Source organism: Pinus tabuliformis, chromosome 5_1 (assembly GCF_031772625.1).
Source record: "Pinus tabuliformis cultivar Carrire ecotype Pingquan chromosome 5_1, CPIR1, whole genome shotgun sequence".
NCBI classification, from domain to species: Eukaryota; Viridiplantae; Streptophyta; class Pinopsida; order Pinales; family Pinaceae; genus Pinus; species Pinus tabuliformis.
In genome coordinates, this window is record NC_142305.1 from 216,525,222 (window position 1) to 216,669,400 (window position 144,179).

Genomic DNA, 144,179 nt, shown 5'->3' on the forward strand with positions numbered 1-144,179 from the left:
AGCTCTGGGGCTCAACATACCCCCATTGTGAAGACGTTGCATGTCACCATGCAACCAAAACTGTGACTATCCTTCCTTCAATTCATCTGCTCTGAGACTTCTGCTATTACATCTAGCCTTCTCTTCTTCTTCCTTGGTGTCACTGTCATCCTGGGCTTCATCATTAGGCACTTGTATTTGAGGTTGATGAGGGCTTTGCTCAACCTCTTGTTCTTCCTCTTCAATTTCTTGTTTTTCTTGTGCCACAATCCTAAATGCAACATGATATTGTCATGGATGATTTTGTCCAACCTTTCTGTTCTTTCAATGTTTCATTTTCTCTTTTGATATGTCTATTTAGGACTTCTAGTTCAAAAACTTCCTGTTTTAGTGATTGGATCGAAACTTCTTAAGCTGTATCAGGCTAATTAGATGAAGTTCCCTGTTCTGTTGCATTCTTTTCCAATGATTCAATAAAATCATACATATGTTGCTGAGTTAGATCTATTTCTGGTGTGGCCTTTCTTGGACTGATTTCAAAATCTGGTTGAGGAAAAGGAGAATGCTGTGGACTATGGTTAGGAGGAGTGATTGCTGGTGACTATTCTGGTGTTTCCCCTCCTAAGTCTATAAAATGAGCCCCTTTGATTTGCACTTTCTTCAATTTGCCTTTAAGTCTTGAGCTCCTTCTTAAATTCTATGAGCTGGTATCTCCCTTTTCTACACTTTGTTTCTCTTTTCCTTTTTCTTTTGCCTTGACTGACTGTTCTTTAAGATGAATTAGTCTTTCAGAGAGTATCTGGTCTTCTTCTGAAGAAGGTTCTGGGGTCTGATAAATGTCTTCAATATTTCTTTTCCCTTTCTCTTTTGCTTGTTTTCTAACCTCAGTCAAAGTTTCAGACAACATTTCTTCCTTACTGGTTTCTTTAGTTATACTAGTAGGAGTATCCTGAATGTTTACACTTATTTTTCTTCTCCTACTTTTTCTTGTTGAGCTACTTTCAGGTGTTTCAGGTGGGTCCTGAAAGAAATTTCTAATCAAGAATCGTTCCCATGTGTCCTTTCTTTCCTTCAATTGTTTTTCAATCAGAATTTTAACAAGGCCGTGATGATAAAGATGAGGCTCTACATCATCCAGATTCTTTTGTACAGTGGTAGACATCTTTTTCAAGCTACTCAACAAGAAATAAGGCAGATTGATGGTTTGATTCTCTAGAAAATTCATTAATAACCTTATATGGTACATGTACATAGACCCATACCTTCCTTCACACGTAATGAACTTCTTGATTATCAACAACAAACTAGTCCATTTTTCCTTTAGGGCTGAAACAGGAATTCCATGTTTAAAAATGGTTATATCCATACTTGGGTTACACAAAATGATCCTCCAGGCCCTCTCATCAAAGTCTTTGTTTTTGAACCATCGTTCTCCTTCCTGTGGGAGCTCCGTTGCTGCTACAATGGATGCCTCTGTTACCAGGAATTTGATATCCCCAATCTCAACTTCCATGCCGTTGAAGGACCTTGCAAATGTCTTCGTGACTTCTTTATTATGACCCCTGAATTTCTGGATAAACTGCAGCCACCTTTCTTTTCTTAGCATGCTCTTTAACTGTGGGTAACCCTCCATGAACTTAGCCCCATTTGGCTCTATTCTTACCAGAAGGCCCATTCCTTCCTCTTGCTTCGAAAATACCTCGGTAAGTGATGGTTTCACGGAGGCAGAACGGTTGTATGAGCGGAAGATGGAGGAGGATTGCGGAAAAAACCAGTGGTTACAAAACGGGAAGAATACGGAGCATGCAATGAAAACAAGTTCACGGAGCAGAGGCCTGTATAAACAAACCCTGAACTGGCAATCGTAAACTCGGTGTAAGAGTATGGAAACAGAGTGAGACTGGCAGAATTTTGAAATAAAAGGCTGCGGAGTGGACGTTAGCAAATTCATAAAATGACTGTGGAGTGGTGTGTCAGACGAGAGCCGTGGTCAATTGGCTTACATTTTCATGATTAACCGGTTCAACAGGTGTAATGCGAATGTATAGCTGAGTACGAGTTAGATTCGGAAGAAGATTATGAGGCCGTTGGAATTTGATGCGGAGATTGTGGTGGAGTTATGCAAAGGTCATGGAGGAGTTAAGGGAGCTATCAATTCGAATCATTACACATGATGGAGCCCGTGATTTTACAACTATGCAGATTATGTGTTTTAAAATGCTATTTGAAATTGATTTTGCTCATACCTTAGAATCTTACCACTTCCGTTCACTAACTTTTGATTGGTTGCCTCTTGTAGGTGCTTTTAGGTGCTGACATTCTTCAAAATATCTTCCTCTTCCACACCTGCATTTGGTTTTCATCATTACTTTGCTAACATCTGACTGTCACTGCAGAGTAACAGAGTATTAGCTACGGAATCAACAATCAGCTGCGAAATCAGTTTTCAGCCGCGAAATCAGAATTCGGCTACGGAAACTGACATACTGAATAACACATGACTTGGTGAAGTGGAGATGGATGGAAATGAATGATGACTGAATGAATGATATATGGAAAACTGAACATGAAAGGAATTTTTATTGGTGGAATGTGATGGCGAAATGAAATGAAGTGAAATGACATGAAATGAAATAACTATGAGTGAAATGAGAGAGATTTTTTTTGGAAAATATAGGGCGTCAGAAGTTTTTGATTTTCGCCCTGTATTTTCTGTATAAGACTGCCAATCAGTGATTGGTTTTCAGGCTTATACATTTTTTTTAAATTTTTTTATTTTAGATAACAATGAAGAGAACAAAGACTAGGCTGGTGGAGAAGAAGGATTCTTCTTCACCAGCCTTATTGCAGAATTATGTTGAAAGATTTTGACAAATTCCTCCTTTGAGAGTGGTTTATGATAGATATTCAATCTGTGACCATTCACAATGAGAGGAGTTTGATACTCATCAATGGTTTTGATTCTTACCGCTCCATTGCTAAAAACTTTTTCAATCTCATAGGCCCAAGCCAATGAGCCTAAAATTTACCTTTGAAATCTTTGAACTTGGAATCAAATAGCAATGCCCGATCTCCTTCTTGAAACTTTTTCTCCTTGATGTATTTGTCATGCCATTTAGCTCTTTGATATTGAACTAGATCAATTCTTAGGATTTCTTATTGTCTGATCTCATCTAGTTCATTCAACTGCTCCATTATATGCTTTTGGGTCTGTGATAGATCCATTCCCAATTAAACTGCCATCTTGAAGGTCTTAACTTGGAACTCAATGGGGAGAAAAACTTCCTTCCCATAAACAAGTTCATAGGGAGAATGTTCTGTTGTGTTCCTCCATGTGGTTCTGTAGGCCCATAAGGCTTTAGGAAGCCTTTCTGCCCAATCTCTTCTGTGTAGATGAACAATCTTGGTAATGATGCCTTCAATTACTTTGTTTGTGGACTCTACTTGACCATTTTCTTGCGGATGGTAAGGAGTGGATTTCCTATGCTTGACCTTGTACTCTTCCATCAGCTTCTCCACCAGTTTGGATGTGAACTGACCCCCCTGATCTGTCACAATTTCTCTTGGAACACCAAAGCGAGTCAAAATGTCATCATAAAGGAAACTAACAACTGAATTTTCAGTAGCAGAAAATAATGCTTTGGCATCTACCCATTTAGTGACATAATCAGTACATACCAATACATAGTTTTTTTGTTTAGATGGTGGATTAATAAGTCCAATAAAGTCTAAAGCCCACTTTTCAAAGGGTTCGATGAGTACCCGTGGTTGTAATGGCATCTCGTTTGAAGGGGTAGGTTTCCCTACTCTTTGGTAGCCATCACACCTTTTGATATATTGCTTTGCATCTTTGAAGAGGGACGGCCAATAATATCCTAAAGAAAGGATTTTATAGGTTGTCCTTTTGTTAGCAAAGTGTCCACCACACGGTTCATCATGACATGCTTTTAGAATATTAGGCATTTCATCTTCCCTGACACATCTTCTGATCACAAGATCTGGCCCTATTTTAAACAATTCGTTAGAAATCCATGAATATTTTTAACTCTCATGAATACTATTTCTTATTTCACTAGGAAATAAATGTGGAGGTAGTTTCCCTGTAACCAAATAATTAGCCATATCTGCATACCAAGGAGTCTTAGTAGTTACTAGAAATAAGTATTCATCAGGAAAATTATCCTCTACACGAGAATCTTCTTTGACATTTTGAATTCTATACAAGAAATCAGCTATTGTGTTTTTGTTTTCCTGGCCTGTCTAACACAATAATTTTGAATTCCTGTAAAAGTAGGAGCCACCTTGTAACTCTGCCATTAGTAATGGGTTTGTTCATTAGATATCTAATTGCAAAATGATCAGTATGAATAAAAGTTTCATAACCTGTTATATAATGTCTGAACTTATTGATTGCATGAACAACAACTAAGAACTCTTTTCAGTCACAGTATAATTCAACTCAGTGGGAGTTAAATTTTTACTGGTATAGTAAATGGCATAAGGAACTAAGTATTTTTGTCCCAACATAGCTCCTAGAGCTGTATCTGAAGCATCTGTAGAAATATGGAAAGGAAGTTTCCAATTTGGTCCTCTCAAGATAGGCGCTTCAGATATTCTTGTTTTCAAAGCTTCAAATGCTGATTGGCAATCCAGACTCTATTTGAATTCACAGTCTTTTGTAAGTAGTTTAAAGAGTGGAGATGCTATTTTGGTAAAGTTTTCTATAAATCTTCTGTAATATCTAGTAAATCCCAGAAAACTTGTAACATCTTTTTGACAATTTGCAATAGGTAATTTGGAGATGACTTCAACCTTTGATTTATCAACTTTAATCCCATCCCCTGAAATATGACGTCCTAAAACAATACCTTCAGTAAACATCATAAAGCATTTTTCATGGCTTAATGAAAGGTTTGTTTCTTTACATCTAATAAGGACTTTTTCCAAATTTTCTAATGCATCTTCAAATGTATTACCATAAACTGTAAAATCATCCATATATACCTCTACACAATCATGGATTAGATGGGAAAAAATTCCTACTACTGCTCTTTGGAATGTTTCGGGTGCATTACGTAATCCAAAAGGAAGCACTCAGTAAGAAATAGTTCCCCATGGATAGGTAAATGTGGTTTTATCCTGATCTTCAGGTGCTACCTGAATTTGATTATAACCACTAAAACCATTCAGAAATGAAAAGTACTTTTTGCCTGCTAATGTATCTAATACTTGATCGATAAAGGGCAAAGGAAAGTGATCCTTCAAAGTTGCTTTATTCAATTCCCTGTAATCAATGCACACCCTCCATTTACCATTCTTTTTGGGTACTATGACCAAGGGAACAACCCATCGACTATTTGAAATTGGGTAAATGAAGTTTACATTGAATAGTTTTTGGAGCTCATCTTTCATAATCTCCCTAAGATTTGGATTCATCATTCTCTGAGGTTGTCTGATTGGTCTACTATTTTCCTCAATATAGATATGATGGATGCAAGTCTTAGGGTCAATACCTTTCATATCAGTATACTCCCATGCAAATGCAACAGAATGTTTTTGCAAGATTCTGGTTAACTCTTCCTGTTGTAACTTTTCCAAATTTTTGTTAATATTCAATGTTTTACCTAGAAAAATTTCAACTGCAGAACTGCCAAACTCTTCCATAGAGTAGAGAGACATTTGCCTTGATGACAAATATTCAATATCAGAATCTAACTGAAATTGTGTGTGGTCATATTCTGAAGATGTTTCAAAATTTTCTAATGTGTTCAAAATTTGACTATCTTCACTAACTTCAGAGATAGTAAAGACAGGTTGTATAGTATCTTCATCATCGACCCATTCATTGTCTCCTACTTCTGTAATTGAATTTCTTTGTTGAACTACCATCCTAAATGTACATATCCCCGGATATACAACTAATGAAAGCATTAGCTGTGGCTAGCCAAGGTCTTCCTAAGATGAGTGGGTTCCCTCCTAGATTACTCTTGGGAGTCAAAATCATGAAATCTACTAGATATTCCCAAGAATCTAAGGAGACTGAAATATCTTCTAATACACCATCTGGTTTGATTATTGATCTATCTGCAAGTTGCAATAAGGTTGGTGTAAAAAGAGGATTAAGAAGTTTAAGCTGTTCCATAGTCTGTCTACTCATAATGTTTATAACAACCCCTAAGTCAATCAATATATTTGGAATTTATATTCCATTTATGTGTGTCTTGACAATTGGACTACCTAGATCCACATATTTCTGCATGTTAATCTTTCCCATCATGATATCTGCTATTTTTCCTACCAGGTGGATTCTTTTTGTGTTTCTTGGTTTCCTCCTTGGTCTTTTGAAACTCAACTTCTTTATTGTTTTTGCTAAGATAGGAATCTCTCTAATGGCTTGTAGCAAGGGAATCTTGATACAGACATTCTTTAATTCATCTAAGAAATCATAGTCAGGCAACAAGATTTGTTTTTCCACCCCTTTGTCAATTTGTAACCTTTCAGGAAAAGGAGATGTGGATGTAGATGCAGGTTTCTCAACTATAGGAGTGGTGGGGGTTGACTCTTTTTGTTTTTATTTTTGAATGATTGGGTTTTGAAGAGATGCTTCCTCAGAACCTTTATTGACTTTTAGAGAATCCTCTTCAGAGGCATCTTGCTCTTGAACATCTATAGAAGGTTTTTCTTTTTCTAAAATTCTACCAAATCTAAGTTGAACATCATTAAGAGGAACAATCATATAGGTAGGAATTTGTTGTCCTTCTACCATGCAGGCATTCTGAGGGTTTTTGTTGTTGGGATTTGGTAATGGCTGGGCTGGTAGTTGATTTGGATTTTGTTGAAATGGAAGCAAGAATTGAGAAGTTTGATTTTGTTGAGAAGGTTGTTGTTGTGGAAATGGCAATGAAAGTTGTGGGTTTTGATTTGGAAGTTGTGGATTTTGTTGTTGATTTTGAGAAGATGGAGGATATTGATAAAATTGAGCAAATCTCCCATAAGGATTTTGTACTCCTTGTGCCCATGATTGATACGGATTTTGAGGTTGGGGCCAAGGTTGTTGCCAAGAATTTCAATTTGGTGGGAGCTGAAAATTCATAGGATTGTTAAATCCTTGATTTTGTTGCCCTTGCCAAAGTCTTCTTGAAACAAAACAAAGGGATTCTACTAAATTTGGATCTTCATAAAAGACAGCTTTGAGCCCAGGAATTGAAGGAAAATCCTTGGTCTCATGACTTTCTGAGCAAATCATACATGTTTCTACAACTTTTGCATCCAAAGGGCATTCCCTTAGAGCATGTTTCTTTCCAAATTTTGGGCAAAAGATAGGTAAGGCATCAAATTCTGTTTTCTGCTTGTTTTGAATTTTAAGGGTGTCTAGTTGTTCACTAAGGCTCCCTAGAATGCCAGTTTTGAACTCTTCAAGCATATTGGCAATCTCTGCCCTACTTACTGATTCAGTTGCAGATTTGTTTGCTCTAATAAGAGAAGGATCTCTAGGCCCTTTTCCAGTTTTAGATTTTTCCCCTGGAGAGATGGACACATAGTTCTGCTATGTCATGTAGTGGAAGTTGAGAAATGTCTCCTTTCCCCATCACGTTTAAAATATCTATCCATTCATCTCTAATGGCTTTCAATAGAAGGGCTTTCAAAGTTTCCTCATCTAAATTTCTCATCTTTTCTCTCTTTAAGTTATATTGAAATCTTTCAAGCAGATCCTCCAAGTTCTCATCTTCTTTTTGCATCATTTTGAATACCTCATCCTTATGATTAGTGGGCATACAATAATCCAGATATCTATCCAAAAATGTTTGCTTCATATCATTCCAAGTCCTAATATATTGAGTGACTAATCCCATGAACCATTTCAGAGCAGCCCCTTTCAATGTTGAAGGAAACAGTTTGAGTTTTTGAGAGTCTTCCATATAGTCATAGGTTCGGCACAAGACTTCGAACTCAAATAGAAATGTTTTAGGATCCTCACTTCGCAACCCATAAAAGTTTGGGAGGATAGATGGTGAAATGTTTTTCATTGTTGTATGGGTTTCCTCATCGACTATATGGAATCCAAATGAGTTATCTCCTTCCCTATTACCTCTACCTCCTCCATTGTTACCTCCATTGTTTCCTCTACCACCACCTCCATTATTTCCTCTACCTCTACCTCTACCCCCTCCTCCAAATAGAGAATATTCTCCATCTAGCACTTCTTCTGCCATGATAGTTTCCTCAGGGTCTTCTGGTTCTTCTATTAATGGTTGATGAGAAAGAGTCTCTTCCTTTCCTTCTTCTCTAGGCAATTCTACTTTTTCTACTGCAATATGTTCCCCTATAGAAGTGAAGAAAGGTTCTTCTCCTAGATCAGATTTAGTAGAGAGTGTGGGAGAATATTATAATTTAGTTGCTACCCCTTGAATCCCAGGAATCCTAAGGCTGGAAGTATGAGTCTGGGATGGAGGTGTATCTTGTCTAATCCTTGAAGTAGTTGGAGTTGTAAAAATCGAACTTTTGCCCCTAGCTAGAAACCTTCCCCTAGAATCTCTTGCTCTGTGCATGTCATTTTTTTTTAATGATTTTTCAGTTGGGCTAATAATCCTTTTTCTGATCTTCTAGGTCACACTAGGTGCAAGAAGAGAGCATACTCAAGAAATTATTGAATTAATAACTCTCTTTTCTGATCCTCCAGATCACACTAGGTGCAAGAGGAGAGCATACTTCAAGAAATTATCAATTCCCCCCCCCCCCCTTTTTTATGTAAGAGATCGGCTACCTAGTTACACTTCCCCAGTAATGACACCAAAATGTTTAGTCAATTTAGTATGTCCTAAATTGCTACATTAATTATCAATCCAAGAGTCGTAAACTGATGAAGTGTGGCGCACTGTATGTGCAAGACAACCTCTTTCTTACTTTTATTGTTTTCAATTTTTATCTTGTTTTTGGGGTTTTGTCTTTGTTGGTCTCCTAAGGTGTCTAATGCAAATGGAAATCCTATTCTCAGATTTTAAGAATAATTTTAGAGGGCAAGTATGGATGTAGATTTAAGACAAGGATTATGTCTCTTATGATAATTTCCAGAACTTAGCTCTTCAAAAATATCTCAAAACATGCTATTGATAAAATCAGTACTTGAACAAGAATGTAAATATGCAGCTACTTAAATCAAACAAAATATGAAATACTAATCATGAGGTCACTGTCTCTGCTGCCCATCTAATTACAGAAATAAAATCTAAACTATTGCAATCGATAACCAAAAATTGTAGACTAATGAAAGCAAGACCAATTTACTTCACTTGTAATCCGATAGCTCGCCAATTAACTTCTCGGGTTAAGCCATGGCACCAGAGATAACGTCAAATAACATGAAGAATTGATATCTAAATTACCTATTTGATGATTAATGAAAGCAAAATCAAATTACTTCACTTATAATCTGATAGCTCGCCAATTAACTTCTCGGGTTAAGCCATGGCACCGGAGATAACGTCAAATAACATGAAGAACTTGATATCTAAACTACCTACTTACAGATTAATGAAAGCAAAATCAAATTACTTCACTTATAATTTGATAGCTTGCCAATTAAATTCTTGGGTTAAGCCATGGCACTGGAGATAACGTCAAATAACATGAAGAAATTGATGTCTAAACTAGCTAATAGCAACAAACAAATCTCACTGAAATCAAAGCATAACAACTGAAATTGAAAAGCTTAAAAAGTTCAGCAGAGAAGTAAATCTCATATCACTACTTGATGCAAAAATTATATGAAAAGATCGAGCATAACCTATCCTGAAACACACTGATCAGTGTTAGTGAAAAAGTATGCAATGCTGGAAAATCATGTACAGGAATAAAACGATTAACACCATAAACAAATTATGAGAAATATACAGTGGAAATAAGAGAAAAGATGCATAAGGAAACTTTACAAAATGAAAAGCAAAACCTTAGCCAGCAGGGGCCCTCTGCACAACCTTGGTTAATACGCTGTCAGCTCAGAATCACGCTTTACACAGTCATAAGAAAACATAGTTTTATATTGCAAAATAGAGTGTATGTCTTCTCGTTACAACAACACAATGAAAGCTAAAACAACAACGTCAATCCTAATATCTGAACTAGCTATTTGCGTTGCAAAATGCTTTATTTATACAGGAAAATAGATAACTGTTTTTTTGAGAGAAATCTTCAGCAGAGGACATGTAAACAAGGCAGAACCCGTAAGTTCAGCCTCTTGGTTGCCAAAAACATTCAATCTACAAAAGGTGGGTGTTGGATTTGCGTCATGGAGATGGCCTGCAGCTGTCAAGAGGGATCCACAAATCTAGCAACGGTCTTGGACTTTTCACGTGCTGAAACAGAGACCTATTTGATGTAGGACTCCTTGTTTGACTGTCCTTTGACCAATGCCTTTCTTCATGAATTCGACTGAAAAAATAGGACCTGATCCATGTGAAGATCATTTCTAAGCTATCCATGTGCCTCGTTTCACCTGCTGACACCTGTAACCTACAGAAAAATGAAAGTAGATGCGAAATTGCGAGTCAGCTGCGGAAAGTGGCTACATTCCATAGTTGATGAACAAAATCTAAACCAAATAGCACACACAAGGATATAGTTAGAAAACCACTTAAATGCACTCCTAGAATCAATATGTAACAATCTTTGATAGCTTATGAGGCACTGATGTGGGAAGAATGGAAGAGAAAAGGTCTAGGAAAGTATGTAGAAGAGAGGTAGTTCTGGGGCTCAACACTAACTAGATTGATTGTGCAAACAAGATAGCCTCCCCTGAGATACACTATGGTATGCGTTTTCTTATGTAGTATACTTGATGCTTCATTCTTGATTATGTTGTATATTTGGTGTTGAGGGTTTGGTGCCTATTATGTCATCTAGTTGATTTATTTAACATTATATGTTTGCAAGTTGGTTGAAAGTTTGATGAGTTGCATAATACGATTATGTGTTCCAATGATCTTGTTTTAAGATGATTTTACTAACACATATGTGTCGAGACAATTGATATGTACTTGAGTATAGTAGGTGATAGTTTTAGCATTATTACTAATAACTTTGAGTTGATTATGGATTATGACGCGATTGTTAGTCTTGGTAAAGGTTGATTTCAAATTGATAGATATGATTGTATGGATATCTAGAACATGTGGATGACACATGTAAACAATTGTAGGAAACATGTTTGGTATTAGCATGAAAGGATATCAATTGACGTGTTTACATAAATAACAGTTGGGTGATGTGATGGCGCATAGTAAGCTTCGAACGCAACAAGGTAAAAGAAAGGAATTGGGCAAGAATCCCTTTGGCTATGTTTGGAAACCCTAATTCCAAACGAATGAGTGCTTTGCGTACAGGAAGTCTTCTTAACCTTAATCTCATATGAAATTATGTGGATATGTGTTATATTCATGGACATGTATTTGACAGGTATATCGGCCAGTTTCTAGTTACAGGTAGATTTGTTAAGGGAATTGGAGTCCCTTGAGACATGACACAGATGTGTTCAGCTACAAGGCAATGTGCTTGGAATAACAAGATAGGGTAATTGGTGTATTGCTATGTTATATACACTAAAAATTATGTGTTTATGGCAGTATGATGCAGGGGATTACATGGCAAAAGAAATTGCCATGAAATTTTAAAGAAGGCCCAGGTTGAGATTTCCTTGGGAACCATGGGGATTGAGTCATGGTGTCTGTTTCCAGTCTTGTGCTTTTGGTATTTTTTGAATTGTTGAGCTTGATTGTGGTTTTGCTTATGTCTAGTGCAAGGACTTGCCACTTTGTTGTGGTGTCATATTATTATTGACTTTCATGGTTTTCTTTTTAATTGTTTCTTGTCTTTCCTTTTATGTTTTGGGTCTTCAAAATCGTTTGGGAAAGAGGAAAGTTGATGGAGCTCAGGAGAGTTGTGTGGTACCCAAAAGGTAATGTAATATTCAGATGAAGCTCTGTACATGAGTAAGCGCAATAGAGGGTAAGACTATGACAAACAATTGGACCAGTTGGGTCCATTGGTATAAATGGACGATGGTAGGATAGGCAGGAGAAAGGTAACTAGAAAAGGTAAAGTAAATGGTACTGAGATGTCGGATGGCTTGAATAAGCTAGGAACGATGGTTCTCAATGTTGTGCATGAATAAAGGAAGTTCTCTTAACCTTGACCTTGATATCTAGTATTTATGTTGTGATCATGATTGCTTTATGCTAATGATTATATGCATATATGTATGTTGTTATCTGACAGGGTTATCATGGATCATGATTTTTTTATGCTAATGTTTATGTATATGTATGTATGTGTCTATGTATCCATGTCACTGTTCGACATGGTCATCAGGAATCGTTCTTGTGGAGGAATGATTGCTTACACAGGAAAATGACATGAAGAGGTTCCTGGTCTTACGAGGAATCAATTGGGAAGAGTAGTCATGAAAAATATATGAGGTCAGTATCATGTGGTTATGAGTTGATATTATGTGATTATATTATGTCTATGTTATGGACAGGTTATACCAAGGGATACATCAGTGAAATGAAAGCAATGTGGTCTGTGGCATGCTAGGACAAGCATGGATAAGATGCTGGAAGTAAGGTTGCTTGGTAGAGGTAGTGTGGTTTTAGATGTGTGGTATTACTGTTGTGCATATGTCATACATGTTGTACATGTTGCATTTATGATGATTTTGCGCATGCAGTATTGTGCATATGTAATGTGTGTACATGTTGTTTATGAAATATTATGTACATGGTGTTAGTATAGATAGTGTTGTATGAATGTTGCATATTCATTGTTGGGTATAGATGGTGCTATGTACATGTTGGATATACAGTGTTGTGTACATATTGTACTGTGTGCATGGTGGATACATGGTGTTGTATGCATATGGTGCTTTGTGCGTGTTGGATATGCGGTGCTGTGTACAGATGATGCTATGTACATGTTGGATATGCAATGCTATGTACGTGTGGCGTTACGTGCATGTTGTACATGTGGTGCTATGTACATATTGTACAAGTGGCACTGTGTGCAGGTGGTGTTGGGTTCATGTCGTGCATGTGGCACTACACAAATGTGGTGTCGCGTACATGTCATGCATGTGGTACTATGTACATGTGGTATTGTGTACACATTGTATAAGTGGTGTAGTGTACATGTGGCATTGTGTACACGTTGTGCATGTGGTACCATGTACATGTCATGTTGTGCACACGTTGTGCAGGTGGTGCGGTGTACAGGAGGTACTGTTTACATGTTGTACATATGGTACTAGTGCACATGTGATATTGTTTTCATGTCATACATGATGTGTTTAGGGCATGTGGTACTAGGTATGTGCATTGTGTAGGTGCATGTATTGTGCGCTATTGTACATTGGGTATAGGTGTATTGTTGTGTTCTGCACCCGATGTAGGTGTATGTATTATGTTATGCACTAGATGTAGGCGTATGTATTGTATTTTATACACTGGGTGTAGGTGTATGTGTTGTATGTTAGGTGTAGGTGCATGCATTGCATGGAGTTGTATGTCGTGTGTGGTCGTATGTGTGTGATGCACACTATGTATATGTGCACCTGGTTGAGGAGAAGGCACTAGGTGTTTGTTGGGTGTGGCAACTGATCCGATGTGTGTACGAAATAAGAACAAAGGCAGAAGTAAGGATCGATTAAAGGATAAGTATCGACTTATTATTTTAGTTTTATTATGCATGTGATTTATGATTATGGTATATGATGATTACATGTGAATTATGATTCTGGTTTATGATGGTTACATGTGATTTATGATTTTGATCTATGATGGTTATGTTTTGAGCTAACCTGATGAGATATTTTTATACATGTTGATTTGGTCAAATATGCTAGTTTGACTTGTTGTGACAGGAAGCGAATGTGATTGCAAATGTACCTTATTGACGAGATATCAATGAGGTATGATGTGAATTTATTTCAATTTATTTTAATTCTAATGCAAGTTATGTGCTTGGTACATGAATGCATGAAATTCCTAGTTGGGTGATTGAAATCGAATGCAAGAATTTGCAATAACAAAAGGAATTGGAAAATGCAGTAGTATGCTAGTAAAGCATTCAGGAACAAGGCCATTGTGGGGCACTAGTACCCAATAGTGCCCATTGATTTCCATGAGCATGTTATGACTGGTATGATGGTTTTGAGGTAGGGATATGCCTTGGTTTTTGTATATTTCTTTGTGAGGAAGCCTTGCCAAGGGATGGACTGCCCGAGATGGGGGTGCTAGTGTAACTTGGAAGGTGAGTGACTGCACATAAGGGGTTGACGGAATTGCTCGAGGGACTATGTAGCAAAGAAGGGAAGATCGAGGATGTATTTGTTTTGGTCATTAGCATTGTCAGATGGAATCAGATGCACATTGGGAGTGCACCCTAGAAAAACGAGCCGATGACTTTTCACTGAGAGGACAAGTGGCGCAGGATTATAATGTTGGACATTGGATGCAATTTGACAGTGGTAGTGGATTCTGGAATTCCTTGGAAGGAGGTGAATCCTGGTATTACTTTGATATGAACTTAAACATGAACACAACAAACTACAAATATAACCATAAATATAGAGATGCAACATAAATAACACTTTATTTCATTAATATCAAATACTGAAATATGCTTACAAAGAGAATGGAAACAAGTCTAGCTTAGGCTATGGTAGCTTATCTTTGAGAAGAGATGTGGTGGCTACATGCCTCTGAGCTGTGTTACAATGAGGCTTAAGGGCCTATTTATTATTGAAAAACATGAGAAAACCCTAAACAACCAAAACTGTAACCCCAAGAGATGTAACGCCAAGAGTTTGTGGGCCCCATTGGGGTTAGTTGGGCAGCTAACTTCCCAGGGTTATAACTTGGTATATTATCTCTATTTGGCATGTACAATACCTTGTTGGAAAGGTCTCTCTGGATGTTATAGGATTTTCCATAGGCCTTTGCCTATGGCTATGATCTTGCAGCGGACCTCAAAAAAATTCTGTTTAGGGGGTCAAAACTGCTCTGGAAGTTCAGGACCCGAAAAACTGCTAAAAATAGTAAATACTGAAATAAACAAGGAAACAAATGAAACCGACTGGAGGTCTAAGTGGAATAGGTGGGTGGCCACCAATATCCACCTAGATCATTCACCCCCCCTTAGGAAGCAATGTTCCCCATTACGTGTAGAGCCTCTATGAGGTGAGGAAATTTCAGTTGAACCTAGTCCCTGGTGAGTCACATGCCTTGATGCATGAGTTGGCCAACTTTGACATATAGTTGGATCTTTTGTTGGCGAGTGTTTTTGACCTGTGTGTCCATAATTTTATCAGTTGTGGCCTGTTCCATCAGTCTGGGTTTAACTCTATTGGTGTGAGCTATTATGCAATGTCTGATGTGTCTAGTAATGGTGGGAAGTATGGCCAAAGGTGGCCCACATTGGACACTGGGTGCAGGCCAAGGAATCGGGGAATACTGAGCTCAAAACCATTGTCTCCCATAACCTTGGTAATGGTGTAAGGACCATATTAAAGTGGTTTGATCTTTCAATGTTCTCTAGTAAGGCATTCTTTCTACAAATGCAATCAAACTTTGTCGCCCACCTGAAACTTGTGTGACACCTAATTTTGATCATGTCGCTGTTGTTAGGTTCCTATACCAATAGGTATCATTTCTCATGATTGACTATGGAAGTGCCAAATATGATCATCCTTTCCATGCTGCAAAGGTTCCATATTTTGTATATAGATAAAGAAAATTAAAAAATGTAAAGAGGGTATGCCCTAAAAGAAAAATCAAAGGGCAAGAAGATTGAATTGGTCGACAAAAGAAAAAGAAAATGAACCCCAAAGAAAGACCAGGAAAGTGGCCAGTCAAAATGCCACTACTATCTTATTTGTGCAAAGCAAGTTCACAAAGTGCAAACACTGTCTCATCACACTTGATGGATGGCCCAATAGTTCAATCTGGGCCAGTCCATATTTAAATTTCCTGTTGTAGAATAGAGAATGAAGATCTGTCCAAATAGTTCAAGCTTGGCAGATGAGTAGACAGGTAGAGAAACAAAGGAGCCCAACTGCTTAATCTGGGCCCTTGGAAGAGATAAGGGTAGATTTAGATAGGAAGGCATTCAAAAGAAAAAGAGGAAAATCAGGGTTTGCTAGTCCAAATGCACCCAATCAAAAGGAAGAAAAAATGTTAGGTGTATTAGGCTGGGTAGGCAGTTTGAGGTTGCAGAAGTAAGTTTGTGATCATTTTGTCTTATCAAGAAAGACTCTTCTCATCAATGACACAAATACCATGGCAAAGTGACTGCAGGACAGTGGAAGCATGACTAATTTCCCCTATCATTCCCCCAGAAATCATTTGCTAACATCCCCTCAAGGACCTTGGGATCTGCCCAATAGTCCTAGTTCACTTCATTTTATGAGAAATACTAAGTTAAACTCTGAGTTTACTTAGTTAAAAGAAGCCACATTTCTTGTGTAAAAATGATCATTCCATACTCCTTTCATTTCCCTATGCCTAAGTTTTCACTCTATAAACTTAGCATTTATTCATGCAGTTTCATTCCCTATATTCATATTGACATCTTAACTTATTGTATAGCTCCTTTATCATTTCCCCACCCCTATTTTTATAAAAACTATATAAAAAACCCAAAAAATACCTAAGTATCCTTACCCTTGGCAACTATAGCCATATATCATAGTTCGGGAATTATGGGTTCATTTGGAACCTTAATAATAGCCCTTCCGCGTATAAACCGTCGGGGTTTATTTAACACCAGGTTAAATAAATAACCGCATTGAACCCCCCCACCCAAACCATACATTAAAACCTTGGCGCGCATGTAAATACTTTGGGGTTAGTTTGACATTTGGTTAAACTAATAACCATACCCGCCTGCATAACCACAAAAAACCCATAATCCAAAGTTTTAACCCCGCAAATATTAAAACATTAAAATAATATGGCAGGTCCCCCGTACCTTAAACTGCCGTCGCCTGCGCCTCCCGTCAACCGTTGGATCGCGCCCTCCAGATCCGACGGCCCACGTTGATATCGGAGCCGCCCCCGCACCCGCACGTTAGCTCCCGATGGAAAGTGGTTTTGCCACTGTACGCGGGGACGCGTGTCCCATTCCTATTGCATCGGGCCTGCTCTGACGAAAACCGCCCCCGTACCAAAAGTGGTCCGATGGAAACCGCAAACCGCCCTCTATTCCCGCTGCACACGTCATACACCACGCCAGCGCCCGCGCTACTGTACAGTCCGCCGTGTCCGCCCCGTCACCCATCCACATCAGCTGCCACGTTACCTTCCGTACCATGCTACAGGACAAGGTTACGTCATGCTGACGTCAGCACAAAAAGCGCCAAAAAGTCCGAAAAAACCCAAATTTTCGTTAAAAGTCACGAAAGTGATGTTTTTTTTTATTTTTATGCGACCAATAGTGGAGACCGTGCATGAGAATTACATTGAATTCACCATTAACATCCCAGTCTGCCACCCAGGCGCGTTCATACTGCAAACCTGACTCCCCCAGCTCACTCTGCAACTGCATTTCGCACCAAAGTCTCGTAAAAATAGGTATTTACCCGTCAATCACCCATAAACCCTGTTTTTTACATAATTTCTCTGTTAAAGATCACCGAGAGTGCTAAATTCAACTCAAAGACACTATTTCCCGCAAGCTTCTGCGCTCTGACTCACTGTGTAACCGTATTTTCGGGCAAAACCTGCTAATTCTGTGGCCCTCTGATAAATTGTCCATTAAAACTTAAAATTGAGCTCCTGTCCGCCTGCAAAACCACCAAAAGCACCTGTAAAAGCCGCGCTCTTTCCACTGTTTTTAAGCTTCCTCATTAAAAAACTCTGCAGACTCTGTCTTCCCTTTGAGTTTTACTCAGTAAGCCCACTTTCATATAAAACTCAAATTGCAGAATTCCTGTTAAAAAACCCACTGTCACTACTCTATTTCCTATTGAGACACAGACTCAAATCCAATTATAAGCACAGTAAATCATGGAGGCTCCAGTGGCCCTAAACATTGCACCCTTGAATGCACCTCATAAGCAGTTGGAGTGGTTACCTCTAGCTGATAGGGATTTTCAGATTGATGACATGGAGGGTCAAAAGCCTCACCTGCAAGCTTTTTGTGAAATAAGGAATAGTCATAAGAACAACACTGACATATTTAGAATCTAGGAGTCTAATATGCCTATATACTACCTACCTTCAGTCAATGTCTTCCCTGACCTCATCCATCAATGTTGTGCTAATTATGAGCCTTCTCAAAGGGCAGTGATGGACCCTGCTGGAAATGTCCTCTTTTATATCACCCCTCAATCTATAAATGAGATGCTGCACTTCGAGCCAGCTCAGCCTTTGGTCCCTCTCACCATGAAAAATTTGCTGGACCAAGCCTCCAAGTTGTCCTCTGCAGAAGTTGACCGAATTGCCAAGCTATTTATGCCACCAGATTGCTACTCCAGATACAAAATTCCCTATCATCATGCCTGGTTTAGTGAAGTTGGAAAAATGCTCATAGACATGATTTCCTACATTCTGGGATTCAGAACAAGTGAAATTGTAGATGAAACTGTCTTTGCTTTGATGTCCATGTTTGCTCCAGGACAACCCCCTGCTGTCAAGTATGACTATGCCACCTACATAGCCAACAAAATTCATGAGCAGTTCATGAATTTAGAGAGAGAGAGAGTGTTCAAATACACTGCATTTATATACCATTTGATGCTGTACTATCAACCTGATAGTTTCTCTGTTCACCTTAAAAAACTGGATGCTAAGGGGGAGCGAAGGTCTATAATATTTTGGTCCTCAGTATTCCATCATGTTGGCATCTCCCCATATACATATTGTGAATTTATTGACCTTTTCATATATCCAGCCACCTCTTTATTGTCAATAACTCCTCCTGCCAGGCTCTCTGCTGAAATGCAGAAAATCTTACACCTCTCAAAGGAATACAATATTGGTGATTGGTATTTCTATCAAAACCATACAGTGATCAGGATCTATGGCTGTCAATTGGCTCCCTACAAACTGCCAAAGTATTTCCCTATGAGACTCTTTACCCTGGAATATTACCGACAATTTAGTAGTTCAGATTTGACCCATTTCTATGGTGCTACGAAGAAGGCACAGCTCAAGATAAGGCACCAACTGGGCCCTTTTATTCTTTAATAAAAGGGAAGAAGCATGGAAGGAAGGTGACACCATTCTAAGAGACAAACTTAAGCTGAAACAAAGTTTTCTTTGGGCACCATATGACCCTGAACATTTCATAAGCTTTAGGAGAGTCAAACACAAGCTTACAGGATATGTGCACTATAGTATCCCTCAAATTGAACAATATGCTAATCAACAGGAGTGGATAGAAGGCACACTAGTTGAGGAACTTATTGAAGAAGAAAGATTAGAAAAAGAAATAAAAGAGTTTGAAAAGACACTTGACCTAGACTTTGTTGGATAGGTTTTTTTCACATTTCCTCGACACCTTGGAGCAGGCACATCATCTGCCACAACTTCCCAACAACCTGCCCAAGAAAGTGCTCCACCTGCAGGGACATCTAAAGGCAAGGAGGTGCAACATTCAGAGCAGCAGGAGATAATGGTAGACCGGCCAGACACAAGCAAAGAACAAAGTCAAGGGCAAGCCCCTTCAACACAAGCAAAAGCACCTGAAGTCCCTGTCTTACAAACTCCTCTCAATGAGGAAAGAGCCAAGAAAAGGGACAGGTAGGAAGAGACACCTACAGGGGCATCCACAAAATAGCAAGGAGAGAAAAGGCAAAGGCTAAACCCCTATTCTGAGGAAGAATTTATAGAGGAGACAACAAGCAATCAAAGGGGTGAGGAAACAACCAAACAACGGATTCCTCCAAGCATGGAAACATCAGCTAGCTCCTTTCAGCAGGAGCAAGAGAGACAACAAGGTGTGGAGGTTACATCCACCAAGCAACAGAGCAAGCAAGGCTCTGACATAAAAAAGGCATTCACCGAAATCAAGGCCAGAAATGAGCCGGTAAGATTCCAGCTCTACAACCAGTTACTAAGAATGGCTCCCACTAATCAATAGAGGCTAATGGTAGCCTATGACATCAAAGAAGGGAAAATGACCCTTAGTCATTTTAGGCCTACAGTACAACAGCCCCAGTCCGCTACTGATTATATCAGGACCAATCTGGAAGTCCTTGCTAAAGACATCCACCCAATGGACCAGATTGAGTTACACAAACAAACTGGAGACATGGTGTACTCCACCTTGGCGGATAAAGCAATATTGGCCCACAGACTACAAAATTCACTTCACAACACTTCTGCCCAATTGGAACTGGAGAAAGCTTCATCACAAGCCAAGGACAATAGAATCAAGTCGTTGGAGGATATCATTATGGAGCTGGGACATGATCCCAACGATCCCAAGGGCATGCAGGCTTTAATTAAAAAGAAAGAAGAAGACATAGCAGCCCTCAAAAAACAACTCAGGCTGGCAGTTACAATTCATCCTCAAACCACAGAAGTAGCACAACAAAAAGAAGAGGAGGATGTAGTAAGTTTGCTTATGAGGATGCATAAAAGATTGATAGAAACAGAGAAAGCCTTGGAGGCATCACTGCAAGGAAGACAGGGAGAGTTGGCCTCTTAGCTAGCTCAAACAACTTTAACTCTTGGAACTGCTCCTCCTACAATCACCACAACAGTCCCTCCTATTGATCCAACACCAACAACAGGTACCTCAGCTCCAGCCTCATCTTCAGCAACAGTTTCAACAACTATAGCAGCAGCAGAACAAGAAGCCAGCCTGAGTATGGAGGAAATGATGAAAGAAATAAAGGCTCTGGAACTGCAGATGGCAGAATTAAAAGAAGCCAAAGAAAAGCTGGCCAAAATCGAGGTAAAATATGACAAATCAAAGATGGATGTAGCTGAGAAGATAAGGGAGGTAAAGGCCTTGGAGAAAAGAATAAAGGAGCTGGAGAAGGACCTTACTTTAGATAAAACTCTAGCTGAAATCAAGAAAATTTTGTGGGCCAAAATTGGCCAATCTATCACTGACCAATGGCAATCAATTCAGACCATACATGAGCAAATAGAATTGATAGGCTTAGCTCAATTTGAGACTCAAAAGGCCAGAGCATCATTGGGAAATATGCCTGAGCAAGCCAATAGAATGATTCAATTTTTGAACACTCATACCAAAGAGCAGTTGGCAGCGCTAGGTATCAGGAACAGGACAGACACCATCTTGATAGTGAAAAAGGTGCTGACCCTGAGGAATTTTGTACAGACTCTGGAAAGAAAATGCCAAGAAATGCAGGCAGAGATAAATGCCTTCAAAATAAAGTTTACAACATTGTAGAGCAAAGGATTACCCAGCTTGTTAACCAACAGTGGAAGACTGCTATCACATGAGCAGTATGCCAACAGGGTAAATAATTATGCCTCCAATCAAATTACAACATCCTCAAGCACCTCAGAAGAAACAGGGCCTCCCTCTGGACAGAGTCTTTATGACAAATTAGAAAATATGTTCTACATTGAACATGAGATAAACCATCTTTTTGAAGTCCAGCCCAACTTTTATAGATACACTGAAGCTGATGAAACACTGATAAAAATACAAAGACATCAGTTGCCTACAAAGGACTGGTGGCAAGGAATGCTGGAGGTTTTACTCAGGTAATTTTGTTTTTATTTTCCTTTTGGTCAGCTACAGGTCAGCAAATACAAATGCATGGGCCACCTATCAAAAAGTGAAAACAACAGAAAGAAGAAGCCAAATTGTGACTGCAGCTCATTAATGAAAAAATCAAGCACTGATGACAAGGCCAGGACAGCAACATGGCAACACAGCAACATCAAGGCAGCAAACGCAGGAACGCAGAGTAAAGACGCAGCTACCAGCTGACTCACTCAGTCCAAAAAGTCAAATATCTCTGACAAATTAGACAGCCAGCACATCCACATTTACTGCAACATTTATTTCCCTCATTTACTTCTTTTAAAGAGTTGGTAAAGAAAGTTATGGCTTCAGAACTTATCTACATGATATTTTGTATCCCCTTTTTTTATAAATACCTCCCCATAATATGTATTGAGGGGTTGGTGATTTTCTCTCTGGACTGCGCTGTAAATTTTGAGACTATCTAATACAAAAGCTGTTGAAGTTCACTGCTGCTGGACCATCTGAATGCGGATTTGATGTTCTGGGAACTGCTACAAAATTCTTGTGTCTTTCTATGGATCAATAAGTTTCTCTAACCCGCGTTTATGTTTTCTGTGTTTGCAAATTTCATACATGTTTCATAGTCTTAGTAACAGAGAAAAAGAATAGCCCATAATTTGGTTAAATACACTCTGTGTTCAATCTCTGCTATTAATTATGTTTTCTTCAGAGTTAGTCATAAACAGGAATTCTTAGCTGCTCCTGTTTTCACTAATTCTTTCATTTTGAATACTATTTAGGAATTCTTAACTGCTCCTTGATAATATTCAAGCACCTTCCTTCTGCCAGCATGATCAAGGATTCTTGACTGCCCTTCATCCACTGGCTTACATTCCATGAACTTCCAGATCTAAAAATTGTTCTAAGACTGATTATCTTGCTCTGTAGCATTACCCTTTACCAAAGAAACACCTTCAGCAGTACACCATCATTGACCCCATTGCCCAATGGTATAAACTGTTTTTAGACTTGCATCCCAGCTCTATTTGAGATCACCATCCAACAAACAAAAAACCAAACTCTGTGCATCATAACTAGCCTCAAATACTTCGAAAACAAATCTAAACTATAAAGAGAGAGCCCTCTCTGGTTGCAGATTGGCTAGAATCTGTAGCTAAAAGATTGGTTAGTGGTTACCTCGGCTGTATTCCCTTCAGGAGGCAGGGAACAACCTGAGTGATAACAGCTGCTTGTATTTGGCATTTGACTTCTCCAGTATGTTGTGAACCTACTAGCGGATGCGTTGGATGCATTTAATAAATCTGGTTGCTTTATCAGCCTTAGATAATACATGTGTGGATTCTGTTTGTGTAGTCGCATGAGGCATGGCAACATCAATCAGACACAACGGTTGAAATCCTAGACCCACTTGAAAGGGACTACAACCAATTGAGATATGGAGAGCTCTATTATAACTTTGTTGAACATATGGAAGACTCTCATCCTAGGTTTGAGGATGCTTATAGTTGTACATGCAGACTATGTGCATTATCATCCTATTGATGACCTCCATCTAGTCATCAGTCTAGGGATGGAAGGCAATTGACTTGGTGAGCTTGGTGTCCAATAGTGTCCAGAGGCTTGACTAGAATGTGCTCAGGAAACTTCTATCCCAATATGATATAATGGTCCGCGGGATCCCAAAATGTACCCATACTCGTTCAAAGAAGAGTTTGGTAGTGTCCTCTGCGATTATACTCTTCTTGCAGGCCACCAATATAGCCATCTTAGAAAATTTGTCCATGACCACAAATACACAATCATTACCATGCTTGGTAGAAGGGAGGCCAGACATATAGTCCATGGATATGGATTCCCACGACTAGCTAGGAGTAGGTAGAGGAGTGTACATGCCTTGCTTCTTGATGGTTGGCTTGCGATGGTGTAGGCAATGCATGATATGATATATTTCCCAGCATCCAGTTAGACTTTGGGCCAATAAAAGTAATTTCAAAGTACAACCACAATTTTTTCTACGCCAAAGTGTCCTGCGACTTGACTATAGTGCACCTCCCAAATCAGCTTGGCACCCTCGCTTGAACGAACACAAAGGTGGCCCAAGTAGCATAATAATGTGTCATGGAGGTGGAAATCAAGAACTTGATTTCCATATACTAGCATATGGTATGTGGAGGCAAACTCTAGATCATTTTTGTATATTTGTGGCCATCCAGAGGTCTCATGACCACAAGAGTTGAGAACAATAGTCAATGCTGCAATTGGGGTTTGACTGAGGCAGTCTACAACATGATTGGTTCTGCCATTTTGTATTTAATGTTAAAGTTGAATTGTTGTAGATATGTAGACCACTTCTAATGGCGATCATTATGCAACTTCCCATGTGTCTGTATAATCTAAAGAGGTCGTTGATCAGTGTGGATGACCGTCTCTCCTCCAGAATGTAATGTTTCCATTATCGGCAAGCCTGCACGATGGAATACATCTCTTTATCATAGGTGGGGTACTTCCAAATTGTATTGGAAAGTGTCTCACTATGATATGCCACTAGATGCCCGTGCTGGGTGAGGAATGCACCAATAGCATAGTCTGAGGCGTCTGTCTCGATTTCAAATGGTTGCTGCAGGTCTAGAAGTGTGAGTACTGGTGCAAAGTAGAGGCAGTGATTCAAATCAACGAATACTTTCTATTGGGACTCGGTCCAGGATAACTTTTCTTTCGCCACTCCCTTAGTGATATGACTCAAATTCCAAGTAATATGGGAGAATCCCAACATGAACCTCTCATAAAAATTTGCAAGGTCTTAAAAGTTGCGAAGTTCTGTTAGAGTGGTCGGGGCTGGCCAATCCTGAATGACTTGGATCTTAGTCGGGTCCACATGCACGCCACACTCATCTTTGATGTACAAGTATTGGACATGGTTCATGCCAAAGGTGCATTTCTCCAAGTTGGCACACTGTTTGTGCTGCCGAAGGGTTTGAAGGACCTGAGGAATGTGTTGCAAGTGTTCTTCTCAACTCTTGCTGAAGATGAGGATGTCTTCTAGATAAACCACAATGAACGAGTTCGTGAAGGGCCACAAGATGTCATCCATTAGCCTCATAAAAGTAGTAGGGGAATTTGTTAACCCAAAGGGCATAACCAACCATTCAAAAATTCATTCCTTGGATTTAAAGGTGGCCTTCCATTCATTTGAGGGCTCTATTGGAACCTGGTGATAACCAAAATTCAGATTGATCTTGCTAAAATACTTGGCCCCTTTGAGTTGGTCCAACAGGTCATTAATCCATGGGATTGGATACCCATTCCTGACAGTGATTTTGTTTAATGCCTGATAATAAATGCAGAGCCTCCAAGTCCCATCCTTCTTCTGTAAAAGTACAATCGGGCTCCCACAAGGCGAGGAACTTAGTCGGATGTGCCATTTTTGAAATAACTCCTTGCCGCTTGATCTCCTCATTTCCCAGAATGGAGAAATAATATATCGGCTCATTGGGTAGAGGTGCTTTCGGATTTAGATCGATTGAATGCTTGACCTGACAATGCAAGGATACCCTTGTGGGTGAGGAGAAGATGTCTCTGTATTCTTCCACAATCGTATCCACCTACTTCTGCTACTTGGAGGAACCTTTCCCTGGGGCCATGGATGTGGCTATGACCTTCCCCTTACTTTGAGAGTGAATCAGAAAGAAAACAAATTTCCTAGTATGGGAGATGAAATTACTGCATTTCTTAGCAGAGATCAAGGAGATGGTGGTAAGTGGGGCTACCTCCGGTATCCTATATAACATCCTACCCAAATAAATAATAACAAAGTGAGGTCTAAACTGATATACAACATGCCGCTTCCATAAGTATGGTTGTCCTAATAATACATCACAAACTTCAAGAGGAGAAACATCACATAATACCTCATCCCTGAAGGGCTTGATGTTGTAGGGAAGATGACACTGTTGCCAACACGAAGATCTCGTCCTTGGTGAAGCCACTCGATGGTGTACGACTGCGGTTGTGTTGTAGTTGGTAGGCCCATTTGCTTCATGAACTTTTCTGAAATGAGGTTCTTTTGGCTCCCGCTCTCGAAAATGAACTAAAATGGAGGATCCTTCACCCACATCTGTGAGTGGAACAAGTGTTCCCCCTCTTCTGGATCTTTAGGCTCGATATTATGGATCTTGGTGGTGGCCACAGTGGCATTGGGCTCTGCGTCAATGATCTGCTTCCCTTTGTCATTCCCCTTATCGGGTTTTGACTTAGAGTTGAAATGTGCGTCTGACTCAAAAGCCTTCATCTCGGCCACCAGTGACTGCTTGGCCTGAAACTCACTTGTGTTGTGAGTGGAGCTCTTATGGAACTCACACCATTTTCCCGTGTCCTTCTTTGTATTCATGGTGTTTTTCTTTGCTTGTAGCTTCAATGGGTTATCCTGGGTTTACCCTCCTTGGATTTGCCCTTTGTTTTTCGGTTTGGGGGCACCTTTCCCTTGCTTCGGATTCTCAGATCCAAAGTCTCGATTTTTCTGTTTAAACTTATGCTCAATCTTGACAGTGTATTGGTACACCGTGCTGAGCGAGGAGATGTATAGGAACTCCATCTCATCCTGGATGTACTTGTGTAGGTACTTGTGGTACTTGTTTACCAAATGTTTCTCAGAATCCTTGATACCCAATTTTGTGCAAATGGTATGGAAAACATTGGTAAGCTCTGACACGTACTAGTTTCTTCCCTACCGCAACATGGTCCACTTTATGTATTTATCCTCATAGCTCCCGACAGGGTAGTACTGCTCCTTGATGGCATCCTAGAACGAATTCCAAGTGGGTGTGGCTGAAAACAATGAGGGTGTACTTTAATATTTCTTCCCACGGTAGCTTTCCCACCAACCCTTGACGTGGGGGCGGCTTTGAGAAGTGCAAAAGTAACCTTTTCCCAGCTGGAAAAATCATGAACCAAAAAATATCCTTCTAACAGATTTAACCATTTATCTATGGCATCCGAATCTATTTGAACTTCAAATATGGGAATGTCAAAGTTAACTTGTACCTTAAAGGGTGTGGTGCTTCTAGAGTAGCTGCTGGAAGTAGATGCGTCACCGTTGGGTAGCCGTTGAAGGATCTGGGCAAAGTTGCCCGTCATCGCATTCCTTTGTTGGTCGAGGGCTTCTTCGAGCAAGATTTTGAAAGGATATCCTACACCCTCATCTTTCTTCTCTTTTGCCATGGGAGGCCATCGAGATTTGCGAGGCTGGACTTGCAAAGGTTTGACCAGTTCGAACCCTAACTCCTTATATACTGACCTTGTTGGGGACATGCAAATGAAAACAGAGAAAGAGCAGACTGCTTTGATACCATTGATCTGAACTTAAACATGAACACAAAAAATTATAGATATAACCATAAATATCTAGATGCAACAGAAATAACACTTCATTTCATTGATATCAAATACTGAAATATGCTTACAAACATAATGGAAGCAAGACTAGCTCGGGCGATGGTAGCTTATTTATGAGAAAAGACATGGCGACTACATGCCTCTGAAATGTGTTACAATGAGGATTAAGGGCCTATTTATTACTGAAAAACATGAGAAAACCCTAAACAACCAAAACTGTAACCCAGGAGATGTAACGCCAAGAGTTTGTGGGCCCCGTTGGGGTTAGTTGGGCAGCCAACTTCCCGGGGTCATAACTTGGTCATATTATATCCATTTGGCACGTATGATACCTTGTTGGAAAGGTCTCTCTAGGTCCTACAAGATTTTCCATAGGCCCTTGCCTATGGCTATGGGCCTGGAGTGGACCTAAAAAAGATGCTGTTAAGGGGGTAAAAAATGCTTCGAAAGTTCAGGACCCAAAAACTGCTAAAAATAGTAAATGCTGAAATAAACAAGGAAACACATGAAATTGAATGAAGGTCTAAGTGGAATACATGGGTGGCCACCAATATCCACATGGATCATACTTGAGGGTGGAGGTGTGAGCCTCTAGATTCCCTTGTTGTGGATGTGTTGAAGCCCCGAAAATCGGGTCGACAACAAGGGGGATACCCACCCGGTCTGGACCTTGGTTGGCAGCTCCTTATCCGTTTGGTATAGCGGGTCCGACTGGGGATAATGGGACCAGTTTCCCAATCTAAGGGTGTGTGTGTGTGCAGAGTTGGATGATGCTGATCTAAGAGTTCTAATCTAAGCTACTTTAATCTAATTCTATGCTATTGTAATCTAATGAAAACATCACATCTAATCTATGCTAACCTGGGATGTATTTCTTCTATTATGCGATCTAAAGAGATTTCAAATAATAACTGGTAATAAATATCATTCAGCTATCATAAGAATGGAAATCAATTAAGATGAACTACTTTGCATAAAAAGTTAGGCAAAACAGTTGTGAACAACATATCGCATAATAAGTTATTCATATATCAAACATAAATAAATGACTCCACCGTACAAAAGTGCCAAATGGTAACTCAAACACTCATGCAATAACATATAAACAACTAAAAAGTGTATATCACTTTAAGAATATAAGCAGAACTGATCAAGAGATAGAAGTACCATTTATGACTGGCCCTACTCATAAGCTTCAAGCAACAATGATTTATCTCTACTTGTTCTAATATCTACCAAGAGTACAGAAGTGCAACATCAGTAGCAGATATCAAATGCAAACATTAATAAACCTTGATCCATTCATTCATCAAAACCTCCTCTGAGGGTGCAGAAGTGCATGTTCTGAGGACAAGTTTTTGACAAATTTCTGGACCCTTCTCTAAATGCATGAGAAGGGTTTAAATACTACTTCCTAATTCTAATAATAGTTTATTTACAAAATTTAGGATGCGGTTTTCAAATGACCGTCCTTTTTCTAATCTAATTTTTAAGAAAAAACAACATTCTAAATTAAGCTACTTCTGAATCTGATCTTTAAAGCTGCATGCATTCATCATTGGTTTGAGGAGAGTCGGCTGGCTGACTTCTGCTTTGAGCTGGGCTGAGAAAACGGAATCTATGAGAGCTGGCACCACTTTCTCGGCCGCATTTATGATACATTTCACAGTCATCTGCTGACTATGTGGCTTCACCAAGTATGCCCAGTAACACTCCTAATTTAACCTGTTTAGTGCTTGGACCTCTTTTCCCTTTTCTGGAACCTTCAGCTTCCATTCTGCTTGTTCTGCCTCCCTGATTTGATCGTCCCACTCGTTGAAGAGCAATGCTGAGCCCACTTCTTGTGCTACCTGTGTATTGCTCACAGGTATTTTTGGGGCTTGTCCTTTAAGATTGATCAGTTCATCAAAGGTTTCCCATTCTTTATCTAATTCTGTTGTGACGGGTGGTGCTTCAATGACGAGAGGGGGGACATCTCTTGGCGGGGAGGCGATAACTTGTTGCTGTGGAAATTCCATTGACTCAGCGGTGTCCTTAGCTGACTCTTCGCCTCTATCTTTTGTTGTTTTAAGATCTTTTAGAATGCTCAGGAATCTCTTGTCCAGTCTTAGATTTAGATCCGGAAGCGCTTGAATTCCCACTAAGGCTAATGCTTGGAGTAGGTTCTCTGGCAGGTAGTTGCAGCTTTTCTAGAGGAACACTGGCTAGTCTTCTTTCCCTGTATACCATGAATCTTTGGAGGTCATCTGGAGACAATCGTGATTGAGCTTCCCACAAAATTTCCTGGAGTGAGCTTTTACTCTGAAATAAATCATCAAATAGATCCTTCTTTCCAACGACCACTTTTATCTTGACTGTCGTTGTGAAATCCTGCGCAACCTCATTTGGGTCAAATGGCCTTGCCGGGAATTTAAATAATTGTAGACACGTCATATTCTCTACTTCGATGAACGCGTGACCTACATCGAACAATGAAAAGGCCCCACAAGCTATAGGAAACTGAGGCCATATGGCCTTCTTTTTGTCTTTTAGGTCTTTAGTTAGGCCACCTTCTGAACAAGTTTGATATGCAATTTCTCGAGCCAGAAGTTTGTCAGGAATATACAAAGGCAAGACATGAGGGGGGACGGTGCTTCCAAATACTCTAATATAGGTGAACCATTCTTCTCCGAACCATCTTGTGATGGGGATGATATCTATCTGTGCCTCAGGTGAGCACCTCGGGGGTTCTTTATCATACATCATTCTATACATGGGTAAGATAAGCCCGTGACAAATTTGGTAGAAATGTGGAATGAACTGAGAATCCCATAATATCTTATGATAAACATGGATGGGTAATGGGTCCTGAGTTGTCCATTTCCAACCCATAGCGGGAAATTTAGACACATAACAAATAGAATCCATAACATATGCGGATAGGTAAAAAGGAGGATAGATCCTTTGAGACATGGATCTTTTAGACCAGTAATTGATAATAGCCGTGAATAGGTTATCAGAAAAGATCTTGGCCCAATCTATAATAACGGCATTTGTGGCAGCATCGATCAATGGTAACCATTCAGATGAAAACTTATTGATATCTGGCATCCCAAATAATCTACAAAGCATGGCCGCAGCAAAAAAATACAGAGAGGTGAGGGAACCAGTGCTGTACATACCGTTTTTATCTTTCTTGAGCAGTTCATCTTTTCTGGACCAATCTTTGGTGGTCTCTGATAGGTTTGGGTTCTCTGCCACAATTTTTTTGATGAATTGTGCATTGTAAGTTGCCTGCGGTTCAGGAAGATGATACATGAGCTTTAAGTCTTGTGCAGCGAATGACCCGATGAGCCCATGTCCCTGAACCTTGAACTGTCTGTTGTTCATTTTTGCATTGTCAAGTATCCACTTGATCATATCTGTATATGGGAGAATTTTAGGCCTTGTTGCTATCCGATGAAGGAATGAGCACGCCAGTTCTTCTAAGGATGCTTCGGAAGAGCCCTGTGAGTCTGCAACAGCGGTAACCTTCATTATTCTGGGGTTTTCTTCTTCAAGCAGTCTATACATGCTTTCCCACGTCGATATCCCTGCGTCCCTGCTACAAGCTGTGTCTGTATATAAAGGTGCCATTTCCTTCACCTCAGAGCCCTGAGCCTTATTTTTCTTTCCCATTTCTTCCTGCGTATGGCTTGGTATCGTCTTTCGTTCTCCGTTCCTGCAGCTCACAAGCGAAATGGAAATGACTAATCAAGAAACGTGATGGGAGAGTCTTAAATGTAGCAGATATATCAAATATGCCACCTTACGTGAAGTAATTCTTTGCAAAAGCACGTGTCTACATTTAATAGATGACAACTAATTCCTTTATTATCATTAAAAGTGCATGATCTTGAGTCAGATTATGGTAAGTGGCCTTTCTTGAATAGCGTGCCCAAAAGATTCGTGATGGAGTGATTTTGCGATTTGGTTCGCAATCGTCGCAGATCGCGACATCGCATTATTGCACTATCACGCTCTCGCATCGACTCACAAATATAACATTGCAGAGTTGATTTGGATTAATATCGCAACCATTGCTTTATCGCGATATCGCAACATCGCAGATCGCAGAAGTTTTATGCTTGCCATATTTTGTTAGCCCATTCCCTACGATATGCGATCTTGCGATCGGGGTTATCGCAAATCGGAAAATCTTGAACTCTTTCTCATTAGCATTACCTTATTGCGATGCGATAAATTGCTTAGTACGAGAATCTTGCACATACCAGGATTATACCCAAATGGAGGTGTTTTTCTATCATTTTATGATGCGACTTTTTTAAAGATTTTTTCTTATCATAAACTTAGGTTTTAAAGTATTCAAAAGATCTTCCTAAGCTTATGATGGTAACCTTACTTTGAAGAAAGGAAACTCTTGCTTTTCCTAAATTTTAACTAAGGGTCTCCATTCATTTAGTATCTTGGACAACACTTAAATGAAAAAGGGGGGGGGGGGGTTGTTGCTGGCCACAACAGGATGTAGGTATCGTATCTTTTTATTTGCTGGTTGAGCAAATGTGTATATGCATGTATTATTGTAAATACTGTATCAAGCTAGATTTATAAAGCTTCATAGACAATATGGTTAGTTGATGGTTGAAGCAAATGTGTATGTGTATATGTGGTTATTGTTAATACTGTAAGGAGTTGTGTTATAAAGCTCCAGTAAACAATATGTTTTTCATGTTTTAGCAGTGGGCATTCTAAATACTGCAACGAGCTATATTATAAATATCCATGGGAAACATTCTTTTTTTTCAACAGTTTTGTGGTTATAGGTGTTGTTGAACATCGAGGATGGTGTTCCCCCAAGGGGGAGGGTTCTGTAACAACCCTGGTGAAAATTCCATGTAAAAATATATAAGGCCACGGTGATGGGACACATATTCCAAGCTGAATGGTGGGGGAAACATCCTAATGGGTGTTGATTCAGTTTATTATGGCTAAGGAAATTGGCAAAGGCAATGGAAAAGGCTTTGGAAAGGCATGAGGCATTTATTGGCATTTTATTTATGAAAATAATGGAAATTAGGAGAAAAGGAAGGTGAAAGGTCATAGGTTGCATGTGAGGAGGAAAATGAAGGAAAATAATGGAAAATGAAGAAAATAGAGGCCTCATTAATAAAAAGGCTTTTGAGGATCAGTGGGCAAGACTTGATCAGTTCAGTTTTGGAGCTCTCTCATTATTATCTCTCTCTCTCTCTCATACTCTTGGAGAATTAGAGTTTTCTTGGAGCACTCTTGGAGGGTGTGGCATACTTGGATTCTTGGAGCAAGAAGGCAAAGGAAAAGTAGGAAATCGCAAGAGGGCATCGAGATCAGTAGCTACCTTAGATTTGCTTGCATGTATCGAGTTGCATGTATGTTTCCTTCACTAGTTTTGGCATGCATGGCATATGCATGTGGATTTTTGGTTGTGATCTTTCATTGGCATGGAGGATGGTTGGGATTGGCAGTGGATTGCCTAGCCTTTCCATTTCCTGGATAGCCATGGTGATTGTGGGTTTTTCTCCTTGTCATGTTTTTGGTTGGATCTCATGTTTCCTTAGCTTGGGTTGAGTTATTAGTCCCATAGCCTTGGTTGGACAAACACTTTGGAGCCCTGGAACAGCTTGGGTTGAGTTACTAGTCCCGTAGCCTGGGTTGGAAAAATGCTCTGGAGCTCTTGGTGGGTTGAGTTACTAGTCCCGTAGCCTTGGTTGGAAAAAAGCTCTGTAGCTTGGTAAACATTGTGGGTTGAGTTACTAGTCCCATAGCCTCAGTTGTAAAAATGTTCTAGAGCCCTAGATGGATGGGATAGAGACCGATCTGATGATGGTTTTGGTGGTGTATGACCATGAGGTAGAATCACTGTTTGATGGGTTAAGGTGGATGGCCTCTGGAAGCCCTGGATGAGTTTTGATTGACGTGTTCAATGAGATCTCACATTCATGGTTAGAATATGGCATGGGGGTGAATGACTGAAGAGATATTTGGCTCAACCATTCTATGGTCAGGTGGAACGTGGAAGTCCCATCCCGGGTTTGTATTTTGCATCATTAATGAAAGGCTATTTCTCCTAGTTATATCTATGAGTATTATGATGGATTATATGTGGTGTATATGGCTGTGATTTCATTGATATTTCTATCCCTATTATGTCGTTTATGTATATGTTTTATGACAACAAGTATGTATGGTGTTACACAGTAATTTGTCACCATTGGTCACCGTCCCTATCGCCCCGTTTCCATACAGTGGAGGACGCATTCCGGGACCTGTGAGCAGTGACATAACCCAAAAACACTTGCATTATGTTCCCCTGAGTATGTACTTCATGTTCCCTGAAGACACCTTCTGCAAATTATCCCTGGAAAGTACTCTTTTTCCATTGGCGCAGGTCCATAGTATCTTACCCGCGCCAATCACTGAGATCCTCAAAAGAGGGCGCGACCATTGGCGCTCTGTCACAGAACAACACCCGCGCCAGCCCAGTTTGGTAATGATTTTTGACAAACGCACGCCCATCTGCTTTTTCCCTTCAGATCACGAAGTCTTTTGAGGGTAAAATCCACCGGATAGAGGTCGAGAGTCATCATCTATCCTTGACATCTATCCACAGTAGCTTTTCAGAGATAATGCCAATCCACAATGAGTGTCCTGGTTCATCGAATCTTTCTCCCTTCTCCATCTATAAATATCTGTCCTCATGCATTAGACAAGCTAGTTTTTGAGTTCTTGGAGGAATGCTAGTTGTGATTATGCTTGTCGTGAGTGATAGTGAAGCATAGAGAGGTTATGCTGCCGGAGAGGAGGTACATTGCAAGACACATATAGTTGCTCGCCCAGCCAGAGGAGAGGTTCAACGTCAGAACCTTGGTTGTAACTTTTCCTGTCTATTATTCATTAATGAACGACTGCTATTATAGTTCCAATCTCATCGTCTATTATAGTGATGTTTGATTTATTTCCTTTCTGACTGAAATATAGTTGTGCCTTGGTGGATTTTATGCTTGTATATGTTTCTTCCTTTGCATGTGCAGGTGTCCGTTTGCAAGAATCGCAAGGATTGTGACTTGCGGGAGCAAGGGAGCGGGAATACCAACTCTGCTTCGACTATAGCGTTGGATTCCAGGTTGGTCTTCTTAATTCACTTTTAGTGTACAACTAGGAACTTGCGTGGCAGCGTGAATCGATTGTGGCTAGTTCTGTTTTAAGCTAGTGGGATCGCCTCTGTCCGCAGAGGGGATTTACCTATCCAACAATTTGGCGACTCCACTGGGGAGAAGCTATTTGGAGTTTGTCTTGCATGTTAATTTTCTCTTGCTTGCTTGAGTGAATGAGTTTTCTGGGTCAGTTTTGAGATTATTCTTTACTGTTTGATCCATCTGAACACTGTCAGCCCGACCTGGGGTCGTGTTATTTATTTTTTAGCCGGCAAGCTTAGTTGGCGCGGTTTTTACTCTGACAGTCGCGCCAGTTGGCGCATGTTGCCCAACAGCAACCCGCGCCAATCCTTTGGTAGCGCAAGTTGCAGGCTGACAGTCGCGCCAGCCCTGTGAATTTTGCCTGTGTGTTGGTTGGAAGCTCTTTCAACTCAGATTTTTATCTTTTTATACCTCTTACAGCCTCTGGAAGTGTGTTGAACCTCTGTTTGACTAGTTTTACCCTTTATCCTTCAGTTGTTTGCTTATTTCTATTGATTTTTGTCTCAGCCCTAGAACATCTTGTGGCTTCGCATGTCTAGCCTTCTGTGGGAAGTTTCAGTCTTTTGATTTTCCAGTCAACTTGTTGGTTGTGTTCCGCACCTATCTAGTGGTTTGTTAAAGCTTGGTCTTCTATGCTTTGGGTGATTCACTTCTAGCCTCTTTGGATTTTGCTCGACTTCATTTGAACTTAGATTACATGGTTCATTGAAAGTCTTTGTGTTTTTCCTTGCTTGCATAGTTCATGTTGGTGTTTCAGAATTGGTTCTATTTCATTGAGTGAACTTGGATTGTTTATACTTGTGAATATCTCTTAAGATTTGTTTAAATGCATCATGCCATCTTAAAGGAAAGAAAAACAAAAGATATTTTGCATCATATTAGTTAGCGTTTATTGTTATTTGTTGCTATTAAAAAGAAAAAGAAAAAATTTTCATTTCTTGTTATTAGCTGCATTAGGATCTTTGTTGTTTGCTGAGTGATCATTTCGTTTGTGTAAAGATCTCAACCCTCCTGTAGATAGAATTCATCGAATGAAATGGTATAGTTTTGGCATGTAGTTTGCATTTAAGAAGTTTTTGAGATATCACATACGGTAGGACCAAAAAACTGAAACATAATTGAAGATAAACTTTAAAATAAACTCAATGAACATAACAACGCATTGGAACATAACGCAAACATTCTAGAGGTCTAGGTTAGAGACGTGTTCCGGCGTCTTTAAACCTGGTAGCTTACCGTCGAGTGGTTGGGTGATTCCTCCACGGTGAAACGATAGGTGCCAATACGGACTGTGCTCCCACGTACAGTCGCGTATATACGGGAGACCCCACTAGGCTATTATCCTTTATCCATAGGAAGCCGAGTCTGCCGCCTTACAAGCCGTAATGCACTGAACACAGCATTCGGGAAGATTGACTGCAGTACGAGAAGTCCTTGGTTTTCATTTGATTTCCAAGGTGTATAAGCAGTTTTACGGATTGTTTGGTAAACCTTTTGCCTAGAGTCTCCAGAGTAGTCACTTTTGATCCTTTTCGGACTCCCTAAAAGAAAAGGTGCCTGTGAGCGTCTTGTCCCTTCGAGCTCATTAAACATTCGAAGGAGACTAGAGTCATCTTTTGTCCTTTTCTCGACTCTTAAAACATGAAAAGGTCAAGTTGTGTCTCAGTGTCTTAAAATTTATTTGGTCACGATAACATTTACCCAATTAGATTTTGTTTGCGTCAGTTTGAGTAGGGGTTGTCTCGGTAGATTCCTTAGGTTTGTGAAGTTTCATCCTGGTGGAATTACCAATTTCGTCTTCTACCGAGACACCGGTTGTGAGTCTTCCTGTGGTTCTGAGTATACAACCACTTAGTTCTCGTGCCCCAGGTGACGAGACTTACCAGTTTCATTGGAACCCTACGTGGGAACCTTTTGAGGACGGTGTCCCTTTTTGGGACTATACTTCTCCTCGTGTGTCAGTCCCACCTGTTTCATCTGACATGGATGATTTGTCCCCTACAACGACTGATGAGTCCGTTGCGACGAGCGGTGAAATTCCCACCTCAACGGACCCTATACATGTTAGTAGTACACCTACTACTACAAATTTACCACCAGGCTATAAAGCTTTAAGAGATACTATGCCTTCTGGAACTCCATTCACGGGTTCCATTTGGTCACCACACACTTTTCCTACTACGGAGCCTTTTACTCCACAAAGTCGCAGTCCATCTGTTACCTCAGTCACAACCGCTCCAACGGTCTGTGCAGCCTCTTCGAATCCTATTTTTAGTCGTCCCTCAGCTTCCTTGTTCGGAGTCTCTGATCCCATGACAAATGTCCCAATACAGGGGCCATACGATCCATATTTGTCATCTCAACCGGTTGTTGAGGTATCAGTTCCATTGTCAATTGATTGGACCTCCACCTCTTTCCATGGTGGTCAAGTTTCATCTGTGTAGTCTCCAAGACAACCCCCTCAAGACCAACCAGGGCAATCCTTTCGTGGAAACCCTTTCGCTACTGGTGCTCCCTTTTCCTCTTCTTATATGCAACCTTCTGGTAACTCAGGTCAGTCATCTTTTCAACAAGCCCAACCTGGTATCCAGCAACAAACTATTAACCCAAACCAATCCAATGTCCAGTATGGTCCAATATCTGGAAAAGTTACTCAACCACTTGGTCAACCTACTGTCCAGTATTCACAACCCTCTGGGCAAGCTGGTCAGCCTCAAACATAGTTGGGCCAACCAACTGCCCAGCCCTCTCAGCCATCTAGTCTGTTAGGACAACCTTCAGCTGCGCAACAACAGTTCCAATCCCAACAGGTAGGCCAATCTCAGTATCAGTAGGTACAACCTTCTGGACAGGTCGGCCAACCTCAGTATCAACAAGGTTTTCCTTCTGGCCAGATAGCCCAACCTACAGGACAGCCTATTGGTGCTGCTCAATCCGGTCCGTGGCCCCAAACGGGACCCCAAAACCCATCCGGCCTTCAAATGCAGGCTGGGGCTCAATCACAAACTTTTTATCCAACCCAGCCTGGTGCTCAAACTCAATTTGGAGCCCCACCACCGTATGGCTACCAGCAACCTCAAGGGCAAACTTTGTTCGCCCCATACCAGAACTACCAACAACTGCAGGCGAATCCTTCGCAGACTTATCAACAACCATATGGCGCATCTGCAACATCGTTTGGTAATCCTTATGCTGGGGGGCAAAATACAAATCCCTATGGCCAATACACTATGGGGCCAAATTCGTCCCGACAAAATCCATGGGGGCAACCACCACCTGGTTGGAACCCTGGTGCTCCATCCTACCAGCAGCCCCAGATGCCTTTCAATCCTCAATTACCATTCTTAGCGACTTTAGAATTACCGGATGTGTCCAAATTAACCAATGATCCTATTCTTCATAATCCTTATTGGCCTCCAGTTCCAACTAAAATACCTGGTGACTGTCCAAAATTCGATGGTAAAGCCAATGAAGACCCACAAGCCCATGTCATGACTTATCATTTGTGGTGTTCATCTAATTCATGGCTTGATGATTCAATTCGGCTTCGCCTTTTTCAAAGGACTCTCACTGGCTCTGCCGCTAAGTGGTATATCGAACTTCATCGCGGGTCCTTTCAGGATTTCAATTCTTTGGCTATGGCATTTCTCACTCATTTCCAGTTACCCATTCGATACGAAACGGGTACACACCTCCTCACTTCCTTAAGACAAACGACGGCTACGCATATCTCTGATCATATCCATGAATGGAGACGGCGTAGACGTATGATCAAATTTTGGATTCCCGACCAGCTTCTTACCGATTGGTTTACGACTTCGTTCGTGCCTCCAATAGCTCGGGATATCGCCATGGGAGCGTGTGTCACTGAAGAGCAAGCTATTGCGCGAGCTCAGTACCTTGACTTGGTTTATTCTCAGTCAGGTACATTATATGATTATTTACCTGATGCCCCTAGACCAGGAACATCCAAAGCCCCGCCAACACCAACTGTTGACGGTATTATTGGTACTGTTAGTTCAACCTCAAAGAAAAATTCCGCGAACCCTGGGAAGCAAAAACCACCTGCTTCGAATGAACAACCTTCCCAGGCACCACCTGTTTCAAATGTTACTTCTGAGGTTAATGCCGTCCAATCCAATACGGCAAACAAGGCCTCGAAAGAGAAGAAGAAAGGGAAAGCGAAAAATAAGCCAGAACAACCCAAACAGGAAGCCCCAAAACCTCAACCCGAGGACGGCACTAAACGCAAACCCAAGTATCCTTGTCTTATTTGTGATGAGGATCACTATACCAAGGACTGCCCGAGGTGGTCCGAAGTTAGTCGTTTGTTAAAAGGCGCCCCTGGGACTCCTGCGGTGCTCAAAGAGCCCTTTCCCACCCAACAAACTCAAAAAACTCAAATGGTGGCTGACCCTTCTCAGCCTCCCTCTTCCTTTGGTTCTCAAGTGTTTATGGCTGGTACAGTACCCATTAATATCAGTACTCGAACGAAATATTATCCGCCATCTGCCGGGAAGGAGCCTGAGGTTCCCTCTAGTGCTCCTCCATTCAGTTCAGGTCCACTCCATATTGAGATACCTACCACTGAGATGCCTCTTCGACCCCCTCCAAAAGGAGTACTCCGGAAATCCTCGTACAATCCGAATGCTCGCGCTGCACAGCACTACAACATCGTTGAGGACTTAGCACAGACTCCGTCGGCTATGTCCGCTTTAGAGGTTCTCCAGAGTTGCCCTTCTCAGAGAAAGTCCATGCTATCTGCCATTGGTGGCATAGACCCGGCTGATTCGGATTTAATCACTTTTGACTTAGAACGCCATACTCAGAGACTGCCTCCCCAAATCGCCTTCCTCATATAGGTGATTATTGATTCCAAGACGATTCATCGTACAATCATTGATGAAGGTGCCTCAACTTGCATCATGTCTGTTGCCTGTTGGAAAGCTATTGGATCTCCAACGCTGAGCCAGTCTCCTACTACCTTGGAAGCTTTTGATGGAAGAGCGTCCCGTCCTTACGGTATACTCCAATGTTTACCAATCTCTTTGGAAGGGAAGACGGTCGAGATGGAAGTTGAAGTCGTTGATGCTACTCTAACCTACAACCTCCTTCTCGGACGTAGCTGGATATACGCGATGCAAGCTGTTGCTTCATCTTTCTTTCGAATCATTCGTTTCCCTCATCAAGGGAAGATCGTTACCGTTGACCAACTCTCTTTCTTTGCTTCTTCTTCCGAAGGCACCATCTCGTTTGTAGAGCATACCTCCAAATTATCTGAGAGTCTGGGAGCTGGACTTTTCAAAGATCCTGCTCTTATGGGTATTTTTCCACTCCCTCCTCCAAATATCGCCTCTGTCAATATGATCACTACTGGTTCTGACCCGTGGATCATACCTCCCACAGACCAAGTCGATTCCTGGGGCGACCGGATGCCGTTGAGTCCTGCCGAGCTTAATTATGTTGAAATCATTGCTGCCTCGGCTCCCTCTTCTACGCTTACTCCATCCTCAGGGCTTCTAGACGAGGCTTCTTCGGATTCCCTAGGAGAAACATTCCTCTCCGACGAAGCCATTATTGAGACCATGTCTCTGGAGGAACCTCCTTGGCATAATTCTCACCATCGTTCCTCATTTCTCCCTGCCCCGCAGCATTTTCTGACATGCCTCGAGCGGTTTGCTCCTTGTCTCCCATCACAAATCCTTCAAACGCCTATTCAAATTGATCAGGTGTTTTCTGAAGGGAATATGGCGAACATTACGCAAACCCAACCCATCGACATCTCTGTCAAACCAGGGATTGTCGAGCATCTTCACATTGGAGTCACTTGTACTCCAGAGGAGATTCAACTTTATTCCAAACTTTTTCGCGAATTTCGTGATGTTTTCGCATGGTCCTATGAAGAAATGCCCGGCATTGATTCTAGTATAGTGGTGCATGAAATAATCACGTACCCAGATGCTAAGCCTGTTCGTCAACGTTTACGCCCTGTACACCCCCGAAAGGCTGCAACGATTAAGGCCGAGGTAGAAAAGCTTCTTAACGCCGGTTTTATTTATCCTATTCCTCTTACAGATTGGGTTTCTAATATTGTACCTGTAACCAAAAAACAGGGTACAATCCGGGTTTGTGTCGATTATCGTGATATAAACAAAGCCTGTCCTAAAGATAATTTTCCCACACCATTCATTGATCAAATCATTGACGAGTGTGCCGGAAGTGAAATGTATTCTTTTATGGACGGTTTCTCTGGTTATAACCAGATCAATATTGCTCCCGCTGATCAACACAAAACTGCCTTTATTTGCCCATGGGGGACTTTTGCCTATAAGAAGCTCCCTTTCGGTCTTAAAAATGCCGGTGCTACCTTTCAGCGTGCAATGTCTTATGCATTTCATGACATTCGGCATATTGTACAACCTTATCTGGATGATCTCCCTGCTCATTCAGCTAAACGTCAGGACCACCCTAAACACCTTCGCGAAATCTTTCTTCGCTGTCGATACTACCGAATCAGGCTAAATCCTCACAAATGTGTCTTCTGCGTTGAATCTGGCAGACTTCTCGGGTTTATCGTTTCTCGAGAGGGCATCCGTTTGGATCCCCTTAAAGTCGAGGCTATCGTGAATCTCCCTCCCCCCGCTTCTTTGCATCAGTTGCAGAGTTTGCAGGGAAAAGCCAATTTTTTACGTCGTTTTGTTCCCAACTATGCCGAGGTGGCCAAAGGTTTTACACGATTACTGAAGCGTGATGTCCCTTTTCATTGGGATGCCACAGCTCAGGAATCTTTTGAGCGTCTCAAGGGTCTCCTTGTTTCTGCTCCATTGCTCCGTCCTCCGAATTATTATCGCGACTACACCTTGTATTTGGCTGCCGCCGATACCACTATCGGCATGGTTCTTGTCCAAACTGATGATGATAACACTGAGCATGTTATTTATTATCTCAGCCGCAACCTATTAGACACGGAAACTCGATATGCTTATGTCGAGAAGTTGGTGTTAGCCATAGTTTGTGCTGTACAACGCTTCCGTCATTATATTCTTTTGCGTACTACTACTGTGATTTCTGATTGCAACCCCATGACGTATATATTGTCACGCCAGTTGCTGGGGGGCAAGTACTCAAAGTGGATTGTTATCCTCCAAGAGTTTGACTTGGAATTTACCACTGCCAAGTTTAAGAAATCCCTTGTGTTTGCTGAGTTAATTTGCTCTTTGCCATCTTCTTCCTCGACCTCGCCTGTAGAGGATCAAATTCCGGATGAGACCCTGTTCCTCATTAGCACCCTCGATCCATGGTACAGAGATATAATCACATATCTGCAAACGTCCTCCTTTCGCCCGGGTGTGTCTAAAGACGCTCGACGAAGGATTCGTCATCAATCTCAACCATACCGTATCATTGGAGATACATTATATCGTCTCGGTGCAGACTCTGTTCTCCGCCGTTGTCTTACTCTCGAGGAAGCTGAACGGGTTCTAAATGACTGCCACTCCGGTGCCTGTGGCGGACATATGTCCGGATATGCTACAGCCCAAAAAATCCTTCGTGCTGGCTATTTTTGGCCCTCTATTTTCAAGGATTGCATCCTTGCCGTCCGCTCTTGTCATGAGTGCCAGATATACCAGCGGAAAATGCGAGCGCCTCCTGCTCCGTTGCACCCTGTTGTTTCAGTCGGCCCTTTTGCAAAATGGGGCATTGATTATATGACTAGTAACCCTCGCTCGGCCGGGGGGCATGGGTTTATCATCGCTGCCGTCGATTACTTTACTAAATGGGCCGAGGCGATGCCTACATTAACTAAAGACGGTCACACAACGGCGCAATTTTTATTCAATCACGTTATTTCGCGATTCGGCGTCCCTCAAGCCATTGTCACTGATCACGGAAAGCATTTCCGTAATCATATGATGTCGGAATTAACAACCCAGCTAGGCTTGCAACACGATAGTTCAACTCCATACTACCCTCAGTCCAATGGTCAAGTTGAAGCTATCAATAAGATCTTGGTTACAATGCTTCAACGTATCGTTGGTGTGCATAAGTCTAACTGGCATTTGATGTTATTCCCTGCCTTGTGGGCTTACCGAACCTCCGTGAAGGATGCCACTGTTTTCACTCCATTTCAACTAGTTTACGGACTAGAGGCTACCCTTCCAATTGAATGTGAGATCCCTTCATTGAAATTAGCTGTCGAGCTACTTCCCAACACCACTCCGTTAGAAGAACACCTTCTTTACTTAGAACGGTTAGATGAGACTCGTCGCCTGGCCTCTTTGGCCATCGAAATGCAAAAGAAGCGAGTCAAGACTCACTTCAATCAGACCGTCCGTCCACGTTCTTTCGTTGAGGGAGACTTAGTCCTGCTCTATGATCAAGCAAAAGATAAGCTAGGCGCAGGAAAGCTCGAGTCTATGTGGCTAGGCCCTTACATTGTCAAGAAAGTTCTGCAGAAAGGGGCCTACGAGCTGATTGATTATGAAGGAAACCCTCTAGGGAAGCCCCGAAATGGGCTTTATTTGAAAAAGTACTATGCGTGATGCTGGTACATTTTATTGTGTACATACATGTACTTTAGTGTGTTGTGTGTGTGTGTCAGTTTTCAAGACATAGCTACCACTTATTGTGTTTTTCGCTTCTTGTGCAGATGCCGGATGCACCTTATGTTGGTTTCGCTGATGGTGCCTGCCGCAGTACCCGCGATCTGTCTTCTGCGGCATGGGTGATCTATGATCCTCATAGCGAGCTAATAGATTGCCAGAGTGTGTGTTTAGGCCATACTACTAACAATGTTGCCGAATACTGTGCTGTAATCGAGATACTTGCTAGAGCAATTAATTTCGGTATTCGCGCATTGATAGTGAACCTGGACTCTCAACTTGTTGTCCACCAACTCAACGGGCAATATTCCGTCAGAAACCATCATATTCTAAGGTTGTATTTACGTGTAAGATTGTTAGAAAGGCATTTTGATTTTATCACATATCAACATGTTCCAAGACAATTAAACACATTATCTGATGCATTAGCCAATCATGTATTAGATAGACATTTGCATAATTTGTAATTAAAACAGTATATAAGCAAGCACATGAAAACACAATAATGAACCATAAACATATGGATATATATACGTGTGTGTCACAATGTTTGCGCCGTGCGCATTACATAACCCAAAAATAATACATGTCCAAGTCCCATACAGCCGCTGACAACATGTCTCTCAAAATGTACAAAAATGAAACCTAGGCATCTAAGCACGGTGATGCTCATGATAGCATGTCACCGCCCGCACCAAACGTCTCAACAGATGATGGACACGAGTAGATACTCCCACCGTGTGCCTCTAATACGCTCTAGGCACGTCGGCCAATCTGCCATAATCTGGAATTCCTCGAGTAAGTGCCTCCAGGTTCTGAACTAGATCATCCTCACCCTCTACCTGAGGGTCTGCTGCAGGTTGTGCTCTCCGTACGTTATGAGGCAAGTCAGCTGGTCGCTCCGCACCAACATCTGCATACATATAAATGCTGTAAGAAACAGACATGTATTGCAAAAACATTAAAAACATAAAGAGTTCTTACCTAGCTCCTCGTCCCAGTCCTCTCCCTCAGGCAATGGGAGGTCTGGATCTCCAGTAAAATCAATGCCCGCATAGGGCCAGTCCTCCACGACGATCATCTGGTGTTGGAGCCAAATGAATAACTCGGGCCTCCAAGCCATCTGCTAGCCCCCACCTCCTCTAGGCATAAGTGGTGCCCATCGAGCCAACCTCGGCTCCCGTGGCACTGGATCTGCCACTATACCTCCGGGATCCAGAATATCGGTAACCGCTCCAGGAAAAACGATACTATGATGGATCCATATCCAAACTGCTTATTGCCATCACGCTTACACTTGGTAAGCTGCCTCTTTATATTTGTTGTCACTGCCGATGCCCAATCAAACAATGTCGGCTGCAGACACTCAGTCGCCAGCAGCAAGTGATTCTTGCTGGCCTCGTGGGGTGCCTGTACCCCAACCGTCTGAGTGATAGTGAATAGTACCACTCGTAGCACCAGATCTGGGATAGTGACGATGTCTACCTTGGCGCTGTTGGATCCAAAATGGGCCCCATGGCAAACCCTTTCCATTACCTCACCCATATTTTCCCCGGAAGGTCTGCTACCGGTCAAGATGGGCCGTGCACCCCGCCGAGATAGTCCAGTAATAAAATAGACATCGGAGACATCCAACTCCAATGTCTGGTCCTTCAGGCGGAATACCTGATCCTCAATATCCCAAGCATCCACAATGAACCTTAGTAACTCAGGCTGTGCACGTAAGTATGAGGTAAGAAAGAATTTTTTCAAGCCGCAATCTCGCAAAGCATCCATGCATGCGTCATCTTCCATTGCCATGGCATCTATGGCCTCGTGTTCCCTTTCTCTCCATTCTATTGCCATTTTGACCAATACCTGCAACCAAAAACCGAAGATGTCATCAATAAATCGATGGTGAAACCAAATATCAAGGAAAATTGCAGGTTCAACGGTGAAAAGTATGTAAAAACTTGGTTCGCGCAATTGGCGCGACTCCTTTTGGGAAAATTGCCCATTGGCGCGGACCCGCGAGGGAAACTCGCGCCAATGGGCGCAACCCTAGTTTTTGCAATCCCCCTTACAGAGGATCATTCTGTGGAAGGAAAACTAAATAAATGGAATAGAAATGGAGCTAAGGATGAGGCCTCTTACCTGCTTCAGACGGCGGCTCGAATGGTCTCCTGGATTGATCGCAATCAGCAGTTGAAATTTGTACCAAAAACCCTCCAATGGTAAACTCACAAGGTAAAAAGTGAAAAGTAATTTTATTTTTTACCATTTCACTATTTATAACTTAAAAATACATTAAAATAATGTTTTTTTGGATATTTTTATGTCAAAGTGGGTTTTACGCTGTTTTTTTGAATGTTGACAGGGTTTGGTGCAACTCAAGCAACGTAACGAGCCTCTTTTTTGACTTTTTCAAGCTCGGTAAAACATGAGAAAAGGTTACTTTAAGGTCCGCTTTCAGCTCTTTTCTGACCATTTAAAAACGAAAAGATTGCCGAGTTTTCCCTCTTGACTCGTTAAACGTTAATAAGGGGTGGTCGTTTTAAGTTCTTTTTGTCGACTGTTAAAACATAAAAAGATTACCGGGTTTTTGTCGTTTCAAACTCGTTAATGGTTACGAAGCGACATGATTTTGATCACTTTTTTACTTTTTCAGGTCGAAATCACTAATTATGAAAAGTACTCCTCGATCGTAATGGTCGGGCGGTTCTTTCGGGCATTATTTTATACTTTTTCGGGCCCGAGAGACACAAATTTACGAAAAAGGACACCCCTGGAGTTTCCTTTTATGCTGTCTTTTCAAACTCTCTAAACATGAAAAGACGCCGAGTTCTTCCTTTGTCAGACTCGTTAAAACCTGATGACATCGGATTTTGTCGAAATGACACACCACAAGCATATGCTATCCCCATCAAGCTTGTTAAAAATAACTGGGGTACTCGCCAGAAATGGCGGGGGGAAAAGAAATTTTTTGAACCATAATTATTATCGTGTCGGCAGTATGTCGCTCTTGAACATGGCACTTTTCTGCTTTCGTGTCCAGGGTGGGGATATCTCATCTCATATTTTTCACTTGCTTCCATGGACTTGGGTACCCTATTTGACCTCTCATCCACTCATTGCCTCGTCATCATGACCTTTGATACATTGATGTCAAATACTGCCAATTCCATTAATGTGCCGCCGATATGTTCAAGAGAAGTTGACCTCTGCAAAGAAACAACCTCCCTCTGATAGTTCGTACAATCTTGATTCACAACATTATCTCTCTGTCTCGTGTCGATGATGTGGGAAACATTATGGCCCACCTTCGATCAAGGTCACTTCCTGTCGACTTCAGCTCATTATCCAGGAAGTTGATCTAGAGACTCCCTTCCGGTGCCTTGGAGCCTGCATGCCTCAATGGCAGGTTCTTCGTGTTTGACGTGAGGTTTTCATCATTGGCCTCCGATCGAATGATTCTACGGGTGTTCGACTTTAGATCATTAATTCGCACGCCGTAGATTGTACCTATAGTACCTTGAGGGCCATTGTCATTATTGGTGGTACCTCTCGCGTTTGTTAACAGTTTCCACTATTGACTGGTAATCAGACGATGTTCATGCATGTTCGACTTCAGCTCATATATTCACATGCTTGAACTTGTACTCTTGTTCGGGTCGAGATGGAGCGCAAGACCCTGGATTGTGTCTGTTGTAATCTAGGTGTGATTCTTGATACATGACTCATTCACTGGATGGCTGCGACCATACCTGAGTCAATTCATTGATCCTAACCAGATGGCTGCGTCCATACTATGGATCTAGATTATTTATGTACTCTCTTGTGGATGGCTGCGACCATACCACGTACATCATGTAATTGAACTATCAGTCATGTCTCTTAATGCAGATCCTTGACGACAACTATATATGTGTTCTTGTAAAGCATTTCACCCCTCTCTCTACCTCTCGGACTTCATGCTTTAGGGGGCATCTGTTACATAGTAATTTGTCACCATTGGTTACCGTCCCTATCGCCCCGTTTCCATACAGTGGAGGACGCATTCCGGGACCTGTGAGCAGTGACATAACCCAAAAACACTTGCATTATGTTCCCCTGAGTATGTACTTCATGTTCCCTTAAGACACCTTCTGCAAATTATCCCTGGAAAGTACTCTTTTTCCATTGGCGCAGGTCCATAGTATCTTACCCGCGCCAATCACTGAGATCCTCAAAAGAGGGCGCGACCATTGGCGCTCTGTCACAGAACAACACCCGCGCCAACCTAGTTTGGTAATGATTTTTGACAAACGCACGCCCATCTGCTTTTTCCCTTCAGATCACGAAGTCTTTTGAGGGTAAAATCCAACGGATAGAGGTCGAGAGTCATCATCTATCCTTGACATCTATCCACAGTAGCTTTTCAGAGATAATGCCAATCCACAATGAGTGTCCTGGTTCATCGAATCTTTCTCCCTTCTCCATCTATAAATATCTGTCCTCATGCATTAGACAAGCTAGTTTTTGAGTTCTTGGAGGAATGCTAGTTGTGATTATGCTTGTCGTGAGTGATAGTGAAGCATAGAGAGGTTATGCTGCCGGAGAGGAGGTACATTGCAAGACACATATAGTTGCTCGCCCAGCTAGAGGAGAGGTTCAACGTCAGAACCTTGGTTGTAACTTTTCCTGTCTATTATTCATTAATGAACGATTGCTATTATAGTTCCAATCTCATCGTCTATTATAGTGATGTTTGATTTATTTCCTTTCTGACTGAAATATAGTTGTGCCTTGGTGGATTTTATGCTTGTATCTGTTTCTTCCTTTGCATGTGTAGGTGTCCGTTTGCAAGAATCGCAAGGATTGTGACCTGCGGGAGCAAGGGAGCGGGAATACCAACTCTGCTTCGACTATAGCGTTGGATTCCAGGTTGGTCTTCTTAATTCACTTTTAGTGTACAACTAGGAACTTGCGTGGCAGCGTGAATCGATTGTGGCTAGTTCTGTTTTAAGCTAGTGGGATCGCCTCTGTCCGCAGAGGGGATTTACCTATCCAACATATGGCTCTCATCATGTTCTTACTTGTAAACGAATGAACAATGTATCTATGACCTAATGGATGGAATGTCAGTTAAAGTGATAAGGAAACAATGCTTCACGACGAATCTCAGATAAGTGTGAGACCCCTAAGCTCAGATATGTTACTTACACCTATAGGTTGCATATTTACTAAGTGTTTGACAAAATGCCTGTCATGGCTAGCAGGGATCCAGTCAAGGTCTTGAACAAGAATTTTATTTAGTACTATCATTTCCATGTTATTTTAGTGATCTAAAGAGATGGTTCAATTCTAGGCTGTGACCTGGGCTCTGGGCCTAAAAAAGAGGCTAAAATCCCGGAGTCGCTGGCATAACGCTGACAAATTTGGTCTTTGGTTGTTGGCAGGCAAGCCTATGAGAGTGAATTTGGGTTTCTAGTCGCCCTTATGCCTATAACATGGGAGCGACTGAGGCTTAAGTTGTCCAAAAGTTCAGTGGGACCCTAAGGCAAACTGTCTAAAGTATTGGATTGGTTCCTGAGGGTCATGTAGCTGATGATTAACATCTGTATGGCGTGTTTCCATTGGTTTCAATTCCTTAGCATGACTTAGGAGGTTAAATCATATCATAGTCCCCGCTCATCGCATATTTACCCCGGCTGGCCGGTTTCTTGGGTAGATGTGGGAGGAGAGTGTTACAATGGCAGTTGTTTCACCACCTCGTCTATTCACATACAAAGAAATGTCAACTTCACGGCGTGGGAGCCTAGTCAAGAAATAGATTTCATCAACATCCATCGTGAGTCTACGATCCCCAATCAGGAAGCACTCTTCCTGCACACTCCATTTTCTCACCATCCATTCTAGAAAATCTACTTGGGCCTTCATGCCTAGGATTGTGAAAAATTTGTACATGCCACAATTTCTCAAAGTTTGTAATGTTTCTGGATGATTCAAAGCTGCCACATCCTGTTCTTCATGTTCACACTCCCTCCACTCCATTTTTGTAGATCAAGACCCTACAAATAAACATGGAAGATCATTAGAAAACATTGTGATGATTTTTTTGCAAAGAATTTCGGCGTTTTTCATGTTTGTTCAAAACCCTCGGTGCTGTGCACGACTGCCTTTGAAGAGCAGTGCAGATTTGCACGGTTCTAGCCTTATAAACTATGCAAATATTGATTTTACATGTAAAAAATCAAGTTGATGTGTGCAGGCCTGATGAAGAGAGACTTCGCACACCGAGGGCGATTTTCGAATTAATGAAACCCCCCAAAAAAACTAAATACATAGTGAAAAGCAAAATAAAAGTAATGAAAATGAAGACATCAGAGAGATCGTTAACTTGGAGAAAGCATCTCGTGATTTGGTCCACTAGTTTGCCCAAAATCCACCTCTGAAGTTTTTGGTGAAAAATGCACTTAATCACTCTCTAATGGTAAAAAACACAAATGTAAAAGTTTTTTACTTTTTGGATTTTTATAGTTTTTAAGGCCCATTAAAATATTATTTTTTTCCTATTAGCCTTTGAAATCCATTTTTTTTAATGTTTTTACTATATTTTTGAGTAGTGACAATAATTTTGAGTTTAAATGTGTAGAACACAAGTTATTTATGAAAATGAATCATTTTGGTGATGAGTATATTTTTATCACTTTTTCGAACTTGTTAAAAACTTACGAAAAAGCGAAACCTAAGAGTTCTCTTTAAGCCCTTTTCAGACTCCCTAAACATGAAAATATTTTCGAGTACTTGCATATTCAAACTCGTAAAAGTAAATGAACAGTCATCTATTCAATATAAATTTACCCCTTTTACAGACTGAACTAGACTATTTACGAAAAAGGTATATGTTGACTAATCATGGTCAATAGAGTTCTCTCCTACATTATTTTACCCTTTTCCGGGCTTGAGAGACTAAATTTACGAAAAAGGACACTGTGGAGTTTACTTATGTTTTTCTCCTAACTCCCTAAACATGAAAAACACCGAGATTTACTTTCTCCTGGCTCGTTAAAAATTTACGTTGAAAGAATTGAACAAGTTTTTTTTTTCGTGTCTTTTCAAACTCTTTAAATATGAAAATGACATCGAGTTACCCCTTCATTGGACTCATTAAACATAAATAGTGTAGGACTCATCCATCATGATGAGACCAAACCACCCCTTCCTAGGGCTCATTAAAAATACTCTGAAGGACTCATACGAAGGATGAGCTTAAATGACAAGCATATGTTATCCTCCTCAAGCTTGCACACAAATAAAGAGGTACTTGCCAATAATGGTGGGGGAAAATTGGGAAAGAACATTTGTTTTTGTATTACAAGAGACAACATGTTTCTCTTGAACATGAAACTCTGTCACCTTTATGTTCGGGTTAGGAAATCCATTTGTCTCTTAGTTGACCATACCTCATTGAAAGTATTCAAACTAGTTTCTAGTCCTATTTTTGAGTTAAATGCTGCCAAGTTGAAATGCAGTGTCACCAATATTTTCAAGAGAAGTCCAAACTTAGTCAAAATTACCTTGAAAATTCAATCGCGTCGGCCATCCTTGAAAATTATCATGTACATGGATGTAATATAATATGTAATCAATTAATATACAACCATCACACACATTGCTACCACTAGCACTCACTTGCAATCATAAGAAAACACATTACTTGGTAATGTAGTCACAAAATCCTCTGTTCCGAAGGTCTAACAAAAAACCTTTTCCCTTGAACCCATCCAATTTAAAGAGTGAACCTGGTTTTTCTAGCCTTATATTCAATCAACAACCATTATACTCTTTACTACCTTTTTGACACACCACACACCCTACCTTAAACAAGGAAGGTATTGAAAGAAACCATAGGGAAAACCATGATAACAACCATCAATAATTTGAAACAATTTACCCCTAATCCACCAAGGCTCTTGGACACATATAAAATATAGATTGTGGGTTTACCACATCCAAATCAATGCACACACACACCTACATAACAATAAATAGAATCAAGTAATGATATGCAGATACAAGTAAGACAAGGATTCCACAAATCCCTTATATCATATGATCATTTACATGTACAATTATTCCAAGTATGTAAGAACACACCACTTAACTAGTAGTGCAGGTACACAACAAACAACCATACAGACAACCATGCATGTAGTCCTGCAACAATTAAAGAAATGACAAGCATCCTAGGTCACAACAATAGGTTGTCTAGAACTTCAAGAGGCATGATAGAAAACACATGCAATGGAATTACATTTATTATAATTTATTCAAATATCATTGCAATCAACATGAAATCCATAATCAAATGTTGTAAGAAGCACACAATCACATTTACATTCAGCTACTACACTCAAAGCTAGAGCTCCACTTCATCTCTAGAGGTCCAAGCATTAAACCTTATGCTCGACATTAATCTAAATTAAACCTCCAATTTTCATTCCCAAAGGTATAGTATTGAACCTTTGATCCGATACCACTTTATAACATACACCCATCCACACCATAACCCATACTAAGGTAGAAGGAGGTGTTAATATCATTAACCCAACCTCCATAGTCTTGTCATGGAAATAGGGTAGTAAGATTTCATGATTTTTCAAACTCCTTGGAACTTCAAAATAAGCATCGCCATTGCATTTGTCTCATTGAGAGATTTTTGACGATATAAAATTTTCCCCAATCTGACTCTTAGATCAAAATATATGGCCATTTAAAGATATGCTCGATAACCTCTTAACATGTCATTGGGTTCTGCCATGTGGCCCCCACTTGGCATCACATCTTACCTCGATATCATCCCCTAAGTGGGTCCTCATCAAGGTGTTGTATTGTTCTGTACCACCGTGGCATGCCTAGGAAGCATATGTCACCTCACCACATTGTGGCCCCCACTAGACCCATCCAAGGATTGCAATGCATGGGTTTTACTTTATAAGTTTGGCTTGGTTCTCAACTCATTTTTAACCATCATCCTACGCTATACATCGAGATCCCAAGGCCTCGAGACTAGAATCCCTGAGATTTTGATATTTCCATCGACTGTTGTGAATCCTTTCCCATCTCGAGACATAAAAGATCTCGCCTCTTTTCTTTGTTGCCCCAGGGAAAATGCTCAAGATGATGTCATCCAGATGGAAAAATTCACATTAACTCACTGGAACATCTTTGTCTCAGGACATAAATCTCGATGGTTCTTGTTGTTTCCTCCACCAGACCAGCAATATGATGTCACATTGATGTCATCTTATCCATGTGGCCTCCTTCGGGAGTGCCATGTGTCACCCATTTTTTAGGCCACTTGGACCCATAAAAGGACCGTTGACATGTGCCATGTCGCAACCCTCCTGGATTCCATGTCACTCCTAATCCCACATCATCTGCCACCGTGACCTCGAGCCTCTGTCTTGGTAAACATGCACACACCACAAAATTCCTGAAGCAAGACTGACTTGTTCATGTCAAGCGACATGAAATTTCTTGTCTCAGCCCCATCTCTTAGCCTTTTTCCTTAGCACTCAACCATGGCACCCTTCCAATATCTCTCGAGACATAACTACCTCTTTACATCATTTGAAGGGATTTTCTCCATCTCAACATAAATCTTCGTTGATATCATTCTGATATCATCTTCCTAAACTCTTAAGGCAAAACCTCCTTTTTCCACCATTTACTAGAATTTTCTTCGTCTCAACATAAAAACCTCACTAAAGTCATTCTAACTTCATCTCATCCAGATGGGTTCCTCTGGGAGTGCCACATGTCACTCATTTTTGGGGCTTTAGACCCTCCATCACTTGATAGTGGCTTGGGCCCCACTGGTTCGATCCTTCGGTGAAAAACAATGATTTTGCATTATAATATTTTGGCATTAGCTGTTGAAATTTCTCCAGTCTTAACCTTTCACAATGGTGTGCACATTCAAAATCCCTAAGGCCCCAAGACGAGAAATGTTTTCGTCTCCTGCCAGTCCCACATTTCCGTCTCGACATGTAAAGTGGCCTGTCAACTTGACATTGCTCCATGTGTGTGTGTGTGAGTGCGTGGCTATATATAGTTGGCTAGGCTGCCCTCAACACTTTTCCCTTTGTGTTCTCAATCCTGAGATTCTTGTATATGTGTATATGTGCACCTTCGCCGAGGACTCTCGACGCTTGGCAATGCTGATGTAACAACCCTGGTGAAAATTCCATGTAATAAAAGTTAAAAATCAATGAACACTGATGAATGGGACACTTATTCCAAGGTGAATGTTTGGCAAGAAATCCTAGGGGGTGTTCATTTGGTTTTTTATGACTAAGGAAATTAGCAAAGGCAATGGCTAAGTCATTAAAAGGCAAAATGGCATTTTTGCAACAATTATTTATGGAAGTGATGGAAATTAGGAGAAAAAGGAGGTGAAAGGTCACAGGTTGCATGTGAGGAGGGAAATGAAGGAAAATAATGGAAAATGAAGAAAATAGAGGCCTCATTAATAAAAAGACTTCTAAGGGTTAGTTGGTAACCTTTTGTCAGTTTAGCTTTGGAGCTCTTTCATTATTCTCTCTCTCTCTCATACTCTTGGACACCTAGAGTTTTCTTGGAGCACTTTGACATTGGAGCAAGAAAGGAAAAGAAGGCAAGGGGAAGCAAAGATCAAGCAGGGAAAGGTATGATCAAGCAATAATAACATGCTTCATTATAGGTATCAACTTGCATGTGTATTTTCCTTGCTACTTCTGGCATGCATGGGATTGAATGTTTTTCTTTTCTACCATGGCATGGGTTTTTCCAGGTGTGACAATGTTTTCAGCTTAGCCTTGCCATTTCTTGATAGATTTGATGAGACAAGTTCTCTCATTCGGTTTATGTGGGATGGATGGATTGGATTCGAAGCTGAGTGGGGTGGATCTCTAAATTGACAAACACATGGTGTAGTGGTCCCTGAACCAGTCTAAGGATGTACAAAGCCACTGGCCTAGTAACCCCTAAACTAGACTATGGGTTGTGGTAAAGCCAGATTGTGTGCCTTGGTGGGCCTAGGAATCCTTGCTGGTGAATGGAAAGATATATGATAAAACTAAGAGGTGGATTTTCTCTTTGTTGGGCCTAGTGATTCCAGGATGGAATGCATAGTAAAACCTGAAGAGTATGTCTCGGTGTAGGGCCTAGTGATCCCTGGATCAGACTGCGGATGCGTGGTAAAGCCTGAGAGACTAGGAGGCACTCAAATTCCTCACGGTGGAGGTGGAGAACTCCGGTGGCATCCACATCGATTGATGTTTTTGATGTGTTCTATGAGTTCCACATTCATGCTTGGAATATGGCACAAGGGGGATTGGATGAAGAGAGACATGGCTAAGCCAATATATGGTCGGGTGGAACGTGGTAGTCCCATCTCCGGTTGGTGCATTGTATTCATTAATGAGAAATTAATTTCCTTGATTTTCATGTGTAAATGTACTGGTGTATATATGGATTTTGATGGCTAATATGTTTATTGAAGTTTCTGTTCCTATTATGTTGGTTATATGCACATTTTATGACAACAACTATGTATGGCTCTCAACATGTTTTTACTTGTATATGAATGGATTATGTGTCTATGACCTAATAGATGAACATGCAGCAAACGACATGAGGCATCGATGGTTTATAACGATTCTCATATAAGTATGAGATCCCTACACTTCATTCTGTTGTTTACTTCTGTAGGTTACATGTTGATGATATGTTTGATGAAATGCTTGTCATGGCTAGTAGGGGTATGGTTAAGGTTGTTAGGACTCTGGACACCACATATCTCCACAACGGTATGATATTGTCCACTTTGGGCCTAGGCCCTCATGGATTTGTTTTTGGGCTTTACCCCAAAAGGCCTCATACCAATGGAGATATTTGTCCATCCTTATATACCCATGATCCTCCCCACTTCTAGCCAATGTGGGACTTTGGTTGTATACCAACAATCCTCCCCTCGAACAAAGGACCATCGAGCCTCCCCTCAAATGATTATCCATCCGTCCACTCTCTACCAACCAGGATTCTCCGCTCCAATGCGTTGGAAGCACACGCCTTACATGGAAGCACCACCTGCCTCGAGAGCTTGCTCTATCCCAGGTCAACTCCTCTTCACCGTGTTGGGACCAGGACACGTCCATGAAGAATCCAGAGCACACTGCCTGTCTAACCGAGCTCATCCACGGATCCTATCGTGATATTACCGGGACCCACCACCTTCGTTCGGCATTCCGAGGATTCATCCACTTGGCTAACTTCGGGGCATGGCTCTGATACCACTTGTTAGGACTCTGGACACCACATATCTCCACAATGGTATGATATTGTCCACTTTGGGCCTAAGCCCTCATGGATTTGTTTTTGGGCTTTACCCCAAAAGGCCTCATACCAATGGAGATATTTTTCCATCCTTATATACCCATGATCCTCCCCACTTCTAGTCAATGTGGGACTTTGGTCGTATACAACCAAAGGTCTTGTTAAGCTTATTGATTTTGCATCATTATTTACCTGCACTTTTATTGATTTCAAGCTTTCATTCCATTCTGGGTAGATGCCTGGGATCTGGGCCTAAAAAATTGGCTAAATCTTGGGGTCACTGGCACAAAACTGGCAAGTTTGGTCTACAGTCATTGGCATGCAGGTCTATGAGAGCGACTTTAGGTCTCTGGTCGCTCCCTTACCCATATCATGAGAGCGAATATGGCCTCAAAGGTCCAGAACAATAGTGGGACCTAGGGATAGGTTGTTTGAGTGGCTGACTTGTCTCATGAGGGTTCTGTTGATGATGTTGGATGGCTGTGTGTGATGTTCCGTTGATTCCACTTCCATAAGGTTACCTAGGAGGTCGAATCTGATCATGGTAGTCTCTTGTCTCATGTTTACCCCAGTTGGCATGGTTACTTGGGTGGATGTGGGAGGGGGGTGTTACAGAGTGGTATCAGTGCATGGTTCAACTCTCGGGCTGGATGGGTTGAATGTGTTGGTCATGCATGCATGTTAGTTGCATGTGTGTCTCTTACACTTATATACTTGTTGCATTTGCTTGATGATATATTAGGGTTGTAGTATGGTTATCATGGAGAATTTGATGTTGATATTTCAGAACGTATTTGACATGAGCATGTGACTGACTGTATATGGTTATTTGTTGCATCCATGTTGATTTTATGTCACCTACTTACATCCTTTTATTTTAGGTTACATTTTAAATATTTTGATTACATGCATCAGTCTTGTAGGTTGATTGAGGGAACTGATCGATTATGTTCAACTACATGCGTTTATGCATATTTGTAGTTGGCTAGACATTGCTTATGCATATTTTCGGTTGCATGTAGCAATCCATATAATGGAGTAATGGTTGTTTTCATGCATGAGGTCATAGCATGCATTGTTGATATGGCCTTGCATTGATGATTGGACCCTAGTTAGAGTGATGTTTATGAGTTGATACATTTACTTGCGTATGCCAATAAGTTGTTATGATTATGTTATACATGTGTCACACTGATTTGGTGATCTTTTAGACAAGGTATCCTCACCGAGATATACTAAGGTACATTGGTTTATTGTGATTTGGTTTATCTGACATATTATGCATTCTAGGAAGAAAGATAAAATGGCTAGCAAGATAGTTGACTACAAGGACTCTCCCTATGAATCCAAAGAGCAGTATGGTGTTGGGAACTCTTTAGATTTTGAAGTTACATTAAGAAGTTTGAAGGAAGAGATAAGGAGTTGTAAGGCGGATAATGACCGGATCATAGATGCATAAGAGAAGCAAGAATAGGTGAATGCTATACTTCTTCAGAGGTTATTAGACTTGTAGCGAAAAGGGCCGCTTCAGATCAGCCATGGACATGAGGATAAAACTAATGGGGTATATGATAGTAGATCTCTTGGTAGACACAGTTTAGATAGATATGATACAGTGAGGGATGACAGGTTGGACACTTCAGAAAGGAGGGGCGATGAGTACAAGTGTTATTCTAGTTATGGTCCTGATAGACATCATGATTGTCATCTCTATCATCCTTATAGGAGGAATGATAGGGGATGCTTACCGAATAAATTCAAGAAAGAAAAGCCACCTACTTTTGATGGAGATGTAAAGACATCGGAAGATGAAGAAGCTTGGATACTTGGAATGAACAAACTATTTGAGTTTCATGAGTACAAGGATAACATGAAAGCTAGAATATTTATCTTCAGCTTGAAAGGTAAAGTAGACATTTGGTGGGAAGATGTTAAGCGGGTTAGAGACATAAGGACAAATGACTTGAGTTGGGGGAATTCAGGAGGCTTTTCAGGAAGACGTAATTGCTAGAAAGGTACTACGATAGTAAGGCTAAAGAATTCTATTAGTTAAATATGGGATCAATGATAGATGAAGAGTACATGACCAAGTTTCTAGAGCTATCGAGGTATGTACTGTATCTTATTGAGGGGAAGGCTAAAGTTCAGAGTTTTTTCAGTGGTTTGCCATTAATATTTAGGATCAAATTGAGTATGATGAGCCTCAGTCACTTAAGGAAGTTATTGGGAAACTCAAGCAATGCTATGAAAAATCAAAGTGTAAGAATGAATCTTAGCAAGGATGGAAAGGAAAGGACAAAGGTAAAGGTAAATGGCAGCCTAAGAGGACAAGGCCCCAACACCCAGATGGGAAAGAAAATGTGGCTCTGCAAAAGAGATTTAATGCAACTAGATAGGGACATGGGTCACAACAGCAGCAACAACATAGAGGTGAGGACACTGGTCGGTTGGAGTGTTGGACATGTGGTGAGGAACACCTTAGGAGAGATTGTCCACAACATTAGGGTGGAAGGCTTAAGATATACAGTGCATAGGAGGCACAAACTCTTGGGGATGTTGGCCAGAGTATTCCACATATCTATGCAGTAGTGGACAACGAGCAAGCAAAACACCAGGCATTTATCATTGAGATGGACGGTAAGCTCTGTGATCAAGTTATTTCTATTTTGATTGACCTTGGATCTAATTATAGCTATGTTAGTCCTGACTTGGTGGATAAGTGTGGTTTGAATAAGGAATTTCATGTAGATTCTTGTTTAGTGTAGTTGGCTACAGGTACAAAGAAGTGAGTTCATCATTGGGTAAGAGCTTGCACATTTGATTTAAATGGTATGTTGTCTTTGAGGTTTCTGCGAGTTTCATTATTGCTTAGATTATCTTCCGGATCCATCGCATAAGGATTCTTTTTTATCGACGTTTCAATATTTTCACATCCTGAAGATGAACCACCGTTGCTGGTTCGAAACGTCGATGAAAAAGAATCCTTATGCGATGGATCCGGAAGATAATCTAAGCATTAAATGGTATGCATGAAACAACACATTTGAATGTGTTACCGTTGGGATCATACAATTTGTTGTTGGGAATGGATTGGTTGTATATAAATAGAACCAAGGTTGACTGCTATGACAAAGCTATTGAGTGTGTTGATGACAATGGAGAATCAAGAGTCTTGCAAGGTAAGAAGAAAGCCACATCAGTTAGGATTGTGACAACTATGCAAGAAAAGTGTAGCCATAGGAAAGTGTGCAAGCTATTTGTAGTACAAATTTCTAGTGATAAGGGTAAGGAGGTTGAGGATGCAAATGTGTTGAATAGATATCCAATGTTGCAGCAGTTTCAGGATGTATTCACTGAGGACATCACAAAGTTTCCACCTCATAGGGAGGTAGACTTTTCTATTGAGCTAGTGTTAGGGGCAACTCCAACATCGAAAGCACCTTACATGATGAGGACACCTGAGTTGGTTGAGTTAAAGTTGTAGCTAAAGGAAATGTTGGACAAGGGATACATTAGGCCAAGTGTATCACCTTGGGGCACACCGGTCTTGTTTGTGAGGAAGAAACATGGTACTCTCAGATTATGCATTTATTAAAGGCAATTGAACAAAGTGACTATCAAGCACATATATCCTTTGCTGAGGATTGATGACTTGTTCAATCAATTGAAGGGATAAACAATGTTCTCGAAGATTGACTTGAGATCTAGATACCATCAGGTACGCATCAAAAAGGAGGACATTTACAAGACTATGTTCAAGACCAGGTATGGGCATTATGAGTTTGTTGTTATTCCATTTGGCTTAACTAATGCTCCAACTACATTCATGTGTTTGATGAATAGTGGGTTGCGTCCATATTTGGATAAGTTTGTTATTGTGTTAATTGATGATATACTAGTATATTCTAAAAATGAGGAACAACACATCGAGCACTTAGCAACAATATTGAGGTCGTTAAGAGAGCATTAGTTGCATGCTAAGCTTAGAAAGTTCAGTTTCTTTCAGAGTGAGGTACACTACTTTGGGCATGTGGTCTCCAAGGAGGGCATTGTAGTATATCCATAGAAGATAAGGGCCATCATGGAGTGGGTAGATCCTAAGAATGTTGATGAGGTGATATCTTTCATGGGTCTGGCAAGGTATTATAGGAGGTTAATTAGGGACTTCACAGATTTCTTATCCAATTACATCATTGAAAAACAAAGGTAAGAAGTTCAAATGGACAAAGGAGTGTGAAATTAGCTTTGAGCATGTTAAGAACTTGTTGACGCATGCACCAGTACCACAGATTTTAGATCCGTACAAAGAGTTTGTGGTATGCACAGATGCTTGCAAGAGAAGTCTTGGTGGAGTCCTTATATAGGATGGATAGGTGGTATGTTATGAGTCCCGAAAACTAAATGAGCACGAGCAGAACTACCCGACATATGATCTTGAGTTAAAAATGATTATACATGCACTGAAGATGTGGAGGCACTTTATTCATGACAGGTGGTTTGTACTTATGAGTGATCACATTGGGTTGAGGTATTTATTTGACCAGCTAAATTTGAACACTAGGCAGGTTAGATGGTTGGCCACGATCAACGATTTTGATTTCGATATCAGGCACATCAAAGGTAAAGAGAACAAGGTAGTTGATGCTCTTAGTAGACGGGTACAGGTACATCACTTGGTAGCTGTTAGCTCCTATGGGACGGACTTACAAGATAGGATCTTGCAGGCAGGACAATAGGATGTCAAGTATGTGGAGATTGTGCATAGGTTGCAGTAGGGTGATAATACAGGTCATGGTACAGGTAAAAGTACATGTGCAGGTACAGGTACATGTAGTGCTATAGGTATAGGTGGCAATACAAGTACAGGCATAGGTGCAGGTGCACAGGGCATGAACTATCTTCTTACAATAGATGGATTGGTCACGTTCCGAGACAGGATATATGTACCAAATAGCAGTGAACTCAAGAAGGTGATCTTAAGGGAATTTCATGCGAAACCATATTCATGCCACCTAGGTTATCGGAATACATTGACAACAATGAAGAGATATTACTACTAGCTGAATATGAAGAGGGATGTAGCAGAGTTCGTGGCTAGATGCTTGGATTGTTAGCGAGTGAAGGCAGAGTGTAAACATCTAGGTGTATTTCTACAACCGATCGCGATTCCAAAGTGGAAATGGGAGGTTATTTCCATGGAGTTCATCACAGGGTTGTCGAAGATAGTGAAGTAGCATGATTCCATCATGGTCATTGTGGACAAGTTAACAAAGGTTTCACACTTCATTCCAGTGAAGTCTACATTCTCAGGTAGTGATGTGGCACAGGTGTTCATTAGAGATGTGGTTAGAATACAGGGTGTTCTGAAGAAGATTGTGTCAGACATGGATGTAAAGTTCACTTCCAAGTTTTGGAAGGATTCATTTGCAGGTTTGGGCATAGAGCTAGCCTTCAGCACAACTTATCATCCGTAGATAGATGGACATATAGAGAGGGTCAACAGGATATTGGAGGACATGTTGAGAATGTATGTGATGCATCAACAATGGAAATGGGAAGAGTATTTCCCTTTGGTAGAGTTCGCATACAACAAAGGTTATCATGAATCATTAAGGATGAGTCCTTTTGAGGCATCGTATGGGTGGAGTTGAAACACTCCCATTAGTTGGAGTGATCTGGTTAGCAGAGTATTGGTTGGACCAGATATGTTGGCAGACATTGAACATGAGATGCACGTGATCAAGAAGAATCTCAAGGCAACATAGGATAGGCAAAAAAGTTATGAAACCGGGAACAGGTTATTCAAGGAGTTCCAGGTTGGGGAGCAGGTGTAGTCTTGCATCAAACTAAAGAATAGCTCCTTGTGAATTGGATCGTGTGCCAAGATGGCACCACAGTTTTGTGGACCCTTCAGTATCATTGAGAGGATTGGGCCAGTAGCTTGTCGACTTGCACTACCTCTAAAAGTGAAAGTCCATTATGTTTTCCATGTATCTTTGTTTAGGAAGTATGTTAAGGATGTTGATCATGTGATTGAATGGTCTGTATTGCAGGTGGAACCAAATGGATAATTCTTGCCGGAGCCTCAGTGTATATTGCAAAAAAAGGTGCTCATGCTTCGAAACTGAGCAATCGAGCAAGTTGAAGTGCAATGGAAGCACTTTGGGCCCGATGAAGCTACATGGGAGATGGTGAATCAGATGCGGGCCATGTATCCTTCCTTGGTTGCTGGTTGAGGCAAAGCAGCTTAACATGGTGGTTTGGTATTTGCTTATGGTGGTGTGGTATTTTCTTATGATGGTTAGTATTTTCTTGTGGTGGTTTGGTATTTTATTATGGTGGTTTGGTATATGCTTTATGGTGGTTCAATATATTCTTTATGATGGTTTTGTTTATGCTATATGATGTTTTGATATGTGCTTAAATATGATGACTAGTATATGTTTGATATATGTTTTGGTATATGATTTGGCATATGTTTTGGTATCTATATTTATGGTGATGTTGCTATATGTACCCATGTGTATGGATGCAAATACCATAACGAGCTGTGTTATAAAGCTCCACTATGTGGTATGGTGTCATGAAATTATGGTTATGTTATCATGATGTTATGATGTCATGTGGATTGGCACTCATAAGGATGATCGTTGTAAATACCGTAATGAGCTGTGATCTAAAGCTCCACTATGAGGTATGTTTTCATGTTGTCATGATGTTCTTCTCTTGAGTAGATCTTTCATTGTAAATACTGCATCAAGATGTGCTATAAATCTCCATAAGCAGTATGTCTTCTTTCAGTAGGTTGCTGAGGTATATGAGTGATTGAACACAGAGGACGGTGTCCCCTAAGGGGGAGGGTTCTATAACATCCCTAGTGAAAATTCCATGTAATAAAAGTTAAAAACAATAACCACGGATGAATGGAACACTTATTCCAAGATGAATGTTGGGAAAGACATCCGAGGTGTTGTTCATTTGGTTGTTTATGGCTAAGGAAATTGGTAAAGGCAATGGCTAAGGCATTAAAAGGAAAAATGACATTTTTGGCACAATTATTTATGAAATTAAAGGAAATTAGGAGAAAAAGGAGGTGAAAGGTCACAGGTTGCATGTGAGGAGGAAAATGAAGGAAACGAATGGAAAATGAACAAAATAGAGGCATCATTCATAAAAAGGCTTCTGAGGATCAGTTGGTAACCTTTTGTCAATTTAGCTTTGAAGCTCTTTCATTATTCTCTCTCTCTCTCATACTCTTGGACACTTAGAGTTTTCTTGGAGCACTTTGGCATTGGAGAAAGAAAGGAAAAGAAGGCAAGAGGAAGCAAAGATCAAGCAGGTAAAGGTAGGATCAAGTAGCTACAACAGGCTTCATCGCAAGTATCGACTTGCATGTGTATTTTCCTTGCAATTTTTGGCACGCATGGGATTGCATGTGTTTATTTTCTACCATGGCATGGGTTTTGCTAGGTGTGACAATATTCTTAGCCTAGCCTTGACATTTACTGATAGCTTTGATGAGATGGGTTCTCTCATTCGGTTTATATGGGATGGCTGGATTGGATTCAAAGATGAGTGGGGTGGATCTCAGAATTGACAAACACATGGTGTAGTGGTCCCTAAACCGGACTGAGGATGCATGAAGCCACTGGCCTAGTTACCCCTAAACTAGACTGTGGGTTGTGGTAAAGCCAAATTGTGTGCCTTGGTGGGCTTAGGAATCCTTTCCAGTGAATGGAAGGATATATAGTAAAGCCAAGAGGTTGATTTTCTCTCTGTTGGGCCCAATGATTCTGGAATGGAATGCACGGTAAAGCCTGGAGAGTATGTCTCAGTGTAGGGCCTAGTGATCCTTGGATCATTCTGCAGATGCACGATAAAGACTAAGAGACTAGGAGGCACTCAAATTCCTCACGGTGTAGGCGGAGAACTCCGGTGGCATCCACATTGATTAGTGTTTTTGATGTGTTCTATGAGTCCCACATTCATGCTTGGAATATGGCACAGAGGTGATTGGTTGAAGAGAGGCTTAGATCAACCAATCTATGGTTGGGTGGAATGTAGTAGTCCCATCTTTAGTTGGTGCATTGTATTCATTAATGAGAAATTAATTTCCTTGGTGTTCATGTGTAAATGTACTAGTGTATATATGGATTTTGATGGTTGATATGTTTATTATATTTCTGTTCCTATTATGCTGGTTATATGCACATTTGATGACAACAACTATGTATGTCTCTCAGCATGTTTTTACTTGTATATGAATGGATAATGTGTCTATGACATAATAGATGAACATGCAACAAACGACATGAGGGAACAATGGTTTATAGCGATTCTCATATAAGTATGAGACACCTACACTTAACTCTGTTGTTTACACATGTAGGTTTCATGTCGATGATATGTTTGACGAAATGCCTATCATGGCTAGTAGGGGTTTGGTTAAGGTCTTGTCGAGCTTATTTCTTTTGCATCATTGTTTCCCTGTACTTTTATTGATTTCAAGCTTTCATTCCATTCTAAGCAGTGGTCTGGGCTCTGGGCCTGAAAAAGTGGCTTAAATCCCGGGGTCGCTGGCATAGAACTAGCAAGTTTGTTCCACAGTCGCTGCCATGCATGCCTATGAGAGCAACTTTAGGTCTCTGGTCACTTCGTTTCCCATATCATGAGAGTGACGATGGCCTCAGAGGTCCAGAATAATAATGTGTTGAGAAATGTCAACAAGAAATTCCAGTTTAATTTCTCCTTGAATTCTTTTCTCATAGCAATTTGAAAATAATTAATTAGGTTTAATTAACTTAATTAATTTAGGAAATTCGAATTGAAAGTATTTTAGAAGACATGTACATGTTCTCCCTAATTTATAGGATTTAAGGATGAGTTATGAATGAGTTGTAATTAGTTAACTCAGTTTATGGAGTTAAGTCCAGTTAAATTAGTTCTAATAAGTTTCTGGAACTAATAGTGAGTAAACAGTTAGTTGGGACAATAGTGACCCAATTAGTGCTACTCTAGTTAACTAAAGATTCCACCATCAAAAAATCATGCATGCCGATTATGAGAAATACCCATTTGAGACTAGAGTGTAGGGACAATGTACTAATTGTTTTAGATTTTTCTGAGTTGCACTGATAGTGCATGCATTCAGGAACTGATCCTTGAGGGATTGCGCTATTTTTAGAGGTTTTATTTCCCTTTAAATACAAGCTATCCTTCATAGGAATTACACATAGGAATAGAGAATTGGAGAGCTTGTGAATTGGATAAGATTTGGCCTTAATATTTCTTATGAGTTGGAGATTGAATTTGCTGAGTGCTGGGATTGTTCTAGAGAGAACACGCATTGTAATTTCATCTTGATTTTCCAGATTAATACAAAACATATAGTGGGGTTTTGATTTGTGGCTTTCCCCAGATATTTATTATGTTATGTGCCTTTGATTCTCTTCCTTTATTGATTATCTTTTGCTCGATGTTTATGGGCTTCCGCTGTAAAGAGTAGAAGTATATTCTTGTCTCTTGTTTTAGTAGATTACATGAGCTTGTGAATCTACAGGTTTTTCTACATAGTGGGACCCAGGGACAAGTTGTCTAAGTGGCTGACTTGTCTAATGAGGGTTCTGTTGATGATGTTGGATGACTATGTGTGATTTTCCATTGATTCCACTTCCTTAATGTTACTTAGGAGGTCAAATCTCGTCATAGTAGCCTCTTGTCTTATGTTTACCCTAGTTGGCATGGTTACTTTGGTAGATGTGGGAGGAGGGTGTTACAGAGTGGTATTAGAGCATGGTTCAACTCTCGGATTGGATGGGTTGAATGTGTTGGTCATGCATTCATCTTAGTTTCATGTGTGTCTCTTACACTTATATACTTGTTGCATTTTCTTGATGATGGATTAGGGTTGTAGTATGGTTATCATGGAGAATTTGATGTTGATCTTTCGGAACGTATTGTACATGAGTATGTGTCTGACTGTATATGGTTATTTGTCGCTTACATGTTGATTTAATGTTACCTACCTACATCCTTTTATGTAAGGTTACATTTTGAATATTTTGATTACATGCATCAACCTTGTAGGTTGACTGCAAGAAATGATCGATTATGTTCGACTACATGAATTTATGCATATTTGTAGTTGGCTAGGCATTGCTTATGCATATTGTCAGTTGCATGTAGCAATGTGTATAATGGAGTAATGGTTGTTTTCATGCATGAGGTCATAGCATGTATTGTTGATATGGCCTTGCATCGATGACTAGACCCTAGTTAGAGTGATGTTTATGAGTTGATACATTTACTTGTGTATGCCGATATGCTATTATGATTATGTTATACATGTATCACACTGATTTGGTGATCTTGTAGACAAGATATCCTCCCCGAGCTATACTAAGGTACGTTGGTTTATTGTGATTTGGTTTATCTGACATATTATGCATTGTAGAAAGAAAGATCAAATGGCTAGCAAGATGGTTGACTACAAGGACTCTCCCTATGAATTTGAAGAGCAATATGGTGTTGGGAACTCTTCAAATTTGGAAGTTACATTGAGAAGTTTGAAGGAAGAGATAAGGAGTTGTAAGGCAGATAATGGCCGGATCATACAGGCATAAGAGAAGCAGGAAGAGGTGAATGCTATACTTCTTCAGAGTTTGTCAAAATTGCAGCGACAAGGGCCACTTCAGATTAGCCATGGACATGAGGATAAAACTAATGGGGCATATGGCAGTAGATATCTTGGTAGACACAGGTCAAACATATCTAATACAGTGAGGGATGGCAGGTTGTTGGACACTCCGGAAAGGAGGGGCGATGAGTACATGTATTATTCTAGTTTTGCTTCTAATAAACATCATGATCGTCATCACTATCATCCTTATAGGAGGAATGATAGGGGATACATACCAGATGAATTCAAGAAAGAAAAACCACCTAATTTTGATGGAGATGTGAAGAAGCCAGAAGATGCAGAGACTTGGATACTTGGAATGTACAAATTCTTTGAGTTGCATGAGTACATGGATAACATGAAGGCTAGAATAACTATCTTCAGCTTGAAAGGTAAAGTAGACATCTGGTTAGAGACATCAAGATTGATGAATTGAGTTGGCGGGAATTCAAGAGGCTTTTAGGAAGAAGTACTTGTTAGAAAGGTACTAAGACAGTAAGGCTGAACAATTCTATGAGTTAAAGATGGGATCAATGAAAAATAGAGAGTACACAACAAAGTTTTTGGAGCTATTGAGGTATGTACCGTATCTTACTGATGAGAAGGCTAAAGTTCAGAGATTTTTTAGTGGTTTTCCATTAGCATTTAGAGATCAGATTGAGTATGATGAACCTCGAGTCAGTTGAGGAAGTTATTGGGAAACTCAATCATTGCTATGAACAATCAAATCGTAAGAATAAATCATGGATGGAATGGAAAGGAAAAAGGTAAAGGTAAATTGCAGCCTCTGAGGACAAGGCCGCAAACTATAGATGGGAAAGAAAATGTGGCTCTGCAAAAGAGATTTAATGTAGCTAGATAGGGACATGGGTCACAACAACAACAACACCATAGAGGTGAGGACACTGGTCGGTTGGAGTGTTGGACATGTGGTGAGGAACACCTTAGGAGAGATTGTCCACAACATTAGGGTGGAAGGCCTAAGATATACAATGCACAGAAGGCGTAGACTCTTAGGGATGTTGGCCAGAGTATTCCACGTATCCATGCAGCAGTGGACAATGGGCAAGAAAAACCCCAAACATCTATCATTGAGATGGGCGATAAGCTCTGTGATCAAGTTATTTCTATTTTGATTGACCTTAGGTCTAATTATAGCTATGTTAGTCCTGACTTGGTGGATAATTGTGGTTTGAATAAGGAATTTCATGCAGAGTCTTAGTTAGTGGAGTTGGGTTCAGGTACAGAGAAGTGAGTTCATCATTGGGTAAGAGCTTACACATTTGTTTTAAAATGGTATGCCTACAACAATGCATTTGAATGTGTTGTCTGTTGGGATCATACAATATGTTATTTGGCATGGATTGGTTATATCTACATAGAACAAGGGTTGACTGTTATAACAAAGCTATTGAGTGTGTTGATGACAATGGAGAACCAAGAGTCTTGCAAGGTAAGAAGAAAGCCACATCAGTTAGGATGGTGACAACTATGCAAGCAAAGCGCAACTGCAGGAAAGGGTGCAAGCTATTTTCAATACACATTTCCAGTGATGAGGGTAAGGAGGTTGAGGGTGCATATGTGTTGAAAAAATATCTAGTGTTGCATCAGTTTCATGATGTATTCCCTGAGGAAATTACATAGTTTCCACCTCACAACGAGGTAGACTTTTCTATTGAGTTAGTGCCAAGGGTAGCTCCAGTATCGAAAGCACCTTACAAGATGAACACACCTAAGTTGGTTGAGTTAAAGTTGCAGCTGAAGGAAATGTTGGACAAGGGATACATTCGGCCAAGTGTATCACCGTGGGGCACATCGATCTTGTTTGCGGGGAAGAAAAATGGTACTCTAATATTATGCATTGATTACAGGAAGTTGAACAAAGTGACTATCAAGAAAAAATATCCTTTACCGAGGATTGATGACTTGTTCGATCAGCTGAAGGGAGAAACAATGTTCTTGAAGATTGACTTGAGATTCAGATACCATCAGGTACACATCAAAGAGGAGGACATTTACAAGACTACGTTCAAGACCAGGTATGGGCATTATAAGTTTGATTTTGTTCCATTTAGCTTAACTAATTCTCCAACTACATTTATGTGTTTGATTAATAGTGTGTTTCGTCCATATTTGGATAAGTATGCTATTGTGTTCATTGATGATATACTGGTATATTCTAAAAATGAGGAAGAGCACACCGAGCACTTAGCAACATTATTGAGGTTGTTGAGAGAACATAAGTTGCATGCTAAGATCAACAAGTGCAGTTTCTTTTAGACTGAGGTACACTACTTGGGGCATGTGATCTCCAGGGAGGGCATAACAATAGATCTAGAGAAGATAAGGGCCATCATGGAGTGGGTAGCTCCTAAGAATGTGGATGAGGTGAGATATTTCATGGGTCTGGTAGGCTATTATAGGAGGTTCATCAGGTACTTCTCACAGATTACTTATCCCATTACATCAATGCAAAAGAAAGTAAGAAGTTCGAATGGACAAAGGTGTGTGAAGTTAGTTTTGAGCATCTTAAGCAGTTGTTGATGCATGCACTAGTATTACAGATTGGAGATCTAAACAAAGAGTTTGTGGTATGCAAAGATGCTTGCAAGAGAGGGCTTGGTGGTGTCCTTATGCATGATGTTAAGGTGGTATGTTATGAGTCCCAAAAACTAAATGAGCATGAGCAGAACTATGCGACGCATGATCTTAAGTTAGCAGTGATTATACATGCATTGAAGATGTGGAGGCACTATCTTCTTGGAAGGAGGTTTGTACTTATGAGTTATCACATTGGGTTGAGGTATTTGTTTGACCAACTGAATATGAATTCCAGGTAGGCTAGATGGTGGGCCATGATCAACGAGTTTGATTTCGAGATTAGGTACATCAAAGGTAAAGAGAACAGAGTGGTCGATGCTCTCAATAGATGGGTACAAGTACACCACTTGGCAGCTGCGAGCTCCTATGGGATGAACTTACAATATATGATCTTGCACGCAGGACATCAGGATGTCAAGTATGTGGAGATTGTGCATAGGTTGTAGCAGGGTGATAATACAAGTCATGGTATAGGTATAGGTACAAGTACGTGTAGTGGTACAAGTACAGGTGGCAGTACAAGTACAGGTATAGGTGCAGGTGCACGGGGCATGTACTATCATCTTACATTAGATGGATTGGTCAAGTTTCAAGACAGGATATATGTACCAGATATCATTGAACTCAAGAAGGTGATCTTGAGGGAATTTCATGTGAAACCATATTCAGGTCACCCAGGTTATCAGAAGACACTGGCAACAGTGAAGAGATATTACAACTAGCCGAATTTGAAGAGGGATGCAGTAGATTTTGTGGCTAGATGCTTTAATTGGTAGTGAGTGAAGGATGAGTGTAAACATCCAGGTGGACTGCTACAATCGATCATGATTCCAAAGTGGAAATGGGAGGTTATTTCCATGGATTTCATCACGAGGTTTCCAAAGATAGTGAATCGGCATGATTCCCTCTTGGTCATTGTGGACAGGTTAACAAAGGTTTCACACTTCATTCTGGTGAAGTCTACGTTCTCAGGTAGTGATGTGGCACATGTGTTCATAAGAGATGTTGTTAGAATACATGATGTTCTGAAGAAGATTGTGTTAGACAGGGATGCGAAGTTAACTTCTAAGTTTTCGAAGGAGTTATTTGTAGGTTTGGGCACGGAATTGACCTTCAACACAACTTATCATCCGCAGAAAGATGGAAAGATGGAGATGGTCAATAGGATATTGGAGGACATGTTGAGAATGTATGTCATGCATCAACAACGGAAATGGTAAGAGTATCTCTTTTTGGTAGAGTTCACATACAAAAATGGTTATCAGGAATCATTGAGGATAAGCCCTTTTAAGGAATTGTATGGGAAGAGTTGTAACACTCCCATTATTTGAAGTGATATGGTTAGAAAAGTATTGATTGGACCAGATATGTTGGCAGACATGCAACAGGAGATGCAGGTGATCAAGAAAAATCTCAAGGCAACACAGGATAGGAAAAAGAGTTATGTAGACATGAACATGTTGTTCAAGGAGTTACATGTTGGGGAACAAGTGTATTTGCACATCAAACTGAAGAAGAGCTCCTTGCAGATTGGATCATATGCCAAATTGGCACCACCGTTTTGCAGACCCTTCAGTATAATTGAGAGGATTGGGCCAGTAGCATATTGACTTGCATTGCCTCTGACAATGAAATTCCATGTTGTTTTCCATGTATCTTTGCTTAAGAAGTATGCTAAGGATGTTTTATAATATGATTGACTGGTTTGTATTGCAAGTGGAACTAGATGGAGTATTCCATTTGGAGCCTCAGCGTACATTGTAGAAAAAGGTGCTCATGCTCCAGAACCGAGAAATTTAAAGTGCAATGGAAGCACTTTGGGCCTGATGAAGCTACATGGGAGATGGTAGATTAGATGCGGGCCATGTATCCTTCCTTGGTTTCCGGTTGACGCAAAGCAGCTTCACATGGTGGTTTGGTATTTTCTTATGGTGGTTTGGTATATGCTTTATGGTGGTTCGATATATGCTTTATGATGGTTTGATATATGATATACAATGTTTTGATATGTGATTAGATATGATGACTAGTATATGTTTGATATATGGTTTTGTATATGATTTGTCATATGTTTTGGTATCTATATTTGTGGTGATGTTGCTATATGTAACCATGTGTATGGATGTAAATACTGTAAGAAGCTGTGTTATAAAGCTCCACTATGACGTATGGGTGTCATGTCATTATGGTTATTTTATCGTGTTATGTTATAATGATGTTATGATGTCATGTGGATTAGCACTCAACATGATGATCATTGTAAATACTGTAATGAGCTGTGATATAAAGCTCCACTATGTGGTATGTTGTCATGTTGTCATGATGTTCTTCTCTTGAGCAGATCTTTCATTGTAAATATTGCATCGAGTTGTGTTATAAAGCTCCATAAGAAATATGTCTTCTTTCAATGGGTTCTTGAGGTATATGAGTGATTGAACAACAAGGGTGGTGTCCCCTAAGGGGGAGGGTTCCGTAACAACCCTAGTGAAAATTCCACGTAATAAAAGCTAAAAACAATAACCACGGACGAATGGGACACTTATTCCAAGATGAATGTTGGGCAAGACATCCTAGGGGGGTGTTCATTTGGTTGTTTATGGCTAAGGAAATTGGCAAAGGCAAAGGATAAGGCATTAAAAGGGAAAATGGAATTTTTGGCACAATTATTTATGAAAGTAATGGAAATTAGGAGAAAAGGAGGTGAAAGGTCACAGGTTGCATGTGAGGAGGAAAATGAAGGAAAATAATGGAAACTGAAGAAAATAGAGGCCTCATTCATAAAAAGGCTTCTGAGGATCAGTTGGCAACCTTTTGTCAGTTTAGTTTTGGAGCTCTTTCATTATTCTCTCTCTCTCTCATGCTCTTGGACACTTAGTTTTCTTGGAGCACTTTGGCATTGGAGCAAGAAAGACAAAGAAGGAAAGAAGAAGCAAAGATCAAGCAGGGAAAGGTTGGATCAAGTAGCTACAACATGCTTCATTACAAGTATTGACTTGCATGTGTATTTTCCTTGCTAGTTTTGGCATGCATGGGATTGCATGTGTTTCTATTCTACCATGGCATGGATTTTGCTAGGTGTGACAGTATTTTCAGCCTAGCCTTGCCATTTCTTGATAGCTTTGATGAGATGGGTTCTCTCATTTGGTTTACGTGGGATGACCAGATTGGAATCAAAGATGAGTGGGGTGGATCTCTGAATTGAAAAACACATGGTGCAGTGGTCCTTGAACCAGATTGAGGATGCACGAATCGACTGGCCTAGTAACCCCTAAACCAGAATATGGGTTGCGGTAAAGCCATATTGTGTGCCTCGGTGGGCCTAGGAATCCTTCCTGGTGAATGACAGGATATACAATAAAGCTAAGAGGTGGATTTTCTCTCTGTTAGGCCTAGTTATTCTAGGATGGAATGAAAGGTAAAGCCTGGAGTGTATTTCTCGGTGTAGGGCCTGGTGATCCCTGGATCGTACTGCAGATGCACGGTAAAGCCTGAGAGACTAGGAGGCACTCAAATTCCTCACGATGTAGGTAGAGAACTCCGGTGGCATCCACATTGATTGGTGTTTTCTATGTGTTCTATGAGTCCCACATCCATGCTTCGAATATGGCATCAGGGTGATTGGGTGAAGAGAGGATTAGCTCAACCAATGTATGGTTGGGTGGAACATGGTAGTCCCATCTCTGGTTGGTGCATTGTATTCATTAATGAGAAATTCATTTCCTTGATTTTCATGTGTAAATGTACTGGTGTATGTATGGATTTTGATGGCTGATATGTTTATTGTATTTCTGTTCCTATTATGCTAGTTATATGCACATTTTATGACAACAAATATGTATATGAATGGATAATGTGTCTATGACTTAATAGATGAACATGCAACAAACGACATGATGGAACAATGGTCTATAACAATTCTCAGATACGTATGAGATTCCTACACTTAATTATGTTATTTACACCTATAGGTTACATGTCAATGATATGTTTGACGAAATGCCTGTCATGATTAGTAGGGGTCTGGTTAAGGTCTTGTTGAGATTATTTCTTTTGCATCATTATTTCCTTGTAATTTTATTGATTTCAAGCTTTCATTCCATTATGGGTAGTGGCCTGCGCTCTGGGCCTAAAAAAGTGGCTCACTGGCACAAAACTGGAAAGTTTGGTCCACATTCTCTGGCATGCAGGCCTATGTGAGAAAATTTAGGTCTTCGGTCACTCCCTTTCCCATAGCATGAGAGAAAATATGGTTGCAGAGGTCCAAAACAACAGTAGGACCTAGTGGCAGGCTGTCTAAGTGGCTGACTTATCTCTTGAGGTTTTTGTTGATAATGTTGGATGCCTGCGTGTGATGTTCAATCAATTCCACTTCCTGAAAGTTACCTAGGAGGTCGAATCTGATCATAGTAGCCTCTCGTCTCATGTTTACCTTGGTTGGAATGGTTACTTGGGTGGATGTGGGAGAAGGGTGTTACAGCTGATCCCTATTGAGCTTGTAATATATATATATATAGATATAGATAAATATATATACATGTCCCTTCAAACTTAGTTGATCATGCACTCGTGGGACTTATAGCCTACATATATACATACATAGACAATGACTCTTAGTCCCCCTAAGCTTACACCCACCTTATTATAATTAAAGGAACTACATTGGGAAATCTCGGCGCTTGACCCATGGCTATCTCTCCTTAACTTTGTTTTAATATCTATGTATGTATATATATATATATATATATATATATATATATATATATATATATATATATATATATATATATATATATATTTCTATCTCTCTTGATCTTAAATGAGATTTCAATCCATCCTAGCTAATAATGTACAAAAGAAATACATGCTTAGTGTGAACAAGTTCCATAATATAGGGTCTGCCTGTGCGAATCCTTTTTAATGCAAGAAAAATCAATTAAACTGAGACATGGTACATCTCTTACACTCAGGTAATTAGACTAAATTTTCAATCTCATAATTAGACACAAAGGTCATCCAATTTTCATTAACAATACAAGAAATATTGTTTCTCATTGTTCTGATAAGAAATAAGCCTTTCCTCCTTAAATCACACAAAAATGACATTCTTTATCATTAGCATGTGCATTTTAACAACGACAAAGAACAAAATTGAAAATTTCCATTGTAACAAAAACACTAGAAATATAGGAAGGAAACTTATCTTATGTTTAGAATCTTGAAAACTGAGCTTGGGACTTCGACTCTTCACCTAAGCTTATATTGGTATGCATTGCATTATTTCTTACATCTAGTTACCCTTGAGCCAAATTTTAGTGCTTAAGGAAGAGTGATCAAGGGATTTCTTACACATTCATCACCACTAGGAGTCTAGTGATCCACTTGTCTCCACCAAACAACCGATTTCCCTAGAAATTTATGAGGTCAACCCACCTGCAAATCTTATTTCCCCAAAGCGATACCATTCTCTTTAATATTCTACCTGTGTATTATTCCTCTCCTCTATGTTCCACATGAAGTACTACTCTCGAGCTCCTCATGGAAAGATGTCTATCCTCTTCCCTGAGCTTCCTCCTACAGTGCTCTCCTACTGTCTTTTACAAACCACTAGTTTCCCCTCTCCAACTAGTGGTTTTGTTACCATTTCGTGTGGTCATGGGGATGCTGTCATGCCAACTCCTCACACCACTGAGACAAGTTATTTTCCAGTCTCCCCTAGTCTACCAGTGTAGCCCTAGTCTTAAATTCCTTATCCTTTTTTACTTGTGAACTTTCCCAAAGGAGTATGGACTTCCCCTTCTGTCCTCTAACTCCATAGTTGTTTAGCCATCCCATGAAAAGGCCCATCAGTCAGCCCATGAATGATATTAATAACAACATCCTCCAACTTCCCAAGAAACCTCCTCCCCAAGTTTTGAAATATCTGTCCCAATATCTCAGTGAGTTATTTTTAGAAATACGATTACAATATTTTCAATAGGGGATTAGCCCAAAAAAATTGTACAACATGCATATGTATGTTACATTGCACAATTTTTCACTTTTTAAATTTGATATAAAAGTCATTTTTGGTAGTAACATGACCAATAAGGTAGTTAGGCATGTTATATTGGTATCATAGCTATGGTTCAACATTGACCCATATGCCCTAGAGACCAACACAAATTTGACAATTTTGTTGATGTAGAGTTTTAATCTATGTCAAATAGAGGATATTCATAAAAATGGAGTGAAATTCCTAGTTTCTGAGAAACTTCAGACTAATTTTTCCCTCATAATCATCGAAGATATGATTAGTCATGTGAATGTACATGTTTCATAGTTAAATTTGGCCCAGGAGGTCCAATTTAATGTTTTTTGGTGGTTGCAAAGTTGGGTGAAACCAAAAATCAAGATCGCCTTTGATTTGGAGATCAAAGAGCCATATTCATTTTAGACTTGTTAAAATTTTCAAGTTAAGCTAAGTTCACCAAAGTAATTTAGAGTTCAACAAAATTCAATGAAGGACAATATTTTGAACCTGCTTATGAGACCATTTTGTAGGTTGTCGAAGTACATTTTGTAGATCGATAGGGGCAATAGTTTAAGTTCACCAAAGATAAAAAAAATTATAATTGTTGATAAAACCATTTTGTAGGTTGTCACATTGAATTTTGTAGATTGGTAGTAGAAAATAAATTTTGAGCTCAATCTAAGACCAAAATTTTTGAACCTATCGATGAGACCATTTGAGGGATCATCAAAGTGGATTCTAGAGGATTCTAATGCAAAAACATTTTGGGTTCACTTAAAAAGAAGTTTTTTCGGAGTCCACCACAAGGAGACCCTTTTTTAGCTTGCCAAAGTGCATTTTGGAGATCACCAATGGAGGAAGAATTTTCGCAACCTTTAATGGAAGAAATTGGTGGAGCTCCGATGGAAGAAAATTTCTAAACTTTGATGGAAGGAATTAGCTAACTTCTAGTGGAACAAATTTTCCGACCTTCGATGGAAGAAATCGATCAACCTCCAATTGAAAATTAGTTTATAGAGCTATGGTTGATGATGATAATTAAGTGAGAATGCGATAAGGAGTTCTCATTAAGATATTACCTAAGAGGCTATCTAAAGGTTGTTGTGAGCATTCATGTAATAGTTGGATTTCATATAGCACCCGATTGATACATTCCTGGATGATTTTGTGTTGGAGCCCTATAAGGTATGGAGATTGTCTAAGGAAATATGGTGCAAAGAAAGAAATATCATCCCATGGGTTGTGCAAAATAATGGGAATAAATATGTGATTAGGTGCTCAAAATTAGGCTCAAAAATCAGAGTGTCAGAATATTGATAAAATTAGATTCAGATTGAAGAGCTCATCATTCTAATTTCGATGGTGTGAATGACACTCAAATCCGAGCTCCTATGAAGAAATCAGAGCAAGTAAAAGTTCAAGTTTGACTTGGATAGATGGCAAGAAAAGATGACATGCCAAGGCCCTTCAGCGAATGGGCAGGTGCCAACTGGTAGGCCGCCATTGGCCCTCGCAAATCGCAAATCGCATGTCATAGGTGGGTCGGTCTTAAAGATCGTCCCCAGAACAACCAAGGTGCAATGCGATAAGGCAGGCAAGAAGGCGTTAAGAATTGACCCCGACATGTTCATGTTGTGATGCAATATTGCAATCACATATCGCAACAGGACATGTCCCGCATATGTATAAGACCACTCATTTTCCGCCGATTGCGATATCTTGGATGCGATAAGTTTATAGGCTGCAATTTAATGTCTTGTTGGGTCCGTCGTATTGCAATCGCACATCACCCACCTTGTTCACAGACCGTAAGCCCGCAAGATTCCGCTGATTGTGATTTGCGATAAGATAGTTAGTGCCGACATATTATGGCGTGCTGCGTGACAAAATTCTCACTCAGTTAGCCGATTTTGGGAGCGAAATTGTGGGATCATGTCGGATTTGGAGCAATTTATGGAATAAATAGTGGGAAAACTAGGAAAAGTCATAACTTCTTCAGTTTTCCACCAAATTTATTGGGTTGTGTTATATTCTTTCCACGTAGTTAATAGGGGGTTTGAAGGGCACCCGTAACCCCACTTTATGGGGTTTGGGGCAGCGCCCCAGAAAATTTTGGTTTTGGACCATATGTTAGGTTGGGCGGACCCACCTATGGTTTTGTGCATGATTTTCACACATGTTTTTTGGACGCGATGGTTTTCGGTCCATGGTATTGGACGCGATGGTTTTCAATCCATGGTATTGGATGCTTCGACATGTATAAATATGTATTGTAACATTGAAAGGAACCTAATGAAAAATCAAGCTGGTAGTCCCGATTTTGGGATCCAGGGAAAAATCTCTGTGCATATGTGTTTTATGGGTTATGCTCTCGCATTGTTTATTTTATTTGTTTAAGAATTCGTATGCAGGTAATTTCTGTACAGGGTTAAAACCTACAAAATTGGATGCAAAAAAGAGGCTAGGTAGCCATTTTTGGATAGGATGGACTCATTGGAGCAATTTTCAAAAGCATTTGAGCATTGTAAACACAAATTTTTACACTTTTGAGCATAATAGAGAGGCCCAAGCCATTGGACGCTGGACCAAGGCGACATATTCTAGGAGGGGTGAACTCCTTTATCATGTGCTTGTTGTAATGTGTTTTTGATGATGTTTTGTACATGTTTATGTTGTTGTTCAGTTTTTGATTTATGTTAAATTGCTCATAAAATTAACATAAAAACTCTTCATTTCACTTACAAAAATTCACGAATCCTTAAGCACAATGAAAGAATTTTGTTAATAATTTGAGGAAGATCTTAGCACTACAAACTAATATTCTAAATCAGATCAATTTGGTATCAGAGCATTAGGTTTTCTTTGTGAAAGAAGGATTTAATTGTTTGCAAGTTTATGTTATGCTTACAAGGTTAAAACTCAAAAGAGGTGAAGGAAAGCTGGTTGGAAGCCCTGAAGTTGGGTCAAGGGGAAGAAGAGCAAGGTTGCCACAATTTCCAACACCAGTTCAGCCTCAAGTTTCAGTTGAGACTCCAGAGATCATGTCTCATGAAGGAGAACCTATAAACATGACAGAAGATGAGAAGACCTTTAGAAAGTCTTTATTTGATATGATAGAGATGGTGAAGGTCCTATATGAAGAGAGGAATAACAGGTTGCAAGGAGAAAGTTCCAAACCTCCCAACAGAGAAGGCTTTTCAGGAAGAGGTAATGGAAATGGAGACAAACCTCTACCCTCTCCACCATCTTCTTCATCTTCTTCTTCACAAGAATCTTCACCCTCTTCCACTAACACTACCCTTACTAATACTCATCATAATTCTTCAAAAGGAACTGGTAAATCACCTTTTTTAAAACTTGATGTTAAATTTTAGCTGCCCATTTATAATGGTGAAGTGAATGCAAAGAAGCTTGATAATTGGATTCGTCAGTTCGAGGTCTATTGCAGGATTCAAAACCTTCAAGAGGATGGCACAAATATTCAGTTAGCTTCCTTGAGAATGGAGGGTGCAACACTAGTATGGTGGGAATCAAAGACCCAAGAGGAGATTAAAAAACACAGTAAGATCTCAATTTCTTGGAATGATTTCATTGTTGCAATTAAAATACAATTCTACCCTCTAGCTTATATGGAGAAAGCCGTCATGAATTGGCAGAACTTTAGACAACTAAAAGGTGAAAATGTGCAAGATTACACCCATGAATTCAGAAAAAGGTATTTAATGTTAGGTGTGGATTTTCAATCACAGGACACATTGCTGAAGTACATAGGAGGTTTACATAGTTACCTTAGGCATACTATCTTAATGTTTAATCCCAATAATCTAGATGATGTGTGTGTGCAAGCCACTAATCTTGAGGTAAGAGGGAAAAACACCCCAGAAGAAGGTAGTAAAAAGCCATTTAAGAGTAAAGGAAAGGAAAATGTTTTCAAAGGAAAGGCAAAGAAAAATGCGTATATCAAAAAATAAGAAGAGAAAGTTACATGCAAACACTGTTCCAGAGAGGGTCACGATGAAGCTCTTTGTTGGAAGCTTCATCCCGAAATGAGACCAAAAAGAAACAACAACAAGGTAAAATAGAAGACAACTGCAACCACTCACCTGGATTTGGGATCCAATTTGGGTGATGAAACTAAAATCACAACCATGGGGTTAAAATAAAAAGAATCCATTGCTAGCACTAGTTCTTTAGACTCGCAAAATGAAACTCCAAATGAAAAGAGGAGAATAGAGCTGTTTCACATAAGGGTGATATCAAAACATAACAGGATTGATACACTGTTCGATAGTGGCTCTCAAGCCAATCTTATCTCTGAAAACATTGTCAAGAGTTTAAATTTGGAAAATGTTCCACATCATAAACTGTATCCACTTGGATGGGTATGTGACAATGCGCAATTGCAGGTTATGAGAAAGTGTAAACTGAAATTCACTATCACTGAAAAATTCATAGATGAAGTGGAGCTTGACATTGTGCTGTTAGATATCCGTGGCATCATTTTGGGTAGACCATACCTTTATGACATAAAAGCTATCTTCGATCGACATGAAAACAAATATCCTTTATTCAAAAATGGAGTAGAATATATTGTGAGAGCTCACAACATGATCCAGATTTAAACAGGAATGCAACAATTTACAGAGATGACCATAAACACATAGATGCAATGGAAATAATACTTCATTTCATTAATGTAAAATACTGAAATATGCTTACAAACATAAATGCAAATAAACCATCTAGGGCGATGGTAGCTTATCTTTGAGAAGAGATGTGGTGGCTACATGCCTCTGAACTGTGTTACAATGAGGCTCGAAGGCCTATTTATTGTTGAGAAACAATGGAAAACCCTAAACATCCAAAAACCTAATCCTAGAAGATGAAATGCCAAACTGTGGGCCCCGTTTGGGTAAATTGGTACATCAACTTTCCGGGGTCGTAACTTTGGCATACGATCTCCGTTTGACGTGCACAATATCTCGTTAGAAAGATCTATCCAAGAACTACAACTTTGGGAAGAGAAAATTTAGGCCATGAACCCATTTTTCCCAAAGACGTCGTTTAGGGCCTCAAAACGGCTTCGGAAGTTCAGGACCCGAAAAACTGCTAAAAATAGTAAACTATGCTACAATTAAGGAAACTGAAAAGTTGAAAGAAACAATGGTGGGGGTCCAAGTGGACTTGGCGGGTGGCCACCAATATCCACCTGGATAATTCCTCCCCCCTTAGGAAGCAATGGTCCCCATTGCGTTGAGTTCCTCCATGAAATGAGGAAACTTCTGCTGAACTTGGTCCCTAGTGAGCCACTTGCCCTGGCGAAGGAGTTGGCCTACTTCGACAACTCGATACTGTTGGATATTCTATTGGCGAGTGTGCTTGATCTCTATGTCCATGATCCGATCAGTTGCAGCTTGTTCCATGCAATCTGGATTTAACTCTGTGGGTGTGAGCTGTTCTACAATGTCGAATGTGTCTAGCAATGGTGGAAAGTATGGATGAAGGCGGTCCACATTAAACACTGGGTGCAAGCCAAGGAATGGGGGAATGCTGAGCTCAAATGCATTGCCTCCCACAACCTTGGTAATGGTGTAAGGACCATATCAGAGTGGTTTGAGTTTCCGATAGGCTCCGGTAAGGTGTTCCTTTTGCAAATGCAACCAGACTTTGTCGCCCACCTGAAACTTGTGTGGCACTTGATGTTGATCATGTCGCTGCTTATACTTGGCATTTGATTTCTCCAGAATGTCCTGGACCTACTGGCAAATATGTTGGATGTGCTCAATGAAGCTATTTTCCGTATCTGTTTCAGACTGGACATGAGACAAATTTGCATGAGTAGCTGCAAATGGCATGGTCATATCAATGGGACATAGTGGTTGGAATCCCAAGCCCTCCTGAAAAGGGTTGTGGCCAACCGAGCTGTGGAGAGCCCGGTTGTAACTGTGCTGAACATGGGGGAGGCTCTCGTCCCATGTGCATGGATGCTTTGAGTTGTACATGCACAAAATGTGTACGATCATCCTGTTGACAACCTTTGTCTGGCCATCAGTTTGAGGATGGAAGGCTGTGGACTTAGTGAGTTTGGTGTCTAGCATCAACCAAATACTGGACCAAAATGTACTGAGGAACATGTTGTCCCGATCTGAGATGATAGACTATGGGATGCCAAAGTGTACCCACACTCATTCAAATAAGATTTTAGTAGGGGCTTCTGCTGTGATATTCTTCTTGCAAGCTGCCATAATGGCCATCTTCGAGAACCTGTCGACGACCACAAAAACACAGTTGTTTCCTTGCTTAGTGGAAGGAAGGCTTGACATGTAACCCATGGAGATGGATTCCCAAGGTCGACTAGGGGTAGGTAGCGGGGTATAGAGGCCTTACTTCTTGATGGCCGGTTTGGTAATGGCGCTGGAAGTGCATGATTTGATGTACTTCTCGACATCCTATCGAAGATTCAACCAATAGAAATACTTCTGTAGTACTGCCACCGTTTTCTCAACCCCAAAATGCCCAGCAACTCGACTGTAGTGTGCTTCCTAAATCATCTTGGCACACTCCCTTGAAGGAACACAAAGATGACCCAGGTGACATAACAGGGCATCCTGGAGGTGAAAATCTAGAACATGCTGACCCTCCAAGAGTGTCTGGTATGTGTGGCCGAATTCTAGGTCGCTTTTGTAGAGAAGTGGCCAATCAGAAGTCTTGTGCCCATAAGAGTTGAGAACAGTGGTTAACGCCATTATCGGTGGTCGACTGAGGCAATCTGCAACATTATTGGTGTTGCCCTTCTTATACTTGATATTCAAATGGAACTGATGTAGGTATGTGGACCACTTCTGATGGCGATCATTCTGCAATTTTCCTTAGGTCTGTATGAACTGTAGGGGTTGGTGGTTTGTGTGGATGACCGTTTCCTTCCCCAAAATGTAATGCTTCCATTGTCGGCAGGCATGCATAGTGGAATACATCTCTTTTTCATAAGTGGGATATTTTCAGACTGTGTCTGAAAGTGTCTCACTGTGATATGCCACTGGATGCCCGTGTTGAGTAAGGACTGCCCCAATAACATAGTCAGAGGCATCTGTATTGACCTCAAATGGTTGTTGCAAGTCTAGTAATGCGAGCACTGGTGTCAAGCAGAGGCGATATTTCAACTCTGTGAATGCCTTATGTTGAGATTCAGACCAAAATAATTTTTCTTTCACTCCTCCCTTGGTGACTTGACTCAAGTGCCAAGTGATATGAGAAAATCCCAACACGAACTTGTGGTAGAAGTTGGAAAGACCTAGAAAGCTGCGAAGCTCTGTCAAAGTGGTTGGAGATGGGCAATCCCACATGACTTCGATCTTGGTTGGATCCACATGCACCCCCTGTTCATCAATAATGTATCCTAGACACTGAACTCGGGTCATGCCAAAAGTGAATTTCTCCAAATTGGCACATAACTTGTGTTGCCGCAGTGTTTGGAGAACCTGTTGGATGTGTTGGAGGTTCTCTTCCCAACTCTGATTGAAGATCAGGATGTCGTCCAAGTATGCCACTACAAATGAGTTGGTGAATGGCTACAAGATGTCATCCATTAGCCTCATGAAGGTTGCAGGAGCATTTGTTAATTCGAAAGGCATAACCAACCATTCGAAAAGGCCCTCCTTGGCTTTGAAGGTAGTCTTCCACACATCAGAGGGTTCGATTGGTACCTGGTGTTAACCTAACTTCAAATCGATCTTCCTGAAATATTTTCCCCCTTCAGTTGGTCCAGGAGGTCATCAATCCATGGGATCAGGTACCTATTATGGACAGTGATCTTGTTTAGCGCCCGATAGTCAATACATAGTCTCCAAGTCCCATCCTTCTTCTGTACCAACACGATTGGGCTCCCACAAGGTGATGAACTCGGATGGATGTGACCTTTCTGCAGCAGCTCCTAAATCTGCCTCTTGATTTCATTGTTCTCCAGAATGGAGCGCTGATAGATTGGTCCATTGGGTAGCGATGCACTTGGGGTTAGATCGATGGAGTGCTTGACCTGATAGTGTAGAGGAACCCCTGTGGGGGAGGTGAATATGTCCTCATACTCCTCCACAACCTTGTCCATCTATAGTTGTCATGTAGAGGGGCTATGTCTGGAGGTTGTGGCCACTGTCTTCTTCTTTCCTTGAGGGCATATCATCAGGAAAAGAAATTTCCCGGTTTTGGAAATGAGCTTACTACATTGTTTTGCAGTAACCAAAGAGATGGCGGTAGGTGGTGCTACCTCCGGTATCCTGTAAAAATTATTTCCCAAAGTAACAATAACAACAGAGGGCCTTGATTCATACACAACATGTCACTTCTACAAGTATGGTTGTCCTAATAATACATCACAAACTTCAACGGGAGAAATGTCACACAATACCTCATCCATGAAGGGCTTGATGTTGTATGGAAGGTGACATTGCTGGCTCACGCGAAGATCCCTTCCTTGGTGAAGCCACCCGATGGTGTACGGTTGTGGATGTGCTATGGTTGGTAAGCCCAGTCGCTTCATGGCCTCTTCCGAAATGAGGTTCTTTTGGCTCCTGCTGTCAACAATGAACTGTAGCGGGGAGCCCTTTACCCACATCTGGGAGTGGAAGAGACGCTCATCCTCCTCTGGATCTTTGGGTTCCTCCTTCTAGATCTTTGTGGTGGCAATAGTGGTGTTGGGCTCTGCATCGATAATCTACTTGCCTTTGTCATTCCCCTTATTGGGTTCTGACTCCGAGTCAGAAGATGCATCTGATTCTTAAACCTTTAGCTCGGCCACTAGTGACTACTTGGCCTGACACTCACTTGTGTTGTGAGTGGAGCTCTTATGGAACTCACACCACTTTCCCGTGTCATTTTTCAGCTTCGCGGCGCTATTATTTGCTTGTAACTTTGGCTAGTTGTCTTGGGTCGCCCCACCTTAGCTTTGTCCTTTGTTCTGCGGTTTTGGGGCACCTTTCCCTTGCTTTGGATTCACAAATCCAAAGTCTCATTTATTTTGTTTAAACTTTTGCTCGACCTTGACGGCATATCGGTATGCCGTGCCGAGCGAGGAGATGTTCAGGAATTCTATTTTTTCCTGGATGTACTTGTGCAGGCAGTCGTGGTATTTGAGTATCAAATGCTGCTCCAAATCCTTGATACCCAACTTTGTATGAAGGGTATGGAAAATATTGGTAAACTTCGACACATCTTGGTCCCTTCCCTGCCGCAGCGTGGTCCACTTTATGTATTGATCCTCATAGCTTTCGATAGGGTAGTATTGCTCCTTGATGGCATCCCGGAATGAATTCCAAGTGGGTGTGGCTAAAAATAGTGAGCCTGTGCTTTCACCCTTCTGCTTGCAATAGGTTTCCCACCAGTTCTTGACGTGGGGGGCTGCTTTGAGAAGAGTGAAAATAATATTTTCCTGACTGGAAAAATCATGAACAGAAAAATAGCCCTCTAGCAAATTTAAACATTTATCGATGGCATCTACATCTATCTGACCCTCGAATATGGGGATTTTAAAATTAACTTGTACCTTAAATGGCGTGGCGTTTCTAGAGTAGCTGTTGGAAGCCGATGCGTCGCCCCCCGGTAGTCGCTGAAGGATCTAGGAAAAGCTGTCCATCATCGCATTCCTTTGTCACTCGAGGGCTTCTTCGAACAATATTTTGATAGGATCTCCTACCCTCTCATCTTTCTTTTCATCCACCATGGGAGGCCGTCGGGATTGCGAGGCTGGTATTGCAAAGGTTCGACCAGTTCAAGCCCTAACTCCTTATATCCCGACCTCGTTGGGGACATGCAAAGAAAAACAGAGAAAAAAAATAAACCACTCTGATACCACTGATCTGGATTTAAATAGGAATGCAACAATTTATAGAGATTACCATAAACACAGAGATGCAACGGAAATAATACTTCATTTCATTAATGTAAATTACTGAAATATGCTTACAAACATAAATGCAAATAAACCAGCTAGGGCGATGGTAACTTATCTATGAGAAGAGACATGGTGGCTACATGCTCGAACTGTGTTACAATGAGGCTCGAAGGCCTATTTATTGTTGAGAAACAATGGAAAACCATAAAAATCCAAAAAACTAACCCTAGAAGATGAAACACCAAATTGTGGGCCCCGTTTGGGTAAATTGGTACATCAACTTCCCGGAGTCGTAACTTTGGAATATATGATCTCCGTTTGACGCGCACAATATCTCGTTAGAAAGATCTATCCGAGAACCACAACTTTGGGAAGAGAAACATCAATCCATGGATCTATGTTGCTCCCAATTTTCCCAAAAAATGTTGTTTAGGGCCTCAAAACGGCTTTGGAAGTTCAAGACCCGAAAAACTGCTAAAAAAAGTAAGCTGTGCTACAATTAAGGAAACTGAAAAGCTGAAAGAAACAATGGTGGGGGTCTAAGTGGACTTGGTGGGTGGCCACCAATATCCACCTCGATCATAGCAAGAAAACAAATCTTTCACTTCTTAATGCAGGGAAGATGAAAAGACTGGTGAAATCGAGCAAGAAGTTTATGCTTCTCATGATCAAACCTAGAAATGATGTCGATAATGAAGCTTTTAAAGGTTGTGATTCGAATTTGAAATCTGAATTGGTTGACTTAGTTAACCAATATGATGAAATGTTTCAGGAACCAAAGGGATTACCTGGCAAGAGAGGAAACCGACATGAGATACAGTTGCAATAGGATTGTCCTCCTCCTAACATTAGCATGTACATGATGTCAGTGATGGAAAGCACATAAATTAAGAAGAAAATTCAAGATTTGTTGAACAAAGGGATCATTAGACCATCTTCCTTGCCAAGTGGTTCACCTATTGTCTTGGCGCCAAAGAAGGTGGAACATGGTGCATGCGTGTGGACTTTCGTGCATTGAACAAAATTACGGTAAAGAACCGTTACCTAATGCCTCAAATAGATGATTTACTGGATCAATTGAATGATGCAAAATATTTTACTAAGCTGGACTTAAGAAGTGGCTACCATCAAATTAGAATAGATGAAGGAGACATTTGGAAGACAACGTTCAAAACAAAACATGGTTTGGTTGAATGGCTAGTTATGCTGTTTGGTTTATGTAATGATCTTGCTACATTCATGCATGTGATGAATGATGTGTTGAGGCGATTTATTGATGAATTTGTCATAGTCTACTTAGATGACATCTTAATTTTCAATAAATCTCATGTTGAACATGTCATGCATGTGATAAAAGTACTTGATGTCTTAAAAAAGAAAAATTGTATCTGAAGATGTCAAAGTGCGTGTTTGGAAAGACTTCTTTAGTTTACTTGGGTCATATTGTTGGAGGAGGTGAGTTGAAAATATATCCCTCGAAGGTTGACATCATTGTGAATTGGCCAAGGCCCAAGACAATTACAGAGGTAAGAAGTTTTTGGGAGCAACCCAATATTGGAGGAGATTCATTTCTATTTTTTCTCTTATAGAAGCTCCTTTGCATGCATTTACAAGCGTGAAAACATTTTTTTAGTGGGGAGGTAAACAACAAAAGGCCTTTGATGCATTGAAGCAAAATATCAATACAACTCCTGTACTCGAATTTCCAGACTTGAGACAGTCATTTGAGATTCATACTGATGCTAGTGATTATGCTATGGGTGTAGTCCTCATGCAACATGGTAAGCCTATCCATTTTGATTCGAAAAATTTTAATGGCGCAGTGATTACCTATCCTACATATGAAAAGGAATTATATGCATTGGTGCAAAGTGTGAAAAAATGGAAACACTACGTGATGGGTAAGGAAATAGTCATTCACACTGATCATCAACCATTGCAATACTTGCAATCTCAATCAAAGTTGCAGCAATCAAGGAACTTCCGATGGATGGCTTTCCTTCAACAATTCCAGTTGGTAATTAGGTATAAGAAAGGTATCTACAATAAAGTTGTGGATATGCTTTCTAGGCCGATTGTTAGTGCAACTATTTTACTCAAGCATAATTCTATTTTACATGAAATTTATATTGAGCAATATGCATTAGATAATGAATTTCAAGATGTTTATGCAAGCTTGAGTCAAGGTAACCAAGTAGAGGAATTGGATTATCATTTGCATGATAACTTGTTGTACTAGCAAGCTTTGTATTTCGCAGGGAGGAAGAGTTAACATCATAAGAGAGGCACATACTTCTCTTATTGCTGGTCATTTCGGTGTAAGTAAGATGATGACACATCTACAAAGGTATTTTTATTGGCCTCGTTTTCTTGAAAGTGTGTCTCATTTCATTAAAGGATGTTCATTATGTCCAATCAGTAAGACTAGCAATAGGAAGTTAGGATTGTAGACACCACATCCGGTTCATTCACCACCATTGGAGAGTGTTTCTATCGATTTTGTAGGATGTCTTCCATTGTCGAAAAGAGGTCATGATTATTTGTATGTAGTTGTGGATAGGTTCAGAAAAATGTGTATGATGCCATGTAAAAAGCAAGTTACAATTGAACAAACTGCTTAGTTATTCTCTTAGAATATTTGGGTGCATTTTGGATTGCCTACATCCATTGTTAGTGATCAAGATTCCCGATTTGTGGAGAATTTTTGGTCAAACGTGTGGGGTTTCATGGACACCAAATTAAAAAAGGGTACAACCTTTCATCCACAAATAGATGGTCAAACAGAGGTAGTGAACAAAACAATGATACATCTTATTCGTGGGTATTGCAACAAGCATCCTAAGTTGTGGGATGAACAATTGCACTATATTCAACATGCTTACAATCGAGCCAAGCACTCTTCCACTCAAACTTCGCCATTTGAGGCATGTTTGGGATACTTACCTAAATCTCCTTTGGATTTTATTTTGGAAAAGATGTTGCTATTGAAGGTCATAACGACATAGACAAAGAAACAAAGTTCATTGAACAAATACAATTAGTACACCAAAAGGTTCAAGAACAACTTGAGAAAATCCAAGGCAAGTACAAAGCAAGGCATGACAAGCATCGTCAAGATCACAAGTTCCAAGTTGGTGATGAAGTTTGGCTTCATATTAACAAAGAGAGGCTCCAAGGAGAAGGTAAAAAGCTAAAACCAATTAGATATGGTCCATTCAGAATTTTGGAAAAGATTGGTAACAATGCCTTCAGGTTGGATTTGCCTTCATATATGAAAATTTATGCTGTTGTTAATGTTGAGAATTTAAGGTTGTATGAGTTTCCTTTGATTGAAGATCAAGAAAGAGAATATTCAAATTCCATCTATTGAATACTTTTCTCCAGAATTCCATGATGTGCTTCAGCAAGACAATATACTTGACATAAGAACAAGGACATAAAAAAAGGGAAGTATCGATTATCTTTGAGTGGGGCTCAAGGGTAAAATTCCTTCAAAATCCAAATGGATAGAGGTTGGAAAGGTGAGGGAACTATACTCTCACCTACTGAACAATTGAAATTGATCCTTTTGGGGTCCAAAAGGCTTCCAGTGGGGAGGAGCGATCGGGTGCTCAAAAATAAAAGTGTCAGAATCTTGATAAACATAGCTTCAGATCGAAAAGATCGTCATTCTGATTCCGACAGTGTGAATGACACTCGAATCCGAGGTCATATGAAGAAGTTAGAGCAAGTCAAAGTTCAGGTTTGACTTGGATAAATGGCAGGAAAAGATGATGTGGCAAGGCCCTTTAGTGAATGTGGAGGCATGAAGTGGCAGGCTACCATTGGCCCTTGAATATCGCAAATCGCATGTCACGTGCGGGTTAGTGTTAAAAATCGGCCCTAGAACAACCAAGGTGCGATGTGATAAGGTAGGTGGGAAGGCGTTAAGAATCGTCCTCGTAGGTTCGGGTTGCGATGCGATATCACAATCACATATCACAATAGGAAAAGTCCTGCATATGTATAAGACCACCGGTTTTCCACTGATTATGATATCCCAGATGCGATAAGGTTATAGGCTGTAGTTTAATGTCCCATCGAGTCTGCCATATTGCAATCGCACATCGCTCGCCTTGTTCACAGATTGTAAGCCCGCAGGACTCCGCCAACTGTGATTTGCGATAAAGTAGTCAGTGCCGACATATTATGGCCTGCCGCAAAGCAAATTATCACTCAGTTAGTAGATTTTTGGAGCGAAATTGTGGGATCATGTCAGATTTGGAGCAATTTGTGGAATGAATAGTGGGAAAACTAGGAAAAGTCATAATTTCTTTAGTTTTCCACCAAATTGGATGCAAAAAAGAGGCTAGGTAGCCATTTTTGGATAGGCTGGACTCATTGGAGCAGTTTTCAGAAGCCTTTGAGCATTGTAAACACAAATTTTTACACTTTTGAGTATAATAGAGAGGCCCAAGCCATTGGAAGTTGGACCGCCCAGGAGGGGTGAACTTCTTTATCATGTGCCTGCTGTAATTTGTTTTTTATGATGTTTTTTACATCTTTATGCTGCTGTTCAGTTTCTGATTTATGTTAAGTTGCTCATAAAATTAACATAAAAACTCTTCATTTCACTTGCAAAAATTCATGAATCCTTAAGCACAATGAAAGCATTTTGTTAATAATCTGAGGAAGATCTGAGCACTGTAAACTAATATTCTAAATGAGATCAAGATGAGAGTTAGAATTGTTCTAAGAATCATGTCAATGTGTTGTTACTAGGTATAAGGACGTGTTAGTAGATTGTAGACACCCATAGGAGTCATTTGTCCTTATGAACTCCTAGCACCAACTTGGGGGTTGCTTGTTGAAGAGAGAATTGGTGCAACAATGCTTATGGTTGGGTGGAAAGTTCGACGCTTGAAACTGGTTGTGTAAACATTTATAAATATAAGTGTTTTCTCATTATTTTATTTTACAATCTTAATATGATGTTGAAATGATTGAATGCTATGTTTAGTTGTTGCATCAAACTGCTACCAAAAAATACTAATACTAAATTAAAAAAGGAAGGAAAAAAGTACACCACATAAATATGCACATGCAACTAACATAATTCTTAAAATCATGGATGCAAATAAACTAGGCATGCATTGCAACAAACAGAAAGATCATGAATTAAACATAACATTTAAACATTTCTTTTTTGATTGTTTGTTTGTTAGTGTGTCTGTGACTTGTAAGACTACCTATTATATATGAAACCATGATGTAGGGGCATCTAAGCCATCAAAATCATCCAAGGATCACATTCGACCTGGACTATGCAAATCCTTAACATGGTTAGATTTTTTTGGTGTCTTCTCCTGATTACCATGGGTTTCAAAACCTGGTTACCATAAATAACGAATCCTTGAAATCCAATCATGCTGGTAGGATTTGAAAAATTTCAAGAATTTTAGCATAAAATTAATTTTGTAAAATAAAATAGTGAGAAAACACTTATATTTATAAACATTTAAAAAATTGATTAATAACATCAAATGTTCCACCTAACCATAAGAATTGTTGCACTAATTCTCTCTGCAACAAGCCCCCTTTAAGTTGAGGCAATGGATCCACAAGGGTGAATGGCTCCTACAAGTTTCTATTGCCCACATTAACAACCTACTACCATGTAAAAACCATGTGATGCAACTCCTATAGAAATTCCAACCACCTAACTCTATTCCCAATTAATCTGCACAACCAAAGGTATCAAATTTCCTTCTTTGCACCATAGTCCCTTAGATAATATCCACTCCAGGGATTCAACATATAATTGGCCAAGAATTTCCCAACCTAGGGCTTCGAGAAATCCAATTATTACAAGAGTGTTCACAGTATCCTTTTAAAGTCTCTTAGGTGAATTTCAATGAGAACTCCTCACAACGATTAGTAATGTGGCATAAAGGTAGTCTTACTAGTGTCTTATTCTCTGATTCTCACTTGGTGATAGCCTAACTGCAAGTTAATATTGGAAAAACCCTTGCTCCTTTCAATTGATCAACAAGATCATTAATTCTTAGCAAAGGGTACTCGTTCTTTACAATAACCTTGTTTAATATGTTGAAAACCAATTTCTGGATCCATATCACATTCACTATTTTATAATAGACATTTTGAACCAACAATTGTGGTTCATCTTCAGGATGAAAATATATATGAAAGACTGATCCACCAAGGTTTACCAATAAATAGATAAAGGAGGTAAGAATAAAAGCAAACAATAAACCTGTACTTGTAAATCTAATCATTAATTAAGAAGTAGGAAAGTATAAGAGATTAAAGTTAAAAATCATATAAATTATAATGATATGAATAAATATTTAAAAATAATATTGTGATACATTAATTAATAATGTATTGGTTATTAGAGTTTCTAAAACTCATATAATTTAAGATTATGATAAATAGAAATTCTTACTTCAAGATTTGACAAATAACTATGAAGTTGGAATACTTTCTCATTTCCAATGGTTATGCTTAAGATTCTTCACCCTTCATGTGCTCTCCATCAAATGCAGGTGGCTTGAGCTTCCTAATCTCTCTTTGCATGCGATCTAATTCAAACCTTCACCTTTAATGCTTACAGGAGACAAAATTAGGTTGTTCTTTCACTCTATATGTGATATTCTAATTGAATGTCTAGGTGAATGGCATTGTTTGTTAACACTCCTTGAGAGCCTAAACCCTCTATAACTGCCACTTCTCTCATGAGATATGTATTCTACTACATGCCCTACTTTGGTTGCATGTCTTGTGATGAACTCATGAATTTATCTTTGCAAGCTATTCCGACTTTGAAGAAGTTAAGTATTAATGTAGTTTTGGTCCTCTCAAGATCTTATCATCTTTTCATTATATGCTCTATAACTTTGCACTTACTTCTGTAGGCTCCTCATTGTCTCAACTAGCTCTCCAATCTCCAACCTATTATTATGTCCATTGGACTCTACTTCTACATTTCCTAGGTTGATATTTAAGCCTCTAATTTTATTTCCATGGCTATAAGAACCTTGGGCATCCTCCATATATTTCGTTCTCATTTTTGAGCCAGATTTGATCCTCATGTACTCTTAATTCTGTAAAAATGTGTATGCAATAATTACTGTTTGAAATATGCATATTGTGAAATATTCCATTAATTAGTTTATAGGCCATTCTTGATCTCAATTAATAGAAAATATGGATGCATTAAACCCAATAATGATCCTTTTAGACACATTCTCCTCTAAATAGCAACTTCCCTTTAACTCTACCCATGCATCATTTCAATTTTTGAGCTAAAATTTTTGACTCTTTGACATTTAAAATGTTGCCCCTTTCTACACCTATCTAACTAGTGTAATAAATATTAGAGGTAAACTTCAACCACCTACAAAAGGAAATTTGTCAAGAACCGCGAAAACTTCTATGTTAGGCACCAATAATACTAGCAATAATTACTACACAACACATTTATTATTAGTGATCTGATGCATTAGTAAAATTTCACATAATTTTCGAATTGTCAACTTTGCTTTTTTTACATTTCCCCAAACAGAGAATTTTTAGTGAAAATTGTCATGTCCCAATGCAGAAAACTGGAAAAACTATTGAAAATGCAACAAGAAATTCTCAATTTGGTTTTGCCTTGATTAAATTGAGAAAATTCAAATTTCCACATCAACAGACAACTTGGATGATGTTAACTTGTGTGACATGGCTTGTGTCACCCAATTTACTCAGTAAATTCGAGTTGGAGGAGTTAGAGTTCATTTCAACATGTGTGATTTCTAATTTGTAGTAATCAAGGTCAGTTATCTCAAGTTGTTTTTAGTTAAACTAGTTCCAACTTTTGGAGGAACTTGTGGAAGGTCAGTTAAGTAGTGGGACTTCAGTCAAACTCAGTGATCATCTAGTTAACTGATCAATCATCCCAAAATTTCTAGTGCATGCAGAGAATTAGAGTTACTTAGTTGAGGTGGAGATTCTAAGGTAGTGTAACATCAGTTGTAGACTAGTCTTGATTGTACAAGTGTTGCATGCAGTCAGAGGATAAACCTAAAGGAATTGCACAATTAATTTGAGGAATTTCATAAATAATAGGGGCCTAATTTATCTAGGAACAACGCAAGGAAATAAGAGCTCAAGCAGAGGAAAAAATTGACTAAGTCTGGGTCAGAGCCTTTCAGTGAGCATAGAGATAGGTTATGCACTTGCAGGGTGTGCTCAGTTGAGCAAAGCAATTGTAATACATCTTTATATTCTAATTTAATGCAAGCAAGCATTGGGGTTTTTAGCAGTTTGTTTTCCCTGGGAAAAATAATTGTTGCATGTGTTATATTTATTTTTGCATGTCTCAATTTTTTTCTAGATTGTGAATTAATGTCCACATAGAAATAGAGTAGGGTTGTGTCTTGTGCTTTTGATTAAAACATCATGAGAAGTTGCAAATCTACATCATAATTTGTACAAAAACTTTAGTAATACAAATTTATCTAGAATGACGAGGACGTTAAAAGTTGAGTTAACAATTTTTTCCAAATTTGTGATTTAGGGTTACTTTTCCTCTTCAAAAGATCTCAAAATTTCCCCAAAAGTGGCCCCAAATGATTAATTTTCCCTTCTTTGGCATGTCCACTCCAATCCCTTCAAAATGTCATGAAAATCCCAAATGGGTATCTTCATGTTTGTATTTTGGACACTGTAAAAATTTCCTCAATAACGGGGCCTCTATTAAAGAGTAGCGTTTTATTTTTCAAAAACCACTAATTTTCATTTTTGGGATAGTTGAAGCCAATGGGTCAATGGATCTCATTGACAATTTTGTAGCCTTTGACACCATGGACTTAACCTCAAAGTTTCACCTATTTGGAGTCAATTTGGTCTTGTTTGGCCAAAATAGTTTTTTTTTTTTTGGAAATAAGAAAAATCATCTTGTTGATGTGGCATGTCATGTGGTTATTGTTGTGGACATGATGTCTACCTATTAGCCCTTGATACAACCATGCCATGTTGGAAATAATACTGAGGGGGGGGGGGGGGTGGGGTGAATCAGTATTATCAAATCAATATAACTTTTTCATTTCCATATTAAGATTCATATATGCTACTTCAGTTAAGGCAAACTACGTGTATATGCAACTGTGTGTAATGCAACAAGCATATATCCAGTAAACTTATGATTCAGTTAGTTGATCCTTAATGAGTGCATCAGAACATTATTAACCATATGAACAGTAAACAGGAGCAGTAAAACAGAACAGATCATCACACATAAGCAACACACATGAACACCAAGATGTAAGGTGGAAACCCAATGTGGGTGAAAACCACCTGCTGTAATTTGTCTCTATCTTCTTTTAATAAGAAACTTCTTTTTACAATATTTCTGTACTGGTGTAGTCTTATACCAGTACGCAGTTTCTACCTGCAGAAGGCTACAATCTTCTCTCGTTCTCCAGCTTCTCCTGGAAGGGAGATGCAACCCCCTTAGCTCTTGTACTAGCCAATCCTTTTACTAGTACGTAGGTGCCGACTTACTGAATGCTCCAACCTTCACTCGTTTTCCAGCTGCTACTGGAAGGGAGCTACCACCCCCTTAGCTCTTGTACTAGCTGATGTACTAGTACGTAGGTGCTGACCTACAGAAGGCTACAACCTTCTCTTTCTTCCTCTAGGTACCACATTTCATAAATTTTCATACTGGACCCATTAATATCATTGAGGCACACAATCAATCAACACTAACATCATCAATCTTTGAATCACTTAATACTGAGTCACTGAAACCCTATCAACAAACTGCAGTCACCAGAACACAGAACTCTGCAACAACATTCAGATCTAATTGTATCATAAAAAATCATGCATCAGAGTGCATACGCTACTTGGAAGAGCCGAACCAGCGTGTATATGCAACTTCACCAAAGCAAACCAGCGTATATGTCATTAATTACTTACTTATAACTTGCTGCACTTCTTGACTTCAGACATACCCAGATTATTACATATACAATGATAATATGTGTGTTAGCAACTAGATCTAGTCCATCAGATCACATAAATATAAGTCATTATGATCCTGATCCATTATTAGATCTCATCCATCAACAATGAAGCTAAACACAATCAACCAAACTGAATATGCAGAATATTGACACCAATAGACAGTCATTAGAACTCATCAACAACTAGAACCACCTGTAACTTCAAACATCATAGCTCATATGGTATACACTATTTAGATGTATCTAACCTACGTGTGTACGTGCTTTTATCATAGTCAACCAATGTCTACATCTGTAAATATTCATTCATGATTTGCAGCTATTCCAAACTTGAGTTATACCCAGATCATAATATTTACAGAACATTACATTCATCAGTATATAGATCTAGACTTAACAAGATCAAACAGTATAGAGATGATTCATTCCAAGCCATTAGATCCTGATCTATTCTTAGATCTTGTTCTCCATCAACCGCTGAGATTCCTCCTTAGCTCAGATCAAGCAAGGAAAAATGAACCCATAACTTGCACACTTCATCAAATATTCAAGATTTTCTGAATGCCTTTGCCGAATGATCTTCTTCTCCTTTTATAGTCTTAGGCCTTACTCAATACCATGGTCCAAAACCATTTAGAACCAATACTAAGGACCCACTACCTGGGTTCAACACTTTGGACGCAATACCAAGGACCAAATACCAAAATACCATGGACCAAATACCACGGACCCAAAACTTAGTTTTCCGACATGTACACACCTTTCCTTGCGTGAAAGTGCGTGTGTACGATATACGCGCCTTTGTATATAGTGATCCTGCGTATATACTTTTCTTTCTTCATTCTTTGTAGTCTAATCATCAATTCTTTGCTACTGACCTGTTGCACTATGATCTATCATCTGTGTGAGTTGCCATCAAGGAAAACACTTGTATCATAATGCCAACAATCTCCCCCTTCGGACTTGATGGCAAAGCTAACTTTTCATACTGAGAACTATCATCTTAATGAGTTGTCATTGTTCATTACATCTGAACTGATTCCTTTGAGCTGTCCTGCATCCCATGTATTTTGTCACATCGATATCTCTTCTGTAGATTCATCTAGTTATATATAAGTGAGTTGTTCTTCTATGAGTGGGTTGCCATCAAGTACAACACATGCATCATAATGCCAACATGCCACTGTCCTTGGCGAGTTATATAGTTTTATATTCTTAGTTGCCCAATTTTTTCCATCAGAGGCTGACATTTTTTTTCTTCCATTAGTGATTACAAAATGCACTTTGTCAAGCTACAAAACTGGTCTCCTTTTGGTGGACTCCAAATAAATTATTTTTTGATGAACCTCAAATTTCTTTTCCATCGACAACCTATATAATGCACTTTGATGATCCCCAAAACTGTCTCATGAGTAAGTTCATAAATTCTTGTCTTTTGGTAAAATCAATATTTTTTTTCATCGAATTACAAAATGTAGTTCGATAACCTACAAATTGGTCTTGGTGATGATTTAAAATTTTTCCTTTTGAAAAACTCAAAAAATATTTTCCTCCCACTAATCTACAAAATGAACTTCGACAACCTACAAAATGGTCTTATGGTAGTTTCAAGGTTTTTTCCTTTATCGAATTTTGTCAAACTTTGGAAAACTATGTTTAACTTGGAAATTTTGACTAAGTTTGAAATTAATCTAGTCCATTAATCTCTAAATCAAAAGCACGTTGGGTCATCTAACTTCACAACTGCCACGAAAACATGAAATTTGACCTCCTACGCCAAATTTAACTCTACAACTTGTTGATTGACAAGATTAACAATCTCTCTAAAATTTCTAAGGGAAAAATTGACCTAAATTTGCTTAGAAATTTTGGGATTTCACTCTAGTTTACAAATTCCTCAATTGAATGTAGATAAAAAAATCTACACTATCAAATTTGAGAAATTCATAAATTTGTTAGATTTATAACAACAAGAAGTGAGACAAAATCGAGTTTGTAGTGTTGCAAGAGGTTATAGTCATATTGTGCATTGAAAACTAATTTTTGGGGTTGATGATGAGAATTAGGCTAGAGTGCCTGTAAGGGTTTCTCATTAAGATATTACCCAAGAGAATATGTAAAGGATGTTGTGTGCATTCCTATAAAAACTATATTTTTTGGAGCCCCTATCTAAGAAATTCCAAGTTGGTTTTGTGTTGGAGCCTTGGAAAGGATGGAGATTGTCTAAGGGATTGTAATGTAGAGAAAGAAATATAATCCCTTGGGTTGTGCAGACTAATGGGGCATTAAGCTAGATGGGTGGAATTCTTGTGGGAGTTGTGTCATGGGGTTTTTACTAGGTAATGGGTAGTTAGTGTGGATAGTAAACATTTGTAGGAGCCATTAATCATTATGGATTCATATCCCTAGCTTGAGGGTGGCATTTTGTAGAGAGAATTGGAGCAACAATGCCTATGGTTGGGTGGAAGGTTTGATTTCTAGATTATATATATATATATATATATATATATATATTTTAATTTTTTAATCTATTTTATTTTATTTTTAATTTAATTTTGTTTAATTTAATTTTATTTTATTTTTTATATTTATGTTTTATTTATTTTTTATCTATGGTCACTTTTCCTCCTTTGAAGGTCTCAAATATCCCCTAGAGGTGGCTCAAAATAATAGAATTTTCCCTATTTTGGTACCTCAACTCCAAACCTTCTAGAATTTCACCAAAATCCCAACTAGGTATCCTTATGTCTACTTTTTGGATTTACTATAAAAATTTCATCAATAACATGTCTTTATCAGAGAGTGGTGCCATGTCCTTTGAAAACCACTAATTTGAATTTTCTAAAGATTTTGAGCATAATTGACTAGTGGTCTTCACTAACACTTTTGTAAGTATCCTTGCTATGAACATATCCTTTAAATTTCATCTAGTTCTACGTTAATATGTTTCTATTATGGCCAAAACAAGTTTTTTTTTCTCTAGACTTTTCTCTTTTAATAAAGACCATAATCTTGTTAATGTGGCATGGAATGTGGTTGTTGATTGTCGCACTGATGTCCACCAACCAACCCTTGATACAATGATGTTACCACTCTCATTAATAAGCTAAAAATTTATTCTATCAATAGTCGCACAATGTTTTCCACCAAAAATGACTAAAATTTCTCTCATCATAAGTTAGCCATTTTCTTCCATGAAACATTACACCCCTCTTTAATGTACCAAGCTCCATTGCTAGGCCACGCTATTACCAAAAATGAATTTGATACCATTTTTTTTAAGCAAAAAAGTGTGCAACATAACATACATATGCATGTGTAGCTAAATAATTCTTAAAAACATGAATGGAAATAAATTAAACATGCATGGTGGCATTTAGACACATAAATCATAAACGAAACACAACATTTAAGCATTTCAACACAATATTAAAATTACAAAATAAAATAGTGATCAAACACTTATCTTTATAAACATTTAGACAACTAGTTGTAGACGTTAGATGTTCCACCTAACCATAGGCATTGTTGTACCAATTATCTCTTCAACAACCCACCCCTAAGCTAGGGCTGCGAGTCCATAAGGACAATAAACTCCTACAACTAGATATTGTCGACTCCAACAACCCAATACCCAATAAAAACCCCATGATGCAACTTCTAGAGAAAATCCAACTGTCCAACTTTATTCCCCATTAGCTTGCACTACCCAAGGGATGAAATTTTCTTCTTTGCATTATATTCACTTAGAAAATCTCCATCCCTTCTAGGGCTCGGACAAAAAACTAACTAGGAATTTCTTATATGGGGGCTCCAAAAAATCTAGTTGTTATGTCAAGAGGTGCTCTCTAGTCCAGTATGGTAGAGATGTTATAATGTAATGTTTAACATTTTGACTAAGTTAAATTACATAAAAATAAGAATGCAATAAAATTAAAATTATTAAATTAAAGAAAAATATTAATGTAATGCAATGTAAAAATTTTACTTTGTCAAAATAAAATAAAGAAATAAAAATAACTAGCATTTGCACCAGATGTTGCAAAGGAAACGCCGTAAGGCATAAATTGAAGCAAGCAAATAGAGCAAAAAAATACTTTGATAAAGAATAAGAATATATTGAACACTCAAATCAATGCCCCATTAACTGGAACCACTTAGTAGAAATTCCATACAAAATGGGCATATGATCCAAGAACATTGGTGCATAAGAGAGCCAATTAGTCAAGTAACATAAGTATAAATGGTTTCATAAATTAAAATCCACAAGTCTAACAAATCTTGCTTAGCCATTTAAGATATAGAAGCTATCTTGTTTAGCCATTTAAAATATAGAAGCTTCGAAACCTTTGTATATGAGCTAATGTCAAAGGACCGCCCTTGTCCTTAGAAGCATTACCACTAGTACCAAGGAGATCAGGACCTTCAAGCTGCCGAACCCCATGTATTTCATTGCATGATCTTAATGATTTCATTTGGTTATGTAAAAGCCCCATGTATTTCATTGCTTGATCATTATGTAAAAGGTTACACCTTCTCTGGAAATTTAGAGTTGAAAATTTAAAGGCTATCATCATATTTTGGTCTTCAACGCTGATTGGCATGCCATGAATCTGTGGGGTTTTTTTGGGAGTTATCCAGGCGACCTTGCCCAATTTTTTGTTTGAAATCCCGTTAGTTTTTGTTGTTGGGGTTTCTGTTTTTTTTTTTGGCTGGTGCGCCCTTTGGGGTTTCTTGGCCGGCCTGCGTGTTCTGCTCACTTGTTGGCCTCTTAGCCATTTTTTTGATTCGTTGTGAGACATTAAATGTTCAGCCTAACTAATGTTTTTAACATAGCACGTTCCCATGAATAAATTTACGAGGTGGTTGTTTTTTTTTCTCAGGAAAAATAAATTAATTTAAAAAAAAATAATGCATTCATTTGAGATATATATATATATATATATATATATATATATATATTTTGATTTAGATATTATTATAATGTTTTGTAATTATAATAATCATAATTTAATTTTAAAATTATGATTAAATTAGTAATCAAATTACTAACTTATATATATATATATATATATATATATATATATATATATATATATATATATATATATATATATATATATATATATATATATATATAATAATGTTTTGTAGTTACAATAATTATAATTTAAATTTAAAATTATGGTTATGATATGTATAGACTTTTTTTTTTGTGAAATAAATATATTCCTTTGTGTAAGATTTGGTTATAAAAGTTTATAAAAATATAAGAATATAAGTGTTTTTCATTTTAGATTGAAATATATAACCTGATACATATTCTTAAACTACTAGTATTTTTTTGATAAATAATTAATTATTAATTTAATTTATAAAATTTAAATTAATTAATCATATAAATTTGATGGGTATTTGATGCCCATCAAAGTATTTGATAATATTCAAATCTTATCGAGAAAAACTGAGAATGCAAATTAATTGTTAAAAACATCCAAACTGGATTTAGTTTTCACAACCTATATAATCCCTGAGTCCTGGTATATTCGGCTACCGACCGCCATTACGAGGTGCCAGAGACTTTTCAGATCCCGTGATGGGAAGAGCAAGTCTAAGGAATATGTCATTCTGCTTCATCAGTGGCAGGGCCTGTTGTGTTGTCTTTCCCAATACTTTCCCATATAGTGCGATGGCAAGGCTTTCATCATGGCACTGGTGCTAGCTGATTTTGACAGAATGGAGAGGAGAAGAAGCAAGTGGCTCCTCCTTTAAAAATATTTGAATAGTGGATTTTAGTAAAAGCTAATTTTTCAATGGAACGAAATGTAGGTAGAATGTGCAGATGCCTTTTTGGTTCCTTGTTTGTTATGGGTCCACTTCTCTCTACTACTTAAATGAAGATAAACTTTACGATGGAAGATAAGTCAAATTTAGATATAAATTGGATTTGAACCAAGCTTTTTTATCATGTGTATGAAACATTTATATTATGGGAAAGGGAAATTTGTCATCATTTGTGTGTGCATCTTTTGAATAGGGACATTCTGTAGTCTCTATATCCTCAGGGGCCTCGACAACCAAAACGGGTTGATTATGCTGGGGAGGATAAGAAGAAGATGCATCAATTGCCGAATCTGATGCGCTGGATTCTGAGTGGTCATATCTCTCAGAGGCATCTGCAGTTTCCATGTCTCCTGCTGTTTTGTATCTTCGGAGCAAATGCAATGGAGAAGATCCATGGATTGGAGTTGTTTTTCAGCTTTGAAATCCCGAAAACACAGTTGATCTGCGTGTAAAACCAGGGGAAGAATGCTTTGACTTTCTATCTCGTTTTGTTTTTTTTCTTAGCATTTTGTTGCCATCTGTTCAAAGCATTGGCCGTCTGTTCTTCAAATATTGCCTTCTTCATGTGAGATCCCATCTGCATAAAAATATCCCATCATATTTTAAGAGCATATTCCTTTATACATGATATTTAACCAGAACAGAGTGTTTTTTGAACGATCCAAAAGCTCACTAAAACATTTGTACATATTGGAAAAACAAAATTTGCCCCAAAAATGGATGTTCTCTATCTATCAACAAACAGGGTAAAATGAATGTTCTCTATCTATCAACAAACAGGGTAAAATGAATGTTCTCTATCTATCAACAAACAAGGTTATATCAACAAATAAAATTAAAATGATTTAAAGAGAAATCATCATTTCTATTTCTCTTCTTTTCTAGAAGGCTCTAGACTGCAACAAAATTTAATTTAACAAACAAAAGGAAGCATATTTTAGAGTGGTCATACTTTTCATTCGAAAATCCTCCGAGGCTTTACCTGAAGCTCTGAATAGAGAGATAACTTCTGTACAAAAGAAAAATTAAACTCCACTGTTTTCTATCTCCTGATAAATTTGTCTACTATGAGTTTAACTATTTTTTAATGAGGTGATTTTTTAACCGTTTCACCAAAATCTGATGATACGATTTTTGGTGAGATCACAATGTTTCATTGTATTTTTTAGTACAAAAATGGATTCAATGTCCTGAAAAATCCCTTAAACATTTGGATTGTGCAAATTCAACAACTTAAAGCTAAAATTTCCCCTATTTCTAATCAGAAACTATGGTTTTAACAATTTCTACTCATATTTTGGGCAAAATCAACCAAAATAAAAATAAAAAATGGTGTCATTAAACAACTGTTTTAATGCATTATCAGGTGACACCTTATCTCTAATTTTATCAGTACAAGTAAGATATTTAATATCACAATGTAGGGTTTGATTAATCTATTTCTGTACAAAATAAACCAGGTGAATATACTAAGTGAATACTTGGACGATGTAACTCTCCTTTTTTGTAATTATATAAGCCAGCATTTTCTCAAGTTCAATCGATCCTGTCGAACACCTAAACTGATTGTATTTTCAATGAACATGGAGTAGACTGACCTGCGTCACAAGGGCATAAAGTGGAAGTGTGATGTAACTACATAGAAACTGCACAACAACCCTAGACACAAACACAAGCAACCCAAGGTAATCCTTATCAGATGATGATGGTATTGTCACCTAATTTACCTGAAATTTATATACGGAAGAGTGACACATTTAAATATTCAAATTACAGAATGTGTCACCCTCAAGGTGGACAATGAAGGCTGGGTTTAATAAGGAAATTAAAGACTCAATACAAACTGAGAGATAAGGTTCCATTTTTGCTGATGTCGTTTGACATTGAAAGTTTTGGGCCGAAAAGAATTCTGAGTAGACTTAGAAAGATTCAAAACCGCGTGAGTCTTCCAAAAAGACTTTTCCATAAATTCAGGGCTGCAAAACCTTTTTCATGCTGGTTCTTACATTCATTCTGATCTTGCATACTGTTTTTAAACATATCAATATTTATTGTATGCATACATTGCTTTTAGTCCATGAAAAAATAATTGCAGTCCTACTCTGCTTTCATTTGCAAAGCCATCATTCCAGGACTTGATGTAATGGCCATTTGATGATGTGGTAGAAAGTTAGAAGAGAAGTGTTGACACTGTAGGTAGTGGTTATATGCACTGGTTATAATGGACAAATCTCACAATAATGGTCTTGTATTTCTATAACTCTGTTCTTGACATATTTAGGAACCTGCAGTTTCATGGAAATCTCCAAATTATTCTCTAGAATAGAGGTGAACTGAAGTCCATCTTTCTATATTCTAAAGAAGGAGGTCCTATCCCAGCTCGGCCAGGGGGTGACGTCATCAGTTCAATGGTCAGGGTGGAAATCTGGGCAGAGTTATAGGCTCTTGGAATTGACTGGAGGTGCAGAGGAATAAAGAGGCACAAAGAGAATCCTATAACTTGGGTGCAGAGAAAAGAGAGAACCACACAATTGGGCTGCAGAGAAAGAAGTGAAGGAAATGGCAGTCATTGTGTGCATTTGTGTGTTGTTTTTATAAAATGAATGTTCTCTATCTATCAACAAACAGGGTAAAATAAATGTTCTCTATCTATCAACAAACAGGGTTATATCAAGAAATAAAATTAAAATGATTTAAAGAGAAATCATCATTTCTATTTCTCTGCTTTTCTAGAAGGCTCCAGATTGCAACAAAATTTAATTTAACAAACAAAATGAAGCATATTTTAGAGTGGTCATACTTTTCATTCGAAAATCCTCTAAGGCTTTACCTGAAGCTCTGTATAGAGAGATAACTACTGTACAAAAGAAAATTTAAACTCCACTATTTTCTATCTCCTGATAAATTTGTCTACTATGAGTTTAACTATTTTTTAATGAGGCGATTTTTTAACCATTTCACTGAAATCTGATGATACGGTTTTTGGTGAGATCACAATGTTTCATTGTATTTTTGAGTACAAAAATGGATTCAATGTCCTGAAAAATCCCTTAAACATTTGGATTGTGCAAATTCAACAACTTAAAGCTAAAATTTCCCCTATTTCTAATAAGAAACTATGGTTTTAACAATTTCTACTCATATTTTGGGCAAAATCAACCAAAAAAAAATCAAATTTGGTGTTATTAAACAACTGTGTTAATGCATTATCAGGTGACACCTTATCTCTAATTTTATTAGTACAAGTAAGATATTTAATATCACAATGTAGGGTTTGATTAATCTATTTCTGTACAAAATAAACCAGGTGAATATACTAAGTGAATACTTGGACGATGTAACTCTCCTTTTTTGTAATTATATAAGCCAACATTTTCTCAAGTTCAATCGATCCTGTCAAACACCTAAACTGATTGTATTTTCAATGAACATGGAGTAGACTGAACTGTGTCACAAGGGCATAAAGTGGAAGTGTGATGTAACTACATAGAAAGTGCACAACAACCCTAGACACAAACACAAGCAACCCAAGGTAATCCTTATCAGATGATAATGGTATTGTCACCTAATTTACCTCAAATTTATATACGGAAGAGTGACACATTTAGATATTCAAATTACAGAATGTGTCACCCTCAAGGTGGACAATGAAGGCTGGGTTTAATAAGGAAATTAAAGACTCAGTATAAACTGAGAGATAAGGTTCCATTTTTGCTGATGTCGTTTGACATTAAAAGTTTTGGGCCGAAAAGAATTCTAAGTAGACTTAGAAAGCTTCAAAACCGCGTGAGTCTTCCAAAAAGACTTTTCCATAAATTCAGGGCTGCAAAACCTTTTTCATGCTAGTTCTTACATTCATTCTGATCATGCATACTGTTTTTAAACATATCAATATTTATTGTATGCATACATTGCTTTTAGTCCATGTAAAAATAATTGCAGTCCTACTTTGTTTTCATTTGCAAAGCCATCATTCCAGGACTTGATGTAATGGCCATTTGATGATGTGGTAGAAAGTTAGAAGAGAAGTGTTGACACTGTAGGTAGTGGTTATATGCACAGGTTATAATGGACAAATCTCACAATAATGGTCTTGTATTTCTATAACTTTGTTCTTGACATATTTAAGAACCTGCAGTTTCATGGCATCTCCAAATTATTCTCTAGAATAGAGGTGAATTGAAGTCCATCTTTCTATATTCTAAAGAAGGAGGTCCTATCCCAGCTCGGTCAGGGGGTGACGACATCAGTTCAATGGTCAGGGTGGAAATCTGGGCAGAGTTATAGGCTCTTGGAATTGCCTGGAGGTGCAGAGGAAGAAAGAGACACAAAGAGAATCCTATAATTTGGGTGCAGAGAAAAGAGAGAACCACACAATTGGGCTGCAGAGAAAGAAGTGAAGGAAATGGCAGTCATTGTGTGCATTTGTATGTTGTTTTTATTGTCATTTTATTAGAATGGGGTTTCAACTTCACAGGATAACTACCTTATAGACTGTGGATCAAAAAGTAACACAACAGTGGGTGGACGGATCTTCACTGCAGATACCCCCTCCTCATATATGTCAATTGCCACGAATGAAGGCATCTTTGCTAACACTACAAATTCCAATCTACAGGTTCCTTCTGGTATCTATTTGACAGCTAGAGTATTTACTCAGAAGTCATCCTATACCTTCAGTATTGGGCACCAGGGCAGACACTGGGTACGTTTACATTTCTTTCCATTCTCTTATCAAATGTACAATCTTACAAGTGCCATATTTTCAGTAGCCACCCAAGACTTTGGTCTATTGTACAATTTCCAAATCCAGAATAGTTCAATTGTGATGAAGGAATATCTCATCAATGTAAATGAACAAACATTGGTCCTGACATTTATTCCCTCCAATAATTCCTTTGCATTTGTCAATGCCATTGAAGTTGTTTCTGTGCCGAACACTCTTGTTTCAGACACAGCTCAAGCTGTGCCCCTGCCTAATACTTACAGTGGTCTATCTGAGCATGCTTTTGAAACAATTTACAGACTTAATATGGGAGGACCATTAATTACCCCTGACAATGACAACCTTGGGAGATTTTTGGATCCTGATACAAGCTTCTTAGCTTCAAAATCGCTTGCCCAAAATTTCAGCATCCCGGCCAACAATATTGTGTACCACCAAGGACTAGTTACTAATGAAACCGCTCCCAATATTGTATATGCTACTGTTGAGGAGATGGCTGCAGCCAATGTCACAAACCCAACTTTCAACATTTCTTGGTTGTTTACTGTGGATCCAGATTACTAATACTTCATTTGGATGCATTTCTGCAATATTGTGAGCAAAGCATTGAACGAGTTATAATTCAATGTATATATTAACAATGATAATGTGATGGGTAGTAATTTTGATATATCAGCTGCAACACAAAATAACTTGGCAGCAGCTTATTACAACGATTTTGTAGTACTTAATACATCTACTGGATCGAAAAATCTTGCTGTCAAAGTAGGACCTGCAATAAATATGGCAAGTGTTCTCCCCAACACCATATTAAATGGGCTGGAGATTATGAAGATGAGAAACTCTAACAAAAGTCTGGATGGACCTTTCCCACAGAACAATTCTATCAGATCAAACAGGAATAGCAAAGTTGGTGTAATAGTTGGATCCGTTGTAGGATTTTTTGTTGCTCTTGGGTTATTAATGGTGATCTACTTCTTCTGTTGTCGTAGATCTCAAAAACTCTCTACTAAACCCTGGTTGCCTCTTCCACTACATGGAGGGCATTCTGAAACTAAAGGACGTGTTATCACTCAGGTTGTCCCTTTTGACTCCCAAAGGGATACAGCCGAGGTAACCACAAACCAATCTTTGGACTGCAGGTCCTAGCCTACCTGCAGTCAGAGAGGGCTCTCTCTTTAGGATTTAGCTTTGTTTAAGGGATGATTTTAGGCTAGATATGATGCACATGGGTTTTGTTTGAGTTTGGTGGGATGGTTGATCTATTCAAGAAAAGTTGGCATACAAAGTGTAAGAAGTTCAAACCATTGGGCATGGAGTCAATGAATGTGAACTGAAGGGTGTGTTTTCCTTGGCAGAAGAGGGGAATATGGAGCAGGATAGCTACACATGGAACAATGATTAATGCTGGAACAAGGATGAAATGGAAGTCAGGGGATGAGAGGCAATTAAGGATATCTCATCCAGCCAAAGAGGGAAAGTGGATGAAGACTATATAGGAGCAATGAAGGATTCCTAAACAACATTCAGAAATGAGAAATAGCTTAAACATGATCAATTAAGTATGCATATTTATCACTAATTCAGAGGAAAACATAGAAAAGTTACAAGAATTGAGCACAGAGGGCATGAAAGCCAGTTTTGATCTATTCCTTTTTCCTGCAACTTAGATTATGATATATAGATGACACTGATACATATAAACTGATAAACAGAGGGAGGAAAGACTTATTGGACCATGAGCAAGCACGAGAATTCCATATCAAGCTCTTCAGCCATTGAAAGCACAACCAGCCAGTTCAGATGCAAATATTCCAACAATCTTTGATTACAGAAGTTCTTAAGCTTATAGCGCAAGTCTGGAATGAGAAATACAACCAACCAACCCTTTACACTATCCAGAGGGTGGTATAAATAGAGAAAATATCTACAAAATATCTACAACAGCAGATCTGATAGCAGATCTGGAGAAATGAATGCTTCTAACCTAACATTTATTGCAAATAAATGAAAGAATGCCTATCTACCAGTTGCTCAGGGACTGCAACCATAAGAATGAATAAATTATTGGTCTTTTGAGCAATGCGTTGGCACTTCTACAATAACTGTGCCTTGGGACTTGCTGCGCTGCTCATATGTGTCTTTGTACACTGTCTCTGCAAAATCTGGGCTTTAAACACTTGAATTGCCCCTCTAGGCGGTTCTGCTACTGCAAAGTGGCTTTAATGCTCATAACTGTGATTTGGCGGGCTTTGATGGCTCTGAGCTGCTTTATTGACTTTGATGGGGGCCTCTTTAATGTTCTGCTGCTTTTGGGCTGCTGATATTTTGAACTGATACTCTTTGACTGTCAAATCGCCCCATTCTGCTCTTTGAATGCAAAATAACTGCTGCAAGTGCTTTCCGTGGCCCCTAGAATGCTATCGGCGCATGGCCGATCAAAAATGGTCCTTAAACTGATAAATTTGCAACACTGGGTCGAATAAAGGAGCTCTGGCGGCATGCCGAGGAGAAATCCCTGCATTTGGAAGTATTTGGGCCCAGAGTGATCTCAAAATGGCCAAGGAAGGCATCGCTCTTTTGCAGTTGTGGCGGGCGAGAGCGTTGTACACAAAACTTTAAAAATGGCCCTTTTATTATAATACAAAAATGCTTTCAAAATTGTGCAAATTCATGAAATTTGGGTGCAGGCGGCAACTGTTCATTTTATTAAATTCTGGCCGTTGGATCCGGCGCGGGCCGATCCAACGGCTGGCGCTAAATCGCAATATCGGCGTCGGGCGGACCGGGGGGTGGCACATAAACAATCGCCGAAACTGCGTGGACCCGATATGCTATAGGCCCTTCCTTTTATTTGGAATCGCGTCCGGCCCATCGGCGATGTCATATCGGCGGACTTACAAAAATTTGGTTTGCGGACCCGAAATGCCTTTGTGCCCATTTTTAATGGAGATCGGGTCCGAACCATCGGAACCCATCATATCGGCGGATTTACATTTGAAACGGGTCCAACGGACCCGAAATCCCTTTCAAAACTGCCCTTTATAAATTATCGGCTCCGGAATATCGGAGACCTCCCTTTTCGCTGTGCCCGGGGACCTTACGGACCCGATAGCTTTTACAAAACCCGCCTTTATAATATTTCGGCTCCGGAATATCGGAGCCAAACATAAAGGGTGACCACCAATTACATATGGGCCGTTGACTTGGTGAGGGCGATGGACGACTGAGATTGAGTCGGCACTTCACTATCGGCGGGGTCATGGGGGCTGCCACATAGAAACGCCGAAACCCATCGGACCCGAAATCCTTTATAAGCCGCGCTTTATATCTTTTCGGCTCCGCCCAGTCGGAGCCATATATAGGAATGAAGCGATAAAACATTAGCCATTGATCTGGGGCCCAAATGGATGGCTGAGATTTGGTCGGCGTTTCGCTGTCGGAGCAAGCTGGGGGCGGGACATTATATACATATGACTGCCGATGCGATACGCCGATCGGCGAAATCGCAATCGGCCTTTATTGATCGGACCCCCATATATGCATTGTGTTAACACATGACTCCCCTCCCGACTGCGATATCGCATCAGAGGGGGTCCAAATAGAACTCTTTTGCAATCGGAGCAAGGCCCAAGGTAAGTGATGTGGGCTTTTATGATTGGAGGCAGAATTTTTGATGTTTTGAAGGGATTTCAAGGCATCGGAAGGGGTTCGAAAGCCCAAAAAGGGATTTTTCATGCCTTGGAAGGATTCCAAAGGCACCTGGGAGGATTTTTATGTGTTTTGAGAGGGGTTTAATGGCCTTTAAAAGGGTTTGTGCCTTGGAAAAGGTAGAAACAAGGCCAAAAGATGGTTTTTTTATACATATGAAGGGAAACTATACAAAGGAATGAGTCCTTATGCATTTGGGAGATGGTTAGAGGGGGTATTGAGGGCTCTTGCTAAGTTTCAGATAAACTTAGCAATTCCTGAGGATATATATGGTTATTTTTCAACCAGGGGGAAGGGATAAGTATATAGGGGAGTTATATACATAGTTTTAGTAGGGGAAGGGGAAATAGATAGGGAGCTACATAGTAAACTTAGTAGTTAATATGACAATGATGAGAAAAAGCGCTAAGTATGATGTCTTAGGCTATCAATGGGGGAAAATGATTGATAGAAGAAGTGTGAACATTCCTTGAGTGAAGCAGATCTTCACCAAGGCAAATGATATGGAGAATGATGAAACTAAGAGGTATCAAGCAGATCTTGACCTCTTTTAGGGGAAGTTAGTGAGTGATTTGGGGAAAAGAGGAAGAAGGGGAAGTTAGACAAGCCTCGCTTGAAGTCCTCCAACTGAAAAACTGCCTCAAACCAAAAATGAATTGCTTATCAAAATTGGAACACAACAGTGGCACTTAGATTAACACACTTTTAAGGACAGTTCTTTGGCCATCTGTAGCAAATATGGAGCATTGCAGCATGCATAGTACGACATATTTGGCATGTAAAAATTCGATCATGAAAGATGATTAACCTGCTGCAGCACGAGGCTAACAGGATGCAAGGGAAGCAAAATGTCAGCTGGGAGTCCTGCTTCTCCTGGACCTTCAAGTCTAGGCCGACATTTCACATTTTCAGAGATAGAAGAAGCTACCAAAAACTTTGATGAGAGTTTGGTTCTGGGTGTAGGTGGGTTTGGTAAAGTATTCATAGGGATTCTTGCAGATGGAACCATAGTGGCTGTAAAACAGGGAAATCGAAGCTCTGCACAAGGCATGGCAGAATTTCGGACTGAAATTGAAATGTTGTCTAAGTTTCACCACCGTCATCTGGTTTCTCTTATTGGCTATTGTGAGGAGCATTCTGAGATGATTTTGGTTTATGAGTACATGGCCAATGGACGTCTTAGGAAACACTTGTATGGATCAGATCTTCCTCCTTTGTCATGGAAACGGAGACTTGATATATGCATAGGGGCCGCTGGGGGTCTTCATTACCTTCACACAGAAGCAGAGCAGGGAATCATTCACTGTGATGTAAAGACAACCAAAATTTTGTTGGATGAAAATTTTGTGGCCAAGGTGGCAGACTTCGGGATTTCAAAGATTGGACCTACTCTGGATTAAACCCATGTGAGTACTGCTGTCAAAGGTAGCTTTAGGTATCTTGACCCTGAGTACTTCAAAAGGCAGCAATTGACAGAAAAATCCGATGTCTATTCCTTTGGAGTAGTGCTTATGGAGTTACTGTGTGCACGGACGAAAATGTTTTGGACCAGAGGATTTGGGAAGACTTATATGGGCGTTCTCCCTAGAAGTGGCGAAGAAATCACAGTAGCAGTGGCCAAGAAATCACAGTGAAATGCATAACGAAAGTGTTTAGGTAGGGAATGACAGGGTTAGTGGGACGCATGTAGCACTGGAGCCCGATTCAGCTGAGTGGATGAAACTATTCGACCTGATGCCAAATGAAACACCCAAACCGTTTGGGCAACCCCTTTGAATCAACGATCAACGGCTGAAATTGTTGCAATTGTCTAACATATAATTGTGTGGCTTACAAGATGATAGGTAGGCAGAGAGGGGAGTTGATTTCAGAGGGAAACGCCTTAGGGCGTAACTAGTCCAAGACAAAAAAAATGACAGACATAGAATAAAATGAGTACATAAGTGAAATCCCCATCTCACTAAGTACCTAGAAAGATAAGTGTAAAAACAAAGCACCCTAAGTAAATAAATAAGACTGGCTGACATGGATCCATTTTAACCCTAGATCTATGAAGCACTGAGAGGGATCAAATCCCTTCAGATGCAAACCTTGAGTTTTTGTATTATTGAAAGGTTTTCACATTGAGAAATTTGATTCCCCCTTAAAGGTCAATAGATCTAGGGTTGAGATGGATCTATGCAAGTGTAGAGGCAGCTTGCAACTCAGAGACAACATAAAACTTAGCAAATAAACAAGGAGGAAAATATACTAAAGTTCACCCAAAAAAAATCCCTTTTCCCAAGTCAAACTCTTCGTGTCTAAAAAGCTTGCCAAATACTCGCATGGGAAAACCATTGACTCAGGCCAGTTTTAGTGTGGCCCTGTTGATTCAGCCTGGTCTTCACATGGATCAGGTACGACTTGAGAGTCCAAATTATACCCAGGAAAGTACCGCTATTAAAAAGTGTTCAAATGATACAAAATAGAATAAGGATTCAAAAATCTCCTTAATTGCTAGCAATAATAATCAAACTAATATGATGACTGTTAGACCTGACTTTCATGACAATATGTAGCAGTGGTCAAACAGTAAAACTTATGTTACATGTAAGATCTCAATAGCAAGCCATATACAAGTACTTGAAGACTAAAATTACCGAACTGGTCAGGAGCACTAACATCTAGAGCAAAGTAGGTGACAAGAGATTGTCCAAAATGATTGGCAGAATGGGCAATAACCACCAAAGAACGAACACTTCAAGCATGGGTAGAAAACCAGGGCATTGGTCCATTGATGAGATCAAGTGAGTGTTAAGCAGAATCCATCGGGGCTGCATTTTTTCCTGGATCTGCCCCACCAAACTGTATCAGTTTCAAAGGAGTAAAACCCAATGCAAGGCCTAGGCCATTTTGGTAGAATAGAAACCTCTTGGACTGGGCAGCCCCTTTTGGGGTATGTTTCTCAAATCACTTGTAGAAAACACATTCCAAGATGGTGGTGAAAAATCAAGATCACTCAAAAACTCGGGGAATGGTACCTGATGGGATCAAGGGAGTGTTACGCTGTCAACCAGCGTTATATTTTCAACCAGATCTGCAACACCCAAATAGTATTAGTTTTAAAGAGATGAAGCCAACTGCAAGCCCTGCACAATTTTGGCAGAACAGCTACCTCACGGACCTGGCCTGTAGCACCTTGGCAGAAGGAAGTCTGCTCTAAACAGGGCAACAACCTTTGGGAATTGTTTCTTAAAGCACTTCCAAAAAAAAATCCTGAATGAGGGTGTAAAATCAAAGTACTAAGAGACTAGAGGAATAATAGTCACATCAAACAGCAGTACAAAGTGCCTATTAAAACGAAGTGGTCAACCAGCAAGTGCAATCTACCATGATACCAGAAGTATATAAAAAAATTCCTAAAACCTTGAACTGTATTGGGAAGATATGTAGATCACCAGATAAGGCAAACATATTTTTACAATCTAAATACTGAAATCGGCAGATGGATAAATCCCTAACTCTGCATCTCGAGGTGTGTGATCAATGAGGTAGTAGCTAGGATGAACAACACACTCAAAAAATGACCTTCAGTGAACCAGGACTTACAGCTCTGCCACATTGACATAGAACCAGAGTTTATGATATTAACACGATTTCTCACACTTCGGGAAGACTTGGTTGATAGCAGGACGCACGCCACCTCTCAATTCGCGCGGAACCAGTGCTTGAAGATTTATATGGGCGTTCTCCCTAGCAGTGGCCAAGAAATCGCAGTAGCAGTGGCCAAGAAATCGTAGTGAAATTCATAACGAAAGTGTTCAGATAGGGAATGACAGGGTAGTGGGACGCATGTAGCACTGGAGCCCGGTTTAGCTGCGCAGATGAAACTATTCGACCCGATGCCAAATGAAACGATGAAACTATTCGACCCGATGCCAAATGAAACAACCAAACGATTTGGGCAACCTCTTTGAATCAACGATCAATGGCTGAAATTGTTGCAATCGTCTAACATATAATCGTGTGGCTTACAAGATGACAGGTAGGCAGAGAGGGGAGTTGATTTCAGAGGGAAACGCCTTACGGCGTAAATATTATGTGAAGAATAAATAAAAGCTAAATTAATATAATTAATTTATCAACTATTTTGAATGGTTATTTCAAGGGAGTTGACATTTAATTGTCAAATTTATTTTAAATGTTTTAAAATATCCAATATTTAATAAAACTTAAAAGTTCATTTTAAAATAGATAATCTGTAATTTTTAACACAGTTTTTAATCATTTGTTTAATATTTAATTCCTATCTATATCCATATGTAATCAATAAGACATTTAAAAAAAGATGTTTTTTTGTTTAAAAGATGTTTTTTGTTTTTTTCGAAATTTTGTTCTCCCTTATTTATTGTAATTAGGCTGAATTAAAAAATTAGATAAAATCAGATATATATGAGAATTCTACATTTTTATATTATATTTTTATTTTTTATTTTTATATGAATTATAAATAAATAAATAAATAAGATGAAATATAAATCTAAGGATTATTAAATTGATCATTAAACTTTGGTGTTTGGTATTGGTAATAAAATTCGAGTTAATATTTAAAAATAATAAACAAAAATGTAATAAAATTCGAAAAAATTATTAAAAATTATAAACAAAAATAACAACAATAAAAGAAAAATCCACTATAAATGATGGACTAGATCTAAAACCTAATCTTGTAATCTTAAAACAATATTGGACACAAAAGAAGGCCATCTCGATTAAAAAAACCCATCTTGTTCAAAGGTCAGAAGGGATTACCCTAATCACAAGACAACCCCTTCTTAGAACATAGAGAAATAATAGATAAAATTTCTGGGAAAGTAAAAAATGCTATATTGAAAAGAAAAAGCATTTTGAAAATGTCACAATCCACACCAAAAATATGTCGAAAAACAAAAGTCATAGTTTAATTAGCTGGAGGAATTGCTTGGAAACTTATGGAAATTCCGGTCATATTTAGAGAAAATCTGGCAAGGATTTTTGGAGATCCAAGTTATAGTTGTTAAACTTCAAAATTTTAGGTGTCTTAGACATTTTTGGTGGTGTTTTTGATGGTGCTGAATCCATTTCCACCATCAAAAACACTATACAAACACTGTATCTACAAGATTTTTTGAAAATTTTTAACCCAAATTCAAGCCACTTTTGGCCGTCCGGCAATTCATCCACCTCGTCAGACGACTCCAAAACAAAATACCTCCACACTCTAACCCTAAAACTGTCTTCCTTTGAGAGAAACCAAAAAAAACCCACAGAAGTTACAAAATAAGGAACATAGAAGACAAACTTCCCAGCAAACATAAACAAGGGCTTACAATAAGGCCACAATCCACACCCAAATCATGCTGATAGACAAAATACCGCACACAGTAACCTAAAGCCGTCTTCGTATCAGAGAAACAAAAGACTCACAAAAATTACAGAGTACAAATTTAAATCCAGCTATAAAAATATGAAAATGTCAATGTTTTCATCTCCTACAAATAAACCCTCGACAGAAATAGGAGGGAAATTGGAATTTAGTGTGACTTCAATACCTCAGAAGGCAATGCGGTGATGTAGCTCCTAAATGAGGTCACAGACTTCAGAAAACCTTCACAACGAAGAGGCAGAAGAACAGAAAGACACCAAAATGATATTCTTCTATCCTTCGGCACACAGTCATGTTATGATGAGAGAAATAAAGAAAAATTCATTCTGCTCTCTGAGAAGGACTCACAGATGAGATCGTAATGAGGTATGCGGATGGAGGTACTTTATGGCGACTTGGCATCGAGTCTTTCTGTGGTGTTTTTAGATGCTGGGATGTCGTTGTGGAATTGATACGGATATTAGATCGGGAGGATGTTCTATTAAAGAACGCTTTATCTATAGGGCGTTCGTTTTTCGTTTTCTGATCTCTTCTTCCGATCTCTGGGGATTTTGGGGGATGCTGGGGGGATCTGGTATCTGATAATATTGGATCCTCTCGCTGTTCCGATTTCCGGATGGCATACATCAACAGAGATTCTGGCTGGTTGGCCTGAGTGGCAGATTGCCTGGACTTCCCATTGAGTTTCCGGTTCAGTGGTGGTATTGTGGTCCATATAGATGATGATTTACTATATCAGAAATTTTCTCTTTCTAGTATGGTAGCATAAATTTAATCAATTTGCAGGGAATGCAACCATTTTCTGGTTTTGCAACGATTAATTGGGTGATATTTATTTTGGCTCCTTTTAGTGCCGGGTTTGCTTTGGGGTGATCTTTCTATATTGATATCTGGTCTTTTGGATACTAGCGCATCCCTCTTGAAATAATCACACTGATTTGTCCTTTACCCTGCATTCCCTTCACCTCTGTAAGTTGCGTCTTCGAATTCTTGGTCTTTTGCCGGTTTTCGAGCAGGTTTTCAGGAGGGTTATACACGTCTTTTTTTTCAATTCTTTTCGAGCGAGTTGTTTGAAGGGAAGGGATATTCTCAATCCTTGCTCTGGTCAAAGGGCCATTTCTCTCTTAGAACACATGAATGGCCCAGCAAGTTCTTTTACAGCTACAATATCAGTGAACCTCTACATCCGGCAAGATAAGACTGGTACAAGGCACATCATTTTTCAGCAGATATGCAGGGTTCTTCTGATCAGCCCACCCAATTTTTGCTACAGTTTGCCGGAGCAGGAGGAGATGGGGTTATTCCAAGATTTAAAGTAGAGCGAGCCAAAAATAAGCGTGCTCAAAAGCACATAAAGGCTTTGACAACAATGAAGGAACTAACACTAGGTCAGGATGTCAATTTGGACAGGGTAGAATCGGGTAGAATCCCTATCTAAGAGAGCATTAGTGGGTAGGCTCAACTATATCTCAATAACCCATGACCAACTCCTAGACTGGGTAAGAAAGACTTGGAAGCCGCTCGTAGGATATACCCCTATAGTAAACATTTTTGATCAACAAATGGCTGCATTTTTATTTTGTGTCTAAGAGCTATCTGGAACAGATTCTGGCTGAAACCTAGGTCATCGGATGGGGCCCGCTCTGGCTACAACGATGGCACACGGCCTTCTGCCAACTAACTGAACTCCAGCCACAAAAACATTTATGGGTAATGCTGCCAGGCTTCTCTCTTGAGTAATGGTCTAAAGAAATTCTCATCGGAGTGGCCAAGTCCTTGGGAAACTTTGTCTACCTGGAAGAGGCTTCTTTACTAGCTGTAGATAAGCGCGTAGGTTGCGTTCTCGTCGATATGGAAAATTCTGAAGGTTTGCCAGAGTCTTTGAAAATTCTTTGCGGTGAGAAAGAAATTGTCCAGCCATTAGACTACTAGAAAATCCCGTTCAGCTGCGCGGATGAAACTATTCGACCCGATGCCAAATGAAACGATGAAACTATTCGACCTGATGCCAAATGAAATGATGAAACTATTTGACCCGATGCCAAATGAAACACCCAAACCGTTTGGGCAACCCCTTTGAATTAATGATCAACGACTGAAATTTTTGCAATCTTCTAACATATAATCGTGTGGCTTACAAGATGACATGTAGGCAGAGAGGGGAGTTGATTTCAGAGGGAAATGCCTTACGGCGTAAAAATATCCCTATAAAAATAAAATAAAAATGTCCATGGTATTGAGAGCTCATGGTATTGGTCTATGGTATTCATGTAGAATATTGTCTATTTAAAGGGGGAAATTAAACCAACCTAGATCCATCTTCACTCCAGATCTACCAAGCACTAAGAGGTATAATATATCTTTTCACTCTAAAAGAGGTTTGCATCTCAAGAGATTTTATCCCTCTCGGCGCTTGGTAGATCCAGAGTTAAGATGGATCTAGGCTATTGATAAGAATGCTCACAGTAGCTTTTACATAGACTCTTAGATCCAAGTGGAAAGAGGTATCCACCCATGGTATTTACCCATGATATCCACCCATGATATCCACCCATGTTATTTAATAATAAAGGATGCAACTCAAATGGGAACCAAAAAGCCCTATAAAAAGGGGGCCTCACCTTTGCAAAGGACAAAATTTCCCATCACAATGTAGTTGTAAATTTTTTTCCTCATTTAGTAAAAAATTATCTTCCTTTTCATATGTTTTTTTTTCTATGTAAAACTGATCTATTTATGAAAACATAATATACAGAGAGGCTCTGGCCTCAGCGACACTCGGTCAATTGTATGACCATTCTGTGCATAAAACCTTGAAATCGTGACTGCCCCAGATGGGGAAACCAGTCTGAGAACAAAATTAGTACAGTTCAGTTTACCCTCGCATGGGTTGTAGTTCCAAAATTCAAAAGTTCTAGCCAAAAAAATGTGAAATCCAGTACTTAACTCAAAAATTCCCTGTGAATAGACAAATGGGAACAAAAATGCAACATTTTCTTCACCCGAGTTGGGGACAACACCAGAAAAAGACCCGACAGGAAACAAGGTATAAAGTGACAAGTATCAGAACTAATCAGTAATGGAATCAAGGCTCGCCATGTAACCTGGCCAGCAGCTGCAAGGTGTCTTTTGTAGGCTCTTCCTCCATGACCGGACACCATCCATATTCCTCAAAGCTGGCATTTGCTGCATGTCCACCACCTCCACTGTCCTCAGTTTGAATGCCCTTATCCTTACGGGTGGCCTCGCTTCCCAACATTTGCTGTTTGCTACTGGATGGGTTGCTCTTATCTTTCGGTGGGTGGTAGGAGCTCGGCTCCCCTAGATCGGAGCTGGAAGGAGGGACTTGGCTGATTTCCCGGCTGAGTGAAGGTTCGGGAAAGGAAGCAGGGACTTCCTTGAAATTCACCGAGATGGTGGCTATTATGAGCGGTTTGTTCAATGCACTTTGAAAATTGAAGTGCACTTGCTGAGAGGGAGCAGTAGTCACTGCGTGCTGAGGGATTTCTCCGGAGTGATGAGCCTCTTTGGTGCTTAATCTGCCACGGCCGCTTCGAGTGTCCAGATATCTATCAAAGGAGCGGGAATTGGAGAGGCTTGGGGAAGGGGAAACGGAAGGGGAGGTAGAGATAGAAGGGGGCTGAGACGCAGAACGAGTGGCGCCTCCCCGACTGCCACTGTGTCTGCTCCTCATTCTATGACGTTGATGCATGATTATGAGATTGGGAGACTGTTGAGAGTTGTTGAAAACAGGGTCCGGGGTCAATCCAAGAGCTGCAGAAGGAAAGAGGGAGAGGTCCGGGGAATTCACAGTCGAGCTAACAGAAGGAGCTGAGACCTCAAAGCACAGGTGGCAGAATGAGGACTGGGAGAAATGGTTACCATTGCCCAGGTCGACACAGCAGAAGAGCCTGCAACACCTTCCGGTGGCTGTGCAGAGATTCGGCTCTGTAATGGCGGGATGGCAGGAGCAATTGAGAGGCTGAATGGGGGAATGAGGGGGACTCTGATCCATTTCTCTGTAAATGTTGGGAATGTCTCGAATTCCCTAGCTAGTTAATGGCATTGTCCTGAGAGCCAGAACTTGCTGTGAGATCACACAAGTGAAAGTGCAGGTGGCCATACAGATAAGCCACCTGCTTATCCTGCTGCTCATGTGCATTAAATTGCTATCTGCCACCCACATCCAGGGCTTTCTTTTCATATGTTGTGATGTATTTGTGCGTGCATTTTTTCATCAATATTTTTCAGAATAATTTTAGGGAATATTTTGTGTTTTCTCTTCAAGCCTCCCAAATTTTAACCCCAAATTCTAGATTAATGGTATGAGAGCGAGTTCTAATAGCTTGCTCACCTCTTGTACATTTCAAAATATCAAAGAATATTTGTTCAATGAAGCTACCATCTGGTAGGATGAAATTCAGATCCCTAATCGATCCCACTTAATGATTAGGATAGCCACAATAATAATGATGAGACCACATACTATACCGCATGCATGGGGGCACAACAACCAGGGAGTATGTGAGCTTGTGAAAGATACATCAATCTCTCATCACCCTATAGTCCATCCTTGACAAAAAATTCAACTAGCTCCATGGCCCTAGGAGCTTCGATCCTATACTTCTCCAATTCTGGCCCTATCGTTTATTTTATTTTGTTTATGCAACACGACGATTCAACATAGGGGAAAATATAAGCCCTAGGCTGAACTTTTCACGAATAATACTGCTCCCTTCATAATTTTCTTCATTTATCTAAGAGATTCATGGGTTTGAAGCTCTTTGAAGTTATGGAGGAGGATCACTACCAGGTGTTAGGGTTACATTTAGGCCAAGAGGGTTCAAAAATTTTGGTGGCAAATATATGCAAGGCCTATAGATCCCAAGCCCTTGCATGTCATCCCAATAAAAGGCTCCACAACGCCAACGCTGCCACCCTCTTCTACAAGATCCAGACTGTCTACGAGCTTCTCACTAACAGATTTGCCTAGAATTTCTTTCATGAATTCATGCACCTGAGGGATGAAAGGCTCAATAGGGAACACCATAGGGCCTTCAATATAGCTTTGAAGCATAAGAAAAGGATGAATGAGATTAATGAGCAAGAAAAGGCCTTCGACGAAGAAGGGGATGCAAGCTAATTATGAGCAAGACATGGACAAGGAAAAGATGGTGAAAGCTATGAGGAATTCATTGGTTGGATATGGTGATTATAATGCTGAGAGAGTTAGGGAAATATTTGAGCGGTTTGACACGATGGAAGATTTCATTATTCGTCGAAAGGATTTTAAGAAGAAATGATCCACCATAATTGTTATGGGCTTCAAATCTAAAGCGAATGCTGCCACTTGAAGCCCTTGTGGAGATCTTTTAGATCCTTTACTTGTGATACCTCTATATTCACCAAAAATTAATTCAAGATATCAATTTAAATATAAGCAAGAAGAAGTTGACAATGATGGAGAATTAAATAACATTGTTGGCGCTTGATTATTCTATTAAAAAAACTGGAAAAGGTTGTTGAGAAGGAAAAATCAACAAACAAGTTCAACAATGATATTTGTTTGGATTGTTGATGGCTTGGATCTCTATCTTAGTTATAATGTTCTAATATTTGCTGTGAACAATATAAAGGATATGTTTCACCAAATGTAGATGATTGGAATTGAAGTCAACCAAGTCACCATTGCCGATGACCGTAAGTAGATGCATAATGAGATAATTAGGATGTGTTGGGACATGGAATTTGTATAATTTTCACCCTCATTTTCCCTTCTTTTCTGCCATATTTACCCTTATAATCATACTTTTCTTCTTCACTAATCACATTTTGATTAATGCATGCTACTTTTTCATGTCACCTTAGTTTATGTAGTTTTTCTTGTCTCTCTCCCTCTCTCTTTCTCTATACATCTCTATTCGCCCTCCCCCTCTTCCCCCTTCTCTATATGTCTCTCTCTTCTCCCCACTTTCTCTCTCTCTCTCTCTCTCTCTCTCTCTATATCCCATTTCTCATTCTCATGCCCCCACATGAACATCTCTCCATCTTTCAATATTCCTCTCTCTTCCCCCTCCACTCTCTCCCTCACTTTATCGTTCCATCCCCCCCACTCTGAGACTCTCTCTCTCTCTCTCTCTCTCTCTTGTAGTCATTTCTTCACAACAACCCCACTCCAACTTCGTCTCTCTCTTCTTCCCTATGTCAACCACAACTATCTCCCTCTCTATCACTCTCGTAGTCATTTCTTCACAACAACCCCACTCCAACTCCGTCTCTCTCTTCTTCCCCATGTCAACCACAACTATCTCCCTCTCTCTCTCTCTCTTAGTCATTTCTTCACAACAACCCCACTCCAACTCCGTCTCTCTCTTCTTCCCTATGTCAACCACAACTATCTTCCTTTCTCTCCCTCCCCCCTCTTTCCTTAACTCTCACTTTTCGAATTTTATTCACTCTCTCCCCTCACTCACCGACTCATTCTTACCCCCCCGCACCCCCCCCCCCCCCCTCTCCTTTGTCCCCTCTATCACTCCCTCTATTTTCCTCTCCCTCCCCACCCCACTAACTCCACCTCAACCATTTCTCATGTGTTAAAGTCACTAGCTGTAGGAATGCACACACATTTTTAACACTAGGAACATACAATTTTAGTTCTAGGAGCACACACACATTCCTAGCACTATGAGCATTTTTAGGGCTAAGAATGCACACATTTTCAGTGTTAAGAATGCGTAGAAATTTTTGTGCTAGAAACACACACATGTTTTAGTGCTAGAAATGCACATATATTTTTTTGAATTTAATTATTTATTGGTTGGAATGTTATGTACATGACAACTTGGTTGATTTAGATTTAGATATCATGATTGTGGTGGTTTGCATTGCAAATATAAGAAAACATTGTTTTTCGAGAGAATGTATATATATCTCTATCTTTAACATTATTTTTTTTATAAGCTAAACAAATTTGTTGTCCATGAAACTAAATACAAATGTAGAGTTCAATGTGTAGATTCTAAATATATAATTTCTTTTAAAAATCAATAATGTTTACTATTTTTAATACATTTTTCTCTTTACATATTTCAAAATCTTAAAATACATCCCTTCCTATTTCAACTATTACTTTTTGGGGCCTTAACCATTGGATATATATATATATATATATGGTGTACTAGAGGACATTAAGACTAACAATATAGAAAAAAAGGATTTTTGATAATGTTAAAACTCTTTTAGGTTTCATTAATGGAAGAAGTAATAATGACTTTCATGATTTAATGAAGATATAAATTCAAGATCATAGATTTTGAAAAAATAGTTGTATACAAGAACACTATATTCTCTAAAACTCTATAAATTTTGTAGCAAGATTTCATCATTTAGGTAACCAAATGTTGCACTATTGGAAATGTGTGCATTATATTTTGCATAAAAAATAACATATTAATTCTAGTAAAGCTCAAAATTCACATAGCTAGACACAATTTCTACAAATAAAAATTATATATTGGAAAACTAATCCATTTCTTTACATTTTATTTTTTACACCATATTCAAATTCATTGTATAAGTACCTATAATTTTTCATCAAATCAATATATTATTGTTTTTCCAAATTTTCATTACCATTAACTCACTCATCATGAGAAACCATCATTTATGCGCAACGACCCTTAATATTTTATATATAATTAATGTTTTAGTTATTAAATAAATACTCTGATAATATATATATATATATATATATATATATATATATATATATATATATATATATATATATATATCTATATATATATATATATATATATATATATATATATATATATATATATATATATATATATATATATCTATATCTATATATATATATATATAATTTGTGTTACAAAATTAATTAGATTAATATTTTATAAAAATAATTTTAATTTATATAATAATAATAATTAATTAATTAGAATGAGATTCCTTTAGTAACTGTTGCAAGAAGTGGACTCTCGAATCTGAACTAGGGTTTTGCATTAGGGTTTTGTCGCTGGTCACCATGGTGGGGCGCAGAGGAGGGAGTTAAACTCCCTCCTACAGTCAAGTGGTTGTAGACATAAACAAGGGAGCTGGATCACATCGCTTCAAGAAACCAACATAGGTGGCAACAAAGGCTATGAATACAGAAAAATAAGAAAATATCAGACCTCATGGACAAAAGAGAATCATGAGGAAGCTAGTAAGGAGAAGAAGACAGAGGTTAGTAGTTAGAAAGTTTCCCCTATAAGTACAACAGGGGTTTGTAAACCCAAGTCGACCACTATTCCTCGAGTAATTTTAAGTGACCTAGCACTACATGTGCACAGAGATCACATGGCAGAATATGTGGTTATCTGTAAATTTATGGGGATATGGCCGACGGAGAATGCTTTGCAAGCATGGGTAAGGAACCACTGGAAAACAAAGGGGGAAATAAACCTTCACCTTGGGTCCAAGGGCTTCTTCACGGTGGTGTTCACAAGCTTAGAGGATAAAGACAAAGTGTTTGAGGGAGGACCCTATTTTTACGCTTCTGCAGGCCTTTACATGCGACCATGGGTGATGAACTTTGTCCCAAAACAAGAAACTTTCACATCAGTACCGGTATGGATAAGACTCTACTCCCTTCCTTTAGATTATTGGCTGTTAGAGTCTCTAAAGGCTATCGGCAACAAGCTAGGGCATTTTATAAAGATCTCAGATGCTACTCTAAGAGGAAAATACACTTCCTTCGCCCGGATATGTGTGGAAATGGACTTATCTGGGGCACTTCCGGATGCAATAATTTTAGAAGTGTATGATGAGGAATGGGTGTAGGCGGTGGACTATGAACACGTCCCATTTAGGTGCCATAAGTGCCATGAACACGGGCACCTATACAGGGACTTCCCATTGAACAAGCTGAAGTGATCTGAAAATCACTCGTGAATGACCTCAGTTAAATAATTAATGAATGAAGGTATTACAGACTCATGTGCTGATGTGTGTCTATGTTATTTTAGGCAACGGATCGAACAGATTGCAAAATACACAGACACTGGAAAATGGAAAACAGCAAGGGAAGCACAGTAAGCAAATACAAGAACACAACAAATTAATAAGGAGCTCACCCTATTCTCCAGGGCTACGTCTCTGGTCCAGCTTTTCAGTGGTGGACTTATTTTATTGTGTCTTTAAAGCAGAGATTTACAATGAGGAGCTCAATTTGAGTCTCCTAAAACAGATAATGCTTGGCAGGGTGGTTCTTGGATTCCCCAAGCCACTAGAGTGCACAGACTCTTTTCCTTTCCAAGTCTTGACCTCTCTGGTATTTTAATGGGAGGAGCCCAATGTGGTGCTCAATTCCTGGCAGATCCTCATAGGGATTGCTTGAAACTCTCAAGCCCTCTGTCTGCTCGATGCTGCCTTAGGTCAGCTCAGCTCTCTGTTTTCTACTTCTTGCTTCACTGTCTCTTTTGCCTTTTCTTCACTGTTCTTCTTCTCTGGTTCTTCCTTCTCTTCTCTTGTTCTGTTCTCTATCTGTTCATGGCTTAAAGCCAATCTATCCTTGACTGTTCGCTTCCTCTTCCGCCCCTTCAGATCGCCTGCTGCTGTTCGCTTGGAATTCCCTGCCTCTGCATCATCGCCAACATCTCACAGGGAGTAGCCACTTGTCCTCTCACGAATTGCGCCAGCTCATACTCAACGGTTTGGTATATCAATTACACTGTGGAATGACTCATCCGCCAACTCAGCGGTCAAATCGGACTTGAGACTTTTATGTGCCACAACTTAATTCCCCCGTCAAATGCAGTTTCCCATCAGGCGCCATCTCTGTTGTTAGATCTGGAGCCCCCAGATCCTACAGTATTCACTCATTTCAGTGATTGACTTGCTCAATCATTAGCGCACGATGAGAGGCGGTTTTCTCTCTCATATGTCGGACACGCGTCGAGCACTGAATGGAATTTATCGCTTTCTGCCAAATCCGCTTACCGCCCAAGGATGCCTCCGATATACCACCGGTTTTTGGAGCGTGGGACCTGCCTTTCGCCTTAGCACTTTCCCCACGGTTTCCTGGCTTCCCATGCGACTGAGCACTTCGAGGATTTTCCTTCTCGAGGGGTTTTTCCTAGCGATGCAGAAATGGCCTCCGTTTCCCAATCCAAGCTTCCTAACTGCTAGTTTTGCCTCCTGCGCAGTCTCCATGGGCCTCAGTCAGTGCGCTTTGATGGAGGTCCTCGTTGTTTCTTGCTAGCTGCAAACTGCCACTGTCTAGAGGTCTTCCTGATCGCTCTTTGTTCATAAATTTTTGAAGTCTGTCCTGATTTGATATAGTCATAGAACTTGGATAATTTTCATGGATCCAATTCGGATCATGGCCTTCCCACTGAAAAAGCTTTTGGACCACCAAAATTTGGTTTTCAAGCATCAACTAAGTGAGGTTACAATTGTCTCACTTGTCCAATCTCTATCCACTTTGCACTGCTCAGCTTTGAACCCTTGAGCCCAACTCTGAGGTACTCAACATCTCCTCTACACATCATCCTCACCTTCCCATCCAGAACTGTGCCTTCCTGCAATTAATTAAGATATTCAGGTAGCAGGTCATCAATAGAAGGCAATTGACTCTGCTCTTCGGGATCCTCAATTAGTGAAGGTTCAAATAATCTCAAGCAATCTGCATTTACGACTGAGTAGATGTGCATGTAAGCTGGTAGATCATGGTGAACAACATTCTCACCCATCTTCTCAAGTATCCTGAAAGGTCCATACCTGATAGGACTTAGATTCTTACCTTCACCTTACATCCTGTCCTTGATGATATATAGCCAGACTTGGTCACCAACTTGGAAACTATGCTCCATCTGATGCTTGTCATGCCTTGCTTGTATTTGACTTGTCTCTTTTCCAGTTGTTCCTGTACTGCCTGGTGGATCTCTTGGATTTTTTCAATGAACCTAGTTTCCCTCTCCACATCACTGTGTCCCTCAACTGTGGTGTCTTTACCAAAGACAAAATCCAAAGGAGACCTTGGTGTGAATCTAAAACGGGTCTCAAAACGAGATCTTTGTGTATAAGAATGTTTTTCTCTATTGTAAGCATGCTGCACATAACACAAATGTTCATCCCAAAGCTTAGGATGCTTTCTGCAATATCCTCTGAGTAATTAGATCACTGTCTTGTTAACTCCTTCTGTCTGGCCATTAGTTTGTGGATGAAAAGCTGTGCTTTTCTCCAGTTTGGTGTCCATCAGTTCCCACAAACTTGACCAAAACTTCCCCACAAATCAGGTGTCTTGATAAGATACAATGGAAGTGGGTACTCCAAAATGAACCCATACATGTTCAAAGAACAGTTTTACAATTTGTTCAGCTGTAATCTGTTTATTACAAGGTATCAAAATACACATTTTGCTAAACCTATCCACAAAAACATATAGATAGTCATGACCTTTCCTAGATTTAGGCAATCCTCCAACAAAATCCATGGAAACACTTTCCCAAGGGTGAGAAGGAACTGGTAATGGAGTGTACAAGCCTAATTTTCTATTGCTGGGCTTGCTTTTAGCACACATAGTACACTCTCTTACATATCTAGAAACTGTCTCATTCATTTTTGGTCAATAACAAAATCTTTGCAGCTATGCAACTGTTTTACTTACCCCAAAGTGACCTGATATTAGAGAAGTGTGTGCTTCTCGAATTATCTTTACTCTCTCAGTTTGTGGAATGCATAACTTCCCACAATGGTATAAGAGTCGGTCCTTTACATGATAATCCAATTCTTCTACTCGTTTGCCTTGACTCAAAGTTGCATATACATCTTTAAAGTCTATATCTTGAGCATATTGTTCAATGTAGCTCTCATGTAACACAGAATTATGCTTAAGTATAGTAGATGCATTTATAATAGGTCTAGATAACATATCTGCAACTTTATTATGTATGACCTTTTTATATCTGATGACTAAATGAAACTGTTGTAGAAAACCCATCCATCTATAGTGCCTTGATTGCTACAACTTAGTTTGGGAGTGTAGATATTGAATTGGTTGATGATCAGTATGTATTACTGTTTCTTTGCCCATTAAGTAATGTTTCCACTTTTTCACACTCTGTACTAATGCATACAATTCTTTATCATATGTAGGATAGTTAACTACTGCAGAATTAAATGTCTCAGAATGATAACATATGGGTTTACTGTGCTGTGTCAACACTGCTCCCATGGCATAGTCATTAGCATCTGTTTGGATTTCAAACGGTCTTTTAAGATCAGGCAGTGCTAGTACAGGTGTTGTACTAATATTTTCTTTGAAGGTGTCGAAGGCTTTTTGCTGTTTGCCTCCCCACTAAAACACCTTGTTCAATCCTGTCAAAGCATGTAAGGAAGCTGCAATTAAGGAAAAATTAGAAATGAATTTCCTCCAATATTGTGCTGCTCCTAAGAAGCTTCTAACTTCTATAGAAGATTTGGGTTTAGGCCAGTTCAGAATGACTGCCACCTTAGAGGGATCTATCTTCAATTCACCACCCCCTACTATATGACCCAAATAATTTAGAGATGTTTTGCCAAATTTACATTTTGAGAGTTTAACATAAAGTTTTTCTCTTTTCAAAACATTTAGTGTCTTCTTAACATGATTTAAGTGTTCTTCCCATGTTTTTCTAAATATTAGAATGTCATCCAGATACACAATAACAAAATCATCAAGAAAAGGTCTGAGTACATCATTCATTAATCTCATGAAAGTAGCAGGAGCATTAGTTAAGCCAAAAGGCATAACCAGCCACTCATACAATCCCTGCTTTGTTTTGAATGTAGTCTTCCATGCATCTTGTTCTGCAACTCTGACCTGATGGTATCCACTATGCAAGTCTAACTTGGAAAAATAAACAGCCTCTTTCAATTGATCCAATAGATCATCTATGTGAGGAAGGGGATAATGATTTTTGATTGTTATCTTATTTAGTTCTTGGTAATCAATGCACATTATCCATGAGCCATCTTTCTTTCTCACCAAAACGATTGGAGATCCACATGGTGATGTGCTAGGTTTGATGAAACCTTTCTCGAGCAACTCCTACACCTGCTTCTTGATTTCAGCATTCTCTAAAGCGGACAACCTGTACATTCCAATGTTAGGCAATGGAGCATCTTGCTGCAAAATAATATCATGCACTATTTCCTTTTTGGGTGGCAGACCTTTAGGTTCTTGAAACAAGATATCATACTCTGAAACAACCTTTTCTAAATCAGCTTGCTATTTAGCATTACAGCCCTCAAATACATTGGTTTTATCAGGTTTCTTTTCCTTTACAACCATTAGTAAGAATTGGTTGCATGAATTTATCATTTGTTTCATCTGCCCTGAGTTTATGAGAGTATAATTATTCTCGAGCTTATGAGCTCTTACAAAGTATTTGATTCCATCTTTAACAAGTAGATACTTGTTCTCAGATTTATATAAAATAGCTTTTCTGTCATAAAAGTAAGGACTTCCTAAAAGAATTTCACATATATACAATGGAATTATGTCTAACTCAACCTCATCTACAAATGCTGACCCAAAAGAAAACTTGAGTTTGCACTGTCTAGTCACTTGTAGTTGTGCTTTATCATTCAACCATCCTAATTGGTATGGTTTCTTGTGAGGTGTAGTTACTAATCCAAACTTCTTTACAATTGCTTCAAAAATTAAATTTACTTGTGAGCCACTATCACACAAAGTATCAATCTTTTGATTTTTGGAAATAACTCGAATATGGAAAAGCTCATGTCTTTTTCTCTCATTTTCTTCATCAATAGTAGATTGTGCAGAATTACTAGTAGATGCTTAAGAATTCTTACCTTTTATACCTGTGGCTGCAATAGTTGTTTCATCTCCTGAGTCTGACCCCAAATCTTTCTGAATAGTTGTAGCAGTCTTCTTCTTCTTGCCCTCGAACTTCTTATGCCTCAGCTCCGGATGCAAAATCCAACAGTGCTCGTCATCATGCCCATCCTTTTTATAGTGAGTGCATGAAGCCTTTCTTTTCTGTGCAGTGTTAGCCTTCCTTGCTTTCCATTTCTACTTTCATTTCTCCTTATTCTTGCTTGCAGTTGGTTGGGATGATCCCCCAACTTCGGACTTCCATTCTTTCCTCTAGCTTCTAGATGAGTAGCTTGTACAAATACCTCATTTATACTAGTGGGATTAAACATGAGGATAGTGTGCCTCATGTAGCTGTGTAGACCACCAATGTACTTCAAAAGAGTCTCAAGTGAGCCTAATGAGATTCCTAGAATCAATGCTCTCTTTCTAAATTCTTGTCTGTACCCTTTCACACTTTGCCCTTTCAACTGTCGAAGAGTTTTCCAACTCATCATGGCTTGCTGCATGTAGGCCAATGGATAGAACTGCTTTTTGATTGCAGAAACAAATTCACTCCAGACAGAAATAGTCTTACCATTTCTTTTCATGTTAGCTTGGGTTCTGACTTCCCACCAAACCAAGGCAGTGCCTCCAAGGCATAGGCTTGCCAGCTGAATCTTGCTCTTGTCTGAATCAATACTCTGCACTCTGCAATAAACATCAATTTTTCTAATCCAATTGTCCAGCTTTTCTGCATTCAAATCTCCATCATATAGGTAGATCAAATTTAACATCTAGTTTGATCAAAGATGCTTTCTTTTTATGTTCAGGGCTATTAGGAGGTGTGAGAAAGCTTTCCTCTTTCCCTTTGCCTTTAAAGTGGTCATGGAGGAAAGACTTATCTTCTCCTTTGTCTTGTTTGGAGCCTGATGCATCTTCATCCTTGTGTTTTCTAAAGTCCCTATACATTTCTTCTACCATGGACTTTATGGCTAGGAAACTATCTATGAATTGACGGTCTTGCCCCATAGAACCTTCCTCTGACATTCTCTTCCGAGGATAGACTCTTCCAATTTCAAGATTAGTTTTGACTAACTCTCCTTCTCCTAATTTGAGCTTTGATCTAGTTAGCATTCAACAGCTAAACCAACACAAGCTTGTCTAACCTTAACAACTTAAAGCTCTGATACCACTTGATTTGAAAATCACTCGTGAGTGACCTCAGTTAAATAATTAATGAATGAAGGTATCACAAACTCATGTGATGGTGTGTGTCTATGTTATTTTAGGCAACAGATCGATCAGATTTCAAAATACACAGACACTGGAAAATGGAAAACAATAAGGGAAGCACAGTAAGCAAATACAAGAACACAAAAAATTAATAAGGAGTTCACACTATTCTCTAGGGCTACGTCTCCGGTCCAGCTTTTTAGTGGTGACCTTCTTTTATTGTGTCTTTAAAGCAGAGATTTACAATGAGGAGCTCAATTTAAGTCTCCTGAAATAGATAATGCTTGGTAGGGTGGTTCTTGGATTCCCCAAGCCACTAGAGTGCACAGACTCTTTTCCTTTCCAAGTCTTGACCTCTCTGGTCTTTTAATGGGAGGAGCCCAATGTGGTGCTCAATTCTCGACAGATCCTCATAGGGATTGCTTGAACCTCTCAAGCTTTCTATCTGCTCGGTGTTGCCTTAGGTCAGCTCGACTCTTTGTTTTCTACTTCTTGCTTCACTGTCTCTTTCGCCTTTTCTTCACTGCTTTTCTTCTCTGGTTCTTCCTTCTCTTCTCTTGTTCTATTCTCTATCTGTTCATGGCTTAAAGCCAATCTATCCTTGACTGTTCACTTCCTCTTCTGCCCCTTCGGATCGCCTGCTATTGTTCGCTTGGAGTTCCCTGCCTTTGCGTCATCGCCAATGTCTCACAGGGAGTGGCCACTTGTCCTCTCACAAACTATGCCAACTCGTCCTCAACGGTTCAATATTTCAGTTACACTATGGAATGAATCATCCGCCAAATCAACGATCAAATCAGATTTGAGACTTTTATGTGCCGCGGCTTAATTCCCCCGTCAAATATAGTTTCCCATCGGGCGCCATCTCTGCCGTCAGATCTGCAGCCCCCAGATCTTACAGTGTTTGCTCATTTCTCACGGTTGACTTGCTCGACTGTTAGCATGTGATGAGAGGTGGTTTTCTCTCTCATCCGTCAGACACGTGTCATGCACTGAATGGAATTGCTCGCTTTCTGCCAAATCCGCTTACCGCCCAAGGATGCCTCCGATATACCATCGGTTTTTGGAGTATGGGACCCACCTTTCGCCTTAGCGCTTTCCCCACGGTTTCCTGGCTTCCCATGTGACCAAGCGCTTCAGGGTTTTTCCTTCTCGAGGGGTTTTTCCCAGCGATGCGTGATTAGCGCTAAGTGCTAAGTGCTAATCACGCATCAGAAATGGCCTCTGTTTCCCAATCTGGGCTTCCTAACTGCCAGTTTTGCCTCCTGCACGGTATCCATGGGCCTCGGTCATTGCGCTTTGACCAAGGTCCTCGTCGTTCCTTGCTGGCTGCAAACTGCCACTGTCCAGAGGTCTTCATGATCGCTCTTTGTTCATAAATATTTGAAGTCTGTCCTGATTTGATATAGTCATAGAACTTGGATAATTTTCATGGATCCAATTCGAATCATGAAGAGAAATATGAAAGACACTACAGGCAAAGATCCCGAGGGCTTTAATAAGGTTGGGGGTAAAGGGAAAGGAGGTAAGCGGTACCAAAAGAAAATTAATGAAGACAGACAACCGAGCCACAATAGTTTCAAGATATTAGAAGAAGAAGTTGGAAACAATGGGACAAACCAGGAATCAGAGAATATTCCCATTGAGAAGGAAAGGGATGCTAACATGGAGGATATACCAGAGAACAACCAACAAAAGGATGATATGCCGAGCATTATGGAGCTTAGTAGGGACCATGAGATGACCCCAAGTGAGGCTGGAACGGAAGACCATGAACTGCAGGAGATTCTAGAGAGGGAGAATTTAGATCTAGAAAAGTTTCTGGAGCAGGGAATCACCAAAGGGGTAGACTCTCTGCCAAAAGAGGAGTTTGACAGGGTTCAACAACTCTTCCTCTGGAGATCACAAACGAAGGGTTTTGGAGTCAAAAGAAACCATGATAGCTAGGAGAACAGAGGGGTGAAAATGATGGAGGATACACCGATGCATTCTTCCAAGAACCCAGGTAGGAAAAGAGGAAGGAAAAAACAGAATGAGCTGCTGATCGAATGTGGGAAACTTATGATTAACTCAGGTAAGATGAGGGATCTTACTAGTTACTCCTTTACAAACCTTTCTTAATGAAGCTTACAACCTAGAACATTAGGGGTCTAGGAAGTAAAAGGAAACAAAGAAATCTTAGCAGTAGAATAAAATAAGAAAATCCTAATATGGTTTTTATTCAGGAAACAAAATGTTTGATGGACAAGATAAGAGAGATACACAACAAATGGTTAATCAAGTATGAGTATCTAGAGGTTAAAGCAAAAAACTCGGCGGGTGGGACTTCTTATGCTATGGCATCCTCAGAAACTTGGAATCCTGGATGCTAAAGTTTCTAGGAACTATCTATCATTGGCGATTCAACCTTTGGGTGATAAGGAGATCTACATGATCACTAACATCTATGGTCCTAAAAAAATAAAAAGATGAGAGAGAGATATCCTAATATTCCCTGGATTCTGGCAGGGGATTTCAATATGATCAGATCTATTATAGAGAAAAAAGGCGGTCCTAGAAAACTAGGCACATACTCCATTGCCTTCCAGAACCTCATGAATAACATGGGGCTAGTGGACACTGAAATAGTAAATAGCACTTTTACTTAGAACAATAAGAGGGGAGGGGATTCTCAAGTCACCTCTAAACTAGATAGATTCATAATCTTAGAGGACCTCCTTCTCACAAGCCTTGATATGTCAGCTTTAATCCTTCTCTTTAGAGGCTCGGACCACTGGCCTGTCCAGCTTGAAGCTACTTTTATGGGTACACCGAGGAACAAACCTTTTAGGTTTGAAAATGTCTGGCTCTCTCACCCTGACTTCACCAACAATATTGAAAAATGGTGGATGGAAGATATGCCCGTTCAAGGCACTAAAATGTTCATGTTACAACAGAGACTTAAACACATCAAATCTAGGCTTAAAGATTGGAACAAAAAAGAGTTTGGTAATATTTTTAAAGCCAAAAGAGACGTTGAGTAGAATTAGATCATCATCATAGAAGGTTCTATTGAGGAACATAAAATTCAAGCTGACTCTCTTTAGAACGAATAGGAAGATCGGTGCATGCAAGAGGGGATTTTTTGGAGACAGAAATCGAGGGTGAAGTGGATTAGAGAAGGAGAAAGAAACACAAAGTTTTTTCATAGATCAACCTTGGATCACAGATCACATAACATAATTTCAAAACTTAAAGATTCTCAAGGGAAAGAGCTCGTCTCTCACAAAGAAATGGAATCTGTCCTAGTTCAACACTTCCTTAGCATAGTAGAGGAGCCTCTCGTTGACAGATCTTGGTTCATTAACAAATTCACAAAGTTCATTCCTAAGCTTGTAACTAGGGAAGACAACCACAATCTTAACAGGCCAGTGTCTGAAGAGGAGGTCAGTGAAGTTATCAATGAGATGCAAAATGGGAAAGCTCCTGGCCCTGATGGTTTCAATGTAGACTTCTTCAAAGCTTGCTGGAAAACAGTCAAACAAGATATCCTTGATGTTGTGGAGGACTCTAGAAGATCCAAAACCGTTTTGAAGGCTCTTAATGCCTCTTTCATAGCTTTGATTCCAAATAAGGAAAAAGCTATGACACCCGACAGATTCAGACCCATAACCTTATGTAATGTGGTGTAAAAAATTATTTCCAAAGTGATCGCTAATAGACTCAAGCCCCTTCTTCCTGCTCTCGTCTCAAAGGAGAAGACTGGTTTTGTGGAAGGAAGATAGATTCTCAACAACATCATACAAGCTCACAAGGTGGTACACTCTCTTAAGAGCAATAAGCAAGCTGGTATGATCATGCAGCTTGACCTGGCGAAATATTATGATAAGCTAAGCTGGTCTTACATCAGGGTAGTGATAAGAGCTTATGGCTTCGACCACAACTGGATAAGATGGGTTATGGCCCTTGTATCCATGGCTAGCTTCTCCATTCTGCTTAACGGCTCTCCCTATAGAACCTTTATGCCTTCTAGGGGTCTCAGACAAGGGGATCCGCTGTCCCCCTTCCTCTTTTTTCTCATGATGGAAGGGTTAGGCATAGCGATCAAAATGGAAAATGCGGAAGGAAGAATCCAGGGTCTAAAAATTACCCCGGATGGTGCTTCTTCTACTCATCAACAATTTGTGGATGACACAATGAAATCCTGAACATATTTGCTTTGGCCGCTGGTACAGAGGTAAGCCTTGAAAAATCAAAGGTTTTCTTTTTTAACACTGGCATCTCTATTCAGAGGAATCTCACTAGAATTCTCTGGTTTCAGAGGGATCAGTTACCTTACAAGTACATTGGAATGCCTCTTACGGACAAACCTCTAAGCAAGGGAGTGTGGGAGCCGGTAACTAATAAATTCAGGACAAAGTCAGGAAATGGACTTGCAAGTCTTTGAATTTGGCAAGGCGTCTTATGCTTACAAAGGCTGTCCTACAAGCTATACCCATTTTCATGTTTTCATATCTTCCTGCTCCTAAAGGAGTTATGCAACAAATCAAGAGTATTCAACGAGATTTTTTTTGGGGCAAAGGGGAAGAGAAAAAAAAGTGGGCTTTGGTAACTTGGGATAAGCTCTGCAAACCTAAGGTTCATGGTAGTTTGGGGCTTCATGACCCTGAAACCCTCAATAGAGTTTCGAGAGCCAAACTTTGGTGGAGGTGGCTCAAGGAATCGACAACCCCTTGGGCCAAGCTTTGGAAACAGAAATATGCAAAAAATTGGCAGGAGAGGGATCATATCCGAATGTCAGGGCTCATCAAAGGCTCCCACATTTGGAACCTTTCTTGGGAGAATAGAGCCATTGTCAAGAAGCATAGTTTCTGGGAGATCCGAGTGGGGAACCTAGACAGTTTTGGGAGGACAACTGGCAGCAGGAACCAAACTTGTTTAGAGAATAACTAACTGCTCTCAAGAATGACACTGACAACAAAGGTTTACTTATGGTAAGTGACTTCTGGGATCATGTAAAGGACAATAGTAAATGGAGAATGTGGAAGGATATGGGTTATAATGAAGAAAGTCCCTTGAAGGCCCAAGCGGATTCTCTTGCTCTTGACTTGGAATAGAGGAATATTTTGGTGTCATCCTCGTCTAACCAACTAAGATGGGGAAGAAACACCGAAGGAACCTTTAACCTCAAAGAAGCTAAACGAATGGCCCTAGGTTTTGATTATCAAAACCTTGATCAGGTTTGGAAGGACCTTTGGTAGAACCCAAAATGGATGAAAATCAAGTTATTTATGTGGTTGGTTCAACGAAAGAAAATTCTCACATGGGAGAATCTTCTCAAAAGGGGATTTGTTGGCCCATCCAAATGCCATCTATGTGGCTTATAGGAGGAGACAATGGAACACTTACTCAACCTCTGCCCATTCACCTCTACCTTGTGGGATTGGGTGGCCTTAGTCTTCAGGCAAACTGATAGGGATAAACTCAGCATCACCAACACTATGAAGAATTGGAGGAAAGACTTATTAGACAATGAAATCATCAACAAAGCTTGGACTCTGGTTCTAGGCTTTATTATCTGGGATTTCTGGAAAGAACGCAATGGTAGGATTTTCAAGAACAAAATAGGCTCGACCCAGAACATCATCGCCCAAGTATTATGACAGCTCAAAGATATAGTTGGAGCCCTTATGTGGAAACTTCTTGAGAACCCTCCTTTGCCCTAGGATGCTCGCATACTGCTGCAGTTGGGTCTCCATTCTCTGGTTCCCTAGGGCACTGACAAGGGTGTGAGCAAAACAATTGTTGGTAAAGATATTTGGCAGCCTCCTCCTCATGTTTTTTGAAAATCAATATAGACGGAGCCTCTAAGGGCAACCCAGGGATGGCTGGATTTGGCGGTGTCATAAGAGATGAGAAGGGGTGCATAAAGGATATCTTTCATAGTCATTTGGGGACTGCCACTAATAACATGGCGAAGCTCATGGCCTTAGAGTAGTTCTTGGAAATCTTGATCGAGTCAAATTTACACAATGCCATCATTGAAGCTGACTCTGAATTGGTCATTAATGCGACCAAGAAGATGTGTAATGAAACGACACTTGGAAAAGTGTTGAAACATTGGAGGCCATCGCAGGTCTTTCAATGTATTCATTCCCACTTGCGAACCCTGAGAACAATCAGCTTCGTTCATGTGCAAAGAAAAGCCAATATGTTAGCTGATTGTCTGGCAAATGAAGGAGTGCTATGTAAGGAAATCTATATTAGGTATGATTGGGATTCGACACCCTCAGGTAAATTGCGTGATGACTGTCAATGACAGGCAACCAAAGATATGGAGTACTTCCAGACCATGAGTAATGAGCAGGAGGAAGACTAGCGGAAGTAGGAGAGTGCCGCAGTAAATCCTAATAGTTGATCCCACAATCAATGCTTAAGTCAGAGCTAACTATAGGGGATGAGCATTTGGTAAACAATGGGCTAGTTGAAGGGCCGTAGACCATAGGTTTTGATGGTCTTCGTTAGAATGATTATCGGGTTTGAAAATGATTGGAGGTTAAGTCTACAAGCGGACTTGAAGATTTATAGATCAATGGTTTATAATCTTTATCGGCTCCATAAAGCAGGTAAATGTCGTGCTAGTTTCCGATCCGATATCATTGAGGACCGTCGGATCAAAAGGGGCTTGATCGAATGGATATCGAGTTTTAAAAGTGATCGGAGGTTAAGTCTTAGAGCGGACCCGAATTTTTATAAACCAATGGCTTATAATCCTTATCGGATCCGTGAAGCAGGTAAGAGTCGCGCATGTTTCCAGTGCGATATCATTAAGGACTGTCAGATCATTTGAGTTCTTGATTGAAAGGATATCGAGTTTCAAATTAGCAGACCCGAAGTTTTATACACCATTAGTTTATTTTCTCTGTCGGCTCCGTAAAGCGGGTAAGGGTCGCGTAAGTTTCCGATGTGATTTCTTTAAGGACCGTCGGATCATTGGGGTTCTTATCGAATGGCTATCAGGTTGTAAAATGGTTGGAGGTTTTATGTGTAAGGTTTTGGGTTTTGTTGACCCTGTTGACTGTTAATCATCAACATATTTGTATTTTTTTGATCTTTATACTTAAACAAAAAAATAATTAATTAATTAATTTTTTATTTTATTTTTAAAATATTAATTTAATTATAAAAAATAATTTAAATATTTATCTTCAAAATTAGTTATATATATATATATGTATATATATATATTTTCAAATGAACGACTTCATTGAAAAATCTAACAAATAAATAAAATATGCCCAATTATTTGAATTAAACTGGCAAAAGATGTTAGAGATTTCCTTGTTTACCCATACTGATATTTTTGATGAATATAAAAATTTCACTTTTATTATGTGAATGCCATGTTTAAATTCTCTATTATTATCATATGTAATATATTTTTATTTTTTATTTTTTTCCATATAAAAGTAGGGTTAAGATAGAGGCTAGAAAAAATATTTAGAAGTGATCTATCAAAAGACAAATAATATTTGTTGAGGTATTTAATTTGAATCGGAATAAAACAATATTGATTTTGAAATGTATTAAAGAAAGAGGTCTTTGAAAAAAAGGGTTTTTTTTTTTTTTTAATCATTTAAATATGGATAGAAATTAATAAATAAATGTGCATATTTTTGTCATAGATTCAAATAGTGAACATCACATTAAGTACTTTTGGTATATCCAATTCAAAGGATATACACCATAGGTAAGGGAAGATAGTACTGACACTATAGTAAAATTAAGAGGATTAAATGATCATGTTGCATCTAGATTTCATAAACATTAAATTCAATCACTGAAAAGTGAATCAAGTGAATCATATTTATCTATTAATCACTATCATAAAAACTATTTATTTGTATCTTTAGAATTGTATAAAGACTTATATGTTTTTGTATAGATACAATGCAACACCTAATATGCCTTTAACTAATGAATATTCTTCATATACTAATGTCTTATCTAGAAAAGTTTTTTTACTAGAGAAAAATAGGTAAGTCATTTTTATTCATTCGTAAACCAATGAACCAACTCTTTATTGTATATATTACATATCTAATAGATGAAAAATGAAGGCCACGTGTAAAAAAATTTAATCATCTTGTAAAAATGAAAGACAATATTGCATAATCAATGTATGAATCCCTATCAAGATTAGTATTGGAAATGGAATTATCAAAATATAAAATGGTGGAGTTAGGATCACATAGAACTTCATCTATGAGGTGAATTCATGAAAATTTGGTTAATAAGTTGTTTCTTGACATGTCTCATTTGCTATGAACTCATTTTATAGCACATCATGATGCACTAATTATAATTGTCATTTCAAATTATTTATTGAGTTAATCATATTGATAAGTTGTCTAATAAAGTTGAAATATTTAAAGAGAAATGGAAAAATTAAAAGTTTAATGAACTTATTTCAAATTAATAAGTTACAGATAGTTCAAATTTATTAAATCCACAGATTTTCCAGGGGATTGATGATGAATAGGTTTGTCAAAATCATGCTAATATTATTACAAGAATTGAAACATGATAATAAAAAGATATATTAAATGAGAACACTATTTCAAGTTTGATTTTGTTTTTTTCATTTGATGGCATATTTTCTAAGTGAATTAAATAAGTTAAGTTTAGGATCAACATTTATTGTTATGTAGTTAGATGTGATTATTGATTTTCTTAACATAATATTCTTGTAAGATATTTTCAGAGTAGGTTCTCAACATGTTTCATGTTTCTTGAAGAAACAAAATCAATGAAGGTTGGATTTCATTAATAATATAAGTGTTTAGCATGTGTATTTGTTTTTCTTTATTTATTTATTTATGAATGCAAGACTCTAGATCGAGAACTTCGATATGCTTTCACCCACTCTCAAACCTTCTACTCCGACCTCAAAGCTTCTTACCGTTGTCTCCTTCATCTCAAGAAACAACTCTTTGTCTCCCATAGAAGACGAGAACTTTCTACTCTCCTTGCCCACTCCCCTAAACAATTCTGGCATACCATCCTTCCCCGACACTCCCCTCTTCCAACTGACCTCGACCCTACATCCATGTTATCTCACACTTCCAACCTTTGTGATATTCCTAGGCAGGCCAAAATTCATGTTATCTCCCCACCCTCTTCTTGTTATCTATTCTCAGACAGATATATTAGAGACGCCATTCGGGTGATGAACAACAACAAAAAAACCAATGAGGAAGGCTACCAAGCAGAGTTATTTAAGCATGGTTTCCGTGCTTTGGTTAGCTACTTGGCTGATCTCTTCAACTATGTAGTTCGTGAAGGTTTTCCATCGACATCATCACACCACATCATCCATTCGATCCACAAGTCAGGTTCTAGCTCAAATCCCAATAACTACGGAATGATCATGGTGGGTCACACGTTCTCGAAGTTGTATGGTACTGTTCTACATGGGAAGCTCTCCAGTGACCTTGAGCAGAGACAACTCAGAGCTAGGGGACAAATAGGTTTTCGATTGGCTCATCAGACCATTGAACACATCTTCACCCTTCATGCCGTGATTGAGGAGGCACGACACCACTCTTCGATAGTCTACTGTTGTTTCATAGATTTTCGGAAAGCTTTTGACTCTGTTATGAGGGAGGCCTTGTTCCAGAGACTCAGAGATATTGGCATCTCTACAACCCTATTGACTATTATTATGCACCTATATGAGTTTTTTCTTGTTCGTCTTCACGTAGCCCATGGGATGTATGATTTCATTCGAAGCATTATTGGGGTTAAACGGGGTTTCCCACTATGTTTGGGATCTATATTAATGAGTTGGAAGCATTTCTACAAGAGCATATCTAGGACACTGATGGCTGACTTCTTCACTAAGTTCTAATATCCATTATACTCTTTGCTAACAACATGGTCCTCCTCTCCTCATCCCCAGAAGGATTACCGAGGTAGCTAGATGTCTTAGCTCTTTTTTATGACCATCGACAGTTGACGATCAACCTAGGTAAAACCAAGGTTATGATCTTCAACGAGGTGAAGAAAACCTCAAACCTTCACTTTTTATAGGGGAGGAGATTGAGATCACCAACACATATACTTACTTGGGGGTGCAATTCTTAGGTCCCCGCTTCAGTTTGCAACCAACGCTTCAGCCTCAGATCAACAAAGGATATGGATCTTTAGCCCTTCTCGAGAGACAATGCTTTCGACATCACTTCAAGGACATCTCGTCCAAGATGAGCCTCGCGGACACCTTGATCCTTTCCACTATTCTATATGGCTCAGATATTTGGGGACCTTCTTTACTTGAGTCAGACTGGGCTTCAGCTAAGAGAGTCTAGATTCTTCTTCTCCTCTGCATCATTAGGTGCAAATTGACAATGCCAGAGCACATCATCCTTACAAAGTTTGGAGCTCAGCCCTTTCGGCTTGAGATGGCCTTTAGATTGGTTTCATTCTTGTATCATGTCCAGGGCTTGGCAGACTCAATAAAGAGTAGGGACCAATATCCTTACTTGGCATATTGCTCTTCTGAGACTATTTCCCATTCTACTCCCTTAGGTGGAGCTAGATGTTGGTTTATAGGAGTTTCAAACCTCTTAGAGTCAGTGGGAATTCAGTTGGATCGTCTCCCTCCTTTCTGATATTCCTTAGATGCTCCTGGTCACCTTTTACCTACTAGATAGGAGCTAAACAAGATCATCAAGGAGGACATCTACAGGCAGTTCGTCCAGGTCACCTGGGTCAATTCTCCAAGACGGTTACGCCCAAAGATGGCCTTCTACGCTGAGCACTTCTTCGATTTGAGAGACAGGCTCATTATTCGACCCCAGTATATGCTTCACCACTGGATGCATGCTCTTCACATTCCTCTAAGCTAATTCAAACTAGGTTCTCATAGACTTCGGGTAGAGATGGACCACCAGGTGGATAGACTAGACAAAATCTGCTAGGTATGTCATTTACAGGAAGTGGAGATAGTGGTGCACTTCATCCTTGGATGCCTTGCCTACTACGAGATCAGAGGAAGGTTTCATTGCTTGTTCAGAGATTCTCGGACCCTCGTCGACATTTTCAAGTTCCCATCAGACCCCACACAGAGGATCATGACATTTTTCAGGGTACTACCTTCAGACAGGGGCACCAAGAGATCGATTGATACCAATACATATCTAGACTCTAGATCAGTGAGGATCTGTGGGACCTCACCCTTCCACACAAGATCTCAGCAGCAGTTCTACCTCAGAGCTGTTCCTGGGAGATGGACTAGGTCCTCCAGCATTCATCAGCGTGTGAACCCCCTCAGGAAACGATTTAGTGGACAATCTGCACTTGCCATCGACTCTTCATCGGGCCAAAAGACTTTGTTGAGTCTCTTTAGTGTTATTCATTCAGCCTTAGATGTTAGGAGAGATGGGTTTGATCCTTAGACCTATTAGCTCCTGGATCTTCTTCGTTATGGTCAAATTTTTATTTACTTCATGCATTGTATATTTTATAGGAGATCGCTTGGTTCTCCCCCTTTGTATATACATAAGTGTACTCAACAGTCCCTTTGACCTACTTTGTGGTCATTAGTTGGACATAAATATAATTATCTTATCTTATCTTATTTATCTAGTATTATATAAATCTAAAACATGCTTACAAAAAATACATGTGTTTCTTTACTAGTCTATCATTAAGAAAACTAGACCAGTAACATAACAGAAGTTTCTTTGTGCAAAAAAAATTTTCTTTTAGAATATTATCATAGTTAAAGTTTGATCTATCTAATTTATATTCTAAGCTAGACTATATAGCCTCTAAATTGCTATCATAATCATACTTTATCTTATCTAACTTACCCGATTACTATAATAGATACAATTTATACTATGAAATCAATTGAGTCTATTTCAGGTGGTTGGGAGAAATGATTGTTATTCTCCCCATCTAAGTTCAATTCCTACAAGTGACATGATAAGCTTTGATGTAATGGCTTCAAGCCTTGTTGTTGATTATGAATAGTCACTCGAGGACCAAAACATGTATATTCCATATGGAATATAAAGATATTTCTCGTGGAAAAAAATAAATATATCATTAAAACTATGAAATAAAAATATATCAAAAAAAATTCTATGCATGACTAAAAAGATATTGTGACCTCATTGGCCTTATATGGCTTCTCCTCTTCTTTTTTAGTCTTAGTGAAGTCTAGATGAGTTACCTTATTAGCAAGTTGAGTGACCTTCTTTTCTAGCATCTACACCTGTAGCTGTATGACATCTATACATAACATAATCTCTTTTTGCGCTTTTCTTATTTCAACTAAGACCTTTCCCATAATTGTTTTTATTTGCCAATATATGTCAACTACTTGCATGTATCTATTGAACCTACCTTTTATAGTTATTGCATCTAGACATTGGCATACATTGTAAATGACCTCTTCATCCTATAAAACTTTCCTCTCTACTCTATCATCTTCCTTTGCTATATTTATTTTTGATCTAATAGTTGTGGGTGGGGGGATCTTTCTCCGGTAAGTCTCATTAATTTTTTTTTCATTCATTTGTGCTTTGGTTTAGGTATAGTCCTTATTTCCAGACCTAACTCTACTTTGTCAATATACTTGGCGTTAGGATATTTTCACCAAGAATGGGATATCTAACCAACTGGGAATTCAAAACGAGGAAATAAAGTACTTAAGATAAGACCAAATAAAGGCTGGGAAAAGACTTTAAAAATAGAGAGTATATTTTATAGTTGAGGAAAAGGAAATGACAAAATAACCCTCATAATTCAAAGGAAGTTTAAGTCTTGCCAAGTTTTGAGAGAAAAACAACAATGATAGCGAAATGAGAGAATGGGGGAGAGAACAAAAAGGTGAGGTGTCAAGGAAGGAGACAACACACATGAACAGGAAATTCTAAAGGAAATAAATGTATAGACAAAAAGGAAACAAAATTATGCAGTAAGGAAACATAATTTTGTAGAGAGATTTGGTCCTTGTTGATATCTAGGTGTCGGGAAGCCAATTATGGAGAAGAGGGTCCTTAATAATTTTAAATTTATTAATATAAAGAGAAACAACTACAAAATAAGGAAATGTACTTGGAGCCAAGCATGGTCAAGCCTAGGTGCTATGAATTCGAAGAAACTAACCTTGGAGAGGATAATGCTTCCAAGTGGCCAAGGAATTTCGCTAATTATGATTCATGAGGAATCTATGCAACATAGGGGGGATTGATGAATCATGCATTCAATTGAAATGAGTTTCCCACATAGTTACCTCGACCCTAGTATAGATTACCATTATCAAGAGATGCAATGCATGCACAAACTTGAAAGTTGAAACTACCGGATGCCATCGATGTTGACCACTCAGTGTCATTTACAACAAGTCTATGTTCATACTTCATTGATTATGGGATAGTTTTGATGACACCTCGTTTGGGGATAACATGTGCATATGTTAAGATTTAAATCTATATCCTAATTCACTTGGGAATATTTTGTTTAGTTGGGTAAATCATTTGTCTAAAAGCTATTGATTATCTCAAAGATAGGTTTACAAATTTGTTGATATTTAATGTAGCAAAATTATTTAGTCCCCATTCTTATTTTGAATAAGATTAAAAGGACTCTATGAAAAATGATGGTTTAGAATCTTATATGAAAATTTTGATATTAGAAGGCCACTAATAATTGATACACAAAAATTTGAAGGTGAACTAGAATTTTTTACTATTATTCTAATATACATATCTAAATAAAAACATAAAAATATGAAGGTGAACTAGAATTTTTTTACTATTATTCTAATTGATCTGATATTCACCCTATGAGTGCCATCAGTTAAAGATTTATTAAACGAAAGGTATTACAGACTCATGTGTTGGTGTGTGTGTTCTGTGTTATTGAAACAATGGATCGATCAGATTGCCAATACACAAAAAATAAATTGGAAAGACAACAGAGAAATACAATAAACAACACAAAGACACAAACAATTTTTAATAAGGAATTCACCCTATTCTCCAAGGCTACGTTTCTAGTCTAGCTTTAGTGGTGGCCTTGTTTTATTGTGTCTTTCAGCAGAGAAATTACAATGAAGGGACTTAATATGAGTTCTCCTGAAGCAGATTTTGCTTGGCAGGGTGGTTCTTGGATTCCCCAAGCCACTCTAAGTAAACATACTCTTCTTCTTCCTACCAGCTCTATGACCCTTGGTCTACAGTGGAAAGAGCAGAATGTGATGCTCAGTCCAGACAGATTCCTCTATGGGAAGGCTTGAATCTTCAAGCTCTCTAGTGCTTGACGCTGCCTGTGGTCAGCTTGACCCTCTGTCTCTTCTACTTGGCTTTACTGTTCTCTGTGTCTAGTCCTCCTCTCAGGGTTCATTGTTCACTGTATCTCTTGGTCGCTTGTACTCTTCTCAATTCTAATTCCAAAATCAACTCCAACTGGTTCGATTGTCTCTATTCATGGCTTTAGCCATTCGATCCCTATGCCTGTTCGGTTCCTCTTCCACCTGTGTTGATTCACCTTCTGCAGCTGCGCTTGGAGTTCCCTGTGTTCGGCGTCATCATGAACATTCGGGGAATGGCCACTTGTCCTCCTCTAATTGGTGCCAGCATGCTTCATCGATTTGTTTCTTCAGTTACGTCATGGATGCATTCCTCCTCCACCGTGGTGGTCAAATGGATTCCAAATCTCTTTAGAACGCGGCTTAATTCCCCTTCGATTCTGCTTCTTTCCATCGGGCGCAATCTCAGCCATTCGATCTGGGCCCTCCAGATCCAACACCATATGCACGTTTTGTGCAGTTGACTTGCTTGACCGATAGCGCGCGATCAACGACGGTTTTCTCTCACCTCCGCCTGCCACACGTCAATCAGTGTATGGAATCGATCTGTTTCTATCCAAAACCTCTTACTGTTCAAGGGCATCCT

General features: G+C 39.4%; 2 pseudogenes; both read left to right on the forward strand.

The window, feature by feature from the left end:
• The first annotated feature begins 19,641 nt into the window (after nt 1-19,641).
• On the forward strand, nt 19,642-110,364 carry LOC149164172 (receptor-like protein kinase THESEUS 1; annotated as a pseudogene).
• Nucleotides 110,365-118,926: 8,562 nt separating this feature from the next.
• On the forward strand, nt 118,927-119,626 carry LOC149164173 (uncharacterized; annotated as a pseudogene).
• Nucleotides 119,627-144,179: the final 24,553 nt, after the last annotated feature.